This window comes from Molothrus ater, chromosome 21, assembly GCF_012460135.2.
Source record: "Molothrus ater isolate BHLD 08-10-18 breed brown headed cowbird chromosome 21, BPBGC_Mater_1.1, whole genome shotgun sequence".
NCBI classification, from domain to species: domain Eukaryota; kingdom Metazoa; phylum Chordata; class Aves; order Passeriformes; family Icteridae; genus Molothrus; species Molothrus ater.
Window position 1 is genome coordinate 4302980 of NC_050498.2, and position 107116 is coordinate 4410095.

Genomic DNA, 107116 nt, shown 5'->3' on the forward strand with positions numbered 1-107116 from the left:
GGAATGCCAGGTTCGCTGGGAGCGCAGCGGCGGCGGCCGGGGCGGGCGGCTGAGCTCTGCGCCCTCGGCCCCGCGACGCCGCAACCTCGGGGGCGCCCCTGCCGAGCAGCGCCGCGACCCTGCGGGCCCGGGCTACGGGGGGGTGAGCGCCGCGCTTGGGAGGGAGGTGGCAGCGCCCTTTGTGGCCGCTCGCGGCCCCCTGCGCCGGCCCCGCCATCTCCCCCGCCCCAAACAGGAGAGGGACAAAGTGCCGGGACCCCCAGATCCAAGAGGGAGAGCGAGAAAATGCCGGCCCCTCAAAATCGAAGAAGGATGGAGAGCAGCTCCGGCCGGTCAAAGCCAAGTAGGTCGCAGAACGGCCGGGGGCTGCGAGGACGACGACAGCGGCGAGCCCCCGCAAATCGCAGGGGGACAGAGAGAATGGCCCCCCAGAGCGGAGGGCGATGGAACCACCGCACCCTAAATCGGGAGGGGGCCGAGAGCCTGCGCCGGCCCTCCCTAAGCCGGAGGGACATGGACACAATGCCAGGTCCCCCCATATCTGAGAGGGGCAGGCGCAGAAGGTCCCCCCAAAAGCGGATGGGGACCGAGACCACCCCCAGCCTTGCAAAAGTAAGGAGGATCGAGAAACTCCCCATCATCCTGCAGGATGAGACGGGCGAGGACACGTCCTTCCCAAGCATCCCCCAGGGCGAGGGGAACGGAGACCCCTCGAGCACCGCCCCTCCTTCCCCCGCCCCCGTGGACGAAGCAAAATAAAATTGGCAGGAATCCAATTTAACTGCACACCGAAGGCTTTGACTGGTGTTTGTTTTCCCGACGAGGGGAAAGGCGCAGGGAGACCCCTGAGCCCTCTCCCTAGGCGAGAGGAGGATGAGACCTCCTGGCAACCCCAAAGGCCAGATGAGCATGGGGACACCCCCCGTCCCCCCAAAAGAGAGGAGGAAGGGGAACCTCCTGCCCCGGCCAAAGTCAAGGACAAACACAGACCCGCTCCACTTATATTTCTTTATAGGAAATCCTTATTTAATTTCACATGTAAGGAAAGAGGGGTATCTTTACATTTCAGTGACATCTTCGCAAAGGTAAGTGCACTAAAATTTGAATTCTACCCTTTTCCTCTCAAGCAGCACATTGCTTTGTCTTCAAGTACAAAAGCAACAAAGTCATGACAGGTAACAGTGGCAGATCACGTTGTTACTGTCACAGTGACTCCCAGCTCACTTCACCAGATCCTCTGGTGTTTTTTGTTGCCCAGTGAAGCAGCAAAACCTTTGCCTGGTTGTCAAACATCATATCCTTCTTATATCAGTCCTTTGCATCACTCTCGCATTTCATAACTGAAATCAGAAAAAAAAAAAGTCAATTTACTTATCATTTCTTCAGTATTCTCCAGTCTGGAGACAGTTGCATCCTAAAGAAAAAATACATCTCAGTAAGCATCACCCAGCAGTTCCTAATTTAGGAAAGTCCACATTGTATTCAATAGAAGCCTTGGAAAAACAGTGGGACTGTGCTTTGAGGAGTAGAATTGTCAACATAAAAAAAATCTACTGGAAATTTTTTCTTTACAATAGCACCTGTAAGTGATTTTTCTTCTTCCGCTAGAGGGAGAAAGTGAAACTGGAAATGTTTCCTTTGTAAAAATATCCATCTTAGCTCACATTTCAGAACACTTCCAACTCTTTCACAACTTTGCCCATTCAGAACATGAACTTCCTCTGTAGCCTTGAAGATATCACGGGTGCTGAGGTCTTCAGCAATGGGAGATGAGCCTGGCAGGCTTGATCACCATGGGCACTGTGGCTGCTGAGCCCATGAGGTCCATGAGGCCCATGGCAATGGCCTTTACACTGTTGGTTAACAAAACCATTATTAACCATCATTAGTTTTTGGCTGCACACCCCACACACCTCCCTCCTGACCAGAAGCACTCGCGCAGGGGCGTCCCAGGAGCAGCTGCAAACCACATGGGGCTTTTTTGAAGCCATCAGAGGCACTGAGAACAGCCAGGGACTAGGCTGGGCATGCCCCTCAAGAGCCCCAGGCCAGGGCCTCTGAGAGCAGCCTAGTCCCTTCCTGGATTAATGCTGTCCATCTACTCCAGATGGATTCATACCCCAGCATTTTGTCAGGGAGTAAATAAAACACTGAAATCAGAACTGCTGGTTCCCTGGGAATGCAGTGTCCTGGTGAGGTCACGTCACTGCCACCACGGCACATCCAGCCCTGACATGTCCCAGGCCACTAAAGGCCCCTGGAGCTCATGATCATTTAGGATCTTGCTGGGGACTCAATTGGGGGTTGGATCCAGCCAGGTAAATGGCTTGAAATCTGCTTCCCCTAATTTTCTTGTAAGTGGGCTACGTATCAAAATGGATTTCTAGAGCAGTAAATTATAATTTAGTGCCTATTATAATATTCATTAAGAGCTGCTGTCGGCTGCAGTGTTACACCAAATACTAATTATTAGAAATTAAGGTGACAGGAGGGATTCATATTCTGAATTGTGTAAATGGGAGTAATAAGAGCCTAGGAGGGATTAGCAGACAAAGCAGCAGGAGGATTTCCTTCCTCTGGGGAAATCAGGGGTAATGGAATCCCCAGTAGGACAGCACTGGGAGGCATGGCTGCCCAGGAAAGGGGATAGGATGAATCAGAGCTACAGAGACAGACCCCAAGCAGAGGGGTCATAGCTGTGACCACTGGGTTCAAAGTGTTCAGTTTTGGGGCATCACCACCATCCAACCCTGTGGATTGGCCTCCAAAGGCTCCATCTTGCCTCAATGCTATTTTTCTAGGGTTTTTTTTTTGCTTGGTTTATTTTTTTTATTCCTCTTCAAGCTGAAATTAAATTCCTACAATGATTTTGTCACAACCTAGTCTAGTAAAAGGTATCTCTGCTCCTGGCAGGGAACAGATGATCTTTAAGGTCCCTTCCAACCCAAACCCAACTGCAGCAGGGTGAGATGGATGCAGAGCAGGATAAACAGCCAGGGAAGCAGCCAAAGCCATGTAGAGCTGTGTGAGGGACATAGTTTTTTCTTTTAAATCACATTCCCTCTCTCCTATGGTTTAATTAGGGGGAAAAAACCTCTCATATGTAAAAGTGATTCCTTTATTGCCAGACATTTCCAGGTTTTCCATTTTCTTCTCCTTGAGTAGGAAAAAAATCATTTACCAAGTTCTTTTCTAACAGTTTCCAGGGATGTCCCACAAACACGGCCAGGAGCCACCAGCAGCCAAGCCCTGACTGAGTTTCTTTGCTTGAGTAAATCAATGTTTAGCCACTAATGGGAGCTGAATGCCCATTTTCCCTGCCCCATTTATTTTATTGCCAGGGCTGAGGTGCAGGGGAGGCAGCACTGGGGCAGCTCTCTGGAAATCCCAGTGAGCACTTGGAATGTTCACTCCCATCCCATTTTATGGTGTGTGATGGGCAAACACATTAGGGAAGAGCTGCTGCACTCACCAGCTGGAATAACTCACAGTGCCTGGCTCACTGTCCATCTCCATTAGTTTTTATTTGGAATTTCCACAGGGTTCATTTTAAGGATGGGGGTTGCTCTTGCTCAGTTTGTGCCGGCAAAAATCCCTGTGGGAGAAAATGTTTTGCCACAACAGGGTTTTTTTCATTATTAGAGTGAATAAGTATCTTTTTCCCTGCCCTGTTGGTCCCTTCAGCCTTGCTGTGGGATGTGGACAGGGATGGGAGCCCTGAGCCACCATGGGATGGCAATAGCAGGAGCTGACCCACCACCAGCTTGAGATGAAGTGATTAAAGCTTGTGGCTGCCACCAGCATTTCCTGCCTGTAATTAATGCTCTTAATGAGGAGGCATATGGTAACCACCTCCTCCCCCGGCATTTTGCCAGGTGTGAGTTCATTAACAGCTGCTAATTACACCATTATTCAGCATATAAGTCAAGGAGGGCTACACTGCTCCAACTGCCTGTGAATGCTGCCAAAATTTCTTAGTTTAAATTTTCTCTTTTCTCCTTATACAGGGAACTGAACCCCTGGAGCTTTGCATCCCTGGGACACAGAGCCAGGACATTCCCTGCTTTCTCTGACCCCTATCCATGCACAGGGCCTGCAATTCCAGCTGTACTCCTCTTCCTCACAGCCAGGACATGCTTTTATTCCCAGGGGTGAGTTTTGCTGAAGTCTGAGAGTCCCAGGAACTGCAGAGGGGCTTGAAGCCATTCTCTATCTGGTGGAGCATCCAGCTGCCATGACATCCTCAGCCCCATGGATCCTGCATGTCCCAGAGCAGGAGGGCATTATCCTGGTGGGAAAACCAGTGGCTTTATTCCTCTCAGACCTCAGCTCTGCTGCTGGGGTGTTTATTGCACCAAGTGCTTGACATCAAGGCTCTTTCTCCTGAAAAAGGCTTTTGGAAATGTTTTACCAGCAGCTGGTTGCAGTTTTTACATTGGGTGTTATGAAGTATCTCACTCCCAGCCTGGGGCTCTGAATATTCCAGCTCCATGCAAGTACTGGGAGAAAATGAGCATTAAAATCATCTACCTGGAAGTTCTGCCCCTCCTTTCCAAGCCAGCGCCAGGTCCTGCTCCTGCATCAGCCGGGTGCTACCCTGTCTGTGCCTGCCTTGTCACCAGTGTCACCTCTGGATCTGCCTCTGAGAGCGGTGGGAGCCCGGGCAGAGTGGGACAAGGACAGATGGAGAGGCCACTGGGGATGGAGTCAGGGTTTGTCAAGCTGCTCTCAAGGCTCTGAATCTCCAGAGACCCCACAAACACATGGATGTGATTTGGAGCTGGGAGTGCCTCACCAGTGCCATTGGATCCAGCCTCTGTGGATGTGGCATTCGAGGACAGGTGAGTGTGGCCTGGGGGCAGTGCTGGGGGAACTGCTGGACTTTTCCAGCCCAGAGAATCCTGTGGTTCCATGAGCTCCCTGCCCGAGGGCACTGCTCCTGCACCGCTCTCCGGAGCAGCAGGGTGAAATTTATTGTAAAAGATTTGATTATGGTGACTGCAGTGCTGGCAGTGTGTGTGGGAGGATGGCATTTCTGAGAGCAGGTGGGAAGGGACGATCACAGGAGGGCGTGAGGGTTAAATCCACACCAGGAGGGTGGGATGATCAATCCCAGATTTAGCTGTGGACACATTTCCCTGGTTGGTGACACAGCAGGACATCAAACCCAGGGGTCAGGGAGTGGGCCAGGCACAGCCCAGTACAACCACTGTGCCCAGCACGCCCTCACCCAGCACTCCAGCTGGGAGGAACCCTGGCCTGGCAGTGAAATTGTCTCTCTGGCTGGGACAGGAGAAACCTGTGAAAATGGGAATAATTCCTTTTTGAAGGAAAATACAGTATTGGGGTGTACAAACTCAGTAGGGTCCAGCTTTCTGCCAATCCTTGTGTAGTCATTCTGGGCACAGAACACCCAGGAAAAATGTCTCCTATTTACTGAGGATAAAACAACTGATGCACCTGAGGAAACAATAATTCTTGATGTCCAGGAAAGTCACACTGAGCTGGGAAAAGAGACCAAGGTCCTGTGGAGCAGATCCCTGGGCCGGGCTGCTGCTGCCCTCTGCTGCCAAGTGACGCTTCTCACATCTCACTCTTAATCCAGGGAAGAAAGAATTCCAAACTGAGTTTTAGGTTTTCAATACACTTTTTTATTGCAGTCACCTCTAAATTATTCACAGGGTTAATGAATTTTAAACCTCTATGCCAGTAAAGTAGAAATTAATATTGATATTTAATGATAGGACTAAACAGGAGATTAAAAAACTACCATGGAAAGATGCACAGAATGTCAGGGATTTTGAATTAAGTACAGAGAGAATAAGTTCAATTAAGACACAAGAGCTTATCAATATTCAGAACATTTTCACAGGAGAATCTGATTAAATGTTAATAAGAGAAACTTTGTTTAGTAGAAAAGGGACACTGGCCAACAAAAAAAACCCCAAACAAATATATAAAGCAACATAAGGTGAAGAAGGACAAAGTGATGGAATTGCTCATTTCCTCCAATGGCTTCTGCTCTGTGCTGAGAGAAACACAAGCACAGGTGGAATGGTGAGGAACCCTGAAATTCCAGAAACTGAGCTGAAATTTGGTTTGATGCCAACAGATCTCATCAGAACCTTGTCACCAGCATCAGTGTCATCCTCCTCCCTGCATTTCCTCCTTGCTGACTTCCCAAACACAGAGAAAGGCACCGTAGCCATGGCCAGGCAGCTCCTTGGCCACGGGCAGAGTCCCCGTGGCCTCACTAACCTCAGGCTGGAAACACCTACACATTCCTACAAGGCTTGGTTTCTATAACCCTTAAAACGGGAAGTGCTACATAGTGTTCAAAGATAACATTCAGTGTTTTCAAACGCCGGTTGTGCGACCCAAAACTGAGGAAGCTGGCTTGTAAAATGTAACTCAGATTGTTTTCTCCCCCTCCTGCCTTAGGGAGGAGCAAACTGGCACAGTTTAACAGCTTTCAGACCAAATCCTGGCAGCACGAGTGGAGTAAGGGGAAGAGAAGCCCCTGTCATTTTAAGCAAGCTCTCTGTATGGCATCTGCTGCCTTCTCGGAATTTCCATTACATTAACTGATCATGCTGGTTAATTTTTTTGCTCTTCTCCTCAACTTCTTTCAGCACATCCTGCAATTTCTTAGAGCTCTGTGTCAGGAGGGCAAAGCTTTCCTTGAAGTTGCCGGCGCCGTGCTCCCTGCAGATGTTCTCAAGCCCATCAAAGCACTGCAAAATCTTCTCCAGCTCGGCCTTGACAACCTTCTGCTCCTCCAGCTCTGCTCGCAGCTCCTGCTCCAGGACTGCCTGTGCCCTGCACTGCTGCTGCAGCTGCTGCAGCTCATCCTGCAGCGCCTGGAATTCCTCCTCGCTGTAGGGATACTGCTCCTGCACCCTGTCCTCGGGCAGCAGCACGTTCTTCGGGATGTTCAGCACCAGCTGCAGCAGCACTTCTTCCATTTTAGAGAACAGTTTATCGAAGTGCTCCTTCATGAAGAGCAGGAATTTCTCGGTGCATTTCCGGATCTTGGAAGGGCTGATTTTGCAGCCGGGAATGCTGTCCAGCTTCTTCAGCATCACGCCCTCCACCACCAGCATCATTTCGAACAGGTAATCCTGGAAGGCGATGTAAACACGCAGCATGCAGGTCTGCGGCGTGAACCCGAAGAACTGCGCCTCGTAGACCATGGGATCTACCGACATGGCGGCGGGGGCAGGGGCGGCCGGGCCGTGAGGGGAAGGTGGGACTCACAGGGCGTACCCGAGGCAATGGGGCCGCTCCTGCCGCTGGTGTTCGCGGGGCCCGGGGCCGCTCTGCCCAAGGACGGTTCCGAGACGCGCCGCTGCCGCCGCTGCTTTCCCGCCTCTCTCAAACACCGCCTCAGGGCAGCTCAGGCGCAGCCAATCAGCGCCCGCCAGGGCACACTCCTGCCCAATCACCGAGCGCTCCGTCCCTCGGCGGGCGAGCCAAGAGCAGCCTCTCGGCCAATGACAGCGAGGGGTGGTGGGCGGGCATTGCAAGACGGCCAATAGGAGCGCGGAGAGGCGGCCGCGAGCTGACCAGTCGGCCAATGAGAGCGCAGAGCGGAGGGAGGGCGCTGCGGTTCAGCCAATGGGAGCGCGGAGCGTCGGGCGGGCGCGGAGGCGGGCGGGCCGGGGCGGGGCCGCCAAGATGGCGTACCAGACGTTCCGGCAGGAGTACCTGCAGGTGCCGCCCGTGACCCGGGCCTACACCACCGCCTGCGTCCTCACCACCGCCGCCGTGGTCAGTGGCGGCCGCGGGAGGCAGGGAGGGAGGCGGGCCGTGACGGGAGCTGGGAGCTGGGAGCGGGGTGGGGTGGCCGTGGAAGGGGCGCCCTCAGGCACCGCCCTCGCTCAGAGCCGGGTCTGGAGTCCCCAGACCCCCTGAGCGATTCGGGATTCCCGGAACCGGGCCCGGGAGAGGTGAAAAGCACGAATTAAAAGCAACAGCGCCAAAGGGTTGTTGTATTGAGGCTCCAGAAAACTCACAGTGCTGATGTGACTTGCTGGGCTCTTTTTGGCACGCAGAATGGGTTGCTGTTTTGGGTGTGTATTTTTTCTTTTTCCTTTTTTTTTTTTCTTCTTTCTTGTATTGATCCTTTCAAAATGTTTTCTTCTTTTTCAGCAATTAGAACTAATCACGCCCTTCCAGCTGTATTTCAACCCTGAGTTAATATTTAAGCACTTTCAAGTAAGTTTTTTCTGAAGCACTGGAGGTTTTTAAGTGTGCTCTAGAGTTTTTTAAGTGTTTGTCTTCTCAAAACAGTGTACTTTCTGTATTAAAAATACACTTTTTAAAAGTTACTGTAGCCAGAGTGCAGACCACTATATCTTAAAATAGGTCTTAGTCTCATTTTCTGTAAAGGAGATTTCAGTTTCATTGTTACTTATTTCTCTACTTAGACAATAAAAATAAGCTGTCATGTTTAAAGTCCTTGTATTTGTCTTATTTCCAGATATGGAGGTTAATCACAAACTACTTGTTCTTTGGACCAGTTGGCTTTAATTTTTTATTTAACATGATCTTTTTGTATCCTTCACCAAGTTGTGTTGGTTCCCTTGGCAAGCAGAGCTCCGGAGTGCAGGAATGTTGCTGTACCTGCACACAGGACAGGTTGAGTTCCTGGGAATTCAGCAATGCCAACTTCAAGGGCTTCAAGGGGGTCTCCTTTTTAAATTGTCAAGAATTTTGCCAGTTACTTTTTTGGTGTTAAGAATTTGTACAAGACTGATCCTTCAGGTTGGTGCTGCAGGAGAAAATTCCAGGTAACTTTTTTGTCTCCCGGCTCACCCTCTGTGCTGAAGTATCCAGAAAGAGCCAAGTGATGCAGTAAATTGACAAAACACTTTTAAGCTGACGTAGAAGTGAATAATTTCCTGCTTGGATATGTCTCTGAACTCACTTGAACACTGGAGTTTTCCTGACCTTGGCCTCAGATACCGCTACTGCCGCATGCTCGAGGAAGGCTCTTTCCGGGGTCGCACGGCAGATTTTGTATTTATGTTCCTTTTTGGAGGACTTTTAATGACTGTATCCTTTCTGTTTTAATTCCAAGCTCCTTTAGTAAAACTACAGAAGTGTGAAGGAGAGCTGCAACTGCATTGTTACTGTAACTTTGTTGCACAAGGAGTACTGATATTTGTTAGTGGGGTTTTGAATATTTTGGGATTGTTGCTGGTTTTTTGGGTTTTTTCTGCTTGATCATGGAAATGAGGTTATCAGGGGGCTGTTCAGATGTGGGATCATGCTCAGGTTGTCTGTGAAGAATTAAATTCTGCTTTAATGAGATTATTCATGCTGCAGGTAGCCCAAATCCTGCTGCACCTGTTGGATTTGATGGCCAGTAGTTTGACATCCTTACACCTGAGAAAGTGGATTTACCAGCTGTGTGGAAAACACAAGATTACAAATTAAGCTGTGAAATTCCTGACCTCACAAGAGTTTCCTTAACGAGCCATGACAGCTTTTTGGGCTGTTTGTGAACCTGGTGTTCCTGGGACAGGCGTTCACCATCATGCTGGTGTACGTGTGGAGCCGCAGGAACCCCTACGTCCGCATGAACTTCTTCGGGCTCCTCATCTTCCAAGCCCCTTTCCTCCCCTGGGTATTGATGGGCTTTTCTCTGCTCTTGGGGAACTCCATCATTGTGGATCTCCTGGGTGAGCAATGGCAATAATCTCACAAGGATCTGTTCCTCCTCATGTTTTACGTGAAACAGAAAATGGGGATTTGTCCCATTTTTGGGCTAATTAATGCTTGGTGTTAGTTCTTCTGATATATTTATTATTTTATATTTACATTTTTAGGCTTTTCTGATTTCTAGCCATTGTAGCATGTTTTGTGCTGTGACAAGGATGGAAAGAGCTTGTGATGTTTTTTATTTTCTGATGTTTTTAATTCTGGCTTTTTATTGTTTGGAATCAGCCCTGATGCATCATCTGACTATAGCATCAGTCTACTGAAATAAAATAGCTTATATTACTATTTTATCAACTCTAATAGAGCCAAAACATCAGTATTTTTTAATAATAACAAGATGTTTTCCCAGTATTAATGTCCTGTAGTATAAGTTAAGCTTTTACATGCTGTTAATTTTCTTTCTTAGGTTTTATATTTCTGTATCATCAAATTTTCTGTGAAAGAACAAATGTGTGTTGTTTTTCTGAAAACTCTAGTGTAAAGCATTTGAGAATTGTAAAGGAGGACTACTGAAAAAGCCACCTTTTGGCTTTTGTTTCTATACCAGGCATTGCTGTTGGGCATATATATTTTTTCTTAGAGGATGTCTTTCCCAATCAGCCTGGTGGTGGGAGGCTCCTGAGAACACCGTCTGTCCTGTGAGTATTGGTGTCTGCTTTGGAAGAGACGTGGCAAAAGTGCTTGTTTGGAAAACTGTTTGCAATTCAGTCACATCATTTGGGCAGAGTCAGAATTGGGGTCGGTGTCTTCTTGCTTTTTATTGAACTTGGTTCCCACTTCAACAAATTCCAGCCCCTTGTTTGGCAACACAGCTTAACTGGAGAAGAGCTAGAGGTTTTATCTTTGGTTTCTCTGATAACACTTTACTGACAGCACCAAAGCTGTGTCCCTTGCTGAGTGTGAACAGTGGCTGAGGTACTACAAATAAGATATTTAATGTTTTGGTTTTTTTCTTCTGTAAGTCATCCTCACATCACAATTTTGGGAAAAAATCCTTCAGTGTTTGTAGTGTTTATAGCTCCCACTCAGTTCTCTCTTGTTTGGTGCTCTCCAGAACACTCCTGATGGTTGTTTTCCACAGAATCATAAGACTATCCTGAAGATGTCTGGCATAGAATATTTATACATAAATAGCAGAATAACCTCATCAGTCTTGATTTGGGATCTCCTTTATGGTGGCTCCAAATTGGACAGCATAAACCCCACTGCCTGGGCAGGCTGTTCTTGAGGGAGGAGACTACCACAGGGGTGATGGTCTAAATTTCATAATTGGTTTTGGGTGTCACAATGTAACAAGGATGTAAAAGCTGTCAGGGAGTGCTCAGAGGAGCAGCATGAGGATGATGGGGAGGGGTCAGGAGGGGCCACATAATGGGAATGGCTGAGAGCACTTGGTCTACTCAGCTGGAGAAGTGGAGACTTTGGTCAAACCAAATGCTGTGAGCTGACAGCATGTGCGCTGTCCTGATGCTGTTTTTCACAGAATCATAAGACTATCCTGAAGATGTCTGGCATAGAATATTTATACATAAATAGCAGAATCACCTCATTAGTCTTGATTTGGGATCTCCTTCGTGCTGGCTCCAAATTGGAGAGCATAAATCCCACTGCCTGGGCAGGCTGTTCTTGAGGGAGGGCACTGTGCAGCATGTGTGCTGTCTTGATCTTACAGTGAAAGCTGTGTTTTAAAGGCTAACCATGCTTTGTGTTTTGCAGGAAAGCAATATTTGACACCCCAGAGGATGACCCCAACTACAACCCCTTGCCAGAGGAGCGGCCGGGGGGCTTTGCCTGGGGAGAGGGGCAGCGCCTCGGGGGTTAATCAGGGCCTGGGGCTGCCACTGGCCTGGCTCCAGCCCCATGGGGACTCCTTCCCCAGCCCAGAGAGGACTCTGACAGCTCTATGGTTTGGAACACAAGCACTTTATGAAATGCAGTCTCACCCGAGGCACTCCCAGCACCCTTCCCCATCAGGGAATTCATTGTGCTGGACATCATCTAAATCCAGTGGAGCCAAAAATGTAAAACTGGAAACTGTTTCCTGTTAACTTCAGTTAACAAGGCCACACAAGTACTTGTTTAAAGTGATTTCTAAAGCATTTTTTTCAAGTTATTTGATACATGAAACTCTATGGGAAACTTTATAGAGGACAAACCCAACTTTTTGGGATTTAACTCATTTTTTTATTCTTGGATAAAACAACTGCAAGATGATTGAAAGGCTAAGTCACCATTTCAATGGCAAAAGGTTGTTTAATCTGAGGTGCTGCTGTCTCCAGTCATCTTTGAACTGCAGGGAGCACAACATGCAGCTTTTCACTCTGCCAGCTGGATTTTTGGAATGTTCTGCAGGCTGAGGCTACATTTTGGTGGTTTTTTTCCCCAAAAGACTGTGTGTTCAGGTGCCCACAGTGGTGGTTAAATAGGTGTGCCTGCAAAATCCACCCCCATGTGCCCTCTGCTGTTACTGGATGACCTGCAGCACTAGAGAAGAAAACTTGTCTGGAGTCAGGACTCAAAAAATGATTATGAGTTGAATAAAATGTCTTGGATCCTTTTTGGTTAATCCTCTGTATCATCCTGTAGTGTTGAGGCAGCAGGGGCTGGAAAAAGCAAATCCTTGAAGAGACAGAGATACCTGCAGCTTTTCCCACAAGTGTCTCAGAAGTGCAGGACACAGCATTGTCTGGTCAGGATGTGAAATCCGTGGTCTGTGGATGAAGTTTGTTGTGTCCAACACAGGCCAGTGAGACTGAGTGGCATTTATCTTAAAGCTGCATTGATTATAAATATCTCTGAGCAGCCACATAGGAATTTGGAGCTCAGTTCAGCTCATCATGGTCAGTTGTTCTTAAATCACCATAGAAAGTATTGGGTGGGGTTTTATTGATTATATCATAATAGATAAAAGGAGTTAAAGCTGTATCTTCATTTTGCATTTTAGAGGATGGGCTTACCCATGATGTGATTATCTCATTTAGTCTCAGATTTTATTTTTCAAAACTGGCTACAGGTTTTACTTTTTTCAATTTATAGTCCAGGAGAGAAATGTGTGGGGATCTCAGGGGAAATGGTTTGTCCACAAGCAGTGTGTTAGATTCTGATAAAATGTGTGAGGTAATTTGTGTCTGCATTTTTATCTGGTAAGGGTTATAAAACTTACGGAAGCTTTGGAGGATTTTACAGTTTTTTTTGGTCTGTTTTTGGGTCAGTTTTGATTGTTTCTAAAGCAGACTTCTAGTGCTCCTAGAGAGCCAAGAATGAAAGTGTTTTGGACAATGTTGCTTCAGCGTAGGTTATGAGGCAGGAATGAGATAAAAACGTTATTTTTTGTGTTCTTTTTAATTCAGTGTTTGAGAACCCCTCCGTAGCTTGTTACTGGGACAAGTCCTGAGTTGGAACATGTACCCACGCTGCTCACAGCCAGCTCTCTGCCCTCCTTGGCTGCCTTTCGCTGCCCTTTGGGGTCCGCGATGTTTCCGAGGCTCCTGACGGGCCGCCCGGAGCCGGGAGCGCTGCAAATGGCGGCGGTGGCAGCGGGACTACAACTCCCAGGATGCTCCGCGCAGCGTCGCGCGGTGGCGTCATCACTGCGCCAGGGAGCCCGTGCAGCGCGGACAGCCCCGGCGGGGAGCGGCCGCAGCACCGGGACAGCCCCGGCGGGCCGGACCGGGCCGGGACCGCGAGGGGCGATGGCTCGGGACAGAGAGGCAGCCTCCGGCCAAGCGGTTCAAGGCGGCGCCCCCCAGCATGCAGCCCCAGAGCGCCGCGCCGCCCGCACACGTGCAGCGGCGCTCCCTGCCCATCTCCGGGGCCCGCGGGCCGCTGCTGGAGCGGCTCCGCCGCCTCGACACCGCCGTGCTCATCGGTGAGCGCCGGGACCAGGGCCCCCAGCTGGCCCACGGAGCGGGCTGGGCTGGGAAAGCTGCCCAGAAACGGGCTGGATGTAAATCTGAACTGTGGTGAGCAGGGAATGACTTCTGTGCTTTGGCAGCCGGGGTTTTTGTGGAGCAGGTTAAAGTATTTCCCTCTCCTTTCGCTGTCTGCCGGGAGTTCAGTCAAAACCAGATGGCCAAGCTCTCCTCTTCAGAAGACTCTCCTCACTTACATTTTCACTGATTTTATTATGCTTTCACTGATTTTATTATATTTTTCTGTTCTGCAAACCAAAATGCTTTTTGTTAGACTTTCAGGAGCTGAAGATGTGCAACTTCCCACCTAGTAAAGACTCAGCATTTATTGTAATTAAATGAAAAATGCTTTGTATGTCTGTCCTGTTAGTGTCACAGCACAGACACTTCACCTCCAGAGAGGCTGGAGTGGGTTTCTGAACCAGTGTGGCTGGAGCTCTGCAGAGGAGTGGCCCAGCAGCAAGAGGAGGGCGTTGGGTGCCATCTCGGACCTGCCACTGCTTTGTGGTGGGACTTTCCCTCTCTGTCTTCAGCTTCCCCATTCCCAAAGGGCTAAAAGTTAACGTAAAAAACCCAGTTTGACAATGCTATAAAAGTGTGGAGGGAAACTCTATTCCCTTGGTATTCCTTAGGAGAAACAGGCTCGGGGAAGACCACCCAGCTCCCTCAGTTCCTGTACGAGGCGGGGATTGGCCAGCCTGGTGTCATCGCTGTGACCCAGCCCCGCAGGGTGGCTGCTGTCACCCTGGCTGCCAGAGTTGCTGAGGAGAAGAGGACAGAGCTGGGGAAGCTGGTAGGTTATCTACAGATTAATTTTGGTTTGGTGATGCTCTGGGGATGGGGCCCTGTCAGGCTTCAGTGGGTAGGGTAATAACCAGCTACAGGAGTGATAGTCATAATTTCAAAATTAGTTTTGGGTGCCACAATGGAATGAGGATGTAAAAGCTGTCAGGGAGTGCTCAAAGGAGCAGCATGAAGATGGTGAGGGGTCAGGAGGGGCCACATAATAGGAATGGCTGAGAGCACTTGGTCTGTTCAGCTGGAGAAGTGGAGAATTTGGTCTGCAGCTTCCTCCCCAGGGACAGCTTCAATTTCTGCTCTCTGTGGCAAGGGACAGGACCTGAGGGAGCAGCTGGAGCTGTGTCAGGGGGGTCTTGGTTAGATATCAGGGAAAGGTGTTTCCCCTGGGGGTGCTGGGCACTGCCCAGGCTCCCAGGAAACGGGCACAGCCCCAAGGCTGCCAGAGCTCCAGAGAGTTTGGACAATGCTCCAGGGATGCCCAGGGTGGGATTGTTGGGTGTCTGTGCAGGGCCAGGGGCTGGACTGGATAATCCCTGTGGGTTCCTTCCAGCTCAGGATATTCTGTGATTCTATAATTAATTGAATGGACAGAAATGGCTCTTTACCTGTCCCATGACAAGGTGGGCATGGTCTGTCTTTGTGATATTGAACTTCCTGATCTGGGTTGTTCCATTTGAAAAAATACTGATTTGTGAATTAAAGAAAAACAATATTGTGCTCTCTTTCCTCACTCCCTGTGTCAGAAATCACTGTCAGGGAGAGCAGAGTGCTGAATTAGTGCAGGTCTGGGGGAGAAAAGCAGAGGAGAAAGAATTTCCCTGCATGAAATCCTTGGAGAGCCTGGAATCATTTTGGACAGGAAGAAAGGGAAAGGAAAGGGGAAGGGGAAAAGAAAAGGAAAGGAAAGAGAAAAGGAAAGACAAACTAAACTGAACTTGGGGGGCATTTATGATGAACCTCTAGTTAGGAAGAAGCCACCTAGAGATGTTGGGAGTATCATTTGGGTGGCTTGCTACAATTGGAAGAGGAACCGCTCACAGCAGATAAACTGCTCTGCTTTCCATGCACTTCTGGTTGGCTCAGTCCAGTGCAGTGCCCAGGGGCTTTGCAGCCCTTCCTGTGGCACGATGGCAGTGGGAAATGCCAGCCTGTGTGTCTGTGCTGCCTTGCCCAGGTTGGCTACACGGTGCGCTTCGACGACTGCTCGTGCGCGCAGACGCGGCTGCGCTTCCTGACGGACGGGATGCTGCTGCGCGAGGCCATCGGGGACCCCCTGCTGCACAAGTACAGCGTGGCCATCCTGGACGAGGCCCACGAGAGGACCATCCACACTGATGTGCTCTTTGGGGTGGTCAAAGCTGCTCAGAAGAAGCGAAAGGAGCGGGGCCTGCGGCCGCTGAAAGTGTGTTCATCTGGGGTGGCGGTGAAGGGCGGGGTGGGGCTGGGCTCTGGGTGCTCTGAGCATCTCCTGGGACCTTCCAAAGGGTTTGGGATTTCAGCTTTGACTGTTTTTCTGTTCCTAAAAAGTCACTTTAAATCTCATTAGTTCAGGGTGTCTGACTTTATGATGTGTGGGCCTGATATGACACCTCTGAACAAGGTATCTGGTCACCACCATGATCCCTTTTTTCCACAAAAGCCCCAGACAGAGTGCTGGGGAGGTTTTGGCACTGCTGCTGAGATCACTCCAGGTGCAGGAGCTCTGGCTGATGGGACATGCTCATTCCCAGGTAGGGCACTGCACAGGGGATGGGTGGACATGTCAGGAATTTGTGTGAAAGCACGTTGGTCTGGCAGGGACCTTGCATGGTCTTGTTCCACACACCAGCCCATTCTGTCACACCATTTTCTGCTTCTGTTAAAAAGCTCATGGCTTTAACGAGGGGAAGTCACTCTCTTCTGTCCCAAAGCCTGTTCTGAGCATGGTTCTCAGGATCCAGAAGCTGACTTTTGGCTGGTCCTGACTCACTGGTGTGCAGCTGGATGGGAGCTGCCGTGCTGACCCATGCTGTGCTCCCCCTGAAGGTGATTGTCATGTCAGCCACCATGGACGTTGACCTGTTCTCCCAGTACTTCAATGGAGCTCCTGTCATCTATCTGGAGGGCCGGCAGCATCCCATTGACATCTTCTACACCAAGGAGAGGCAGAGTGACTACCTGCAGGCAGCACTGGTGTCCATCTTCCAGATCCACCAGGTATGAGGGTCTCTCCAGGTTTGTGTCCCTCTGGGGCCAGGGGTTGGTGTTTTGTGCTGGGGTGTTTGACTGCCAAACACCTGGATTGTTGTGTTGTTTCATTAAACTGAATTTAGTGCTTTGAAGTTGCTTCTGCTGTTGGCATTTGGGACCTGTATGTCCAGGCTGGAGCTGAAGGGAGACTGCCAAGCAAAGATTTATCATGTCAGCTCATGCCTAAAATCTGAATGTTCCCCTCACCTGAGTTCTGTGTACCTGGGTGCTTGCTGGCTCTCTCTGCCTGGCATGGACAGTTACTTGAGGACACAGCAATTCCTCTATCCTTTTAACACTTGATCCCTCAAAATGTGGTTTACTCTTTGTCTCTGGTGAATCCATTGGGAATTCTAGCTCTTGCATTCCTTGCACCACATGTGTGTCTTCTCTTTCTTCTTAGCCTGCTTCAATGACTTGCTGCCAGACCCACATCTCATTACCAATCTCAATTCTCCTTTTCTATCCAAACACTCCTAACTTGTTTTTTCCTCTGGCTCCAGGAAGCCCCTGCATGCCAGGACATCCTGGTGTTCCTGACTGGTCAGGAAGAAATTGAAGCCATGACCAAAACGTGCCGAGACGTTGCCCAGCATCTCCCCGAGGGCTGCCCACGGATGACAGTGCTGCCCCTTTATGCTTCTCTGCCCCACTCCCAACAACTCCGTGCCTTTAAACCCACCCCTGAGGTGAGGGAGTAGCAGGGGTTATGCTTCAATGAGTCTTTGGATGAAACATGTGGGCTTTAAGGGGCTAAAGCAGCCTGTACTGATAGTAATCAATAGTCTCTTGTGTTTGTGGGGTTCCGAGGTGAAGGGAGGAATGATGCATCTGACTCTGTGTTCTTAGAAGGTTAATTTATTATTTTAAGATACTATATTATATTAAAGAATATTATACTAAACTATACAGAAAAGATATTTACAGAAGGCTACAAAGATAATAATGAAAACTCTTGACTCCTTCCAGAGTCTTGATACAGCTTTGCCCTGATTGGGCAAAGAGTCAAAACAATTCACATGAAACCATTGAAACAACCACCTGTTGGTAAACAATGACTAAACACATTTCAAAGCAGCAAAACACAGCAGAAGCAAATGAGATAATATTGTTTTCCTTTTTCTCTGAGGCTTCTCAGCTTCCCAGGAGAAGAATCCTGGGCAAGGGGATTTTTCCAGAAAATATAACAGTGACAGTAGTCTCAGTTGGCTTTAGGCTGAGTGGTTCCAGAGATATAAAACATTGCAACTGTGATGGTTTTAACAGATGCATTCAGTAAGTCATGCGGGGTCATAAAAAGAAGGAAGGATTAGAAGGCACAGGAATTTAAATTTTCTCCATTTCATAGGAATTTTTTGTCCATATCACAAAAAAGCTACAACAGCTAATGGGGGAAATACTGAGTAAGCTGAAAACCTGGGAATGTTTGTCAGGACCATAAGGAAAGGAATTCATGCTGCCCCAGGCTCTTTTTTACCTACTCAACATATAAATAAGAACACAAATGTGCCAGAAGTGAAACTAAAATTGTTGAAAGACGTATTGAGAGCAGCTGTTCTGGTGATGTGTTTTGTTGCAAATACAAAAGAATGTTTTAGAAACTGATTAGAAACTGAAGATTACCTTATTTTCTGGGAGCTGGCACAGCAAGCACAGTTTGTGCTCACAATGTGGGGCAGGGCTTGGCCAAAAGCAGCAGAATTTCTGTGTTGCAGCTGCTCTGAGGTGGCCTTGGCCTGGGTTTGATTTTTTCCTTCCTCCCAGGGCTGTCGCAAAGTGATCCTCTCCACCAACATCGCAGAGACCTCCATCACCATTGCTGGCATAAAATTCGTTGTGGACACAGGCATGGTCAAAGCCAAGAAGTACAGCCCTGGTGAGGAATTCTGAGGAGGAATATGGCCAAGATTGGGTTTGGGTTTGTAGAAGTTACTGGAGGTCCTAAGCCCCACTGAAAGAGGATTTCCAACACCCTCCGTGCTGTTTAAATTAATGTCCCAGGTTTGGGGTGTGGGGTTTGGTGGTGTTTTTGTGGGTTGAGTATCAGCCATGAGGGGTTAAAAATCTGTCAAATGTGAATCTTCTCTTCATGGATACAGCATGGGATAGTTCACAGTGCTGAACCAAGTGAAGCACAGTGCTGAAGTTCACTGTGCTGAACCAAGTGAGCTCTGAGCCGGATTTGAATGGCAAACCCTGGGATTTCTTACTGCTAATCCTCTGTGTTTTCCAAAGCTGTGCCTTCCTCAGGCACTGACTGAGGTGATGTTTTTCCATGCCCAGAAACTGGCCTGGAGGTGCTGGCAGTGCAGCAGGTGTCCAAGGCCCAGGCTTGGCAGCGCACGGGCAGAGCAGGGAGGCAGGAGAGCGGGATCTGCTACCGGCTCTACACAGAGGAGGACTTTGAGAAGTTTGAAGAAATGACAACACCTGAGATACAGAGGTGAGGACAGAGCCATCACACTCCTTGCCACACCTCTTTTACAGCTGGGGCTGTGGGAAGAACTGAGCAGCAAAACTGGATCTAGGGGCTGGCGGGGTGACTTGAGAAAAATGGAAGTGGGGATTTAACAGAAAAACTGGGAAGTGTTTGCTCAGGGTGGACAGTTGGGCACTGAGTCTCCAAACACAAAAAGCAATAGTTCTGACTGTCCTCCAGATTTTGGACTTGCCTCTTCCTGGTTTAGGAAGTAAGGCTTCACCAGCAGCATCAGGTTTGTCCCTGTCAAGCCTGAGACTCTATCTCAGCTTCTATGAAAAAAAAAGAATAAAATAAAAGAAGAGAACTATCTCAATTGTTTTTTCTGCCTATGCAGGTGTAACCTGGCCAGTGTGGTGCTTCAGCTCCTGGCCCTGAAAATTCCCAATGTGCTCACCTTTGACTTCATGTCCAAACCATCTCCTGGTAAGTGGCTACAAAGGCAGCCTGGGGGACACAGAGCAGGAAAATCTTGGGCCATAAGGTGTCATAACAACATAACATGAAGGTGTGCCCTGACTGCCAAGGGAAGAGTAAAGAGGGAAAGGTGCTTGTTCTCCTGGACAGAGGACTATACACTACATTTTGGACCCTGATTTGTCTAAATGGAAAGTACTTGTGCCTCTGGCCAGGGAGGGAGGCAGTGGTGGAACCAGCTGATGTTCACATCCCTCAGTGGGAGGCAGGAGGCCTCACAGCCCAATGTCCTTGTTTTGGCAGATGCTATTCAAGCAGCAATTGATCAGCTGGACCTGCTGGGAGCTGTGACCCAAAAGGAAGGTCAGCCTGTGCTGACCCCCCTGGGAAAGAAAATGGCAGCCTTTCCACTGGATCCAAAGTTCTCCAAGGTAAAAACTGCAGAAAAATGAACTTTTTTAATCTCATGTACTCATCTCTATACCATTGATGTTTCTCTTTCAAACTCCTTAAACAAGGTATGAAATCAGGGATGTTTGCAGCTGTACTGGTGTATTTGCTGTACATTAGTGTACATAATTTACAGCCCTTTTGCTGGATTGCTTGTCATCTCTTGTTAAATTCAGAAAAATTTTTAAAAGAGAATTTCTTTACTCTGGCACCACTGAAGGTGAACAAGGCAGATTTGCTTGCAATTTTCAGGATTGTTTAGCAGGTCCATGAAATGTCTGTTGCTGGAGTTCATTTCAGTCACTGTGTTTGTGCTGGTTGTGCACTGGGCAGTGTCAGGAAGGAGCCTGGCAGGTATTGTTACAGGTGCTTGGTGAGCCCATCAGAATTTACAGCCAATCCTAGGCCCAGATGTTTGAGATTGTCCTAAACAATGTTTGGTCAAGTTCCTGGGCTGCCAGGGAGCAGAAAGATCTGCCCAGCTGAAGTGGATTTGGTCGACTAAAGATGAGTTTTGTTGTGTCTGTGCAGGCCATCCTCCTGTCCCCCCAGTTCCACTGTGCAGAGGAGATCCTGACCATTGTGTCACTGTTGTCAGTGGACAGTGTCCTCCACAACCCCCCTGCCCAGAGGGATGAGGTGCAGGCTGTCAGGAAGAAATTCATCTCCAGTGAGGGGGATCATCTCACCCTGCTCAATGTCTACAGGGCCTACAAGAACGTCAACGGGCACAAGGTGGGATGGTCTGAGCTGCCAGTGCTGTGTGAGCTCATGGGGTGATGAGGTTTTAGCAGAGAGCAGAGTGCCCCCTGCATCCTCCATGGCTGCTGCCACAGGCATCCTCCAGAGCAGAGAGAAAACAGGGCTCATCCTTAACAACTGGGCAATTGCAGGAAGTTCAGGAACAAAGTTCCTACAGACAGCTCTGGCAAAGCTTTGTGGGGCCAGTTCTGTAATCACAGCCAGGGCTCTTCCTTCCCTGGTTCCAGCTGGGAACAGGAGGGAGTGGGAGAGTGCTGAGATTTGATGATAAATACCTGGACATGCTCTGGGACAGGATTCGTTGGAAAAACACTGAGCATGTTTGAAAGCAGATTTGGATTTATCCTACCCTATCAGCCCCTCATATTGATTTGTGGATCTGTGGACTCATGCACCCCATTCCTTGCAGCACCTGTCATTCTTGCTCTTGTTGGCCTTGCAGAGCAGCTCTGAGTGGGAAAAGAACCACCACCTGCTGTTTCAGAGCAGTGTGGGAGGGAATCTAGACATAGTGGAGTAAAGAGGGGTGGAAATATGACCAGGAAAGGGGTCAGCATGTTTTCTCTGAGGCAGATTGTAGGGGGGTTCTGCTTTTTATGGTATCCAAAGGCTGGCATGCTCCTGGGGTGAAGAAATATCCCCTTCTAACTCCTGGTGTCTCTGCTGCAGGGATGGTGCAGAGAGAACTTTATCAATGGCAGGAACATGAAGCTGATGGCAGAAGTCAGAGCTCAGCTCAGGGACATTTGTGTAAAGGTAACTTGCCTCCATATTCTATTTCTCTGTTTCACTTGTTGGTATTTTCCTGTTTATCCCCAAACTGATGTTATTGTGCACCAAGTCCCAGGTGAGAAAACGTGGGGTTGTTTTCAGTCTTCTGTAAGTAGCTGGCTAAAATTCCTGACTCTGCAGTTAAACCCCCAAAATCTCAAAGCTGCAGGGCTTAGCGAGTCAAGGAGAAATGGGAACCTCTGAGAAGACTTGTCAGGGAAAGGACAGGTTTTCCTAAGGGTTTTTCCTGCTCTAATGCAGCTGGGACTGTGCTGTGTGTGCCACAGAGTGCTGGCAGCCTGTGCTGGCTGGCTTCTCCGTGGAGTCAGGCATTGTGTGGCAGCAGCTTCCCCTCAGTGCTGTTCCTGCTGGGCAGAGCTTGGGAGCTGCCACTGAACCCCTGGCAGTCTGCAGTGACATGAGAGCCACCCCTGGGGTATCATTTGTGAATGCTGGTCAGCCTTAAACTCCCTTTCAGAAGGAGAGTGACAGTCCATTCTGTTGGCTCTCAGTCTGGCTTAGCCTAGCATCCACTCAGCTGAATTCCCAGTGGTGCCCCAGTGTCCTGACACAGGAAAATCCCCCAGGATTTCTGAAGTGAACCAGTGTCACTGTAAGGGTCAGGACTGGGTAGGAAGTGACACAGACTCTAGGTCAGCAGGCTTAGAGGCTAGAGCCCCGACTTTACTGAAACTGCTTCTTTTATACACTGGTCAGTACAGGTGGACTGTAGCAGTGTGAATTGCTGCTAGCATAGTCCAGGGGAAGGAAGCAAAAAGGGCTTTTGCATAATATCCACAGATGTTTTATTCAGCCACACAGTGAGATGTTCAGGTCCCAGTACACACACACACACACAGAGGGTCTGGCTTGCTCTCTACAGGGGCCTGGGGGCTGACCCTGGTCTGGGGCAGTACAAAGATGAAGGGCAGTCAGGGAAATGGGAAGGTGTGGCTCAGGAACATAGGAACAGGGGAAGGAGCCAATGGGGTCTAACAGAGCTTTTTGAGGGAAGCTTCTTGTGTCTCCCTAGACCGGGGAATGCCCCCTCAGAGTCTCCACAGTGGACCTGATTGGTCATTTAATCAACACATTTCACATTATTGTCTAATTAACAAGACACCCATTTGTAAACAACCTCACGGGCAAAACACCAGGTGCAGATTGTTTAGAATTCTTTCTCTCCAGCTCCCTAAAGCTTCCCATGGGAGAAGCTGACTCATGGGAAAGCTTATCTAGATTTCTCTCTCTCTGACCAGAGAGCTGCCACCACAAAACAGGGTTGTATTGTTTTGTGGAGATAACAAAAAACTCCACAACTTTCACAAAGTTGTAAAGCTGGTATGTTTATTACAGTGCTGGACCATGTGGAGATTACTCTCCTTAAAAGATGTGCTGGGAACTTCAGGATTCTTTTTATCTCCCTCTCAAATACATATGCATACAATTTCACAATAAGTTCATACATGTGACCATGTTCACAGGGGTCTTAGGCTGAGGGAAGAGATGAGGATCTGACTCCATGTTTCAGAAGGCTTGATTTATTATTTTATGATATATATTATATTAAAACTATACTAAAAGAATAGAAGAAAGGATTTCATCAGAAGGCTGGCTAAGAATAGAAAAAGAAAGAATGATAACAAAGGTTTGTGGCTCAGAATCTCTGTCCGAGCCAGCTGGGCTGTGATTGGCCATTAATTAGAAACAACCAACATGGGCCAATCCCAGATGCACCTGTTGCATTCCACAGCAGCAGATAACCATTGGTTACATTTTGTTCCTGAGGCCTCTCAGCTTCTCAGGAGGAAAAATCCTAAGGAAAGGATTTTTCATAAAAGATGTCTGGGACACACACATATTCATTTTTACGAATTTCATGTGACATTTGCCGCTAGTTCTTCTTTATCAGAAAGAATTCTTAGGTCAGGTTGACGTGCTCCTTACAGCAGTCTGTCTCTCTTTATCACCTTCTGTCTCTTCCCCCTTATCTCTGTCCTTCACTGAAGCAGTTTCTCTGAGCCTAGGCTTTTGCAGTCAGGCTACACAGTGATGTTTTCTGACCACAGACTCAAAGATGTACATTCCACCTAAATCAAAATGGATTTCTCCTTTGTCTCAGTGTCCCCACGAGGGTGCAGGTTGTTCATGCTCGCTCTTGTGTCCGCAGCTGTCGTTGCCGCTGGAGTCGTGCCGGGGGGACACGGCGGGCGTGCGGCGCTGCCTGGCCCACAGCCTGTTCATGAACGCGGCCCAGCTGCGCCCGGACGGCTCCTACGGCACCGTGGGCTCGCAGCAGGCCGTGGCCATCCACCCCTCCTCGGTGCTGTTCCAGTGCAAGCCTGCCTGCGTGGTGTACACGGGGCTGCTGCGCACCAGCCGCTGCTACATGCGCGACCTGTGCCCGGTGGATGCCGAGTGGCTGCTGGAGGCTGCACCCGAATACTTCCACAGGAGGCTCCGGACAGCCAAGAGCTGACCCTGGGACCAGCTGGCTCAGCTTCTCCTTGAAAGACTTTGTGAAAAGTATTGGAATAATACCAATAGAGCCAGATGGGACATGCCTGAGCTTGTCTGGCCCTCCTGCTGAACCAAACCAGCAGCACTGTGGTGTTTCACCCCACAGACACTTTTGGCTGCCTGGGTGTGTGGTGTTTCACCCCACAGACACTTTTGGCTGCCTGGGTGTGTGGTGTTTCACCCCACAGACACTTTTGGCTGGCTGGGTGTGTGGTGTTTCACCCCACAGACACTTTTGGCTGCCTGGGTGCTGCAGCTGGGCATGTGGGGACAAGTCCAGGCCTGCAGGAGCTCTGGTGGTGCTGGGATGGAGCTTTCCCCCATAACAGGGGCTGCTCCTCAGGTTTCCCTCTGGCAGAGAAGCTTTCAGGCGATGGTGAAGGAGTCGGTTCTGATGGAGGGTTTGGATCCAGAGCTTTATTCTGGCCCTCAGGCCTCTGAATGCAGCACCAGCTCCAACAGAACTCCCTGAGCCCGTGGTTGCTGCTCCTTTGAACCCCGGGGAGAGGGGCAGGGAAGGGGCAGGGAGGCACCCAGCAGGGACAGGAGGGGAGGGACAAAGGGACAAAGGACACCTGGATGGCCCAGTGCCCCCCAGGGGTAGAGAGCATCCTTTGGATCTGCCAATCACTCAGTGCCCTTCTGGAATGCCAGGACTGACAGACAGTGCTGGGAGGGGTCAGGGAGGGAAAGGAGAGGTGAATGACACACCTGGGAGGGAATTATCAGGGGAGGGACCCAAAGTTCTGAGTTAGACCCTGAAATCACAAGGCAACAGAAAAGCGCATATTATATGGCTCTATGCAGATATTTACTATATGTATTTTGTTGTGTTGATTAGCAGTGCTGTATTAGCATTTTAATAGTATGGTAAATGTAGTTTTGTAGTTAAAAGGTAACTTTTGTAGTTAAAATAGGAACTATGTATGTGGGATATTTTTTTAAGAGAGGAATGAGGTATTCGCACTGAGATGGCAGCCACAGGACACCTTAATCTTTCAGAGAAAGAGAATTTATTGCTCCATTATCAGGAGAAATGAACTTCTTCCTGCCTTGCTCCTGCCATGAAGACGCCGTTTAGGATTCAGAGGAAGAAGCTGACACTGACCAGACAGAATCCTTTGTTTTAATGGAATTTATGCATCATGTATGAGATGTATGAATATGCAACAGGTTATTGTTTTTAAGGGTTAATCCTTTGTTAACGTAGGTCCTTTTTCGGGCTTATATTGCCCAGAAAAAGGTACCCAGACCGTCTGTAACTCTTTGTTTCTGTTGTTTCATATTGTCCTAATCCAAATTGTCCAAATTATTATGAGTGTAATTATATTACTATTTTTATAACCATTTTATTACTATTAAACTCTTAAAATTTTAAAAACAAGTGATTGGCGTTTTTCACAACTTATATATTCATTAATTTTTTTTTTAAAAAACATGTTTTTTATAACCTTAAGGAACGGGATGGGTATTTATTTAGATTGGATTTATATGTTTTTTTCCAGAATAAAGAAGTGATGGTGAAAATGGGAATCATGTGTGTTGGTTTGTGAGGCACAGAACAAATGATTGTAGGATGAGTCCTGGTGTTTATGGGTCTTGTGGGAGTGTGTTCATTGTCAGCAGTCTGGGCTTAAAGATGTGAAGGTAGCACAGTGAATCTGTGCCTCTTGTGCAGAATGGACTCTGCCATTTACATGTGCAATGCTCAGATTCCTGTGGGGAATTGGGAGTTAAAATTCTGGTCTTTTGATGGGGTGGTGTCCATTTGATGGGGTGGGGCAGATGGGGTGATGTCCATTTGATGGGGTGGTGTCCATTTGATGGGGTGGGGCAGATGGGGTGATGTCCATTTGATGGGGTGGTGTCCATTTGATGGGGTGGTGTCCATTTGATGGGGTGGGGCAGATGGGGTGGTGTCCATTTGATGGGGTGGTGTCCATTTGATGGGGTGGGGCAGACGCTCTCGGCTCCCGCCTTGCAGTGAGCAGCAAATGAGCCTTCTGTGCTTCTCCTCCATAGCAGGTACCAGTGCCAGCCTTTGGACAAAGGCAAGGCTTGGTGCCAGGAAACCCTTCCTTAGTCACTCTTTCCTCTAAAATACACAAAAAACCCCCAACCATTCATTTTTTCTTTTTCTGAGGAGACTGCCACGCTCCAGCCTGAACAGTGACAGTCCTAATTAGGAGTGGGATGATGTCTGAGATAAAACCTGTGCACGTCCCCCACATTCCTAAAGCTCTGTCTGTGAATTCACCCGAGAAGGGACCTGTACGGGTTCTGTGTCCGTGCCATCCCTGCCCATTCCATTGTCAGGAATCCCAGGAACCAGGCCCCCCCGTGGGCACACTCCGTCCTGCCGGAGCCGGGACTCGAACCGGCGTCTAACAGGGGCTGGGACTCGAACACGGGGTCTTACCGGGGCCGGGACTCGAACACTGGATCTCACCGGGGCCGGGACTCGAACGCTTATCGGCCGAACCGGGACTCGAACCCGGGCTCTCACCGGGCCCGGGACTCGAACCCGCCTATCGGCCGAGGCGGGACTCGAACCCTGGTGCTCGGGGCCCGCGCGGGGCGCGCCGGGGCCGGAAGCGGAGCGCGGTTCCGGGGCGGGCCGTCCTCGCCGCCGCTCGGTCCCGCACGATGCTCCTCGCCCGCTCCCTGCGCGCCGCCGCCGCCGCCGCGCTGCGCCCGCCGCTCTCCGCGCCGCGCCGCCCGCTCAGCTCCGCGGCCCCCCGCGCGCTGCTGCCGCCGCCCGCCGCCGCCGCACCGGCCCTGGCGCGCTCGCTGTGGCAGCTGGGCGGCGGCGCGGGGCGGACGGCGCTGCTGCGGCCCCGGCGGGGCTCGGCCGGGCGCGTGTCCTGCGGCTGCGGCGGGCTGCACACCGAGGGTGAGCGGGGACGGAGCGGGGCCGCCCTTGGGAGGGCGCGGGGAGGACACGTGCGCTGCACCCGCTCCGTTCTGGGAAGCACGTGGGGCGGGGGGGCTCTCCCTACTGCCCCTCTTTCCCTGACCCCCCTTCTTTCCTTAAGGCAACCCCACCTTTCCCTAATCCCCGTTTTCACTAAACCACCTATTTCCCTAAATCCCTTAGGTCATCACCTAGGCCCCCTTTTCCTCTGTACCCCTTTCGCTACCTCCTTTTTCACCTACTCCCCTTTCCCTAACCTCCTTTTTCACAATTCCCTTTTCCCCAATCCCCCTTTCCCTAACCCTTTTTTTTTGTTCAAACTCCCATTTCCCCAAACTCCTTTTTCCTACCTGCCCTTCCCTTAACCCCGCTCCCCTTTTCCCTAACCCTCCCTTTTCTTACTCCCCTCTTTCCTTTACCCTCCTTTTCCCTAAACCCCACTTTTCCTATCCCTCTTTCCCTAACTATCCATTCCCTAACCCCGTTTTCCAACACCCCTTTCCCCGAACTCACCCCCCACCCTTCATCCCTCCCTTTCCCTAACCCCATTTTCTTTCCCCCCCCAGGAGACAAAGCCTTTGCGCAGTTCCTGACGGACGAGATCCAGGAGGAGAAGAAGATCCAGAAGCACAAGTCCCTGCCCAAGGTCTCCGGGGGGTGGGAGCTCGAGGTGCACGGCACGGAGGCCAAGCTGGTGCGGAAGATCGCGGGGGAAAAGTGAGTGGGGTGCGGGAAGGGTCCCCAGCCCCCGAGGGTGGGTGGGTCACAGTGACCAGGCTCCTCCCGGTGCTCACAGCCCAAACCCTGCAAAGGCTCTTTGTGTGACCACTTTGGGCCAAAGGCACTTTTTTCACACCTTTTTGTTACTGTGTTTTGTGTTACAAAGTTTCACGTGGTCTTCCTGTTTGAAAAATAACAGTTCGGTGAAACTTTAAAAAGTGAGAGCACTTGGAGCTTCTCCCAGGTGTGTCTTTTGACTGCAGTGCCTGGTTTTGTTCACACACTGTGTGAATCCTGAACCAGGGCTTAAAAGGCCCGTTCTGATGGGCATTTTTTGGGGTGTGTTCAAAAGAATTGTTTCTTTTTCTTGTGCAGGATAACGGTTACATTCAACATCAATAACAGCATCCCACCCTCGGCTGAAGAGGACACGCAGGAGCAGCAGAAACCTGATGAGCAGGAGGTGACTTAGCCTTGATGTGCATTTAATGCTGGGGACACATGAAAAATGGAATCTTCCCTTAGGGGAGTTGGAGCCTTGTCCTCAAGTGTTGAGGCTTTTTCTTCCCCTTGTGTGATATTTGGGAGCTTTAAGTCACAAAATGCAGATTTTCAGGGCTGCCTGTCCCTTCCTCCCTGCTGCAGAAAGGCAGAGATAAGGAGAAATAAGGAGAAATTAGAGGAATTCCAAGACTTTCTAGCACCTTCCAAAAGGATCTACAGGAGAGTGGGAGAGGGAAACTGTACAGAGGAATGGAGTGACAGGTTAAAGGGGGATGGCCTTTAACTGGCAGGGAGTGGGGCTGAATTGGGTATTGTGAGGGATTGCTCCCTGTGAGGGTGGGGAGGCCCTGGCACAGGGAGTCTGTGGCTGCCCCATCCCTGGAAGTGTCCAAGATGAGGCTGGATGGGGCTTGGATCAACCTGGGATAGTGGAAGGTGTCAGGGAATACCCAGTGCTGGCTGGGCTGGGCTGTGGTTGCTTTGGCTCCTGTTCAGGTTCCAGTGCTGATGCAACTGTTCTCTCATTTAGCCTGAACTTACATCAACTCCAAACTTTGTAGTGGAAGTCATAAAAGATGATACAAAACAGACCCTTGTCCTTGACTGCCATTTCCCTGAAGATGAGGTGAGTATCACTGTGCCCCTCTTGGATTTAACTGCTCTTTGTAATCTCTTGCTTTTCTGAATCAGTGAGAGTGCCCAGTCTCCTCTTATTTCTTTATTTTTCTTAATCACCAAAAAAAAAAAAAAAAAAGCTTTATGTTGGCAAGAATAGTAGGGAGGAAATGTGCATTCCTCACATCCTGCACTGGTGTTTCTGATCAGTTGCTTATTGGGCTCTTTATTGAATTCCAGTAAAGAAGTAGGGATTAAAAAAGGAGGGGAGAAAATAAAATGGAGAGCTTTTGCTCACACTGGTATTTGTGGTTTATTTTGTAAATGTCAGGAGATGTTTAACAGCCAGTCTTGGCTGACAAAGATGAGACAGACATGGGAAGACACTTAGAACCACACAGAAGTCATATATTATGTTTTTATATATTTGTAAAGTTCAGGCTGCTGATTTACATGGCAGCACAAGCTTAGAGGATTTTCTGAGTTCTGTGCATGTCTGTGCTTGTCCTCACAGACCTGGTGAGAGGGGGGGAGAGGCACAACTTGTCTGGCCTTGGGGCTTCTCCTGAGCTATTCCCAGCCTGGGGATGAGCTGGCTGAGTGTGCCCACTAATTGCAGCTAATTGCATGCCTTCCATTTGTTTTCCTGCCTCAGATTGGACATGAAGGAGAGGAAGAAAGTGATATTTTCACAATTCGGGAGGTCAGCTTCCAGCCCACTGGAGAAGCTGACTGGAAGGACACCAACTACACCCTCAACACGGATTCCCTGGACTGGGTAGGTGCTGTTCAAGGCCACAGAGGGCTCTCAGCTCACCTCACCTGGCTGTCCCTCTGCTCCTGGGCTGGGAATTAAACCTGTCAGGGTGTCTGAGACAGGGGCTGGCCCTGCTCTGCCCCTGAGCTGCTGGTTCTGCTGCAGACTGAGGGTGTCTCATGGTCCCAGGGTTGTGCACTGCTGGTGGCATTACCAGGAATCAGGACAGACAGGGGGATCTTCTTCCTTTCCAGATTTTATAGGCAGATTTCCCAGCAGGGAATCACATTCTGGAAATGCTTTGACACTTGTTAAACATCTTTTGATCTGTGTGTTTAACAATGTGGCTTATCAGACACCATGTGTAGGTAAAAGCATCTGTGTGGTATCTGAAAAAATACATTGTGTCCTGGTTTTCCAGGTGTGTTGTTAGACTTGTAACACTAAAAATACGCTCTACAATCTGTGTGTTCTTGTGTTCTCAATGCCAGGATTTCAAAAGCTACAATTTTTAGTTTGAGGCTGTCATGTTTAAAACTGAAAGTGCTAGAGTGTATCCCCTTGAGAAGCATTCATGTTAAAATTGCTTAGTGTGCTGTAGACCATCCCACACTGATTATTCTTTTTTTCCCCTAAGACATTAAATTAATTTAAAATATGTATGTAAAGGAAAAAGCCAAGTTCATGACTGTAACATTTAAGCCTTTCAAAGAAACCAGTACATCAGATACCTTCCACAGTGTTAGTTCACCCCTGGGTAGAGGGACAGGCAGAGCTTGGCCTGTGTCATCCTTGACACACTTCCCCTCCTGACTCCACAGTCTGGGGATCATCTCCAGGGTGCAGTTCATTTGTAGTGTTGGGTTTGGGTTTTTATTATTTATTCCATGGCCCTTTCTGTCCAAATGTTCACCCAAGGTCAGGCCTGTCCTCCTGGGGTGGTGCCTTGGGAGGCTGCCTAGAACAGAGGCTAGGCAATGTTAAAGGAATAAAATAGGGATTTATTAAAAGGCCTTGAAGGATACACCTTGGGCAGTACAAGAGCACAGCCAGGGCTACACCCAAGATGGTTGATGAGTCATGAGTTTTCACACTTTTATAAGTTTTAGTCCATTTCCATATTGGGGTTAATTGTCCAATTCCAGCTCCAGGTTATGCAGTCCCATCCTCCCAGTTTGCTCTCCTCAATTTGCTGTTTGCACTTTTTGGGCCTGAAGCTGCAGTGGTGTCCTTGGTTCTGGGGCTGGAAAAGGATTGTTCTGTGTGACTGAACTGTGAGGAGAACTTGCTGACAATTTATATGAAACTCAGAGTTAAACACTAATGCAGTGCAGAGTCTGGAGACTATGAAAGGCATCAGTGGGAGCTGGGCCTGATTTTCCTGGGAAGAAGGGCCAGTTGCCAGGGGACATTTTAATGCCCCCCTGCCCAGGTGTGTTCCACTAAGGAAGGTTTCTGTTCCTTGCTCCAGGCTCTCTATGATCACCTGATGGATTTCCTGGCTGACAGAGGAGTGGACAACACCTTTGCTGATGAGTTAATAGAGCTCAGCACTGCCCTGGAGCACCAGGAGTACATCAAATTCCTTGAAGACCTTAAAAGCTTTGTCAAATGTCAGTAGGTCAGGCTAGGGATCTCAGCCTCAAGTGTGGGTATTCCACAGTGCTGCTTCATCCAGCAATACCCAAAAATATCTTCACAGTGGTTACAGAGAGTAAGTAACTTGGAAGGTGGAGAAGGAGGATGCTCATTTGGATTTGGGGAGTTGTAGTGATGGTGCAGCCCCAATCAAGTTCTCCAGTGCTACAGGCCGGAATTGCCTCGCCCTGCATGGGGCTTTTTGTACAATTAAGAGTGAATGTGAAGAATAAAAACTGTTCAACATATCACTGAAAAGGGTGGTTTCTCTTCTTCTTGCTGTACCAGAGCTGCCATGAAAGTGATGGCAGAGTTTCTCTCTGCCAGAGCTGCTCACAGTAGTTGTGGCAGTGATGGTTGAGCACTTCTCCTTAAACTGGTGCCTCCAATTGCTGTTTGAAGGTTTTAAGTTTATTTAAGTTAGTTAGTTAATTTATTTAAGGTTCATTTAAACTCAAAGCTGAAGTCCAACATAAGCTGTGAGATCACTGATGTAGTATTAAAGACAACACCAAGGCCAAAATAAACTAAATATATATTTATTTCAAAACATGTCCTGTGTGGTTAAAAGTGCAGGTCAAGGCAATACTGTGCCTTTTGCAGTGTCTTTTTGACACAGCAGTTAGAAAGAGTACAAAAGAGTCCTAGCAGCTCTGGGTGAAGTTTAGTATTGAAGTTTTCCAGAAGTAAAGCAGCAGCTGAATCACCTTAGAGGAGAATCATCCAGGAGTCACAGACCTTCACAAGAAAGTTGAACAGAGAACTGTGTTAATGTATAAAGTTCAAAACTATTTGAACAGGAAAAACTATTGATTAAAGGGGGAAAAAATTCACAAAAAAGGTGTTGAGCACTGGCAGAGGCTGCCCTGGGAAGTGGGGGAGTCACCATCCCTGGAGAGATTTAAGACATCTAGATGTGGCACTTGGGGACATTGCATAGTTGTGGCCCTGGCAGTGCTGGGGGAATGGCTGGACTTGATCTTAGGGGTCTTTTCCAACTTTAACAATTCCATGGCTCTATTTGAAATGCTCTGCCCCTAGCACTGACCTCCCACTGGTTTTACATAGCAAAGCAAGCACCAGCTCTGGCTTGAGCCAAAGGGCTGCTGTGTGGTCTCTGAGACACCTGGATGAAGTTTTTCAGGAGGTTTAAACAAATAATTTTTAAAACTTTTCTTCATGAACCACTTATCTGATCAGATTGTGCACACAAGACTTAGAAGTTGTTGGCTAAAGTTAGGACACTAAATTTGACAGGTCCTTGAAAGATTCCCTAATCCAGCAGTTAAAGGTATGTACTTTGAAATTTCTTTTTTATGGTTACTGGTGGTCAAAGGTAAAGCCATTTCCAAGGAATTTTGTGAAAAAACAGCCACACAAACCCAGAGATCAACAGACTTGTGGTTTCTGCCTATGTAATTGAGCCATGGACCCAAGCAGTGATCCTTTCCAGGAACCTGACATTTGCACTCACAGGGCAGCTCATCAGCAGACTGGCTTCCTCCTCCATGCCACTGGTGACTGTGAACTCGGGGCTGTGCAGGCACCTCTGACTGTGCTCTGTCAAGGTGCTTTCCAGCAGGGACCGAAGCTTCCCTTCTGTCATATCCTGAGAATAATTCATTAAAGGTCAGCTGGAGTTCCTGTCTGGGATGCCACACACAATGTGTAGTGCAGCTCACCTGTGTGCTGATGTGCAATCCACACTGGCAACAAACCAAGTGAGCCTTCACAGTCAGGTTATTCCTGGGAAGAGCAAACAAAGAGCATCATGACACCCAGAACAAGGGAAGATCTTAGCAAGAAAAACCCCAAAACCAACCCAACACACTCCCCCCATTAGATTCAGATCATTGCTCAGGCATTTCTATGTTGTTGAAATGAACAGCAGCCTTTCTCTGCACATTTCTAAGCCCAGATTGCTGCAGGAGAGTGAGGAATCTGATTCCAATGCCAAAGGCTTTCTTACTTCCTACATACAGGGCAGATGACCCTGTCAGAGGCATCCAGGCCGTCCAGCATGGCATTGAGACATTCCTCATCGAAGCGCAGGCTCCGCTCGTACTCCTCGATGACCAACTGCTCTGCAACGACACAGCACAGCAAAGCACCCTCAGGGCCTGCTGGGCAGCACAGGCAGAGCTGCTGGGCTGATGCAGGCTGGGCTGGATATGAGTTTCTAAGAACTTTTACTCCTCTGGCTCAGATTTGTATGCTTGGTGAAATCATTCCTGCTAATCCATTTTTTTTCTGTGGCTCAGCTCGTCTCATATGGGTCTTTCTGATCAGCACTTGAGAAAGATCCTGAATTGATTTATAAAGGCTCCTAGGGCTAACAGATCTTAGTCCTGTTTCTCTGGCCTCCCCCACAGATGCTAAAATGCCACTTAAACTCTTAGAACTGTGAGAAGAGGTCTCAATACCTCAAAGCCTCAACAAGATTTCTAAGGAGGCTCTTGCCCTGTATCACGTGGTTTGCAGGAAACAAGGAGTGCAGCCTTGGCTCTTCTGCATTACCAGGAAGTTACACATCAAACAGGAGTCAGAAGATGTGTAAAGATCTTACCTTGCAAGATCAGTTCTCGTTGGATCTCTTCCAGCACTGCCAGCTCATCAGGGTCCTCCAGCACCTGAAAGATTAACCAGACAGTGATCCTCCCATTCCAGCCACTTTCTCACTTCCAGCACCTGACTGAGCAACACAAATCCACTCTTATTCTCCTGTCTAGTAAATCCCTCTATTTGCAAACCCATGCACTGTGGGAAGCAACGTGTACTGTAAACACAAGTGCAGAGCCAGCCAGAAGAGACCCAAGTACAGCCTGTCCAAGAACTTGCTTTTTAAGACATTGAAGTTTCATTTCCATTCTCAGAAGAGGGAAGTGACAACCAGCTATAAAAAGCACAGATGAGGAAATCAACCCTCTGCTGTGATCCACAGGCTGTGAAGGAAATAAGGAATTTCCCCACTCATGCCCAAAGGCACTTTCACAGCTCAACACCCTGCCTGAGCTGCAGAACAGGAAACCCTGAAGCTCCTGAGTTTTGTTGGCTCCAGTGAGAAGTTAAGTCAGACCCGCAGGGAGCTGTATTTGATACTCCTGTATCACACACATGGTGTTGAGGCTGGGGACCGAGCACTGACCTGCTCCATGGGCTGCTCTCCGCCGAGGCCGGGAAGCCTGTCCCGCAGCTCCTGCCACTCCTGCTCCATCACCTCCTGCACCAGCAGCGCGCCCGGGGCCGCCCCGCACGCCCCATCCCCGGCCTGGCGGTAGCGGTCCAGCAGCTTGGCCCGGCTGCTCCTCAGCCGCTCCATGCAGCGCTGCGGGGACGGGAGGGGAGAGCGCCCGGGGCCGTCAGCGCCCGCTCGGGGGGACACGGGGGTACCGGGGCTCGGGAGGTGAGACACGGCGGAGGGGGTGCGCCCCACAGGGCCGAGAGACCGGGAATCCCTGAGTGGGACACGGGGGAGGCACCAGGGCTGGCCATGTCCCGAGGGGCTGCGGGGGAGTTGGCTGACAGCTCGCAGCGGGGGCAGCGCCGGGCGCTGGCAGAAAGCGTTCGGGACGCGGTCAGGGGAGAGTTCGGACGGGGCGCGGTTTACCCACCCCAGCGGGACCACTGCGGCCAGCCCCGGGAGGACCGAACTGGGTTCGGATGAGGAGGCAGCCCGCGTCCCCCCCTCGCGGCCCGCTCCCCGCTCACCCTGCGGTACGTCTCTCTCCAGGGCGGCCCGCCCGGGCTCTTGTACCGCGCTCGGTGCCCCTGCACCGGCGCCGCCATCGCCGCCGAACCCGCAGCACGCCGGGCCCGCGGGGCACGCCGGGAAATGTAGTCCGCGGGCGGCGGCGCCCATTGGCCGCGCGGGCGGTGACGTCAGGGCGGCGCGGCGCGCGGGGCGATGGCGGCCGAGTGCGGCCCGGCGGAGCAGTGGCGCGCGGCGCTGCCGCAGCACGCGCTGTTCGGCCGCCTCCGCGAGCGCGCGCCCGCCGCCCCCCGCCCGCCGCGGCTCCGCGACCTCCTGTGCGGGCTGGGCTCCGACCTGCTGCTCTGGGACGGGCCCGCCGCCGCCCTGCTCGCCATCGGCCTGCGCCGCCTCGGCACCGGCACCGACCCCGCCGCGCTCGGCCGCTACCAGGTGCGGCCCCCGCCTGGCGACGGCGGGAGGGGCTGAGGGGATGGAGGGGAGCAGGGGCTGGGGCGGGCGGTGTGAGGGAAGGGGGAGGCTGTGAGGGGATGAGGAGGGGGCCGGGATGAGGGGCTGGGTGTGAGGGGCTGGGCGGACCGTGAGGGAAGGGGGCCTGAGGAGATGTGGGGATGTGTGGGGAGTGTTAAAAACGGGACAGAGAGGATGTGGGGGATGCGAGCTGTGAGGGGAGGAGGGCTATGGTGGGCACGGGGCTGAGGGGGTCTGTTCCTTGAAGGAACATCATCATCCCTCAGCCCGCCCTGGGGTGTCCTTCCCCAAGGAACCCACTGCTTTGTGCCTCATTCCGTGCCGTGTAAATCACCATCCAAAATAAAGATGAGCTGTACTTTGGTTTGAGTGCTTCGAACGGCATGTGCTTCCCTGTAACATTTCTGTTTTCAGACTCTTCTGTGCATAAACCCGCCCCTTTTCGACGTGCACCAGACGCTGCTGAGCCCTGCCCAGCACCATGTGGCGCTCATTGGTACCAAGGGGCTCATGGTGCTGGAGCTGCCCAAGCGCTGGGGCAAGAATTCCGAGTTTGAAGGTGGGAAATCCACGGTGAACTGCAGGTGAGTGAGACCTCAGGTGAATAATGACACCCTTGTCCTGCCACTCTTCCTCCACAGCCTCTCTTTCTTGGAGTTAGGTAGATACAGAAGGCACTGGTGGAAGGTACAGGTTGTATTGGGGTTGGAGGGCAGTCACAAATAAACTATTGTGGCTCAAATACTTGCTTGCTTGTCAAGTAACCCAAATAAATGACCTTCTAAACTTGTTGCAATTGCTGAGGAGCAAGATGCTCTTCTAGTATTCTGTAGCTTTCCACAGAATCATAGAATGGTTTGGGTTGGAAGAGATCTTAAAGGTCAGCAAGTTCCAACTCCTGCTATGGATAGGGATGCCTTCCACTAGACCAGGTTGCTCCAAGCTCTGCCCAACCTGGTCTTGGACATGTCCAGAGATGGGGCAGCTTCTCTGGGATCTTTCAGCTGTGGCAGCTAAAGCAGACATTTGGGGGGAAATAACAGAGGCCTTCAATTTACAGCTGCTTTCCAACTTTCAGAGTAGTGCAGATAAAGACTCTGAAAGCTTTTCATTGTGTCTCTAGCTCTTCTTGCCCCCGCTTCCCTTTAGAAGTAGCTTTGTGTTTCTGGTCCCAGTGCAAGTCTCTGCTCTGTGTTCCAGCACCATTTCTATTGCGGAGCGGTTCTTCACCAGCTCAACCTCCCTGACCCTAAAGCATGCAGCCTGGTACCCCTGTGACACCATGGAGCCCCACATTGTGCTCCTGACATCAGATAACACCATCAGGTAAGCCCCATTTGTGGCTGATTTTTCAAAGTGTGGTTTGTTTTTTTTGTCATGTCCAGCCTTAGTTTGTCACTGGGTATTTGCATCCTGCCATTTTTACCAGAGTTAGCAATAAAAAAGTAGGATGGGGGGAATTTCAGAGTGAGTGGCTGATGTTCCTGTGTCAGCAGGGAATGTGCAGCACTGCCAGCAGAGTGAGCATGGCTGCTCTTTCTTTCCCCCAGGTTCTACAGTCTGAAGGTGCCTCACACACCCATCAAAGTGATTGTGCTTTCAGACACCGAGGAGGAGACTCTTACCATCAAAACAGGGTTGGTGTGGCTTCTTGTATTCTGAAATGCTTCTGCAAAATACTCAGCATTCTCAGTTGTGTTTTTAATGAATAAGTGATAAATATGCCTGAAAATCTCATATGAATTCTGTAGTGCTAGCACTTCTTCATAGCAGAGTACCTACACTTTTCCCTCCCCTTCACCTTTTTTCCCTTTTTTCCCTTCCTTCCCTTCTTTCCCTTCCTTCCCTTCTTTCCCTTCTTCCTTCTTTCCCTTACTTTCTCTTCTTTTCTTTCCTCTCCCTTTCCTCTCCCCCACCCTTCTAAAGCAAAGTGGTGACAAACTGTACAGTCAAGTGTTTGTCAGAGTAGCAGAGCTTGAAAACCACACATTGACTTTAGGAAGGGGTTTTTGAATGAGGAATGTAGAAAATAGATTATCTTTTTATGTCCCTCGTGGCCTGGTTGCAAACAGAACTCATGCATCACAGAGTGGTGTCCCTCACAGGAAGCACCAGAACCCCTCCCGTGTCTCTGGAGCTGTGGGGGCACTGCAGAACTGATGTGTCCCTTACAGCCTGTTGTAGCTGGCAGGGGTGGGTGGGATGGGGTTGGGCAGGGCTTTGGCAGCACAGCCCTCAGGAGCAGGTGGCACTCTGTGCTCTCAGTGCTTGCTGAGCCCAGCTGCTTGTGCCCTGTGCCAGGAGAGCCTACACCGCGTCCCTGGGCGAGACGGCCGTGGCCTTCGACTTCGGGCCGCAGGTGCCGGTGCCCAAGCACGTCCTGGGCCAGCGCGGCAGCGAGGAGGTGCTGGGCTACCCCCTGTACATCCTCTATGAGAATGGAGAGACCTTCCTCACCTACGTCAGCCTGCTCCAGAGGTAGGGTCTGACCCCCAGGGCTCGTGGGGTGCTTGGGTGTACAGTGCTGGGGTGAGAGTCACCTCTCAGCTTGGCTGGGACTCTGTGAGGGATGCTGGGCTGAGTTTTCTTGTATTGCAGCCTGTTCTGTCTCTGTGGCAGTGCTGACAGACTGGAATCCAAAACCAGCGTGTCATTCTTTCTCATCCAAACACTATGGGTGCAGCTTGCACTGCTCAGAATGCACTGTGCATTATTTACCACCAGCAATCTGATATGAAGACACAGGGCTGTAAAAAGATCAGTGGGTCTAAGGCTGTTCAGTGTATTTTGTGGCACAGACATCCTTAGCTTTGGATGAGGCTTATTGAGCCAGGGATATCCTAGGAAAATAAATATTTGAAGAGCATAGGGAGTTCACAGGCTGTTCTGCAATGGAAATGATTAATCAAAAATATAAACATGATACAAGAAGGAATTTAGAAAACTGAGAAGATGGTGCAAGACTTGAAAGTTAGATCTTGTGTAGCTGAATATTAAAGAGTGTGGTACTTGGGTTAGAAACAGCACTGTGAGGAGATCTGTCTGCAGGCAGTGAGATGGCCTTAGTCCATCTAAAGTTCTGCCCAAAGAAATGCCACAACACAAAATGCTGCATGTGAAGTGCAAGAACCAGTTGAGTAATCATTAACTTGAGACTTCCATGAAAATGTTTCCTCGTGAATTTTTGCAGTGTAGCTTTGGTTGCTTTCAAAGCATAAAATGAGCTCTGATTTCCCCTCTGAGATCTCCAGCAAGGAGCTGCAGGTCAGAGTTGCAGTCTGCAGCAGCGCAGTGGGACTCAGAGCTCCCAGCACTGTTTGGCAGCCGTGGGCTGAGGCAAACCCAACCCCGTTCCTTGCAGCACGGGCAGCCCGGGGAAGCTGCTGGGGCCCCTGCCCATGCACCCGGCTGCCGAGGACAACTACGGCTACGACGCCTGCGCCGTGCTGTGCCTGCCCTGCGTGCCCAACATCCTGGTCATTGCCACCGAGGCGGGCATGCTCTACCACTGCGTGGTGCTGGATGGAGAGGAGGATGATGAGCAGGTACCTTCTCTTGCTTTGGTTTTTTTCTTGTAGGTATTTTGGTTTTTTTAATCCAAGTTCTTGCTGCAAGGTGGCGGGATGCCTCAAAGTGTGTGCCAAGTGCCAAAGCTGCATTCTTTAGGAATGAAGCAGTGAATCTTTCTCCTGTTTCAGCCAGTCCCTGTGGCTCCCTGACACTTTTATTTTAAATCTCAATCCTGTGTACCCTGATAGTAGATCAGTTTTTGATGAAATTTAAGGATCTAATTTAAGGAGGATTTTCTAAGAAACCCTGGGTTTGAGTTAATTTTTTTAAAGTAAACTTGAACTACATTCCTTGACAATTAAAACTTAAAACGCTTTCTTGATGCTATTTTTGTTGGCATTCCTATTTAAATGATGTCTGACAGAAGAATACAATGCTCTTTACAGTCAGAGAAGTCCTGGGACCCCAGATCTGATCTTATTCCTTCCCTGTACGTGTTTGAATGTGTTGAGCTGGAACTTGCACTGAAACTGGCAACAGGAGACGAGGAAGATCCTTTGGAGTCTGACTTCTCTTGCCCAATCAAGCTGCACCGAGGTAGGGCTGTTCAGCTTGTGGCTTTTTATTATTATTGTGGCACACATTTGGGATCCAGTCATTTGCACATTTCATCAGTGTCAGCCAAACAGGGGGATCAGAGTAAGGATTTGCCTGATGCCCTCAATAAAGCTGTGGAAAGAGCAAGCCTGGCAGGGGCTCCAGTGTAGATCACACATGGTCAGTACTAAATCCTGTCATCTGAAGGTTATAAAGCAGAAGTTTCTGCATCTGTGCTGACCTGTGAGTGTAAGGGAGTGCTGTGGGGAGGGTGATCCTGAGGGAAGGACCTGCTTATCCCATAGAATTGGGGGCAGGACAAAGTGTTTGGGTCTTTGGGAGCAGCAAGCAGCTTGTCAGAATGCTGATCTGCTGGTTTTAATAATCTGCCATTGGAAACCTACCTGAGTGATGCAATGTGGTGTGATAGGAAAGGTTCAGAACAACTCAGCAGTGTGTGAGACTCTAACACATGTATCTCTGTTTCTGGTGCTTGCACCAAGATGTTAAAGCTGCCTGGACACTAAGTTGATACACAGGATCAGCAGTGCAGGTGTGAAGGGTGAGTTTTTCTCAGTTCACTGCCCATCTCTGACATTTTCTGCTTCAATTTCAGATCCCAAATGTCCTTCTAGATACCACTGCACACACGAAGCTGGTGTCCACAGTGTGGGCTTGACATGGATCAATAAACTGCACAAATTCCTTGGTTCAGGTGAGTGAGAAAAGTGGGGAACAGATGAACATCCACCAGTAACAGACTGGTGGATGCAGGTACTACTGATTCCCTCACCCTGCAGAGTGGATCTGATGCATCCTGGCATGTCTCCTTGTAGATGAGGAAGACAAAGACAGTTTACAAGAGCTGGGAGCAGAACAGAAATGCTTTGTTGAACATATTCTTTGTACAAAACCACTGCCATGCAGGTAAAAAACCAAACTCTTTCTCAATTGCTTCCAAGTTGGGGACTTGCTACGGAAAATATTTATGATTTGTTATCTTTTGCTGCATTCTTGCCATTAAAGTAAGCTCAAAAGATTTCAAACAGTACAATTGAGCAATTGGTGTATCAGGATTCTTTCTGCACAGTTAGGGTACTAGCTTAAATTCTTGTGTTACTGTCTGAAAATCACCTGTCAGATCAGCAGAAGTTTTCACTTCCATTTACCTGACCTTGGAGCATTTCCAAAAGAGTAGAATGTGCACAATTTAAGGAATAAAGAACTTTCCTGACTGGGTAATTTTTGTGTTCTTCCCTTCAGGCAGCCTGCTCCAATTAGAGGATTTTGGATCGTTTCTGATGTCCTGGGGCCCACCATGATTTGCATCACCAACAGCTATGAGTGCATTACAAGGCCTCTCTTGTATGTGGTTCTCAGTTGAAGTCCATGACTGCATGGGAAGGACCAAAAAAGGATATTCCTGTTTTTCAATTACTCTTTGATTGTTTCACCCCAGGCTTCTGCAGCTCTTAGGACACTCCATGAAGTTTTGCTTTCTGAACACTCCCTGTTTGAGCACTGAAGTGTTACTGTAGCACTTACCTACTGCTGATGAGGTGTTTGTAGGGATATAATTAATCAGGTCACTTTTAGTGAGTATTAGGACAAAAAAATGTTCTTGATGGTATTGTTGGGGTTTTTCAGTAGTGTTGATATTCTTAATGGGCTGCTGAGTTGTGTGCCTGAAAGGGGAAAAACAGAAGTAGGATTTTTGTTTGTGCTTCCAGTTACTTTCTTTGGAGGTGGTGGCAAAGATACAGAGTGGTGTAAATGTGCATTTGCACAATGAAATGAACACCTTGAGGGGGTGACACTGTTTTCAGCTTATTTTTTGCAGGACACTGTTTAAGGTAGGACAGGTACAGGACAGGTTTAAGGTAGGATCAGCAGAGCCAGTGTTAACATCAGGTTCTCCTGGAGATCTTTTATTTATTTCACTGTTTCCACACAGGTGGGCAGTGACCAGGCAGGGTGCTTAGTGGAGAAGGTCATGCTGCTGTTCCAGTGCCTGCCTGCCTTGTTCTGGAACTTTATTCTCCTTAGGCCAAAGGATATTTATGATCCTTGCTAGTTTGAGCTGTGACCAAACAGGTGTGGGGCTGTGAGCTTTGCCTGCCCTGCTCGGGCTGGATTTACCACATCACTGAAAGAGCTGCAGTGACCCAGGAGCTCCCCAGTGGAGGAGTCCAGTGAGGGAGCTGTGGCCTGTTTCAGTGTCAGGGGTGTGACTGTGCTCCCTGTGCTGCTGTGTGCAGGAGCACCGTGCACCCTGCCTCCCCTCCCCTGCTGTGCACCAGGGAGGACAAGGAGCCGGCCGTGTCCCCGCTGCGCATCGTGGCCGAGGCAGAGCATTCCTTCGAGAAGCACATCCAGGGCATCCTGCAGCGCAGCTCTGCCAACCCCCTGCACCTCAAGTGAGCAGAACCTGGGGCACCTGCAGAGGGAACACTGGGTGTTGGCCAGTTCCTGCACCAGCCCAGTGATGGTGCAGGCTGGGAGGGGATCTCTGGCTCCAGGCTCCTGCTCAGAGCAGGGCTGCCCTCAGCTGATGAGGTTCTCATTGCTTGGCCCATTGGGGTTGGAGTATCTTAGGCTACCTTGGGATTTCCTCGTGTCAAAGGGATTTCATTGTAATCCCTCACTTTCATAACACCCCCCCCCCCCCCCCGAGGTTTACCATAAACACTGGAAGTGGTTTAGCCTTCCAAAGGAACATATTAGTAAGATGGCAAAAATCTCAATCTTAAGATCTGCAGATAAAGATGCTGCTCCTCCCCCTGAAGAATGCCTTCAGCTCCTCAGCAGAGCCACCCAGGTGTTCAGAGAGGAATATATACTGAAACAGGACCTGGCAAAGGAGGAGATTCAGCAAAGGTAATGCAAAACTCTCATAAAAATGTGCTGGCATGTCTCTGTGACACAGCAGCACTGTGGGTCTAATCCTGGTGAATGAGTAAATGTAAAACTAACAATGAATACCAGAACTTAAAACTAAGTTATCAGGAAAAGCAGGAATGAGTTTAATAGCTGATCTCTGTAGTGGCTTATAAGGGAAGAAGAAAATGGTAAACACACACAGAGATAAAATACTTTTCTCATGGTGTTGTCTGCCTGCCTGGGCCTGTGGGTGGCAGGAAGTCTGACCTCAGCACTAATCCTGACAAAGGGAAATTGCCTTAAGTCTCTGCTGCTTCAAATCATAGTCAGTTATTTACACTATACAGTTAGGACAAAAAGGGAGTTTTTTCTCACTACTCCCTTTTCAGTGTCTTTAGTTCTTCCCACTCCCAGGATTTTCTCTGTGGTGTAAAGCCTGATTCACCTGGTTGCAAGTGGTTTGATTTTTTTTTTGGTATGTGTTTACTTCAGAGTGAAGCTGCTGTGGGGACAGAAAAAGAAACAACTGGAGGATCTGAATTACTGTCGAGAGGAGAGGTGAGTAGAGCCTGTCTCCTAGATCCAGTCAAACCTCAGGAGTGATGCACCTCTGGTGGTTTGGAACAGGTGACAAGTGAAGGCATTCCCAGCCTGCAGGTTTGCTCCCTCCTCCAGCTGCCTTCTTCAGCCTCCTTGTCCTTTCCCCACACCCTGGCTTGTCCCGTGTGTGGATCTAAGTAAGGAATTGTTTCTCCCTCACCTTAAGGAAAAGCTTGCGGGAAATGGCCGAGCGCTTGGCTGACAAGTATGAGGAAGCCAAAGAGAAGCAAGAAGACATCATGAACAGGTGAGTGCACACAGGGCTCTATTTCACCTCACACCACCTGATGTTAAACAGAGTTTGTAGAACAGAGTGGGCAGGAGCTGCTGCACTGCTTCGTTACAAAACTGGGCTTCTGCAATTCCCTGTGCTGGGGCTTGGTGTGATCTGTCTGCAGGCCCAGCCTGAGCCAGCCCCATGCTCAGAAATGGCACTGAGACAGCTGGAAGGGGAAGGTGAAGCCCCTGAGACTTGGGCAGCACGGCCCAGGTGTTTGAGCAGAGCTGGGTACCAGGGATGTTAACTCAGAGACATTTCTTGCTTTCAAAGGATGAAGAAAGTCCTTCGGAGTTTCCACTCTCAGCTTCCTGTTCTATCTGACACTGAAAAAGATATGAAGAAGGAACTGCAGACAATCCATGACCAGCTCCAGCACCTGAGCAATGCCATCAGACAGGTGAGAGGAGGAATGGCCAGGCTGGGAGGTCACTGAGCTCCTCCCTCAGTGCTGACAGACGAGTCCTGCCCACAAAGCGATGCTGTACTTGTGTTAATGAGCAGCAAGGAACTAAAGGGGCTTTGGCCCTTGGTGGTAATACAGACAGGACCTTTGCACACACTGTAAGCCCTCAGAGAGCTCCCCCTTCCCCAGCCTGGCAGGGACAGTTCTTCTCTTCGTGGGAAGTGCAAAAGCAGACAGATTTGAACCCAAAAAGAACCAATTAATTGCAGTACAACACAGCACTCTAATTTACAAGCTTCCACTGTGGCAGGCAGGAGCAGCACTGACAGGGACCTTGTCTTCTCTCCTCCCAGGTGAAAATGAAAAAGGAATACCAACAGAAACAGATGGAGAAGGGCCGCAGCCCCCGCAAGCCCAGCATCAGCCTCAGTGCCTACCAGAGCAAGTGCATCCAGGCTGTCCTGAGAGAGGAGTAAGTGCAAGCTGGGCTTCTCCTGAGGGAGGAACCTGAGCCCTGGCTCACCTTCAGGTCAGGTGTCTCGGGTGTCATTTAAGCCATGCTGGGGCAGAGGGGCTGAAGCCCAGGACGTGCAGCTCCTGAGAGCAGCACTTGGAGCAGATGTATGGAAATGCTTTTTGCTGCTGGATCCCAGGGCAGTCTGTAACCCAGCCTGGGATCAGACAGGCACTGCTCCCCTTCCTGCTTCTACCAGCTGAAGTGTTTCCCTTCCTCCCTAGCTCTGTGCAGCCTTTTGACTTGGGTTATTTTTTCTTGAAGGGGAGAACACATCCGGGAGATGGTGAAACAGATCAACGACATCAGGAGCCACGTGAACTTCTGACGTGTCCTGGAGAGGGGCTGGATGAGCTTTACCTGGCCCTGGTATTCCCCTTGTATATTTACCATTTGTATGTTGAACAATACACCTTTTACATATTATTTTGTAAAGAATTGTGAAATAAAATACTTTTGATATGACTCCTCATAAGCTGTGGTTTTTGTTTCTGTCATGGAAGGGGATGTGCTGCAGGTGTTTTATATTTGGGGTGTTTGTTAGAGGGTAATTCCTTCAGCTGCCTCAGGAGTGGGGGGTTATCCTGGGATAGTCTCCCACCCTTGCTCCATCAGGGGTTCCCTGGGGGGAGGCTGTGGCAGGAGGCAGAGGAGAAAGACCAGAGCCGTGCACACACACACTTCAGCAGCTTTTTTTAATTTGGAACACTTTCTCCATAAAGGACACACCTTCAGTACAGTTAACAAATGGTTACACTGGAATCCTGGAGACAGCAGAATTCTACACCCACGATTGCACAGGACACCAATGGCTTGGCTCACTGGAATGCAGTATTGACTTCCAAACACTGTTTGCCTTTTGCCAAGATGGCTCTGCAGTCCTTCTTGCCATCACAAGGCCAATTCAGTCTCTGCTGTAGACAGACTCTAGTGGCCAATAAGGAATTGTTGTCCCTCATCCCTGCCCTTGGAAAAGGTGCCATGGTGAAGCTCAGGGGGGACAGGAGTTACTGCACTGCTAAAACAGGGGGGGCACTGCTGGGGGGTACCAGACATGCTGCAAGAACACTTTTTACAGGTTAAGACTATACAGGTACAGGAATGCAGACAGAACTCCACCTGGGCCCTGTTACAGCCTCCACCAGCAGCTCATCCCCTGGCACAGCTGAGCAGTGACTCTGCCTGAGCCAGGAGAACCCACCCTGGCCCCAGCCATGCTCCACAACACCCAGAACTGGAAGGAAGAGCATTTGTTTTCTCATGTTCATGAGCAGCAACACCAGAATCCATCATCCAGTGAGTATCTACACCAAGAGCTTTTCCTACATTTACAGTCTTTTAAATTTGCTCTGCAAATTTGGCACACACTGTCTTGTTTTGCTTTTCAAGGCCCCTGTGAGTTTAGCAGAAGCTCAGCTGCTGCTGCTGAAGCTTTGCTGTCCTTCCCCCAGGAGGGACAGCAGTTTGCAGGGAGCACATCTCCCACCACTTCTGTGAACAGCCAGGGTTCCAATTGCAAACTGAATTGTTTAAAAGTCTGACATTACAGCAGTTGGTGAAAAGGGTGACTCGTGTTCCAACACTAAAATGGCCACAGCTGGTACTGGGACAGGAGCACAGGTGTTGGGCTGCGTGATGGAACAGGGAGGTGAAAAGGAAAAACCACGCAAGAGCTGCCTGCCCTCCTCTCCACACCAAAGTTCCTCCAGGGACTTTTACAGTGCCTGGTTCACCAACAAGGAAAAGCACACAGTACACACCCCCAGGGCTGCAGGTCTGCCTTTGGAGCAGCTCCACAGGCCCTGGGGCTACCAAGGAGCCCAAAGCATTTGCCCCACTCACCTCCTTCCTGCCAGGCTGCAGCCACGAGCTCGCCCTGACACCACCACAGTGGGGAAAGCTGTGCCCATGAGCCATAAAAACACAGCAAGGAAAAGCCCCCAGCCCTGGAGCACCTGAAAGGCTCTGAGCCAGCACAGCCAGGGCTGCTCAGAACAGGTCAGACACAGGACCAGCAAGGGATGCTGGAAGGCCAGAACAGCCCCTTTCCCTGCTCTCTCACACTGGGACCATCCAGAAACACAACCAAAAAATACTTTACTGTGAAGACTTCAAGGTGCAGTTCCTAAAGAGCTCAGCTTGCTGAAGAAGGTGCAGGATGTGGTGTAGTTTTGCCATACAAGAGGCTTCCTTCCACCTCCTGCACAGGTGAGGCCCCAGTTACAGTAACTAACCCTGTAACCTGGTACACATTTTGGCAAGGGAGGGTGGGAACAGAGAAAAAAAGCTTTCCTTTCTGTTCTGCAGCTCCTACTAAAGGCCTGTAGTTTTGTCTCCAAAGTCTACCCAGCCACTGGAAAACCGAATGAAAACATCTGGTCCTGGATTTATGCATCAGGACCTGGCTGCTGTCACCCACAGTTCAGCAAATAGTGAGGAAGAGTAAAAACCCCTAATCTGGTACTTGCCAAATAAGACTCAAGCCACACTTCAACGTCACCTTAATGTGACAGTAAGTGTCATCTCTAGACATGACAGCTCTGCCATCTGTTAGTCATTACTAAGGTGGGAAAAATTGCTTTTGGGTGTCAGGATTATGAAGGGAATTAATTGCTAGGGTGAATAAAATGCTTTAATTCTTGTAATGAGTGGCAAGGAATTGAGCTTGTATGATGCTTTTTTGGCTGTTTTTAAGGCATTCCTCTTCAAAACCACTGGTTCTGACTTTATGTCAGTAGCAGGATATACACTGCTAAAAATAGGATCTAAGCACTTAAAATATATAGTCATGTGCATTGCAGTTTGGAGCATTTTCTGTCACTTTTGAAGGTGATGAAGAAAAGCAGATCTCTGGCCAAGTATATGAAGGAAAAACATCAAGGAATGAAGGAAAAGCTAAGAAGTTTTGGACAGCAGGATCTGCTCCTTCAGCCTCCTTTGAACTGAGTTGTAAAGTTCAAGAATTGGGTTTGTGCCACCAGGATCATCAACACCTGCAACAGCTCAGGAATGTGTCCAGCTGCATGCATGGAACTCCAGCAGTGCAGGAGGAGGAGGAGGAGGAGGAGGAGGAGGAAGAATGCTCATGTTACCTCTAGACATTTATAGAACAAGAAACCCAAACCTGGCAACTGAGTGATCCCAAGAATTTCCTGCCTCTGCTGCCACATTACTCAGTGTAATTGAACAGTCTGGGAGCAGGACCAGGGCAAGCACAGGAGGCAGCCCTGAGCAGTGCAGGACAGCAGAGCTGCACTGCCCCTCCAGCAGCACAACCCTGCAGCTCCTGCAGGCTGTGCCCTGCCCAGGAGGGGCTGGCAGTGCCTCCCTGGGTGCTGGCACTGCCCTGGCAGAGGGGGCAGGAACAGCTTCACTCACAGCTTCACTGGACACCTTCTCTCCCCAGAGAGCTCCTGCCTTCACACCTTGTGCCACCCCCAGAGCAGAGCACACCTGCCCCACCACCTCAGGCCAATGCTCACACATGCACATGACTTTTACCAGCTTTTTTCTGTTTGGGTTTTTTGTTTGCTTGGTTTTTGGTTTTGTTTTTTTCCACAGAGAAGGGATTCCAGGCACTGCTCAGCTTTAGGAGATGAGAAACAACTGGTTGTAGCTCCATATTCTAAATTACATTTGTGAAAAGAGATTACAAAACAGTGCATTTCTTGTGCTTTTCTTTCTGTATCTGAATTCAACAGAAAAATGGCAAGGAGTTAAATTCTCAGTACAGTGTTCTTTTTCTTTTGGATTAGCATTTATCTGTTCAGGAGATACACAGCTCACTCATATCCACATTTCAGCAGCATTCAGATTCTTCACAGAGCCAATGGGTTTTTTAAAAAAAAAGTACTGAGTTATGAAATAAGATCAATATCCAGTGTCCTGCTAATAAAGTCATATTTTAATATAAAATATTCATACAGCATACTCTACACCTCATTCTCTCTGCTAGCTGAATACTGTTACTGACTATTCAAACAGAAAAACTTCAACCACTTTGCTCTTCAACGTTTTGGAGGGACAATAGTTTCCAGCAGCTACTTTGATCACAGTAGTGGGGGAAAGAACAGAGGGAAAGACAGGGGTTTATGTTCCAAAACTCTATATTAGGTTACGAAGTCGGCTGAAAGAGGGAAGTTTTTCAGAATGTAAGGACTGATCCCACTCAGTGGAACACGAAACACTGCACTCATTAGTGTTTCCATTAGAAATTCTCCTTCCTACACTACAAGTCACCCTTGTGCTCTCTTCCTGCCCAGTACGAAACCTTTTTCCCCTCTAGAAACAAAACTTAAGTCATTGCTCCCCTCTGTTGTCTTCTGCTCTCTCGGTTAGAGTTAAATAATAATTAATGTTGCTATAAAGATGAGTTAAAAACCTCAGCCACAGCCTTGGAGCCCATCAGGGTGCCTGTCATGTTTCAGGGAGCTGATTAATGTCCGTCAGTTTTGTGTCGTTCAGGATTGCACGGATCCTCTCCAGGGAATCTGCCTGCCGGATCCTCTCCAGCTGCACCTGCAGGAACAACACAGCACTCAGTCAGCGAGGGCAGAGCCAGAGCCAGGCCTAAAGGGGCTCAGAGCCAGGCCTAAAGGGGCTCAGAGCCAGGCCTAAAGGGGGAAGAGCTCAGAACAAAAGGGGGAAGAGCTCAGAACAAAAGGGGGAAGAGCTCACACCCAGGCCCAAAGGGGGAAGAACCCAGAGCTCACACCCAGGCCCAAAGGGACACCCTAAGGGATCCAACATCCCCAGGGGCTGAAGAACTGCAAGGTGTGAAGGAGCACAAGCTTAATTTGGGCCTAAGAATAGGAAGAAGACATGAGGCAGTTGTGATTTTACAGTAATCCCCCACTTTCTGGGGGTCCCAGGCATCGTCAGCACTCTGTGTTTTGTCTCATGTCCAGCCACTGACACTGTACTGGAAAACTGGAGATGTGCAAAGTAAACCCTCCCAGGAGCAGCCCAACACGTGCCTTGGAGGCTCTCAAGGTCACAGCCAAAATGCTCTTGGAGCAAACATCCCATTTCCAGGCTCACTCCTTGCTCTGCTGAGAATCCAGTCTAAGCTGAATTCTTAAATTCAAAAAGAGCCCAGCAGAGCTGTGGTGGAACCAATGCAAAGAGAGCACAACTGATTTCTTTCTCACACTCAAACTCTCACCATCTTTGCAATAGGATCTGGCTTTCAGTTATAAATCCCCAACTAGCATTTCACTGCTTTTTAACCCTTCCTCTGAACTGCTGATAACTGATTTGGCCAGTGAACCCCTCACACAAGGGGCACCTGCTCAGGCTCTCACTGACAAGGCCAGGGAAGGGAATAACCCTGCCAAGAAAGCACAATCCTCTCTGATGGTCATCTCACACTGTGTACAGTGCACATGGCACAAACCATTCTTCAACTGAGCACAAACTGATGTGCAGTAACTGCTTAGGGCAGAAAGAAAACTCAACACACAGCTACAGTCTAACTGAGCTCAAGGTTTACTGAACTACCTGCAAGCTGTGGAAGAGTCCACCACACATCTTCAAAGTGGTGGCTGTGTGCTCTAAGAACTGCATAAAACAGTGCCTGCACCCAAAAAGTGAGGATGAGGACAAGCAAGAAGCAACTTCCCTGAACAGGGCAACTCAATAGTCTCCTTTGTCCTACCACCTCCTCCAGACACAGAGCCAGAGAGGACAGATCTCCATTGTCCATCCAGCTAAACTGTGTCTAGTAAACAAATCTCCCATGTTCTGGTGTTAATTTTCCAAGTAAACCTGAATGCCTGGCTCAGAAAATGTGCAGTTTGAATTCTGCTGGATGTCACTGAGGGCCTGGCCAAGGACTGCAAGGGGATGGGGCTGAAATTCAGCACCTCCTCTGTGAGCAAAGCTGGAACATAAAGGGGGCACAAACTCTGGGACCACAGACCCTGAAGGTGAGCCCAGTCCAGCCTGGCTTCCCCAGGTCACTGAGAGTTCCTCTGCACACAAACTGCAGCAGAACAGCCTGAAAAACCTGGATCAGCCTCAGGGACACCCCTGAGAAAACTCCTCCCCTCAGCCACCTCACATCAACCACAGGTCCACTTGGTGGAGGAAATACAAGGAAAACAGCAGAGACAAGAGCAGGGACAAGACTTTTAGAATGTATAAACAGAAAGCAGTAATTGTAACACTAAGAACCACTTCATATATTCAGATTAAGCAGTACCAGCTCCTTACTTTGTCCTCAAATATTTGCATCTGAATGATTTGCTATGAAAATATCACATTGGAAGCATCAGGAGATGGACAAGGAAAAACACAGGCCTGGAAGAGCCATCATCTTTGGCCCTGCACAGTTGCTTTTAGTACAATAACTGAAAATTAGCTAGAACCATGTAATCAGGATGGAATCCCAATAGCTTTAATAATAATATCATAGTAGGAATACCTGAGCAAGTTTATTACACTAACAAATTCTAAAATAGATCATAAATACCAACATAAGAAAATTTACAACTGCTGTTTCTTATTTTACTCAGCTCTGGGGAAATAATGAAACTAAAGCAGCCCTTACACATTGATTGGACTCTTACCTGAAGTGTCTGAGAAAGCTTTACAAAGTCTCTCTGCACTTGCTCACTGACATCCAATTCAGTCTGCAACCTCTGGGCTTTGTTCTTCTCTTCAAACACCAGCTGCTCAAGGTTGGCCTGAGGAGGAAAAGGTTCTTATGCTTGAACTGAATAAAAATCAGCAGCTTGTATGAACTGATTAAAGTGTGATACCAGAGGAGAGCAGCACAGCATTCACAGGGCCCTGGCAACAAACTAACCCAGTCTTTCCACACCTCAGTGCAAAACCAGGGGCCAATACCCATTAACAGGTGCCAACAGACTGGTTAAGGCATGAAAGAGCCCAAAGTCCCTTAAGAGCACCATGAGCAGGGATCTCAAAATACAAAGGCAGAGTTCTGAGTTCCAGTGCAGTAAGTTCATGGTAAGGGCAGTAATGGCTGCTGGCAATTAAGTGTCTTGCTGTCCTGAGCTTTAGTCAGAGAAGTGTTGGGGGAAAGGAAAAAAAACTAAAACCACAACAAGAGAGGGCAGAGAGTGAGTGCTCAGATCACAATTATTTCATCTGGGTGCTGAAGTAGAGCCCCTTCCTACAGCAACTACAAAAAATCCCAAACATTCCTTCAAAAGCATCAAAGCCCCCAAGCCAGGGTTTGGTTATGAGGACACTGCACAGGCTGGAATGTTCCTGAGCCTTCCCTTGGGAGGGCAACCCAAGGGATGTCAGGTCAGCAGCAATTCAGAGCCACCACTTTACAAATCCCAGTGAAAACAGGGGTGAGGATTTAACCACATCCAGAGGACATTATTGCCCTGCCAGTTTCTTACCAACATTCAAAAGCTTCTTTTTTTCATTCTTAGGTAGTGCCACATTCTCTGACACAGCTGCTCATCACAAAAGATGCAGATACACTTCACATCCAGACATCATAGCTACCTTTGCTGCAGTCTCCTTCTTCAGCTGTTCTTCTAGAGCATTCTTTGCCTCCTGCAGACTCTCCAGCTGCTGCAGGTTTTCCTGTGAAGAACTTTCCAACTGTATAATAATAATACAAAAAAAATTAATTAAAATTCATAACATTTCCATCTCCCACAGTCCCTCCATAAGGAAGCCTAAGTATCTTTCAGTACTTAGGGGACTCAGGAACTCAGAAACATACCCAAACAATCTCTTCTAGGGGCAGAGAAAACACCTGAATAACACCCCTTTCTCTCTCTATTTATTTACTTTTGGAGCTGGAGAAAAATATCCAAACTTGACATTTAGGTCAGTGTTAGGTAGGCTAGTAGTAGTTAGGAATTAGTTAATCCAGTATTTAGGTTACAGATCAATAAAACAGATCAAACACCTTTTAAGGAACAGAACTATGAATGTGTCCTATTCCTACACTGGCATCAATACAGGAAAGATGATAAAAAACCCCTTTATTAAAAAACCCCACAGCACCAAATCCAGAAATCCCACAGTGAAAGAGCTTCTTACCTGTTCCTTTTCTGCTTTTATTCTTTCCAGTTCAGCTTTTAAACTGGAAATGGAAGCTGAAAAACAAGAACATTAAAACTTAAATGCAAGAAAAACAGGGAATTGTTCATACCCTGTTTACTTCTGTTAATATTGAAAGGAGAATTAAGCTCATGTTAAAGCAAAGGTACCCCAAAAGCAAACAAATAATTGTACTTTTGTTTTCAGCTGCACAGCTTTGGTGTCTCTGCTTTCAAAAGTGCACAGTATTTAGAATTCAGGTAAGTCTACACACAAAATTCAGATAAGTTTACTACAAAATCAAGTCTTTGTGCAACTTAATAATTCCTTATATTCCTATTCTGAGACTGTTTCACCCCTGCTCACCTATTTCCTCTTTGCAATTCTCTATTTCCAGCTGTAGAGTTTCTTCTATATTTTCTTTCAAATATTGCTCAGCTTGGATCTGTTCCTTCAAGAAGAGGATCTCTGCCTTCAGCTTCTCCTCGAGGTGATCTGCTGCTGTCCTCACACTGATGATGTCCTGCCTGTACTTGAGGATCAGCTCCCGGAGCTCCTGGATCAGGATTAGCAGAGATGAGCATTTGGCATCACCCAGCTCTGGGCTATCAGCACAAGGACAAAGCTCTGCTGCCCCAGGGTCTGTCCTGACATCCCAGACAAAGCTCTGCTGCCCCAGGGTCTGTCCTGACATCCCAGACAAAGCTCTGCTGCCCCAGGGCCTGTCCTGACATCCCAGCCAAAGCTCTGCTGCCCCAGGGCCTGTCCTGACATCCCAGACAAAGCTCTGCTGCCCCAGGGTCTGCCCTGACATCCCAGCCCTTGCTCCCAGCAAGGAATGACAGCCACAGTCAGCTTGGCCCCAGGAAATGGAAACATGGCAAACATCCCCATGGGTTTATGATGCTCCTTCTGTCCTTCAGCACCACCAAATCTTTTAGGCTGAAAGGAAGGAGGCCTGAAGGATGCTAAGGTTTATCATTATTCAAGGCTTTGGATTATTACTGGTTTTAACTGGACAGAAGTGACTGGCTTCACTTGAATTACTGAATCAATAGAGTGGGGCTCTGCTGACTGAACACCTGTGTGCCCAGGTGGAAAATGCAGCTTGAACTGGCTGAACTGGGCCAAGCCCACACTCCACTGACCACAGAGCAGCTGTCAGACCACAGTTAGCTCTCAGACCATGGTTTTACAATCCATCCACACCCTGAAGCAGCCATGGCACAGGGGGACCACTGGCTGGCTTTGTCCATCACAGACTTCCAGGGTTAAAACCCCAATTAATGTTCTTTGTGCTGTTTGAGACAGCTTTTTGATAAAGAATAATACTTCAGTGAGATCAACTCACAAGCGCTGTTGGTGTTAGTGATTTAAAAATATTTTACCTCTGTTGCCTCTGGTAGAATGAAATCTTCAGCCTGCTGTAAGGACACATGCAAGCTGTGTTTTCCTTGAAGACTTTCATTATCTTTTTGCAGTCTCACCAACTCTTCTGAAACCTGCTCCCTTGACTGTGTCAGGACAGCCTACAATGCAAAGAAAAGCAGAAATTCACGCTCAGGGTCATGCTCAGATCTCTTCTGCCCCATTTACTACCCCTACTTTCAGCAGTCTGGTGAATTAATATTCTTTGTAAAGAAGGGAAACAAAATGATGCTGTTGATCAACACCAGCAGCTCCCTCTAGGCCTGGCAAGGACAACTTTAAGGGTCCAGGCAGAGAGGAGGAAGCAGTGATAAATAAAATCCAGCTTTGTTCAGTGTCCCACCTTCCTCCTGTGTTTATCCATTAGCTGGCTGTGCTCATGGAGGGGAAGGAGGGTGGGGAACCACAGGTGCTTTCAGGAGATGTTTATTAACAGCACCTCAGCACCCAGCTGTAAGAGCAGGTTATCCAAAAACCTGAAATATTCACCCTGGAACTTTCCATGGTGGGTGTCTGCCTCCCACTGTCCTCCCAGGAGAGCACCAGGACAGCTGATCCCATGGAAAGAAAGGGATGAAGAGGACATGGCTTTGCTTGCATTACAAAAGAAAAAAAAAAATCTAGGGGAGTTTTCCAAGAGGAATGGAAATGGGGAACCAGGGATATGAGCAATAGCAGGAGAAGCAGACTCAGATCAACACATTTTCTGAATCTCCTGCACATCCACCAGATGAGTTCTCATGCAGAGCATCTCTGCCAGCAATGCCCTGATGTGCTGCACACAATCCCTGACCCCAAAAATGCAATACTGGGGTTCATGAGGATGAATTCTCTCAGTCCCCCACAAATGCTGTGCCAGGGAGGAAAAAAGAAGAAATTTGATTCTGATATAGAAAGGAATGAGTTGCTCTAAGGAAGTCAAACTTAGATCTAAAACATGAGGTGCTCTTCCTATTTTCTGGCTTAATTCCAGCAAGATGTTCAAAAATAGTTTTAAAAAATTAAGCTTCCATACATATCTCTCCCTGGGTGTTAGGGCTGCTATTTTAAGTCTGACCTGCAACAACACTGATCATTCATCTTTAAAACCTGAGAAAATATTCACTAATGATGGTGCTTGTGATGAATCCTAAAAAAGAGTCTTGAGAAAATCTTCTGTCTTCAGATTTGAGGTGAAGTTGAGATAGCAAAAAGACAAGGAATTAGACCATGAAAGATGGGAAAAGAAGCTGGGCAGTGATCTCCCTGCTCCTGAATGTGCAGGAACACAGACAGCAGCACAGAATGACACAAACTGATCCAGCCCCAGCACTGCCATCAGAGCTCACTGGCCCAGGCCCTTTGCAAGTGAAGATGCTCAAGCCTGGCTGGGCACACAAAGCCTTTTACAGACACACTGAGCTCCCAGGGTCAGACAAACAGGGCTGCTCATGATCTCTGCAATTAACCTGTCTTACCATTTGCTCCTGGACACTCCTCTTGGCTTGCAGAAATGCCTGCTGCAGCTCACTGAGGAAATTCTCTGACTTCTGACACTTGGCCATGAGCAAGGAGATCTTAAAGAAAGAAAACACAGACAGACATGTAAGATATAAAGCATGGAACAGATTCTGAAAAGGAAATAAGTTCTCTTGCCTGTTATCATTACTAATAGGTACTTTGAAATTTCAAACTAAGCCACTGAAGTTTATGTTAATTCTTCACTCAGGCAGGAAAGCAGCTCCAGGCAGTAAGGACAGATGCTGTATTTCTGCACCAGCAATATCATATTCTAATTACCAAACTCTGAATCAACAGTTAATTCTAATAAAATTCATATGCAGGCCACTTCAGAGACACTGAAGGAAACTAAAGAGCTTTTTTCAAAGTTTTCAGCATTTTTTGAATTTTTTGTACCTTTCTCTGAAAGCACCCACCTTCAAAAACTTTACAAGTCATTCCACAACAACACATGTAAGATTAATCATTACTTAATTAACAGCACCCTGGTACAGCCAGAAGCACATATAAACATATTTCTGTTGTCTAAGCTGGACTTTGTCTAATGACTGTTTCTTTAGTAAGAAAAAATACTGGGTAGGATGGAAGAGACAAAGTTCCAGCCCAAGTGAAGTAAATTCAGTGTCTGGTACACAAATGTACCTACTATTGTAAGCTTTAATAGGCCAAAGATGATGATATTTTTTTCTTTTTATTTTTAACTATGACTACTACACATTTTATTTGGCTTCATTGTTCCACATTATATTTGGCTTCATTAGATACACATCTCAGACTGAAACATCTTTCCAGTGGGCTATTATTTTAAAGAAGTTCAGTGCCTATTTTGGCCCTGCTAATGCCTGCTCAGCTCCTCATTACTGCATTCTTCACCACAAGTCCATTAACTGGGTGCCAAATGTTGATAAGAGCAGGTGGTGGAACAGAACCACTCCTCTAGGAACAAAGCTGTGCCCAGGGCACAGGGCCCTGTTTGCACGTTTGGGTCATTTCAGACACAGGTCATGCCAAAACTCAAACATTACTCAAACTCCTACTGCCCCTCTGTAATGGAGTTCAGGATTAGAGATGATATTTTAAGGCCAAAATTGGGTAACACAATAATAGAGACAATAGATTTCTCTAGAAACTGTGACAGACTCAGGTGGAGCATAACCAACCCTAGAAATCCTCATTTGTGTTGCCTCTACAGCCAGTAGCTCATCCATATCTAAAAAACCACAAGTACTTGTTATACACTTTTAAAGAACATTCTTACATACTTTTACTTTTACTTTTTACATACTTTTAAAGAACATTTCATCATTCCTGGACCTCAATTACAAATCCTTATACCTGATTAGAGGAGTCTTCAGCACTTTGTTTCATGTAATCCTCCAATTCCTGTTTATCTTTCATTGTCTTCTCCAGCTGGTCATTAGCTTGCCTCAGCATCACCTGCAGCTTTTTCACCTGTGTTGTCACAACAAAATTAATTCAGTTTTCATTCTCTTGGGGAGAATTTATTTCCTGAACCCTTTCACTCCTCAAACCAACAACATAAAATCCCTCAAAAATCCAAAATTCCTATGCAACCCAGAAGTTCCTTTGCTGTTGAAACAGGCTCCAGCACAGATTATCCCTCTAAGGGAACATGGGACATCAAACTGCACTGGACCATGGCCATGTAATGACTTCAATCACTTATTTCAAAGCACAACGTGACTCATGCCTTCCACACCCATCTGAAAATTGTTCTTTGGTATATGGCAGGAAACAAATATCCTCCAAGACTTGAAAGTCATTTTATGCTGCTAGGATGAGGTCCTTTTCTGTTAACAGATCCTACAGTATCAAAGATAATAGAATTTAGTGCATGACAAGCATTTTAAAATATAAATTATTAAAGATACTGACTTCAGCATGGGCATAATACTTTTTATAGAACACTAGTGCATGGCCTTACAGCATCAAATAAAGGGTTCTTCAAGGTGAATCCCTAAGAAATTCATGTACTTGACCACACATGAATAACAAATCAAGTTATGTCAAGTTACCCAGTATGTTGATTTTGGTCAATTAAAACCAATGAATAAAACAGAGCCCTTAGGAGTTTAAAAAGCTGCAAAAGCCTGGCTAAAGCAATGAGAGAATTCCCACCTGGTCTCTGGTCTCAGCCTCCTGGATCTGGATCCCTTGCAACTGCTTCTCATAATTGGAGCACATGTCACAGCGCCTGCCCAGCTTGTTCCCTGCATTCTGCACCTGCAGGACACAGAGTCAGCACCTGCCCTGAGCCAGGGGAGACTCCAGGGGATGCTACACACACTCAGGTGTGGTGTGGCCACAAAGCATTGCTGACAAAAGAGTGGCAGAATCGTGTAAAGGCAGGATTGAGTTGCTCTACAAGTGAAGGATAACTCAAATCAGCTGGGGGATATCAGCTTTTCCTGCCATGGGTCCCACCATGAGCACAAAAAGCCACAGCACAAAGAGTTCATCAAGGCACTGCTGTGCTCTTCTGACAAACAGAAACCAAACAGGGGAGAAGAAAATAACAGTGCTGGGGAGGGCAGCAGGGAAAGCAAGAGTAAAGCTGCTGTCCTGCTGGAACTGCACTGGTTTTGGCCAAGGGGACAAATGGAAGTTTTATCGAAGTTCCAGCTGCAGGTCAAGTTTGAGCTGAATCTGTGCTTGTGTTTGCTGCTCCATGTCCAACCCACAGCAAGAGGCATTCACACCCCAGTGTGTGCTCCTGCCTCCAGAACATGTGGGAAGCTGCATTTCTGTTCTGGATTCTGAAACAGGCCTGAAGTAAAGTGGCACCTAAATGTCAACAGGCCAAGGGAACACTCAAGAGTAAAGATTTAACTCAGCTCTGAGCTCAGATGCTGTAATTTCTCCAGACACAGCAAATCAATAGGGAAACAACAACAAAGCAACTTGACAACAAGTTTGGAGAGACCTCCTAAGCAATGATTTGCACTAAGTTAAATTTCAACAAATTGAGAGAAAAAAATATGTAGTTCTTAATTCCATCTGGCCTTTTCTCGTCTACTACATTCTTATATGGTTTTTTTTACTCCCATCTTGTCTCCCTTTTCACCCAGTATGGATTATTATCTCCCCCCACCTCTTCTTCCCCCTAAAGTGTTGTTCCTTAGCCTCTCTTCCTCTGAAAGAAAAACCACAGCAAACCCCAAATACTCCACTTTTCAGCAAAGAACCAAATACAAGCTTTGAACTGGCATCATAGAAAGCTGCTGGAAAAGCTGACAGGCAGAACACCCAGAAGCAACAATTTCCATGGTCATCCACAGTGCAACTGGCTCAGGATTCAGTCTAATCTGCTGCTTGCTGCTCTCACAAATGGGTTTGTGATGATGCAAGTCCCCAACAATTTCCTGGAGCCTCTCTGTGGTACTTTGTGCCTTGGGCATAGTTTGGTTGCTCATTTCCAAAGTGCACAGCCCTCAGCAACCCCCCCAGCACACAGAGCAGCACCCCCAGCACTGCTGCTTCTGCTCCTCTCTGCCTTCCACTCATCCCCAGCTCCACTATAACGCCCTCTCCTCAACTTCCCATTTTCTCCTAAAGTTCTCCCACCTTTTTTAGCCCCTCTCAGACAATACTGAGTTCCACAGCCTCCTCCTCAAAATCCAGAGCATCGTGTGTTTAGTAAAGCTGCCTGTCCCAGGGGCAGGGCCAGCTCATCCACCTTACACTGGATGTGTTCCACCCACAGAAGCATTCCAAGAGGGGAAAGTGCACATCTGCCCTGGATGTGAGCTGATCCCTCCCCAGCTGGCTCAGGGCAGAGCCCAGAAGAAGGAGGAGGAGGAGGAGCAGGGCAGGGGTCTCACCTCCTTCTGCAGCAGGTTCCACTCTGTCTCGCTGACCAGGCGGTACCCGCTGGGGGACACGTAAGCACTCTCCACGCCCTGGGTGACACTGGAGAGCAGGGAAGCAGTCTCTTCCTGCTCTGGTGTCATTGCTTTGATTGCTTTTTCCTGATCTTTGGTCAACATGAAGCCACTGGGCATTTGCAGGGATCCGAGGGAAGCCGTATCAAAGTTCTCAGACACTGAATCTGCTCCAACAAGTGGTCCAAAGTCTGACTCATCCAGGTTCCCAGCAGATTTTGCTTTGTTGTTGTACCCTAAAGCTTTGGACTGTAAGGATCCAGATGTGCCCAGACTGTCTGTTGACTGTGCTCTCCTAAGTCCATCTTTAAACATATCAGTGTCTGGTTTATTGAAGGATTCTCCAGAGGAAAGAAGCAAGTCTGCATCCAGGGAATGGACTGAGCCATGGGTGCTGTTCACATGCACCTGGAATTGAAAATCAAGGAATAAAACAAATATTTACTCCATTTTAGTGGTACAGGAGGAATGCTGGACACTAATTACAAGGCATGGCAAAGGCAAGGTTAAATTTCTTTGGCAAGAACATCTGCTCTCTAAGTTTAAGGTCACAGAGGAAGGGACAGAGAACTGAAATGAACCAGCTAGAATTCAAAAACAAATAAAACAGGTTTAAAAAGTCTTCTGTTAACAGAATGCTTCTGTAAGACTACCTTCCTGCCAGAGAAGCAAGGACACAGTCACCTTCCAGCTTCCAATATTTGAGGCAAGATGCTTCCCCCATGAGGAGATGTACTAGCAACATTCCCTCTGCAACCATAATCTACACAACAGAAGGCAGATACTTCACTTCCAAAATGAAATTCAGAAGTTTTTCACAAAAAAACCACTTTCCATTAACACAAAAATAAACAGAGAAAAATATACTTAAAGTCTACTCTTATACCGACAAGTATACATTGTTCTTCTATTTTTCTCTTCTGCTTTGAACGTCTAACAAAATACCAAAATATCTTCTTCACAATGTTATTTGTACATAAAAAAAAGAAAAGGGAAAAGGCTGGGCTTAGACCCAAAGGTATCCTGGGGAATGCCAGCACCAAAAGCCACACAAATTGTCCTGTGATGTGTATCAGGCACATGGAGCCTCTCGATCTATTTTTGTTTTTTGTAGCACTGAAAAGAGAGCAGTAATGCTTTATTTAAAAAGCACATGACTGCTTTCAAAATACCTTCCAAAATATTATGCACTTCTGCTTTGCCATTAGACACATAAGGAAGTAACACTGGAACCAGGCTCTTGAGAAAAATTATCATTTCTGAAAGAGGTTCAGAGACCAGCAAGCTGCTGGCACTTCATATAAGTGCTTGCAACCTATAATAGATATATATATATTATGTACTACTGTTTTATTACTGTTGTAAATGCCTTGTTTTAATCATTTTTAGGAGTAATACTTATATTTGCATGTATATATACAAGTTCATAATAAAAAAGGCAAGGGAATACAGACTTACATAAAACTGCATTTTCAGGCTACAGCTGTTCTGTGAGAACCAAAACAATATTAACAAATCATCTGTTTGTATTGCAAACTGCCCAAGAGAGAGGATCTTAGAAGCTATAACAAATTATAACAAGTTGTAAGAACTGATGAATGACTGATTACAACATATAAAACATATTCTGAACAGCTAAAAAGGTTATAAATAACAAAACCAAACACATACAGAAACCCAAACCACGATGAAAATTATGCTCCTTCTCAAAATATAAATTTTCCATGATGTATAAGTCTTAGAAGGAAATAAGTATTGTGAATGATGGACTAAAGAACATGCTATGAACTGAGATTAAAGAAAACATCAGCATATAAATTTTTTGTTCCTCACCAATGCCTCATTTGCATATCTGGACATGGAAGATACAAACAGTATTTGAAACAGAAAGTGATTTGTAGGCTAAAGGGTAGAACTAGATCTCAGTTACATGTAGATCTCATGATTCTGAACATCTTTCTGCATTCTGAACTGTTATAAGTCCTTGATAAAAGTAAAGGAATTACTTCAGAATACATATATTAAAATATATACTTTTTTCCCTTCAAAAATGATTAAAAACCAGGCAAAACACTGTCTCACTCTGAAAATTCTCAAGTCTCTTGAAGGTTAAATAAGCTCCTGTAGCACAAAAACTTTGTGGGTTTTTATTAATTTTTCCTTTGTTTGACTCACAAAACCAAAATGGACCCTAAGAAAGGCTAAGTACAGAATTCAACAATTTGATTAGCAAAGCAGCTACAACACTCTTGCTGAATGTTCAGATATAATTGGCTTAATCCTGAACATTTAGATGTGTTAGAACGTGCTTAGAAATCCCAGGAGAACCTACCAGCAGTTAACCTCCAGAATGCAAAATGTAAATTACCATTTTTAATGGCACCTCTCAGGATGGTGCACTATTGTCTTCCATTCTTAATTAGGATTTATAGATTCAACTGCAACTCTGAGGATTTTTTTTGCCTAATAAGATTAGAAGCAACAGAGAATAGAGGGCTGTAACTTTGCATTTTTATTTGCAGTGAACACCCTGAGCAATGTCCAAGCACAAGCACAAGATTCAATTATTTTACCTCTTCATTAGAGAGCTGGGTAAGGGTTTCTTCAGGGGCCAGAGAACATGAAGCCTTTGTTTCATCATCTGAATCTTTTTGCTTCTCTTCCTTTCTCTTGCTAAGCCTTTGCTGATCATCTTCTTCCTAAAAATCAGTGGTCAATACAGCATACACAGAAAACGGGATTTAATTTCACCATAATAGTCATGACTTCAGCTTTCATGATAAACTAAGCTACAAAGAAGACACTGAAAAGGATTATTTTGGTTAAAACCCAGTGGCTTTCACATAAATATTCATTCAGTTAATAAATACAGTGTTCATTTCACAAGGTACCCTAACTGACTGAAGTGAGAACTTTGCACATTTAGTGGCTGATTCAGGTTTTAGGATGATTTTATTCAAGAAGCATATTACTTAGTTTAAAATTCTAATTATAAAGATTAGCAAGTAACAAAACTAGCTGTTACACTGGCTGTTGTATAGACTATAAATATATAACATATCTACACCCCTAAAAGACCCATTAATAGCCATTACACAAGCATGAACATTTAAAAAAGTGAAATAGAAAGTGCCTTGATCACTAAATGATGGAATAGAAGGAATCAAGAAAAACCCATAATAGATCACTAAATCATAAATATGTACAGTCACTTGTGCAAGTTAATTTAAAATGAAAGTCTTAATCTATGCCTAGGATATGTACTGGAAGGCTGAAAAAACCTAAAAAGAAGTGAAACTTGCTGACATCCTTAACCCAGACATTTTGCATCACAGATGACTATTTCTCCCTCCCAGAGTAATCTCTGGATATTTTTACATTTTCATTTAGCTATTGGCAACATTAGAGTTCCTATCTACACCACTATTCAAATACTTGTCCAAATGGGGTCTGTTATAACTGCCAGCTGTCACTAAAGGGGAGATTTCAGTTCAAACTGCCAGTTCTCATTTTTTGAGCTATTACCACACTCGCACCCAACATGTGATTTCCATGCCTGTTACACCACAGTAAACCTACAGTATTACAAAAAAACAAAAGCAAAAGGAGGAAAGCAGCAGGTAACCTGATCCTTTTTTTTCAGCTCTTCCACCTGCCGGAGCTGCTCTGAGGTGAGCACAATTTCCATCCTCTGCATGTCCCTCATCAGCAGCCTCTGGGACTCCAGGAACTGGTCATTGGCTTTCTGCCATGTGTGTTTCAGCTGGTTGTGCTGCTGCCTCTCTTGCTCTAGGAGATGGCAAACTATGCAAGCAGAGAAAAAATTCTTCTGAACCACAAGTGTTTAAATATCTCTTCCAAAGAGAAGCATTTTCAGGAATAAAAGTAATTATTGGTCTAATTAAGAACAGTCAGGCTTTGTTCAACAACTATTTAGGTTAATAATGTCTTATTTCAAACAACATTTTCTTAATTTCCAAACTTGGCTTGTGATTAGGGACTTATTACTGACAGTTCAAGATTTCCAGGGAGAAGACTAATGCCTCAACTTCATTCATGAATTCTAACAGTTTGGGGTTTTTTAGAGCTGGGTTCAGAAAACTGTTTTCTACATCCCTATTTACTTCAGCAGCAGGTCCTGGTTTCCACTCCTCTGCAGTGACCCTGGGCTGTGGTGCCCTACAGGGACATTTCCACACTCAGCACTGCCACACCTCAGGGAGCCAGGTCCATACATTATGGAAATAATGCTCACAACTATGCACTAATACAATATACACCTAAAATCACTTCAGCAAGAATGAAGCTTGCAATGCTTTAAAAACTTAGCAGATATTCAACAATAAGCCTTGAGGAAATGAATGACTCTGCTGTTTTCCTGACATGAGGGAATTCCACATTCCATTCTTCTGCAAACATTTTATGGCCTTTCACATTTACAAGTCCTGCTTCCCTCTGCCAATTTGTTTCCATCAAGTTCAAGCAAGAAATGATAAAAGAGTTCACGGCTCCACTGGGTTTTGCATCCTCAGTGGAGAGAGTCAAAGGATTATTGTTAGGTGGGTACCTTCATGCAGCTCCTTCCTCAACTTCTCTGCATCTTCTTGCAGGACTGATTTTTGTGTGTTGAGAACAGCCACGTACATCTCCAAGTCTGTCCTACATGACTTCTCAGCTTCTAAATAATGGTTCAGTTCTTTAACCTGAATAAAAAATAACCAGCTCAGTGGGTGAACACTCTCAGACATTTCCTTCTTGTTAGAAGTTATAGTGCTGGCTGTTCAGGTAATGTACAGGTGCTGAAGGACCAGTTTATTTGCAGAAATCCCAAATATTCAACTACCAGTGTGTAAACAGAGCTTGTATTTACTTGTGAATGAGTTACTCATTAAAATTCTAAGTCAAACCTGTCAGTGTATCACAGTTATAGCAGCTGGATCACAACAGCAGCACTGAGCACAGATGGTGAAAAGGGAAATATCTCAGGAAAGCAGACAGTGAAGTAATCAGTGGTGATAGGCAGGATCTTATCAGCTGATAAATGCTGATAAGCCAAGAACTCCTTAGTTCAAAACAGAGTAATCATAGTAGTCAGAAAAAAATTAAACAGGCAAGCTTGAAGTAAGCCTAACAAGAGAGAAAACTTGAGGACAGACAAGAAAAGAAACTTTCCAACTCATGAAAGACTGTTGCAAAAACAAAGGAAAATCTATCAACAAAAAGAAATTCAAGCAGAAAAGCAAAATCAAGAAATACTGAAGAAATAGATGTGGATTTTTTCTTTCTTTTTTTTTTTTTAATAGCAGAAATCAGTGTCCTGCAGAATCACCAGTCAGAACCTTGTAAGACAGGGGTACATAAACATCTGTCAGACGTGATACCTGGAGAATTGGATTCCATTTTGGAACAAGGAACAAATGGAAAGATTTCTTTATGGCACTATTCAGTTTTACAGTTTGCTGAGTCAGAAAATCACAGGAGGCTTTATCTTAGAGAAAACCAAAGCCTCCAGGCAATTCCTAACTGGCTGCAGAGAGCTGCTGCTCATCTCCCTCAGCACAGCACGGGACACGCCAACGCCAAGCCAGGGCTCAGGACAGCCTTGGGCTGTGACTGCCACTGATGCTGGGGCACAGCTTTCCTGCCCTAGGACACCAAACCTTCCATCTGCTGCCCTTTAAGCCTTTCAAATGGGAAAGTCTGACTTCGTGGCTCCAAGTGTGCCAATAACCCAGAGGCCAGGTGGCTGAGAGAAGAGCAAAGCAGGTATTTTTTAGAGCTTCTTCTATTATTAGTAGATCTGGAGCTGTGCAATTTATTCTAAACCCAGATCTCACACACACACCCAGTGCAACTCTCAAAACTAAAAGATGCAAAAATATATTTAGGCCAAACATGATATTTGAGCTCCAGAAGAGTTTCCCAAGACACCTTTTTCTCTCTTATAAAATTTGACTTGTCTGCATCAAACTAGCATGCTGCAAGACATAAATCAGGATCCAGTTAGAGCTCCACCTCACCTCTGATGCTGCTTTTATTTTTTCTTCAGCTTCTGCCAGTTTCTCCTTTAGGGCTGCAATCTCTTTCTCCATGGGCATCACAACCGAGCGCAGCTTCTCGGCATCTTCCTGAGCCTGAAGTTCAGACAATAAATTGTAATGCATCATCAGAATTTTCACACCAGTTCCCACTACTGGAGACATTTGGAGAAAATTTCTACATCAACAAAAAAAAGCTGACTAAACTTCCACTTTCAATGCTCATCTTACTGCTATTTATTTAGTTCAGCAACCATCTCTGTGACAATGGGCTGATATTACTCCATTTACAGAAGGCAACTAAATTTTAAATCTATGTATGGGTTAAGCCACAAGTATCTGTTTTAAAAGAGAATGTTAGCAAATGTATCCCTCTTGATGCCTGGGAGAAAATGTATGGATCAAGCATTTAAAACACCGTGCACTTTATTAAAGGCCTAACTGTCCCACAACCTGCTGAAAAAACCCAAAAGAAGTGCATGATGAGGTACTGATCATGCAGTTACTTACTCAAAAAGTTAAAAGCAAATGGAGCTGCACAGTAATGCCTAGTGTAGCTCAGTACTCTTTTAGAAGATCATTTTTCAACTTTACATTACTACTGATGCAGCATCAGGTTTTGGTGTTACTGTACTGAATATTTCTAACTATATATAGACAATTTACCCCATGATTTCTTTCAAAAAGCAGTTCTGAGAAGATCAAAGAGCAGCAGAATTAGAGAACTGTTTCAAGGAAAGGGGGGAAAAAAAGGGAAAAACAGGTAAAAATAGCAAGAATTAAGATGAGAAATAGCATTCAGGGTTCAAAAGCAGAACTGCACATTAATGTGTGGCCTTGACATCCCCATTTCTTAAATGCTCTGCCTTTCCTTCAGGGATGCACTGCAGACATTCCAAGTGAAAGGAGCAGCTCCCACAGACTCCCCAGGAGCCAGCAGAACACTCAAATACTTGCTGCAGTGAAACTCTCCAAGGCACAGAGAATTCCAGCATTCTAATTTGGGCTGGCTTTGTGCATCAGGCTCAGAAAGCTCAGCTGTTCTCTGTCTTCTACTGGAAGAACTCAGCAGGGGAGGGAGAGCAGGGAGCTGTGCCCCAAAGCTGGAGTTTCAAAGGATGGCACCTTTCATAACCTCATCAGCAAAGAGAGACAGTAAATGATAACACTCATGTCTGGTTTTGAAACTAGACTAGAATGCAGGTTTTAGAGGTTACTCATTTGACTTTCAATTTCTGGTGAGCTTATTGACAACTGTACTCTGAGCAAGACTTTCAGGAAGAGAAATAGAAAATATTTTTAATCACTGAAGTTTTTTAACTTAAAATTAATAGACAAAGTAAAATGTTATTGCAATACCTGTCAATTATATAAGCACTACAATTTTAAAGCTTTACAGAAAATTCTGAACACAACACTAAATTAAATGTCTTTACATTTAATTTATTTCAGCTACATTTGTCACTGCTGAAGTACCAATAAAAGCTGTGAGGAAAGCAAGGGATGTCACTTGGCAGTGAATTCAATACCAAGGACATGTGACTGTCACACACACCCAGACCCTGGTGCTTGCAGCCAGCAACTCAACAGTCACATTTTTCAAACAAATGGGAGCAGGAGTTCCACTTCAGGCATTGCTTTATATTTCATTTATCATATCAGTTCTATTCATTTAATAGAATGAATTGAACATTCTTTTCTAATTATTCAGGATAACTGCAGCAATATTTCACTGCCAGCCTGGTTTCACATGGCTCACCACAGAATACAGAGCAACAAATGTGCCTGTGTAGGAACCAAGCAGTTCAGAGAAACAGTCAGAAAGTTCTCTGAAAGCAAAACCAGACTGTGAACAACTGGAAAGACAAAACTGTATCACATTTCACATACAGAAAAATTACTCCAGCTTTTACTGCTTGGTAAACAGAGCTGAAGTTTGACACTGTGGTTGCAACATATTGTAAGGATCCCTATTAAAGGTCAGTGTGATCTTGAGCTAAACACTCCAAACAGCCTCTCTCTGCTATCAAAATGAGTGCTGGGCCCTGGGTCTGCTTCTGGACATAAAGCAGAATTACTGAGACTCCAAAAATCAAGGTTAAAGCTCCACTCAACCTTTTAATAAAAGGAGAATATCTGTAGTGTTGAAAAATGCCACTCAAAGATACTGTCACATGTGGCAAGAGGTGCCACAGCACCAAATTTCCTGTGCTAAGAGGTGTTATTCAGACTCTTCCAGAGGTGTGATCCTTAAAATGTTTATTTCCTTTTAACTTTTTAATAAACTTAACTTGGCTGTCAACTGCCACAGTATTACATGTGAGATCAGCTCATCTTTACTCATTCCTTAACCAAAAACCAAGCACCCAAACCACTTCTGCCCCAGCCAAACCTGCTTCCCCCAGCACAGGGGCTGCAGAACACACTGAGGGACCTGCAGACCACAGCAGGAAAATGACTCCATGGAGAGATAATGCTAAAAATGAGTCCAAGTCATTTTCAGAGGAACAAACATCTGACTGGAGAAATCCCAGGTAACATTATACCTTTGTTCCTTAAAAATGAGACAAGTGGAAAACACACAGATACAATTTGAAGATTTTTCTTTAAAGCAGGACTAAACCATTTAAAACTCCTCTAAATTTATCCCACTGTTCTTCACCATTACCAACAAAAATAGCTTATTGTATATCAGATTTTATGGCCAACTCTGTCACAGAAATCTGATTACTCTTCCTTTCCAATTTCCCCTCTCCTGACTAATAAGCACAATTCCTAACAGGAGCTTTGTACTTTCCTGCTCTCTCTGTACACAAAATACCTGCTCTGCAGACTTCTGTTACTGAGTTTGACACAACTGTGCTGAGAAGAGTATTTATATTCATCACAGCTCCAACAGCAAAACAGATCCTTTCCTGAACAGAAAATGAGGTCTGACTTAAATAAAATAAAAAAAAAAGCCAAGTCATATTTTGCCAGTGGCCAAAGTTTGGGGACAGCTCATCCCCATGTCCAGAATCAGCCCAGTCATTCCCCAGCAGGGAAGTACATGCTGCTGTGATAGATTGCTTTTAGCTGCTGTGAAAACACAAAAAACCCAGACCTATCTGGTACTACAACCCAACAGGAAAACAGATTTTTATAAATCACTGCCAAGTTTTCTGAAAGATTAATCACTAGGTGAGCATGTTAATCATTAGGTCAAGGTATCCACCTTTTTTGAGTTGGGAAGGGAGATTAAGAAGACAAATTTACAAGGTTTTCTTAGAAAATGACTTCTTAGGAATCATTGGTTTATGATACAAAATCACAGAACAGACAAATTCTCTACAGAAATCAGCAATTTGCAACCTGAAATGTATTTACATGGAGAAGCAAACAAGAGCATGTGCTCCACCAGACAAGCTCTTTCTGACAAAAGAACAAATAAAGATGGAGTATAAGCATTGCTGGCTGCAAGTGCCATTTTGCATGAGGAATTGATCACAAGTCTTCAAATAACACATCCCAAGTGATCAAGAAAGTTCCTCTTTTCACACTGGCTGCTGACACATGAATATTCATTATTTTGCTGCCCAAGCAAACCTTTTTATGGGCTTGGGATTTGCTTGTTTGTTTTTAGGTAAAATTGAACGTCCTCTTCCTAATTTTGATCTAATTCTTAGTCTCCTTGAGGAAAAACCTTTGTTATTATTAAACCTCACAGGTTTAATAATAACAAAGAAGATTAGAACCTCATGCAAAGCAGTTTAAGCAATTATTTCAAGCTGCACTCTGAAAACCAGATTTCCCCCTCCCCCTACTATTACATAAGGTACATGTTCCTCTGCTTTACAGGCCTAGAAAGCTTTCCAAACTCCTGTTACCAGAGATTAATAAACTGACCACCTTTTCCTTTAGGGATATTTAATTCCCTTTTAAAGGACTATAGTTGAAAATGCTATTTATCTGCTAAGCTGAACTTCTCTGCTAAAGCCACTGAGTTTAGGTGAGCTGTGCTGTCATGTCAGCAGCTTGCAATTTCAATTTACACAATCAGTAGTTTCAGATTAAAAATAAGAATCAGTTGAGAGAGATTGTTCTCTGGAAGTGCTTCTTGGCAGGTAGTTGGGAATGCAATGCCAGGGCTTTTACACTGTGAACTCTGCATCCTCTGGGTTGTTTCTACAAGACTCACTGATCCAGCTTTGAACCTCCATTCAGCTTCAACCAAAGTATTTTTGTCCTTAATAAGACTGAAACCTTTTCTTAAAAACAGTAAATGTCTTACAATTGCAGTGGGATTAGAAGAGGCTTTACCCTGACTCTTACCTTTGAGATCAGGGCTCCATGAAGTGCAGTCCCACAGCAATAAATCAACTACAACTACCAATAGTCAGGAGCCTCTTCCTAGGTCTCAGAAAAAGTATTCCATTTTGCAACACTAACACTGATTGCTGCTACAACACAGTAAAAATAGCTAAAATGTTTCTCATGTGGAACGTTTGTGGTATTCCATACTGCATTTCTTCTGCAGACAGCAAGCAGGAACAGGGACAGGTAGTGATGTGGCAGATTAGAAGACGTTAACCTACTTTATTGAATTTCAGTCACTACTTTAAATTTGTGTTAGAACACCTTGAAGACTAAGGTAAGCCTGCTGAGATGAGAAATTCATGAAAATGCAAGTTATTATAATAAGATACACAAAGATTTTTATAATGCACTGATCTATTATGACATGTTCAATTTCCTTCCTGTCTGAAACACATTAAATTTTCAACCTCAACAAAAAATAAAAAGAAAATTCAACCTCAAGACAAGGCACCTCAATCTACTTCATCTATGAAGTTTTCTTAGTGTCAGATCTTTGTACAACTACAACAACATCTGTCCATACTCCAGAGCAATTATTTTTCATCATCTAGAGCCTGTTATTTTGTGAAGCAAGATTCTGTACTTCATAGGGAGGCAGCAGAACTGTGATGCACAAACATGGCTTACTTTAGAGAAAGAGGAAAGACATCTTAGATACTCTGAAGTTTTAATGGGCACTTTAAGTTTTTAAGAGCTGGAAAAAGAAGCAAAAGTAAAGAGGTGTAAAGCAAACTTTATACTGCAGTTTACTGTCAGGCCAGAAAAATCTAAAGGTGGTTTTACTTGTGCTCATTTGACATCATGACAAGTGCCTTGACAAGGCTGCCTGTTTTTACCAGCTGAAGGCTAAACTTTACCATCTTCTCAGGTGCAATTCTCTCACTGAATGCACATAATTAGGAACAAAGCTTTCAGGGCTTTAAATGGATTAGGTCATGATGACTTCCATGAACAAAGGCTGGCAGCACCAGGCTGTGTAAACTGCTGAGGAATTACAGCAGCCATAGGAATGAACCCCTGCCTGACCCCACAGGCCTATCCTCAAACAGAAACTGAGGAACTCCTTTCCAATGTACCTTTTTCATTTCATTTTCTAGGTTTTCCTCCTCCTGGCCTTCAGACAGTCTCCTCCTCAGCTCTGCAATTTCCCTCTCCATGTTCTCTCGGTACTGGCTCCACTGAGCTCGCTCCTGCTCCATCCTGTGGTGATACTGCAGCTCATAGTCACGGACAGTCTCTAGAAAACAGCATTTTCAAAACTTCTTTTCAATGTAAGTTAAAGAACAGGGCTTTAGGAAGTCCATCTCCAACCACTCAAAGATTTACTATAATTAATCAAAACTAGGACAACTCTCCCTTCCCTCAGACTCCTGCCCCAAAACCCAAATACATAAGTAAAAGAACTGAAACTAAATTTCAATTAGTACCATCAACAGAACAGAGAGAAACAATTCCCAAGAACTGTGCAATTCCTAATTTCAAGGTAATGTACATGACTAATATCCTACTTAGCAGCACACAAGTACATCATCCAAACAAATGACTAGAGCCCTTAAAAGGTACTCCAAAATGCAAAGAAATTCAAACTTCTCACACAGCTTCCATTTCCTCAGGATTCACACCACCCCTCTCAGCTCAGGAGCTGCCTGTTTACACAGGGACAGCAGCTAGCACAGCTGAGCCTTAATCTAGGCTCATGTATCTGTGTAGGTCATAAATAAACAGACATTTGTGTACTCAATATACATGAAGGTTTGTCTGTTCTGGGTGAAAAGCACAATGAGGTGATGGAAAAACTGCCCACAGCTGACAGGCTCTAGGCTCAGGATAGTGTGATCCTGTCTGTGAACCTTTAAGAAAACACATTTGTGGCAATAGTCTGTTCCCAGTTCATATCCTTGTGTTCATTTCCTTTGTCTCGGAAATGTCAACAGCTGTGCAATGTGCAAATATAACAAGGAATAGATGAGAACTATCTGAAAAAACCACCCAGGACTGAGAGAGCAGCATGTGCAGTCAATACCCTGGGGGAAAGGCCCATGTGAGTACTGGAGGGACACTTGACTGTGTGAGAGCAGAACTGTGTTCACACAGAAAGGAAAAAAGAGAATCATGCTGGCAGCTTAAAGCTGTTTGCAGACTTGTCAAATTACAGACATCATACTTATCTTTGTGGAAGGATGAAGGATCACATTCATAGTCCCTCAAAAATGCTTTGCATATACATGAGGTTCCCATGGCCATGAATTCTAAATTCTGTCCTCAAACTGACAATAAAAAACCCATCAAGCTCCCTTTCACAACCCTGAGAACTACACTTCATCCAGCCCTTCTGCAGCTTTCCCAAGCCATAACAATTACCCATACTCTGAGGAAGAGCAGGCACAAATCCTTATAAAAATCAGGGAGGCTGATCTCAGCACAGCTTGCCTGGTTGTTACCTTTCATGATGGCCTGGAGGGAAGCCACTTCTTCTTGCCACTGCCTCTTGACCTCATCGATGGCCTCCTGCTTGGTGGTCTCTGACACTGTGGCGATGGCCTTGATGTTCTCCATCTCGGCGTGGGCCTCCATCAGCTGCGTGCGCAGCTGGCCCAGGTCATCCTGGGCTGCCTGCAGCACTGCATTCTGCCTCTTCAGGTCCTCTGAAAGGAGCATTGGATACATTTAGCTGCATTCATGAGTTCAACCTGAAGTGTAGCCCCAGTTGCTATGGCAAAGAGCAGAAGGGAGTGAAGGAAGCACCGGTATTAAAACATCTACCTGTAATGACTGAACAAATGTTGGCAGGTGTCTTCAGGGAATGCTTTTTCTTGACTTTGCTTGCCCTTGCCTTTTATTAAAGGAGCATCTTATGGATGGAGACACAAAGCAGACACTAGATATAACTAGGATCAATATACCTGATGAAAGTGAACTGTGCTTTTCATCAGTTCTTATTATTTAACTCATTCTGATAATGAATCTGGAAAAGGCATGAACAGACTGGAAAACAGTTTTACCCCCATTTCTGGGACCAACTTGGTTCTCAATTTGGAGGGAACACTTCATATTTCTTGAACAGAAACACTCTGTGACCACTTTGGAGAGACCAAACAAGAAGAATATGCAGCCTAATTTCCTCTTTACCAACGACTTTGGTAAAACTGAGCTTCTACAAATAAAAGGGATACATTCAATGGAACAGCTATGACTTCTCTAACTGTTGCAAATATAAACAGAAATTAAACTAACTTCATATTAGCCTCCTGAATTCTCAGCTAATCTGAAATAGACAGTTCTGGAAGACATATATTATATAATTAATTCCAAAAGCACTAACACAAAATATGTGTTTTATGCCCACATAGCCTGCTTCAATGGCAATCCCTTTTAGCAGAAACATCTGGCCAGCACACAACCAACACCAAGCTATATCCATGTATTTCCCTCAGGGCCAAAAAGCTGAATCAATCCCGGTGCTCTCATCCTGATAGAGAATATAGAACCCAGAGCTAGTCAAATACTTAAAAGGACATTAATCCTTGTGTAAAAAAAAACAAGACTCTGTAGCATTAATATTCTCAATTTTCAAATGACAGTATTAAAGATGGGTCTAAACAGCTCCAATGAACATTTAGGAGAGGGTCTTGGAGACAGGGAGGGGGAAAACCTTTGGTGGGTGTAAACAAAAGAAAAGTAATTACTTGTATATTCTCCTCTGGTGTCCTTTCACTTCAGTAGCTGTGAAAGTTGGGGTGTTTTTTTCTTCCCCTATCACAATTTATTTTGTATTCTTTGACTGTACCAAAATGGGAGAATTATTGCTGATATCATCAGTAGTGTCTTGTATCTTAAACTTCCTTTCATCCAGCCTTAGAAACACAAGGAAATAGGCTTGCTGTATGATCCAGTCTTCATTATGCCTTTGTATTTCTGCTCTCATAAGCTTATACAGCAGCTGCAGTCTTAATGCATTGTGTTTTGGCTCTGCTTTCATATGTTAAAGACAGGAAAATCATCAGAATTAGATAAATCAATCTGGCTCACAGAACAGCTATCTCTACTCTCTGATCCTTCATCAGATATTTGAGCTCATATGATTTAAATTTTCCTATAAATTGTGTTATTGAAATAGATGCCCTTGGCTGGTATTAAAACTTTTATAAGGTTTGCCTGCTTACAGCCTACCTCAGATGGAAATTTAAGACAAATAAATGCTACATTAAAAAAAAGGCCACAGAGTAGAAAAAGCACAGCACCCAGGCTATGTCTTCCCATTTACCAGATCAGCTTCTGCTCAGGGAGCACATTCTGAATTCAGGAAATTAGTATTAAAACTCACTAGTGGTATTTCTGCATGGACATCAAGTTGCTTTAGTTCCTTTCCACAAAGCAAATCTTTAAATTTAATTCTAAAGTTCATTCTAGAATGCTCAATAGTCACCTATTGAATCTCTTACATTCTTATTATAACTGTCTAAAAGACTATGCTTCATACAGGGATTATTTGAAGATGAAGTTCAATAAATTTTAGAATAATTCAGAGAACTAAGAACTTACCTTCCTTAGCCAGGTATAACTCCTTAAATTTTGCTCTCTTTTGATTAAATTCTTGCTCAAGTTGCTGCTTTGTGCGCAGAAATTCTGCATTGACCTTTTCCAATTCTGCTACCCGTTGTAGAAGAGCATCTAAAAATAAAGCAGAAGATAAGGTACGTCACTAACAGTTACCCAGACATCCCATTCTGCAAGGCTGAGGTTTGAGGCTTACTCCTTTTAAAATATCTTTACTTATTAGCTCTGCTCCATGATAATGAGGAAAACTAGCCAGTCCTGTAAGGAACAAAGGAAGGTAGGTTTTCTTTAAACTGTAACACCAAATTTTAATTAAAGATCTCTAGGGAACTAGAGGGAATGTGGCAGGGAGTTCTGCAGAAGACAATCTTCCAAAGAAAGCCACAATTTGGTACATACAATGAAGGAAGAAATAGAAATAATTCTGGTGATGGTTTTTTCCCCTGGGAAGTGTGAGAGGGCTGAGGAATAAAGCACCAAGTGCTCAGAGGCTGAGGTCAAAGAAAGCAAAGTGACAGCAGCTCAGCTAACAGCCATGAAAGGGCAAAGCACAGGAAAGAAACCCTGTGAGCTAAAAATCAGGTGCCATCATCAATCCAGTCCTGCATGTTAACCAAAGGATGAACCAGATTACACCTGGAGAAGTTTGCCAGAAGATGACCACAACCTACAGAGAATTAATTGATTGTAAGATCAAACTCTCCTCATTTCCAGCAGGTGAAAATCCTCAAGGGGGCACATACATCACTGTTTTCCACGATTTACCATATCAGCCCTTCATCTGGTGGTACAACAAAAGAAGGAAGAGTAGGAAGCCTACAAAGATTGTTATAACATGCTTATTATTGAAAAAAACCCCATATTATACCATTTTATGATGCTATAAAGACCCCCTACAACCACCAACCTATCTGCATGTGCAATATCAACTTCTTTGCACCTCAAGTTCTGCTCTAGGTGGCAGTTTCACCTTGCACACCTCAGAATTCAAATATGAAATAGAAAAGACTGATGAATCAGAACAAAACACATCTCCCTGCTGCAATGCACTGGGGAAAAAAATGTTCTTCTATATGAGTCTCTGTGTGTTCTGCAAAAGCATTTTGTGGGCATGTTCCAACTCTGCTGTGCAAAGTGAATCACTTCAGCTACAGCCTCTATATAGCACAGACTAGATACACAAAATATTGATCCATCAGAGGTGTTTGTGTATCCCATCCAACACTTCCCACCACATTCACGTAGTGAAAACACTCCAAAGGCTACACAACTTCAGCATCAAACATCCAGGCTCACAAACAGCTGGAGTCAGCTCTACAGCTTGCAGTGGTAAAACACTGGCTGGGCAATGCCATTGAGATGGGGTCAGTTATTTTTGGTACCAGATGACGTAGAGTAAGAGCAGACACAAACAAAAGGAGCTTCTAAGAGCACAGGTATGTTTTACTGATTGCTGGTTAATAAGAGCTTATGGTGTTACAAAATATAGCACCTAATCTCTTCAGCTCTGTACTGAATAAAAGAGAAATGCAGATACAGGACTGATGAAATTTTAATGTCGCTTTTTTTAAAAAAAAATCCTAATTTTGGGGGGGTTTTAATCACTTTAAATACAAACACATAGGTTTTTATGGCCAGCAGAGAGGGGGGTTAGTTCCTTATGTGATAGATCCTTATGTGATAGTTCAAAACCAACTGCACAGGAGTGTTCTCCAGAAAATGAAAGGAATCTGCAGCAAAGACATTGAGAGCAAAGCTTCGAGTGAGTTCAGAGAGTGTCTGGATCAAAACCAGGGATGAAACACCGTGGAACCAGGTCTGGGTAGGAAAAACGCTTCCCAAGGTTAAAGGGTTGCCTTTGATCTCTTGCTGAAGTCTTGCAAAGGGAAGGGGTTTGCCTGTGCTTCCACTCCCCACAGTCCTGTGCAGAGCCTGCAGCCACTGTGGCACCTCCTGCTCCACCATCCCACCAAGAGCTGTGCTGGCCCCAAGGAGCTGGGCTTGAGCTCAGCTTCAGCTCCTCAAGGGAAACTCCTGCAGGCACTAGAGCCTCAGGGAGCTGGGTGCCAGGGCCAGCCAGGCAGCTCTGCATCCACAGGTACCACCCTGCAGCCTCCAGCACACATTCCAGCTGAACAAGGAGGAATCTGGACATCATTCACCTTGCACACACTCTTTTGAAGACCACACAAATAAACTGTTTCATTCTACAGTTAGTAATCCTGAAAGTTAAATCAACTGTAGACTCAACTCTCCTGCCCTCAAAGATGACTCGAGCATTCCTTGTTTACTTAATTCCCTTTCCATCTTCCTTCAGCAGAGAGACAGCAGCAGCTGTGCTGCTGCTCCCATCAGAAAGTGCAAAGCAACCAAGCTGTACTTCTTCTGAAGGTGTGAGCTGCCTCTGCTGAGGTTGGAAGGGCAAGAGGACACCCCAAGAGCAGAATGTTCAAGTGCTTTCAGCTGGGGAAACAACAGACTCTTCCTTTTGAAATCTTCCTGCCCAAACAGAAAGAGGGAAGGCAGAGTCACCAAGAAGGAAATGACATTTAAATATTTACATTTTTTACAGTATTCTCCCCTCTCTACAGCCTGGCAGTTATGTCTAAAAAGTAATAAATAAATAACTAAATAACCCCCTCCACAACTGAGCTCTGGCAGCTGTCAGGGCCAGCTGCAGGCATTCAAAATAACAAGCACTTTAAGAACTCAACTGCAGGTCATCCATCACTGCAACTGTGCAGTAACATTGTTCTTTCGATTCTATACTAAGTTTAAAGTGGTTTTACCACCTGTGCTACATATACAGCTCAGGACAGACCTCAGCACATCCCCACTGCAGTGAGACAAGGCACAAACTTGAGGACAACAGGCTTTATAGGTCAGCATCAATCCCCTCAAATGCACCTGCATTAGAAGTAAAAGTGAAATAAAGTTTATTTTCTGAGACAACCTATCAACTACCACCTTTCTTTTAAGTGATTAGGTTTACAAAGAAATTATTTTCTTCTTCAGAGGTACAATTTCTACAAAAGCCATATAGTCACTTCCCAAAACACAAGTGTGATCCCAAGCCCCAGGCACAGGTACCCTCGGGCTCCATGGCACAGATTAGAGTCCACCTGGACATGCACTGGAGTCAATGGCAGCAAATGGGCTCATCCATAGATTTCCAATTAGGCCTTTGTTATTTATCACTTAATTCGCACTCTGAATTTAGGTCCAACTCACCCCAGGCTTATAAGAGAGCTGAAAAAGAAAACTTAAATTGCTATCAACTTAAAGGCAGCCCCAAAGCAAGCCATCCATTTGCAGGCAGCACTGCCTGGGCTGCCAGGGCAGCCATCAATGTTTAACCAGGTATGGGGCAGAGCAAACACAGCCGAGATGGGCAGCGCTGCTGGAGCCCTGCCCGCTGCCACCGGAGCCAGGGCCACGCACGGCACCGGCACAGAACGCTCTGGATTTCCTCACAGAACACTCTGGATTTCCTCACAGAAGACCTAATTCCCTATTTAGGGCCCTAGGCCATCAAGAAATGAACAAAAACCCTAAAGAAACCCCCAAAAATCCTATCGATTTCTTAGCTTTGGAAATAGCACTGAGAAAACTTTAAATTAAAATTGATAGCCAAACTAAAAAAATCCTAACAAGAAATCCTTCTGGCCAACAATTTAAAATAGTGGTTTTTCACAGATTATTAGGCTAAAAATGCTACAGATGACAACATTATAGATGCCAATTAAATCAGTAGCTTTATTTCTAGCTAGCAACACTGATTTTGCAGAGACACTCAGGTCAGACACAGGGATCCCCATCTCCTGTGGAGCACTGACATTACAGCAAAGCACAGTGAATGTCATCAGGTGCCTTAACCAGGGAGAAGAACTCAAAAGAAGTGCAGCAAAATCCATTTCAGAGCAGACTCATTGATTTGCAGGAGAACCATGAAACTGCTGCAATACATGAAGAGAAACTCTAGTGGAAAAAGCTACAGCTTTCTCTTAACCCACTGCACAGCAAAATTCCAATTTAGGAAAACACAGGAAAAACATACATTTCTTACTGACTAGTAATTTATATGCTGTTCCACAGACCAGCTCCAAAAAGAGTTGAATTTTATTTATGACAGTTTCCAGTTACACAAACATGTAGCAATCGTTCCAGAACTAAGACAGACAAAGCTGATTATCAATAAGACTATTTTTGAGCACCAGGTCTATTTATAAAATTAATGCCATAGAGCTTTCTGCTTGATATTTAAAGAGTCAAACATGACATCAAGAGTCCAGTCCAACATAGCTGAAATATGAAAACAGAGCAGAAAAAATCTACATGTACAACCAACTTTTTGGATACAAAAATATACATAGTTTCTGTCATTTTCTACAATTCTTTTGTTGTTATCATTGCTTGAGACAGAAGTATGGAAAATACTTATTTCTATGAGTATGAGTTTCTACTATAACTTTCTACTATTTTCTATGAGCACTAATTTTCATCTATCATGACATCATTCTGGAGCCACAATTATGCTACTTCATAAACTTTTAATCTAAGTCTGCCACCAGACCGTTCATATGGACTGCTAAAAGCTTTTCTTTATTGTACTCAAACAGGATTTGATGAAAAAAGACAACGAACCTCCCCCCGAGTCTTACAATAAACCCCAATTTAAACCACATAAACCCCCAATAAACCCCAGCTGTTTGCATGAGGCACTCAGGAGCAAAGGAACAGATAAAGGTTCTTTGAATAAGCATGTTAAACAGAAGCAATTCCTGACTTATGACATGGGGCTGCTTTTTTTCAAGAAATGACTGCTCTTATACACAGATATCCAACAGCAGCAGATCAAACTGGAGGGAAAAAAATAACCAGGAAGAAAAGAATTACTTGCTCTTCTCAAACTTGCACTTGCAAGCATCAAGCATTTTATTTACTGAGCCAAATGGCTCAAGCTCACTGGTCACACACTTTCCTTGTTTTATTTGAGGGCAGAGAATGACCCCGGGCTTCTCACTTGCCACCTTCTTTTTCAGAGTGGCACCAAACACCTCCAATTGTCACAGGTCCCCTTTCAGAGTGTTAAACTGTGTGTGATGAGGAGAACTCAACCCCAGAAAGGGAAAAGCAGGGGGTTCTGCCCCACAGCCCTGCCCTGGCACAGCACCTGGAACTCAGTCCCAGAAAGGGAAAAGCAGGGGGTTCTGCCCCACAACCCTGCCCTGGCACAGCACCTGGAACTCAACCTGAGAAAGGGAAAAGCAGGGGGTTCTGCCCCACAGCCCTGCCCTGGCACAGAACCCGGAATTCAGCCCCAGAAAAAGGAAAAGCAGGGGGTTCTGCCCCACAGCCCTGCCCTGGCACAGCACCTGGAACTCTGCCCCAGAAAAAGGAAAAGCAGGGGGTTCTGCCCCACAGCCCTGCCCTGGTACAGCACCTGGAACTCTGCCCCAGAAAAAGGAAAAGCAGGGGGTTCTGCCCCACAGCCCTGCCCTGGCACAGAACCCAGAATTCAGCCCCAGAAAAAGGAAAAGCAGGGGGTTCTGCCCCACAGCCCTGCCCTGGCACAGAACCCAGAATTCAGCCCCAGAAAAAGGAAAAGCAGGGGGTTCTGCCCCACAGCCCTGCCCTGGCACAGCACCTGCTCCCAGCACTGAGCTGCTCTGCAGAAGGAGCTCAGGCAGTTCTCCCCTTTTGGGCAGTGCAGCTTTCAGACACTGCTGCATTCATCCAGCCATTTCTGGCTGATTGTGCAGCTGAAGGTTATTTGACATCCACAATTTGTTCTCTATTGACTAAACATTCACAGGCAAACAATCCAGTACCAATTTAAGGCCAAATCCATAAAAACTTGGTATTGCTGACAAATGGAGGTATCACCATGCAGATCAGAGCCTTGCTGCATTATATCTGTTACAGAAGCTTTATATTTATTACAGTAAATCAGCAAGTGCAGGATGAAAAATATTCAGCCAAGCACTGTATGTTACCAACATCTAAACATGTAATAAATACTCTATTAACATCAAGTGGAAGTTTGCAATATATTATTAAAGTTTTAAAGTAATGTTATTTTTAATTGAAGCTGATGACAAACATCTTTCCACTATAGCCTCTAATCTCAATAGTGCCTATTCCCACTCTTTATTTTTCTTTTTTATGTTAAACACTGTGTGACATCCTGCATTAAGGATTTTAGAGAGAAAATGAAAAGCCATAACTAAATTAAGTATTAAAATCTGAAGAAATTTAACTGTTTGAATAAATAGGAGGACTCTCTTCTATAATACAATCAAGAATCACAGAATGATTTGGGCTGGAAGGGGACTTAAAGATCATCTCATTACAAAGCCCCGGCTTGTGCAGGGACACCTTCCATTAGATGAGGTTTCTCCAAGCCCTGTCCAACCTGGCCTTGGACACTTCCAGGGACGAGGCAGCCACAAGAAGAGAGCAAGCAAAAGGGGGAGAGAAAACAAAGGTCCTTTAAATGGCTTAACTAAACCTGCAGAGATGAACAGCCATATGCAGTAACAACTAAGAGATTTTCCCCTACTGTGTAACAGCACAGTAAACTTCTTTATGCACAACTACAAGGAAAAGAAGGCCAACACACAGTTTCTCCTTCCCCATTTTTTTTTTCCACTTCCACTTCCCATTTTTTCTCCCTTTTCACAGCACTCACAATGTGTTAACTACTTCCTTGCTTTGTTACTGCCTCCTTCATCTTCTTTCCTGGACACAAAAGCAGGCAGCTGCTTCCTGACATCCACATCTCCATCTCATGACACTCCATTTCACCCAGAAAAGGAAAATCACACCTGACTTCCAGTTTGGTAAAACCACTTCATGTGACAAGTAATGCTCTTCTGTACACTTAGTCATTCTGACCCCAGGTTAACTTAAGTCTAGTTTTAAATTTATGCTTAGTTAACCATTATTCACATTGGACTGCAGTGGAACACTGCTCACTCACATCAAGTATCATGGGAATGCATTTAAACATGGATGTCCATGCTGACAAAAGTGAGCTTGAAATTTTTTCCAACAGTTTGTTTTCATTTGCCAAAAGCATTATTTCTTCCCAAGGACAGTCCCCTACCTCCATCATTATAGCCTGGCTTTTTGTACATCCCTGCTCACCATAGTAGCTGCTTCTCTCTTTTTACTGGGCTGCCATCAGAACTCTCAGTTCTGTGCACACAGTCTTCTCCAGAGTAGTCCCAACTTAATGCACAAAAAGTTTTACCATCCTTAGTTTTCACTCTATTTCATCTCTGCCACTGATGTTTTGGTGAGGAGAACAATTTGTCAAGAGATTTCAGGAAAACACAATTGGTTAGTATTTTTTCCCCAAGAAAATCAACCACACTCTGTGCTTTATCAATTATTTGAATAATTTAAATAGGGCAGCAGTGGATGAATCACAGAGTTGGAAAAGTCAACCAGACAACACCATTAATGGAATCCTATGGAAAGGATTTTGGCTGTATCCTGCTGCTACCACCAGTGAATCTCCTCAGAAACACAGTGTTGCTAAGCTTGAATGCATATCAGAGTATTTCAAAAGTCAACAGCAAGCTACAGTCTGGTGAACTTTGAATTCATCTACAGTGACACAAAATGGAGAGAGCAGAGTTACCAATCTCATCACAATCACCAGCATTTTCCCTGCTCCATCAGTGCTTGCATCTTGTTCCCCTTGCTCTAACAATTTTTCTTTTTTATAACTGCTCTTTTCAGGAGGATCAATTTGGAAAAACAGAACAAAACAAACAAAAAACCAAACCAAAACCGCTCAGTGTTTCCTTGGATTTATGAAGAGGGTTATTTACTCTACAGGCTGTGGGCATTTACTCAGACCAGTCACTGCTAGAGCAAACAAGAGCAGGGTGATGGCAGCACAGAACTGGGCACGGTGAAGTCCCCAAGAATTGGGCACATTTCTCCAAGAGGGTTCACAGCTGGATTACACCGCTGCCAGCCTAGGTAGATCCCCACACCCTGCAGGCACAGCAAAGCTCTCGGAGAATTTCACACATCTGAGCTCAGACAATGCAGCTGTCAAACGCTTCACACCCGTCCCTGCCCCTTTCATTTCACCAGCCTGTCCCTCCTCATTACCTACAAGACAAACACCAACAGAGGGTGTTTAAAGCAGGCACAGAGGCTCCGCCAGCCTGGAACCAGATCTCCAGCACAGCCACCTATTCCCTTCCACAGCATTTGAAAACAAGTCCCCAAAAATGTCAACTCACATAAATCTTCCTGACCAAAGCAAGACTGAAAATATGAATGAGCCTTCGTATTTACACAGGAATATTTCTGCCAAGTTTTTCCACACTACCACGTCTCATCATTTGTATGATATAACCAAAATATCCAGAACTGGATTACACGTGGCAGTTCCACTTGACACTGAGGTTTTCAGTGTGTCTTCCCAGTAAAAGAAAATTTAAGTTGAGGATATTGTCTGTTTTAGTAAACCAGCAGGAATCTGCTGTTCTGATGAAATAAAAATATTTCAGATTGAGAGCCATTTAGGGGGAGATTCTGATATGCATCTCATTTTACAGGAGACCCCCTACACAATTTGCACTCTGAGCACCACTAATATAACTGTTCTCTTAAAATGTAAACATTTGCTAAACCCAGACAACAGACTGATTTTCTTTCAAGATAATTTAATTGCTGACTCATTTGCAGTGGGAGGAAAAAAATCCCTGTGACACCTTATTATATGTTTATCACTTCGCCTACAGATTTATTAAAGGCTGTCCTCTTCAGGCAGAAAAATGGGAATAAAGTATGACTCAACTCTCAGGAAAAAACAACCAACAAAACAACACAAAACAACCCTACTGCATTGTTCTCTTTGATGAAGTAAGTTAATATATAAAAGAAAACCATTACATTAATTCCAAAATTCCCCCAGACACCACTAGTCTGAGATCTTGTGCTGTCTTGCTGTTTGTCATGGGGCCAAGAATTGAGGTGCAGCTTTGAGAGCATTCAGGCTACAGACCACCCCTGGTACTCTTCTTCCCAATTTCTGAGCAGAAAGAATAAATTAATGATAACCTAACATGCTTAAAAATTTAAAGGCAGGTAACAAAAGTGAAATATAGCTCACCAAGAAGGTGATGTGGAAGAAACCAGAAAGAAGCCAATGTTTGTGAAATTGATACAGGCAATGGCTTTTGTAATTTACCATTGTTACAGGTATGAGGATATTGCCATTTAAAGCAAATTGGCATCTTTGTGGACATTTTCAAAAGTTGAAATAATCACAAGAGCATGGAAACTTATTTCCACATGCACAGCTACCAGACAGCAGTACAGTAATTTCACAGGTACCAGAAAAACTTCAGAAACAGCAGCAACTCATGAGTTATGGATGTGAACAAGCAGCACAAAAGGGAATCAACACCTGATTTCTTTCCCACTGTGGCTCCCTATCCCTTGCTACATAATCTGGCCACTCAAATTGGTATACAGAGAATAAACTGGGAACGAGAACAGGTAAAAACTTACTTTCCACAAATAGCAATTTTAAAATTTTAGTTGCCAGAACAGCAGGTTGTAGGCATGAAAAAATGGGGCTGTAGAGTAGCCACTTAAAAGTTATAAATCTTAATAAATGGCCTGGAAAATACTGTTGCTAGATATATGTATGGAGACATTGTGATGATAAATATAGTATGACAAATAATAATAATATAAGACAATTAACATCTTTATTTGATAAGGAACAGGATACAGATCCTATTATTTGGAGCAAGGTTTTGACAGCAATTTAATAGGTTCCCTGAGAACAACAGACTAGTACTCCTCCAAGCCTCTAGAATTCATTTCTTGACAGAAAATACTGCTGAGATTCTATATATTCATATTTTTTGCTACCGCTTATCAACTACATGAATTCCTGAACAGTTAAAAAGGAAGAAAATCCTCCTCCAGCATGAAATTTTCAAATGATTTAAAATATTCCAGGGGTCTAAGCAATACAGAATGCAGAAGCTTGACTAAGCCTGCAGTTACAATCATTTTAAATCAATTTCTGTACTGGTGGTCATCTGCCAGGGTAACTCAGCACTCCCACCTCACTGTGAGCACATGTGCCTTTTACCCCCACCACGCTATGGGAGCTTTTGACAGCAGTGACAGCATCAGAAGTGATACAGGAAAAAGCTGGAGGCTGGGAGGGGAGTGGGTCTCAAACCAGGCCCAAAGCAGACCACACCTAGCACTCAGCTGAGCACAGAGCAGACCTGACACACACGTGGCAATGAACACACAGACCAGAGTAAACTGTGAAAAAAACGGCAGAACGATACCCTTGGACTCTCATATTATTACTGTGTGGTCTACACCCTTCCTTTATGCCAGCTCTAAGGCTTATCAGGTCTTCCACTAAATTAAACTAATGAATGCAGCAGTGAGTAGTTCTCAGCTGGGTGACTGAGCTGAACTGGGCTCAGTGATGGGTCCAATGTGCAGAGCTGGCACAAAGGCAATGAGGGAAACACGACTGTGGGAGCAGGAAGAAAAGAGCAGGAACACTTCTTTCAGCAGCAGCAACCTTCTAGACTGGCTTAGCTGCAACATGAAACCACAGCCTATGGGTACAGTGTGATTATCAGTTTAACCTAAGTGCTTGCTGTCTGCCAAAAGAAACAGACTGGCCTTCCTTCTGTCCCCCACTCTCCCTTGTGGCTACTGAGATTGGTGTAGTCATGCAGCAGAACTTACTTTTTAAAGACTTGATGACTGATATTTGTAAGTGATAAATGACCTTTTTCAAACCCTGATTTCTATTCAGACTCTCCAGGGGAAGCTGACAAACTTAATTGGTATTAGAAAGCAAATTCCAAAGCTCAGGTTTCCCACTAGTGTTTGTACACACTCAGGTTTTGAACAAATGCAGCTGAAAGAGTTGCACTGCACTGCAGTTTCCAGTGCTTAGACTGGTACAAAACCTAGAGCTGAAGATAAAAACACATCAGAAAACATTCCTGTCCCACAATAAGATTAGGCTCGCATTTACTCTTACTGGAAAGCAAATACACAGTTAGATTAGACATTGTAGCAGGCCATTACAGCCCCTCCCGATGGATCCTCAGCTAAATGTAATCCTCAGTGCCTGCAACAAATTTAACTTTGTAACATCAGGAGTTAAAGCACCAGTTGGAGATTTAACATCTTTATCTCCAGTTTCATCTGAGACTCCAACAGAAGCTGTGAAGACCAGACAGACAGCTCTAATATCTTCACAGCTAGAAATGTCACTCAAGCATAGAACCCAGCGTTTGCCTAATTGCCTTCCCATTAATTTCACATGGGAGAAGATACAAACAGACATTGCAAGCTGGCAATTAAGAAAATCTTACTTGAAACCAATCTTTAAAAGAAAATTTAAAAGATGCAGTATATGACATAAAGATGCCAGCCTGTCAGATGATCTGAATTAACAGAGCCAAATTTGTGCCTTGTACTTCACCAAAATAAACCAGGTAACACCACAGATAAAATGTATCAGAGGGATTTTGGCACGGGTTACTGTTAATGTAAGATGAATGTTCCAATTCTTGTGCCTGAAGTCAATGGGAGGCTAATATGAACTCCTGTAAGCCTTAGGAAAGACAATTTTCTTAAAGGATACTGGACATGAAAATTTATTGTAGATGGTTAAAGTACTTACTGCTTGAGCAATAACTTCTAGCAGTCCTCTGTGTTTCTTCCTGTGTAGATTAAGGCAACGGCACTGAACGCCCAGATGTAAGGATTGTATTATACTCTGTGGTTTTATCTGCATTACTGTTTGCAAGTTACTGCTTTGTTATTTTTTTAAAGCAACCAACCATGGTGCTGCCTCCTCATTTTGCATAGCACTGATGCAGCATAGATGAAAATAAATCACTTCTGTTGGGCAGTATTTTAATGGTGACCAGCCATGCAAATACAAAGTTACCCTACCAAGGCAGGGTGTGGGGGATAAACAGTTATACAGGAAACACCTACAAAAACGGTGAAAGAGGTGTTTCTCCTTTTGTTGTGCATATTCCTCGCCTTTGTTGCCATTTAAACAGCACTGCAAATCTTGTTGCAATTATCTGTAAGCTAAAAACGTGTATTGGCAGAAGATACAATACAAACCACACAGTCTATTCAGGTCAGTGGCTTAAAGGCATGGGAAGACCATTATAATCGACAATGCTGGTTTGGTTTGATCCCCAGGTAATCCTTCCCTCTCACCTCCAGGCTATTCCCTCTGGAATACACAGTTAATGCCACCATTGCCTTCCAGTTATTGATTCCAATTCACTTTGCCATGTATAACTTCTGTTATTGCATTTTTGCTCCACAGCTCTACCAAAAAACACTTTCAAAAACCACAAAATACAACAAGATAAATATTAATAAAATCCCACCCAAATTTAAATTTCTTCTCAGTGTGACTCACCACAGTAAGGCTTATTAAGTGCTTTTGGCTTATTAAGTAACTAAAAATCAGACTGCCTTTTTTTTTTTTTCACTCCAGGATTCTGGTTATTTTTCAGTTCCTAACCCAGCCAGACACACATGACAGGGCCCTTAACTGCACACAGAACCAAATGAGCAGATCACAGCTCTGCTGTTTCCTGTCCTCCTCTCAAATGATACCAACTTTCAGAACTGCTCTGATAGCCAAAAGATGGAACACTTCTATTTTCTACTTCTATTTCCAAGAGGCATAAGTTAACTTCCAACAATGAATTTTTTGCAATCTCTGAGGCCCTTATCTACTGCAGTTTATAAAGATACCAAGGTATTAAAGAATTAGATGTCAGCCAACCTTGTGATTAGGTAACTGAAGTTCACTGCCTCAAAATTGTATAATCTGTTCTGAAAAACCACTCAGAACCTGAACAGGCATAAGGCAAGGCTGAAAAGCAGATAAGTAGCTCTGTATACCAAGAATAAAGCACAATGAGATCTTCCTTCCTGATTCAGCATATTTAGGGAGCCATATTGCTTGGAAAAGACATTTTTTCACTAAGGAAGTTTGTAGAGTCATGCAAGTTTCTCCAGAAGAGGAAGAATAGAGGGATGTGTGTGATGCCACAGAGCAGAGCAAGGCCTGGAGCAGCCAAAACAGGGCAAGGTCCAGGGGTTACCCCCAGAGCAGAGGTTGCAAAAGGCAAGAAGAGCAATATTAAAGAAGCTGAGGTGGTGGCTGGGAAGGAGGAAACCAGAGGAGCTGCTGAAGAGCAGCAGTTGCCCAAGACACTGCCAAATGACTGACTGGGTGTTTGACCAGGGAGGGAGCAAAAACCTGAGAGCAAAGAGCAAGCAAGGCCACGTTTCTGCTGCTTGGCTGTGTGGAGCAGGAATTGCCAGAGGAGATGGAAACAGACATAAAAGGTGATTCAAGAGCTTTTATTCTTCATTGTACTGAAGGAGCCAGGCCTGGGAAGAGAAGTGGAGGATAGGAACAGGAAGGAGGGAAGCACCACCACAAGTCAGCTGAACACCAAGGGGAGTTGTGGCTGGCAGAAGGAGACATGAATGGGGAAAAAAAATAAATGCACACAATTCCTCATTATATCAGCGGTCATGCTGCACTTCTGCACTCTTAGGGTACTACAGACACTGCTTATAGAGTAACAGGACAACTCAGAAGTTTTCTCAGGTACTTTCCAGGTAAAAAAAACCCCTCCTCCTTCTGAATAGCACAGAAATATTAACCAAGGGTACACTGCTCACTTGTTCTTCCTATGCCAATTTACAGAAAAATATCAAATGATCTAAATTTTTCCAGAGATAATTCATCATCATGCTTAACTGACTATACTATGACTAAAATGACACAATGCTTACCCTATTTATAGAATAACTTGTGGAGTGTAGTATACCATTAATGCAGCCACTACTAAATCAGACACTAAAATCAACTCTGCAAGTAAATGCTGAACCACTGAGAAGTACCAGACCTTTTATGTAGAAGATGTTCCTCTGAAAAACACACACAATGTCTTTCATAGCAGCCTTGTTAGTAAGTGTTGCTTATCAATGTTACCAGTTCTTACCTTGAAAGACTTCAGTCAGAGTAAAACCATGAACTCAGGCTTTTTCTTTTTTTTTTTTTTTAACTACATATTTGGTATTTTTTAAGAAGAGTGTAATTAAAATACCTAAATTCAGGATAGAAAACTTCACATCTGAGAAGCACTTTTTAATAAAATGCCTGGAGTGAAAACCCAGCAAGTCTGCCAGTCAACCATCACCCATAATGAAGCCTATGGGATTTGGTCCACTCCCACACTGACAGAAATTGTTTGGTTTAGCTTCTTGAAAGTTTTAAAACAAAATTCCTTCTTCAATCACTTTCAAGAGAGTGCATACAAACTAGTTTCACAGTGGGAATCCAGTCCACCCACCAAGGGCTATGGGAAAGCAGTTAAGCATCCAGAGGCACCAGGCCAGGAAGGGAAGAAAACACATTACTAAGTCCATCTTCTCCATGACAATGGTGAAGTGGCCAAGAAGCAATAAAAATGGGCAAAGAATTTACATCTGCCAGTGTCCAAAATGCAAGAGAGAGTCAGTCCATAGGTTAAAGCATATTCATTGTGCCTTCTGGCAGATCAACAGGTAATGATAAAGGACATGGTCAGGGTATTTTGCAAAATTAGGAGATTTGCAATTTTACTTCAACGGGAAAACAGACACCCAAATGTGGATATTCCCATTTCAGAGCAAACTGACCTGCTGAACAGATCAAAACTTCCTTAGTAACATGTACATTCAAGATGTCTGTTTTCTTGAAACCAAATTCCAGATTTGTCCACTGAAATGACAGAAAAACACACAGCCTAAAAAAAATTAAGTGTGAATGCTTGTCTTTTAATTAAAATGCATTTTTAGTATATTAGTAATAACATTGCTATAATATTAGTAATAATATAGTAATAATATCAGTAATTATTGAATAATAATAAAGCAAGGACCAAGCAAAATGAAAGTGAGGGAAGAAATATTTTTGCCTCTTGGAAAGTACCAACAATTTTGAAGTTACTCCCCAAGGGATAAGAGTTTGACATTTGACAGTTCCATCAACAAGGCAGAGCTGAACATCAGCACTCATGGCCAGTCCCCTACGAACCACACCTAGCTTGGAGATGAGTAATAGCATTTTTAGATCCTTGAATTTCGTTTAAAAGTGATATACTTACAAGGAAAATAAGTGGAAATATAAAAGCACCTGAGGTTTTGTTAGTTAATTTTCTCTGTGACATCCCTGTCCTCTCCACCAGCAACGTTTGTCCCTGGAGTGTGTGACAGTGACAGCAAGTCCCAGCTCTTGTTGGGATCCTGGATCATTGACACAGGGACACAATGGGGATCACAGACTGCTGGTGGCACCAAAGTCAATATGGCAACATCCTCCAATCTTCCATCTATAGCTGAGCAGCTCTCTCCTCTGAGAGCTGGCACTGCCTCCCACCACTCCCAGACTGACACTTTTTACTGGCCTGAGTTACTCCAATACTGGATCAATTCCTTCTGCCAGCAAGTTGTTATTAGAATATTTGATAGACTGTGCCATTAACAGTTTATCACTGAACAATATCAATGGATATGCTAATTATCAGTCTGACTGCACTAATGGTTTAAGTTTAGAGCAGTAAGAAGAGTTTAATAATTGGCCTATCATTCTAATTAACTTTAGTATTGAAGAAATAATGTTTTATGTTACTGCAGTTCCTTCATCGAAGTGTTTTCCAGAAATGAGAAGGAGAATTAAATCCTGAGAATTCTGATAGGGAAAAGCTATGCCAACACATTTTGTTTGGCAACCTTACATTCAGAGATGGCAAGCACCCAGATCCAAACTAAACCCAGGGAGCCTGGGAGGTTTGAATTTTGAATATTATATTCAAAGTAAAAATATTTTGAAAAATAAGACATTACAGCTGTGGTAAAGCAATCTAGACAACACACATAAATTAAAATCTCTCCAAAAAAAGCCTCTTGACCAGGATCAGCAGGCAGCACACACATACCTACCTGCAGTACAGGGCAAGATCATGAGCTCCCAGCACAGAGCACAAAGCTCCAGCAGCAGCCAAGGGCTGCCCTCAGCCTCCCTGTGATTCTTATCATATAGAAACTCTGTTACCCCACACGGTGGATTAGAGGGTTATTAATGTCTCCACCAATTCAAAGTACAAACCAGGGTAGGACACAACACCCATTCTTTTCCTATTTCTCTGCACTATTCCTTCCCCTATTCTTGGGCCCATTTTCATTGCAGTGCAGGCTTTAGAATAGAAAACAATTTCTACATTAATTCCTCTCATGTTATTCCAATATGTTATTTCTACCACAGCAGAAAAAGTAGTAGTTTTATATTTGCTTTCCACAAAACGAATCGTAGCGGATGTGTCTTGCATGAGTAAAGAATGCATAAGTTATTTATAATCAATATAAGTAATTATAAAAACCCATTATTTTTCCTTAGGGAAACATACTAATCCAGTTTTATTTTGTCATATGTTATCTTAAATTGGAGGTTATGCTACTCCTTTAAGCAATAAATCCAGTGCACACAACTAAAGATATGAAAGAATTAATTTCTTGATTTTTTCCACGTTAAAATAGAACACTTTCAAGGTACACTTTTGGTATATTACTTACAAACAAAAGCAACACAAATGAGAACAACAAAGTGGATAAAAACCCCAAACTCGGCCTATGGCTGCCAAAGGAGGATGGGGAGAGGAACCATTTTAGGAGCTCCAATTCTTCACTGTAGGACACAGCAACCACTTTCAGAACCCACCCAACTTTCCAGCCAGTCCCTTTCTCTACAGCACCCTCACCTCCCCACAGCTAGGGAGCAGGAAAAAGACAGCAATCCATACCTCCTGTAAGACAGGCTTCACCAACCTATCAAACCACTCAATTGACTTGCACTTTTTAAATAGCAACAACACAAATACATCCAGCGTGGATCTTCTAATACACTACAAACCTACAGCTACCCTTCTGGTCAAGGGGCAGCAAACATTTGTACACTGAACAGCTCCCCTGCACACCTGCAGTGAGACAGTCTGCGAGAGCCAAGAAGAAAATTTGCTGGAAGTTGTTCTGCAGCCCTTAGAAGAACAATAAACAATGGTTATTCACCACAAAGTACAGGAGAACAACCCCTACCTGTACTGACCTTACAAGCATGACAGCAGGGAAACTCACCTTCCCCTCAGTGCTCTCAAAGGACAAGCCAGCAGCGACTGATCTTAATGTAGGGAAACCCCCACAATCTAAGCACCTTCATCACTAAAATTCTCAAAAGGCAGGCTGAAATCCCTAAGGATAAGCACTTTCTGGTGTAACTCCACAAAAAGGAAAAAAAAAAAAGGCCCACGCAATTCCCTAGACATGCATAATTAAGAATACATCATTGCCCTTTTCTAACAGAGTGCTTCCCCAAGGAAACTCAAGTGTTCTCTAGAAGAGGAGAGCTCTGGCCTAGTCCAATGGCTGGGTGAGCACCAAGCCTGCAGGATTCCCTTCCATACATCCCATACAGTAAAATAAACACTGTCCCTTCGACCTCACCTTCCAAGCTAAGCATTACCTACAACTTTTTTATATGCACGCAGCTCTGTAACCTCTTCCAAGGTAAAAAACGTTCACAATTCCTCTCAAACCAGAAACAACCTTACCACAGCAGGAAATTCAGGGAAAGCTTAGCTTCCTTCTGCACAGGTACATATCAGCTTGAGAGAAGACCTGTTATTTTCTTTGTCTTTTCTAGCAAAGAAACACACTATTGACACTGCACACCCAACCTGCACCTTCCGAGTGCCTTTTCGAACACAGCCAAACATCTCCCGCCGTGGCCAAACCAACGACGGCGTCCCACTCGGAGGATCAATGTCTGCCTGGATACACCGCCACCCTTCCCCTGCCAGGGCGGGGAGGCCTCGTCCCATCCCGGCTGGGCTCCCGTTCCCCAGCAGCAGCGCGTCCTCCCAGCGTTATCCCCGCTCCGTGCGCGCCGGGAGCCGCCCTTGCTCCACATTTACAGCCTAAAAATCCACTTGCGCTGTCTCCCGCCCCCTCCCAAGGCCTTCCCAGCCGAGCTCCCCGGACCGCTCCCCGCTCCCTCCCGGCGGGTCTCCGCTCCATGCGGGCCCCCGGACCCTGCCCGGCCGATCGCGCCCAGGCCGCCGCCCTCGCCCCGCGGCCGGCGCGGCTCCCAGGCGAGCCCGGTGCTGCGCAGGCCGCGCCGCCGCCCCCGCGGTACCTTCGGTCTGGGCGCTGGGGCCCGGCTGGGCCATGGCTCGGCGGGCGGCACCGCCGCGGCCTCCTCCGGGCGGGGACCGCTACGCCACGGGCAGAGAGACGGGAGCGGCCGGGCCGAGCCACCGCCTCCTCCGCCTCATCCTGACAGCGGCCGGCGGCGGCGGGAGGGGAGGACGGGCAGGAGGAGGAGAAGCAGCAGGAGGAGGAGCCCCGCGCAGGCGCCCACGGTGAGACACGGGAACGGCTGCGGCCGCCGAGCGGGGAGGGACCGGGAGGCGAGGATCGGGACCGGGAGGCGAGGATCGGGACCGGGGGACGGGGACCGGGAATCGGGACCAGGGACCGGGATTGGATTGGACTGGGAATGGGAAAGGAGACAGGGAGTGAGGGTAAAGATAGGGAGCAGGAACGGGAACCAGGGACAGAGACTGGGACAAAGACCGGGAGCCAGAGACGGGGCACAGGGGCAAGGAACAGGCACCGGAATGGGGAACAGGGGCCGAATACCAGGACCAGGGACCAGGAACGGAGTAAAGGGACAGAGACAGATATTGGGGACCGGGGAAAAGAACTTGGAGAAGGGACCGGAGACAGGGTGAGGGTGATGATGGCTTCTCCCGAGTCCCTGCCCGGCCTGGCCCCTCAGTCCCGGGCAAGAGAGAAATGGCCGGGCCTACAGCCCGGAGGCATAACTAATGTTCGTTATTGAGGAAACAACATCAAGAAATTCTGCCCTTTAATCACAGGATCACTGAGGTTGGAAAAGACCTCATCGAGTCCAACCTGAGACTGATCCCCAGCTTGTCACCTTGGCCATGGCACTGAGTGTCACATCACTGAGGTGATGACTCACCCTGAAGGGGATGGAAGCACCCAAGATTCATAAATCCTCATGGACAAATGACCCTCAAAAGTCATGATTTGCCTGCAAACAATCAGGAAGTTTTATTAGTAAATTACACACTTGGCATGGAAATCAGTGTATTAGTCCCTGGCCTATTTTTAGTTGTCACACTTGTTGTCACACCAATAATGCAGCTGTGACCTGGCTGGGCAGTGGAAGGAGCCTGTCCTGCCGAGGGGTCCCTTCCCCAGCACCCATGGTTGGGCTGTGTTGATGGAGGTTTAGTCCTTTGGTGGGTTTTAGTCCTTCCACCTAACTGGGAGAACATGTCTGAACTCCAGGTTCTAGCAATAAAATGGTAGATCTATGTCATTTGAGCACATGTAAAATCACAGAATGCAGAGTTGGAGTAGAAATTACAACACCAGTTCCTTTCAAGGTCAGGATCTGTGACAACTCACTTTTCTTATGGCTTGCATACCCTAAAATGAGTCACTTTTAAACTGAATCTCACTTGTTGCCACTGTCTTTCAAGCCTTGCTGCCAAAATACATGGTATGGCAAGGCACAGGATTCTGCATTTCCCATTAATTTTTTGCTCATTTAAACCAAATGCAAACCTGAAATAGGAAGTCTTTGAAAATTATTCCATTTTGCCCTTTTTGATCAGTTGAGATAAATTTTCTCAATCTTTGCTATTGTATAAAGCAGGCTTAAACTAAAGACTTAACTTTTTGGTCTTCCCAAATTAAGACATCTAGGGATTTCTTCATGGAAATCGGGAGAACCCAGAAGTGTCAGCTGCTCACAGAACTGCTGACTTAGTGGCAAGTGATCAAAGGATGAAGTATCTATCACTTGAGGTACATTTACAAATTTCTTAGCTCCTTCTTAGGCTTTTTTCTAAATAGCTGGATGTTACAAGCATTCAGTGCATGAATCTCCCTGAAAATCTAGTCCTGAGTGTAGGAACTGAGCTCTTGAAACTCCACCCTGGTGTGTGTTCATATGGGTACCTCAGAGCACCCACATTAGCAGCTAATTTCATCTTGTTCATGTTGGGGCAAAACTCTGACACATTCTGGTCGGTCAAGGATCAAACTCAGTGCAGCACCACTCCTGCTGCAAAAAGCAAGTAAGATAATAACAAGCTTGATATCTGCTGTACCTACAAGTGCTTATTAAGGGATAAGTATCATTTCACTTTCATCACTTCCATAGTCTGGATGACACGATATTGACTATTGGAATTGCAACATTTCCAAGCCTCTATCTGAACTCCCGAGCTTACATTCTGAATGGGTTTTATATGTAGTTTGAAAAATATAAGAACTCTCAGGGGGTTTGTACTTTTATTTTCCTTTCTTGTTCTTCAATTTAGAGCTGTACTAGCTTTATAGGTGTGGCTCTTACTTAATCTTTCTTTTCTGGACAGTAATTGGACTTGACAGAGGTGAAAGTTTATGTAGTATCTAATAGAATGTATTCTAACTGAAACAATTGAGTAACTTCCTCTGTGCCTCCCAAAATGTCCCATTTAATTCTACTCACTTGTAGTTCTTATAGCCTTGATCTCAAAGGATTTCCCAGCATGACTCAGCTAAATCTTAGAAGAACTAAAGGAGGTTTAGCAGCAGTTTTCAGTCAGAGGAAAAGGTCTTGCAGCAGAGAACCAGCAGAGACCAGAAGTCCTGGATTCCAGTCCTGGTGGTGTGAATGTTAGTCGAGTGCAGTGTTAAGGCATCAGTGACGCAGGTGAGCAGAGACTATTCTGGAATAAGCTTCTCCAGAAATAATGCTCCTTAAAATCCCATGATTTTCTATCAAATTTATTTGGCCTAAAAGCCTAACATGGGCATTTTGAGCATCAGCACCACATGCAGCAGACACATGTGAATGGAAGATGCATCTTCCTGGAGAGTGTGTGCTGTGTCAGTACAGGTGGAGGAGTAGCTGTCACTTTGCACTCTGCCTGAAATGTAATCCTGCAGGCTCATTGAAAAAAAGAAGTTTTCAGGTTTTGTTTGGACAGTATCATGCAGGAGTAAGCAGTGAGTGTGAACACACAGTGGTTGCTGGAGACCAGGAGGAAACTAAAGGAGGCTGGGGTTGTTTGGTTACAAAGAGAACAGTGAAGTAATTCACATAACATATCTAGGAGACAAGAAGTATCTTCATTTTCCTTGAGGAAAATAAAACAAATAAGTGGATAAAGATTGAATCTTATTAAATCTGATTACATCTGTTTTTCTAATAGATCTTATGGTTGATTGACTTCTGTGCTTATGGGTACTCAAGTTCCAAAGGAAACTTTCCCTGCTTATTTTTTTGATCATGTAGAAAGATTTTTCTCTTTCTGTGTCTTTGCCTTTATTTTTTTTTCCTTTACTTGGGGCACTTTAGCCTCAACTGAGGCATCTATTTTCATGAGGCTTTGGAGAAGGTAATTATCACTGTCCTTATCTGTGACACTAGTCCCAGATCCCGAGGCTGGTTGAGTTACCCTAGCTGTGTCCCAGCTCCATGTCAGGACAAGACCCAGTTACATACATTGTACTTGTGCAAAGGGCACAGCTTTGGGGCAGTCCCTGCAGCTCCAGCCAGTCCCTCCTTGGGGATGGTTAAAGGGGCAGGGCTGTGATCACACTGGGGAAGCATGGTCCCAAAGCTTTGTATTCACAGGAAGTTTGGCTAATAAATACACAGCTCATTCCTTTTGTTTTGAGTGGTACAAGATACTATTGTTTCATATGACAGCTAAGCCAATTCTACAAAACCCAGAGTCTTTAAAAAGATAAACTGAATTTCTGGACTTGCAAGGCCAAGTCTGCATCTGGTGTGAATCCAGTGGAAACAGGCTGGTGTGTGGGAACTGAGAAGCTGGCCTGTAGCACAGAATCAGAGTGGAGATCCAAAAGGCTCTCTGAAATGCTGCTCCCCATATCTACTGCTTTACTGGCCACAAAGAAGTTGGATTCCGTAGTGCCCTGTGTGATGGGGGTTTGCAGTGAATCACAGGCCCTGCTCCCAGAGCAGTTCACCTCCTCAACCACCCACTGCTTGATTCAATTAACCCAAGAAAGCTCAGTAACGAGGTGGATTTGGGAAGTGGCTTTGTGTGTTGTTAAGGCTAAACTCCAGTGCACCCACAGGGGATGGGAATTGCAGAACTGGGGCCCTCTGCCTCAGCAAGGAGGAGATTTCATCTCCCCCACCTACTCTACCCAGAGGAGAGTTGAGCAACAGTCTCCACTGGCCAAACCATGCAATGACATCACCTTTGGAGGAATGCAACAAGAATGTTTCAGATGATAAGAGTAAACATGTTACCAGAAAAAAACCGTGTGTTTGAAATTCCAGGTGAAGCCCAGGGAAGCAGAAGTCACACACATCTTTAAGGAGAAGCTTGGTGGTGCAGGACAGTGAGCCTTGACTTCGTTCCAAAGGCAAGTAACAGCCTTGTCCTGCTTGCAAAAGAGAAGAGGAAAACCAGAATTTATTGCTTGCACTAGGTTCACCAGATTTTGTCTACTGTTTTTCTCAGCTTTTTTTATTGTTTAAAATAAAGTGCGCAGTTTCCTAATTTTTAAATGTTTATTTTCTCTCTGTTGAGATCAACGGGTCATTAGCATTAAGTATTGGTTCTGCAGCTAGGAGTGTTTCTGGGCTTTGGTCCTTTCTTTTTAAAGCAAAGCTTTTGGAGAAAATTTACATTCATCTAAGTATTACCATAAAGAGGCTGGTTAAAAATCCCAAATCAGTCATGCTCTTTGCTTCAAAAGTTCTTCAGGAATGCAAGGAATTTAGTCTGGAACAATTACATTATTTGCAATGGTAACTTCTTAGCCAACCCTGGAATAGTTTATGTGGTTAAAAACCTTTGCAAGAGCAATTGAAAAATTATGTTATCCCATCTATTGTTTAAAGGATTCCATGTGGTGCAGTTCTTTGAATATATGGGAAGAAAATGGAGCCAAAAATGAAAATTTGGCAGGGAAAAAATCGAAGTGCTTGCATTGGCTCTCAATCCAGATATATACTCGTTAATGATCTCATTTGAAAGATGTCTATATTAAGATCTGAAAGGTCTTGGTGTTCCCAAGGGACAGGCTCACTGAATGTTGTGATATACCATGAAACTAAACAATTTTTCTTACTGCAAATTAATCAAGAAATCAGCAATTCAGTCTGTGTGAGTAACAAAGAGCACATTATGAACACAGCCTTTTGGGTATCCTTGCTCAGCAGTGCATGAGAACTGCCATTGCAGGGAGGCACAACTCTGCTTTGTGCTTGCACACTCCTTCCTGGGAGGATCTAAAAATATGCCACAGCCCATTCAGACTCACTAAAGCTGCATTACAAAGTTACCTGCACACACTGCAACTACTGCAATACCAGCATCTCTACTTGAATCTCTGCTGAGGGCAGACTTGGACTAAGGCTCCCTCCTGGCAGCTCTGTTATTGCAGCAGGATGTCACAAGAGAGGAGAGAGGCACTTTACAGCAAGGACCATGTCAGACACTGTGGAGTTTTTTGGGTTTTTTTGTTAGAGTTGGGACTAAATGTATGAAATGGTATTTTTTGTTTGGATTTAGATGTTTATTAGTTTTTATTTATATTATAGTTTTATAAATGGTGAGTTTAATAGTATTTTATTTTAATAAACTAAAAATGGAGTCTTATTTCTTTTTTTACAAGTTTTTTTTAAGGATAAACAGTTTAATTAAAAAGTTATACTTAAATTATTTTTATTTTTAACTTAATAGCTAATTAGTTGTGGTATTTAATGTGGATTTTTAAATCTAATATATAATACTATTTAAACTTAAGAAGAAGGTGAAGAAGAAGGACTAGCTTCTGTTTGAAAATGTCTATCTTGTTTTATATATATTACTATATTTTAAAACCTTAAACTTTAAATTTTCTACCATGCGATATTACACACTTCTATTTGAACTACACACCTATAATCCCAGTTTTATCATTCAATTTTGGAAGCCTTCTCCACAGCCTCAGGTCAAATGCAGTGTTCTCTTGAGGGTCAGTGCCTGTCAGCACAGAAAGTCTAAAATTCTCAGTAGCCAGGATTCCAGCAAGTCACCACACATTTCTCAGACCTCACTGAGCAAACCCAATGTGGTCCTGTACCTGGGGACAGTGAGGGCAGTGGCACCCCAGAGAGAACTCTCTTGTTTTTCACTCTGTGCATGAGATTACACTTTTCTTTTAAAAACCTAAAATAACAAGAGTGTTCCTGCTTCTGGAGGCAGTTTTACACTCAAGTATTGCCTGTAGTAGCAGTTCTCTGAGCAGTAGCATCTCCTGCACTCAACTTCCGAATCTTGAGGCGGCCGGGTCCTTAACTCCATGGGATGAGTCATGGCAGATCTGCTGCACTGGGCCATTTATCCTATTTTCTTCCTCTGAGGCACAAGCAGCTCAGTTATCCCATAAATTCTAATGGTTTGCAATGCCCACTTGCCAAGAGAAGGAGGGAGTGTTGCAAGGACTGTAAAATTCATTGTCCCGTGTGTGTCGTATTAAATGGTGTAGCCAAAAGATTTCCATGTTAAGGCTTCAACAGCAGTGCTCAGTTTGGAGTGTTTTATTCATCCAAGTGCTGTTAACCCTCAGTTGGTCCCTTTCAGAACTGTCTTTGGAGACATTTAGAAGGAGGATACCCGAGAAGATGGAGAAATCTTTGTGTGAAGAGTGGACTAAGCAGCTGAAGAATTGCCACAGGCTTTCAGGGCATCATCAAATCTATGCAAGTCCTTCAGATGAACAAGCCCCCCTCTGAAATGTTTAATCCAGGCAGGATTGTTGGAAAGTGTAATTAAAGGCCTCCCTCCAGGTGGGATTCTTCAGTGATTCCTGAGCCTTTTCTGGGGCTATGCTGATGTCTGTATAGCCAGAGGTGGTCCAGTCCAAATACTTATCAATACAGGTTTAAATCCCACCTCTTAGGTCAGTGGGTACATCCAGCTAGTCCAGATGTTTCTCATCAATGCCACCCCATCCTTATGAGTCCTTTTATTCCCTTTTTCCCTGATTTCTCCTAAATGCTACAGCAATCTCTCTATTTGCTTTATTTTGCTGGAGTGCCTTTTGTAGACCTATGTTCCTTAGATGCAGACACACAAAATATTTTGTACTTTTATGGCACGTTCCATTGAAGAAAGAGCCTTTTAGAAGAGCTGGAAGAGAAGGAATTATCAGCAATATACAAGGCTGAGCAACTTCAAAGAGACATCTTGATTTGCCTGGGGATGCACAAAAATCAGCAAAAGAAAGGAAAAAAATGGAACATTTATCTCCTATCTCACTTTAGCTTTTTTTTTCTTCTATAAAGTATATTTCCTTTGCTTATTCATGACGCCTTTAAGAATACCAAAAATCTTCTGACCTTCTTATAAAAAATAACTGAAGACAAACATCTGGTGTAAAATCAATACTTCTTAGTAGGCAAAAAGATCAAACAAACTCATTTTCTGTAGAATCTGTCTGATCCTCTCAAAAAGGCTTGCTGCTGAGATAGCTTCCCTACCTCACACAGGCAGCATTAAGAAGCTCCTTTCTCCTCTGAGACCGCAGGAGGTTTTACATTATGTTGTTAACCTCCCTCAGATCATCCCCTCCATGCACAATCCCAGTCACATTTACATGCAGACATAATGTCACTCAGCCCACTTGATGCCACTTACATCTCCTTGTTGCTATGGGGAACACTGATAAGGAACCAATTAGCAAATAAAATATTTGAGGCCGAATGTGAAAGCCACTGCTCGGTGGATTTGTGTGTGATAGGCAGTGACATTTCATTTGGCATTTGTCCTTACCTAGCTGAGCCTCTTCCACTGCAACCTCAGCCATATTCTGTGTAGTCAAAACATGCCCTTCTTGGGATTTAGAGGCTTAGACCTGCAACTGTATGTGACCCCGGGGAATTTTTACAGCTCTCGGGAGAAGTGGGAGAGCTTGGAAAGCACTTTTGCAGCATGGAAGTGCCAAGAGCACCATCCAGTGCTTGAGCTGAGTAAACACACAAGAACTCGGTGGCGCTGGGACAGAGGCAGCTCTGCACATCCCACGGTCCAGCTGCACCTGCTGGGATGCACAAGGAGTTCATGGAAAGAGACTCCAGCCAGTTAGAGAAGGAACTTATAAGGGAAGGTTGGCAGGGCTTTCATCCTCTCGGGAGGGCAGGAAACAACAGAGAAGGTCACATCTTTTAAAGAAGAGCTGTATTCTGAGTTGGAGTTACTGACTGAGGGAGCAAGAGATACAAGGAAGGAGGAAAGTGAGGTGGCAATAGATGGGGCAGTTAAGAAAAGTAGGTGAATTAAATCCATGATGGAGAGGAGAGAAAACTGGGCCAGATACTTATCCTGTTATCCTTCCCCTTTGCAGAGTTGAATCAGCAGAAAGAGACTAGGAGAGTGCACTGGCAGCTGAGAAAATAAAGTGACTTCAGCTGCCACTGCACCGTCTCAACAGCCTGGTACTCTTTAACAAATGTGGGTAGTCCTGGATTTCAAGAATTAAAATAATTTGGAGAAAGGTTTTGCACAGATGTGTGCACTAAGTAGTAATTTTTAGTACATATGGCTACAGATTGTTAATGGGCTAGAGAGAAGGAACTTATATTGGAAAACAAGGAGTCCATGGGGCTAAAAATGGGCATAGACAAAAATAATTGTTATCTGTAAAGAAGTGATACCCAAGTAAATGTCCTAGAAAAAGGATAGAACTTTTCTATGGACTAGGAGCTATGCAATAATCTGTGAAAACTCCAGGTCAGCAAGGAAATATGAATTTGGTATATTATGAACCAGATATGTATTAATCAGAGATGAGGAGTGCTCCAGTTTAGCACAATGTTTGTGGTAATATACCCTCCCCAAAACAAGACTTTGGGCATAATTTGGAAATGTTGTAATCCAAGACAGCTCCTCTGTTGTGTTCAGTGTTCCCAGGAACAGCTTAGCATATGTTTGCTCTTACTCTTTTTATATTGAACTTGCAAAGAGAGCAAAAATCACTTCTTTGATTAATATTAAGCAGTGTTTTGTTTGTGCCCTGTGGCAGAAATGCCCAGATGGAGTGGGCTGGATACTGAAAACACGAGAAGCATTTAATGTTCTGTGGAGCTCTGTTAAAGTAGTCTGAATAGAACATCTGGTATCAAATATTTGGATAAATCAGTTTCTGCAAGTATTTGGACCTGCTCTGGGTCTGTGCTTTGTTCCAGCTTTGCATTCCCTCTCTTCCTTCCTTGTTGCTAGAGCCAATAGATGATGGTTTATTGCCTGGTGCAGCCCATTAAAGTGCCTTTGTTGGGGCTTGGCAATTAGCTGAGCAGAAAGAGTGTAAAAATCACTTTGACATCTGTGGGGTTGAAATGGCAACACCGACTTAAGATCTCCCTGAAAGGTTTTTTATCTGTCCACAAGGCGATGGAGAAAGAAGAAAGAAAGGTTATCCAGAGGTTTTGGGAAGATATTGTCTGAGGTGTCTGCAGAGTGGGACCCTGTTTGAGAGCTCTGGTCTGTGTAAAATGTGCCTGCCCACCACAGGGCCCTCCTGGGGATATATCCATGCAGCACCTGCCTGCCAGGGAAGGTGAGTGCTACCCCACAGCTCAGCACTTCCAAATGCCACTGCCAGCCCAGCCTTATGTGCAAGGAAAACTCCTGCAGAGCTGAGGAATGTGAAAACAGGAGTGTGGTGTGTCACAGGACTGATGCCACTCGACAGATGGAGGTGCCCATGGTGCAGTCACACAACATTCCACAGCCCCAGTCTTCTTCCCAAAACCCTCCCACTGCTGGGCACAGTGAGGAGGGGCAGCTCTCACATCACCAGCTGTGACTGCAGAGGTGACTCAAGGGCTGGTGCACATGAACCACCTGTGGCCCTGATTTTTTAAGATTTTCTAAGCCTTCTGATGTTTATATTCTTGTAACAAAGTTTCTCACACACTTTCTGTAAATAACTTATTGTTCTGCATTCTTTTATGGAGGAGGAGAAATTTGATGGATTGTTGGTTTGTCCAGTGTCGTTGGAGAGGTGGCACTGTCACCCTCCAGTCCACTGTCACTCTTGGAAATCTATAAATGTTGGAGTCAGAAAAGTAAAGGCCCCTTTTTTACCTTGGAGATTCCAGTGTCCATGTCATTTTATTTCGTGTCCTAGAGCAACAATCACCCAATTTAGAAGTGTTTGAGATGAATCCTTTCACTTTAGGAAATGTTTCAGATTAATCCTTTTACTTTAGGAAGTGTTTCAGCTAAGGAAGGCTGAGTACACAGAGCTACTGTTACTCTGAGACTTTGGACATTTGGCTTCACTCCTGGACAGATTTTCCTAGGAGTGGTGTTTTCCCCTGTAAATTTTACCAAATTTACCTGCTTAGAGGCTCTGACTCCTGATCTATGACCAAAGCCATGAAAGAGCACCAAATGGGAATTCCTAAATTGCACAATTGAGAGTATTGTAAAGCAACTGTTTCATGTATAGTAACCAAGAAAAATGTCTCACAATGTAACATTCTCTGCTACTAAGAAAATAAGGTACTTTGAGTTACATTCCTATGTTTAAAGGGCTGGATTTCTTCTCTTTTGTCTTGTTTTCAGGCTTGATACATCAAGAAAACTTCAGAGGAGTTGTTACTGCCTCATACCAATGGTAAGGCGAAAGAGAAGCAAGTTATTAATGTTTAATGTTGTTTTGTGCCAGATGTTTTGCTGGTAGAAATCCATAGCTCCACAGGCATCAATTTCTTCAGGATCTGGAATGTTTGACACAATTTTTTTTTTCTCCTTTCTGGATGGTTTGTAAAGGAAGCTGCTTGGTTTTGCAATATTGAATATTCACGCTGAGAAGTTATAAGCAAAAACAAAATAATGAGAGACAGGGTCTCTAATAAGCTTCCTGTCACATGAGGCTGTGGTTCTGGTGAAGCAGATGTGGTTGCTGACTTGTTTCCAAAATGTTTGTTGAGTGGTGATTAGATTCTGTCATAGTGATGTTATATCTCTGTGATCTCATTCAATACAAGTAGTTCTGCAAACAGTGAAATATTTTTTTCCTATGGATTTAGGCATGGATTCTCTGATGTCTAATGGGGATTTAATTCATTTTAGCCTGTTTCTTCAATGAGAAATGAATAATCTGTCTTAACTTGGCTGTCTATTTTCACAGAACTTGCAGGAATTAAATATTGTAAGTTCTAAAAATCTGAGTGGGAATTATGAACCAGTTCCAACACCGTTTGGGGCCAATTCATATAAACAAACATAAACATGAGTCTCATTTTTTTTACAAAAGCAAAAGGTAAGAATCAATCTTTATTACTTTGTATTTCCACATTACCTGCTTGATTCTCTTCTGGTTTATTTGTAATCAACCCTAGAAGATATCTTTATTTATAAAGCTTTATGAAATATGGGACTTTTTTCCACATTGAATGCATATTAAGTCATCATTAATTTATGCTTGTTACAGGCCACACAAGAGGTCACATTCTCTTTTCATTGCCCTTGCTGAAGCATGGCAAAGAGGTGACATGCATTTTAACTTACATGTTTGCACAGGCAAGTGCAGAGAAAACTAATTCTAAAGGAAAAATTATCTATTCTATCACCAGTTCTGGTGAAGGAAATGTAGAATTAAAATTATCTTTGGGATTGCTGAGTCCAGTCTTCTGCTCTGTAGTGAGCCAAGTTTCCATTTTTTTTCATAAACAGCTTAGTGCTATTCAAAAATATGCTCTTTCCTCCTTGTTGCCTCTCCTATTCTCCCAGTTACCCTCTTTACTTTGTGTTTGTTCCAGAATTTCCCTCTTTTGATGGGGAAAAAAAACCTTTTAATTTCCATGGTCAGTTTAGGCATGTTTCTCTTGTTCTGTGAACATCCTAAAAAATTAATTACTGCAGGTAGCCATGTCTGTATAGGGAATAAGGGAGGAAAACCCTTAGAAGAAAGAAAATCTTCACTTGGGTAAATCCTTAAGACTCAAGTCTGTTGGAAACTAGGCTTTAACAGCACTTAGCATAAAGTGTTTGTGTATCTGATACTACCAGGTTTTTCTGGGACTGGCAAATGAATTATTTAGTAATGGAAACTGCATGTGCATGTGTTTGGCTTCTGTAGGTTCACGTGATAGAAAACTGTAAGAGTGTCTGTAGGGATCACAACTGCACAAATTTGTGTCTTATACCCTATGTCTTAACAGGACTCCGAAATTCCCATTTAGCTGGGTACAAGAGAGAGAACAGAGTGGCAAGTCTCAGCTTTTATTGCTAATGCTTTAATGCAAAATAACATTTATGGTCTGTAGATTTGGTTCTGTGCAAGCCTGTGTGACTTAAAATTTATTACACCACTTCATATCCATGCATCTCTCTCCTGTTCCTGGATATAAAATAAATTAAAGGTCCAAAAGGTTACCTTTATGTTAATAGAGCCAGATATACCCAATATTTGCCTTCCCTGGACAAAGGAATTGGATCAAGGACGGGCTTGTCCTGTTAGCATGTGACAGTGTCAGCCCTGTGTACTGCAAAGCTTCATGGAGCCTTAGAGAATAAAAAAGAAAAAAGCCAAGTACAGCTCAATGGAAAACAGATGGAGTTTTCATTAGATATTACTTTTAATGATCTGCTTGAAAAGTAAAGATACACCATTCTGAGCAGAAGGGCCTCATAATAGCTGTGTTTGGGTCCCAGGCTCATTAACTTAGCTACAGATAAGCAAGACTGCAAGATCTTTGTATCATTAGAGGTTCCAGTCAAGCTTGCCTACCATTATTAGAATTCCAAACACAGCAGAAATATTTTGGAGCCTTAACAATAATTTATCCTGAAGATGTATCTTTATTTAATGATTCAGAGTTGTTATTATGGGCCTGGCACTCAGTTGCTCAGTTTCTGGAGTATTACCATTTAACCTAGGTCAGGATAAAAATCCTGGAATATTCATTGCAGGGCAGACCTGAGGGCCTGTTCTTTACAGTGCTCTTGGGTGTGACTGTCCCAAATGGTGTCACTGCTCTGAGAGGTGACCCCAGCAGTTCTACAAAACCTGAAGATCCCTCCTAAAAAGAGGGACCCTGCAATCTGTGCCTCTGGGTACTAAATCAACTTTTGACATGTAAAGAACAATGCAAGCCCAGGGTTTTAGGAGTAGATGCTTGCTGCCAAACCACAAGAAATGCTTTTGTCTGGAACTCATGGAGCAGTAACATAGCAGTGGAGGGTGTACCCTTGTCTGTTATTCCCTCTGAGCAATTTCTCAGAGACTTGTTACCAGGATTCAGATAGATTTCATGGAACTAGGAGAGAAATAGGCTTTGATTTCCTTACAAAAGGAGGGAGAGACAATAGAACTCAGCAAAACGTGGCATTGTTTTATTTCTGTCTGACAGTTATGCAAGCAAAACTCAGTGCCCATCTTCAGGCAGGACTCTCTAAAGTACTGAGACTCATGTGAGAAAATTTGTGTTATCTTTCTTCTGGTGTGAGTTGATAAAACTGCTTCATTTCCTCTGCATATGTGTATATGTCTTCAGCTGATCTCCAGCTGGGGAGCACAAATCAGAATCCAAGTTCCTCAAAGTTCAAGGAAGTCTGGAGCTGATGTTCTGGTTCACTGCCATCTCTGCAGAAAAGTACCTGCATGAATAAATTTTTTAAAAGCCTCATTTTCCTAGGAGACAGACTAGAAGGATCAAGTCCAGTGACAATCTTCACAAACTGCTAATTAAATAGTGTTATGGAGCCAGGTTTTTCCCACTCTGTTAGAAACCTTCTTTAACTTCCACACTAGAGTTATTGGTTGGCTAGTTTGTTCACATTTGTATTGTGCCAAAGCTGCCTTTTAGTTTAGATTATTACACACAAACTGAATGCATTAGATTTCCTCTGCTTTTTGTATCTTTCTGGAAAAAAAAAAAGAAAAAACAAACCCCAAAATTTGTGTTCAAGGTCAAATTATTTCTACATGCAATTTAAGGGCAGGGGGAGAATAAGCAAAAGGAGCAGATGGTGAGAGCTTTATAGTTAGGTTTGTGTACCTTAGTTACAACGGCCCAACCCTTTTCCAACAACATTTCTGCTCTTCTGATTGCTCCTGTTACCTCATGTCCAAGTAATTGCAGCGGATTTCTTTGTGATTTATTTGCAGACATCAAGGATATCCCCCTGCTATGTTGCTAGAGTGAAAAAAACAACACTTATACAATTGTTTATTTCTTCTTCAGCCATTCAGTGGCCTTTTCCTGACTCATTGTATTATTTTTTTGAGCGTGGGTGGCCAAACCTGAACAAGCCAGTTCCATCATAGAGATGATTCCAGCATGAGGTGAGAGGTTCCCACTTTAGTTTGTGAAGAATTTTCACAGGGTGAATTCTCAGCAAATTCTAAGCAGGTGCCTTTCCAAGGTGTCTAGTTATGCAAAGCTCAGTCACCCAACTTGTCCTAAGTAAATAACCTGTAAGGATCAATGCAAAAATGCACACCTGAGGTGACAAAAGGCTTGATTTGTACAGGGGAGTTAACCCCTGCACTGCCTGGGGAGCAGCACATGGTGTCTGGTACTCCTGGGTGCCATGGTGTCCATGTGTGCACACAGCACAGCTGGGGCAATTACTGCTGCAGTGTTTCCAGCACCTTGGGGAAGGCAACCTCTCAATAAAATAAATTGGTATTTGGCAGATCTTTGCTGTGCCAAGTATTCCACCAGTGGAAAATTCTGGAGAAGTGATAAGAGGAAATGCAAGTGACCTCCAGAGCAAGGTACTCCTGTTGAAAAGTTGAGTTGTTTAAGATGTGATTTTAAGAGGTCCTGGATACCTTTTAGAAGTTGCTTCTTAAAGCATCTGAGTGTCAGCACCCTAGATATTTTAAACTGAGCATGCAAACCCCAGCATGGACGGGCACTCTTCAATGAGGGGGCCTACATGACTCCCTTTAGTC

At 45.3% G+C, this 107116-nt stretch overlaps 7 protein-coding genes and 1 long non-coding RNA gene across 9 annotated transcripts; 5 read left to right on the top strand and 3 right to left on the bottom strand.

The window, feature by feature from the left end:
- Positions 1–6460: 6460 nt before the first annotated feature.
- On the bottom strand, positions 6461–7262 carry MIS12 (MIS12 kinetochore complex component). The gene has a single exon (XM_036395232.1). The coding sequence runs from the start codon at positions 7206–7208 to the stop codon at positions 6576–6578; it is 633 nt and encodes a 210-aa protein (XP_036251125.1). The 5' UTR covers positions 7209–7262; the 3' UTR covers positions 6461–6575.
- A 408-nt stretch (positions 7263–7670) lies between these two features.
- DERL2 (derlin 2) lies at positions 7671–12292 on the top strand. The gene is made up of 7 exons (XM_036395228.1): positions 7671–7770; positions 8152–8217; positions 8483–8556; positions 8964–9057; positions 9491–9686; positions 10274–10364; positions 11443–12292. The coding sequence occupies exons 1-7, from the start codon at positions 7678–7680 to the stop codon at positions 11546–11548; spliced, it is 720 nt and encodes a 239-aa protein (XP_036251121.1). The 5' UTR covers positions 7671–7677; the 3' UTR covers positions 11549–12292.
- Positions 12293–13239: 947 nt separating this feature from the next.
- Positions 13240–25599, top strand: DHX33 (DEAH-box helicase 33). Of its 2 annotated transcripts, XM_036395227.2 has the most exons (12): positions 13240–13594; positions 14270–14430; positions 15613–15840; positions 16464–16634; positions 17171–17356; positions 18432–18543; positions 18951–19110; positions 19484–19572; positions 19867–19994; positions 20545–20748; positions 21445–21531; positions 23717–25599. In XM_036395227.2, exons 1-12 carry the CDS (start codon positions 13477–13479, stop codon positions 24023–24025), a joined length of 1953 nt encoding a protein of 650 aa, XP_036251120.2. In that variant the 5' UTR covers positions 13240–13476; the 3' UTR covers positions 24026–25599. The 2 variants fall into 2 exon arrangements, with proteins under 2 accessions (XP_036251120.2, XP_054372999.1); XM_054517024.1 differs by lacking the exon at positions 14270–14430.
- A 1092-nt stretch (positions 25600–26691) lies between these two features.
- On the top strand, positions 26692–31462 carry C1QBP (complement C1q binding protein). The gene is made up of 6 exons (XM_036395322.2): positions 26692–26959; positions 27547–27697; positions 28076–28163; positions 28734–28829; positions 29475–29597; positions 31048–31462. The coding sequence occupies exons 1-6, from the start codon at positions 26713–26715 to the stop codon at positions 31195–31197; spliced, it is 855 nt and encodes a 284-aa protein (XP_036251215.1). The 5' UTR covers positions 26692–26712; the 3' UTR covers positions 31198–31462.
- Positions 31463–31737: 275 nt separating this feature from the next.
- On the bottom strand, positions 31738–35026 carry RPAIN (RPA interacting protein). Its single transcript, XM_036395323.1, has 7 exons — positions 34923–35026; positions 34360–34539; positions 33781–33844; positions 33184–33298; positions 32897–32960; positions 32689–32823; positions 31738–31952 (listed from the first exon to the last, which is right to left on the bottom strand). Exons 1-7 carry the CDS (start codon positions 34998–35000, stop codon positions 31923–31925), a joined length of 666 nt encoding a protein of 221 aa, XP_036251216.1. The 5' UTR covers positions 35001–35026; the 3' UTR covers positions 31738–31922.
- Positions 35027–35118: 92 nt separating this feature from the next.
- On the top strand, positions 35119–44653 carry NUP88 (nucleoporin 88). Its single transcript, XM_036395325.1, has 17 exons — positions 35119–35355; positions 35809–35978; positions 36595–36720; positions 36945–37031; positions 37696–37872; positions 38756–38939; positions 39351–39501; positions 40118–40216; positions 40338–40428; positions 40765–40866; positions 41760–41918; positions 42253–42378; positions 42874–42939; positions 43148–43228; positions 43532–43658; positions 44018–44136; positions 44443–44653. The coding sequence occupies exons 1-17, from the start codon at positions 35119–35121 to the stop codon at positions 44504–44506; spliced, it is 2166 nt and encodes a 721-aa protein (XP_036251218.1). The 3' UTR covers positions 44507–44653.
- Positions 44654–44859: 206 nt separating this feature from the next.
- RABEP1 (rabaptin, RAB GTPase binding effector protein 1) lies at positions 44860–92456 on the bottom strand. Its single transcript, XM_036394947.2, has 18 exons — positions 92292–92456; positions 73976–74104; positions 71875–72078; positions 70510–70670; positions 65060–65173; positions 63607–63742; positions 62665–62843; positions 61613–61738; positions 58980–59447; positions 57277–57381; positions 56473–56589; positions 55095–55193; positions 53598–53738; positions 52576–52765; positions 52210–52265; positions 51664–51762; positions 50748–50864; positions 44860–48696 (listed from the first exon to the last, which is right to left on the bottom strand). The coding sequence occupies exons 1-18, from the start codon at positions 92323–92325 to the stop codon at positions 48595–48597; spliced, it is 2577 nt and encodes an 858-aa protein (XP_036250840.1). The 5' UTR covers positions 92326–92456; the 3' UTR covers positions 44860–48594.
- A 9176-nt stretch (positions 92457–101632) lies between these two features.
- Positions 101633–103640, top strand: LOC118694271 (uncharacterized). Its single transcript, XR_004981399.2, has 3 exons — positions 101633–101761; positions 102775–102826; positions 103343–103640. It is a non-coding gene; the product is annotated as an uncharacterized LOC118694271 (long non-coding RNA).
- The last annotated feature ends 3476 nt before the right edge of the window (positions 103641–107116 follow it).

Excerpts from the sequence above, each read along its gene's own strand:
- C1QBP (XM_036395322.2), top strand. The coding sequence starts at position 26,713 with ATGCTCCTCGCCCGCTCCCTGCGCGCCGCCGCCGCCGCCGCGCTGCGC. Across the intron at positions 26,960-27,546 it reads CGGCGGGCTGCACACCGAGG|GAGACAAAGCCTTTGCGCAG; the intron begins GTGAGCGGGGAC and ends TTCCCCCCCCAG. Across the intron at positions 28,830-29,474 it reads GCCATTTCCCTGAAGATGAG|ATTGGACATGAAGGAGAGGA; the intron begins GTGAGTATCACT and ends TTCCTGCCTCAG.
- RABEP1 (XM_036394947.2), bottom strand. The coding sequence starts at position 92,325 with ATGGCCCAGCCGGGCCCCAGCGCCCAGACCGAAG. Across the intron at positions 50,865-51,663 it reads AGAAGGAGACTGCAGCAAAG|GCCAACCTTGAGCAGCTGGT; the intron begins GTAGCTATGATG and ends TTTCCTCCTCAG. Across the intron at positions 48,697-50,747 it reads AGCTTTCTCAGACACTTCAG|GTGCAGCTGGAGAGGATCCG; the intron begins GTAAGAGTCCAA and ends TTGTTCCTGCAG.
- MIS12 (XM_036395232.1), bottom strand. The coding sequence starts at position 7,208 with ATGTCGGTAGATCCCATGGTCTACGAGGCGCAGTTCTTCGGGTTCACG.
- NUP88 (XM_036395325.1), top strand. The coding sequence starts at position 35,119 with ATGGCGGCCGAGTGCGGCCCGGCGGAGCAGTGGCGCGCGGCGCTGCCG. Across the intron at positions 35,979-36,594 it reads AAATCCACGGTGAACTGCAG|CACCATTTCTATTGCGGAGC; the intron begins GTGAGTGAGACC and ends TCTGTGTTCCAG. Across the intron at positions 37,873-38,755 it reads TACGTCAGCCTGCTCCAGAG|CACGGGCAGCCCGGGGAAGC; the intron begins GTAGGGTCTGAC and ends CGTTCCTTGCAG.
- DHX33 (XM_054517024.1), top strand. The coding sequence starts at position 13,283 with ATGCTCCGCGCAGCGTCGCGCGGTGGCGTCATCACTGCGCCAGGGAGC. Across the intron at positions 19,111-19,483 it reads ACAACACCTGAGATACAGAG|GTGTAACCTGGCCAGTGTGG; the intron begins GTGAGGACAGAG and ends CTGCCTATGCAG. Across the intron at positions 20,749-21,444 it reads AGAACGTCAACGGGCACAAG|GGATGGTGCAGAGAGAACTT; the intron begins GTGGGATGGTCT and ends TCTCTGCTGCAG.
- DERL2 (XM_036395228.1), top strand. The coding sequence starts at position 7,678 with ATGGCGTACCAGACGTTCCGGCAGGAGTACCTGCAGGTGCCGCCCGTG. Across the intron at positions 8,557-8,963 it reads TTATTTAACATGATCTTTTT|ATACCGCTACTGCCGCATGC; the intron begins GTATCCTTCACC and ends CCTTGGCCTCAG. Across the intron at positions 9,687-10,273 it reads CATCATTGTGGATCTCCTGG|GCATTGCTGTTGGGCATATA; the intron begins GTGAGCAATGGC and ends TTTCTATACCAG.
- RPAIN (XM_036395323.1), bottom strand. The coding sequence starts at position 35,000 with ATGGCGGCGCCGGTGCAGGGGCACCGAGCGCGGTACAAGAGCCCGGGC. Across the intron at positions 34,540-34,922 it reads GGAGAGAGACGTACCGCAGG|CGCTGCATGGAGCGGCTGAG; the intron begins GTGAGCGGGGAG and ends CCGTCCCCGCAG. Across the intron at positions 32,824-32,896 it reads GATTGCACATCAGCACACAG|GATATGACAGAAGGGAAGCT; the intron begins GTGAGCTGCACT and ends AATTATTCTCAG.